The sequence below is a fragment of the Acipenser ruthenus genome, chromosome 23, assembly GCF_902713425.1.
Source record: "Acipenser ruthenus chromosome 23, fAciRut3.2 maternal haplotype, whole genome shotgun sequence".
In the NCBI taxonomy this organism is placed as follows: Eukaryota; Metazoa; Chordata; class Actinopteri; order Acipenseriformes; family Acipenseridae; genus Acipenser; species Acipenser ruthenus.
Genome location: NC_081211.1, coordinates 6,025,254 through 6,169,432, shown reverse-complemented (window position 1 = coordinate 6,169,432; position 144,179 = coordinate 6,025,254). Strand labels below are relative to the sequence as shown.

Here is a 144,179-nt window from a genome sequence, read left to right as displayed (position 1 = left end):
ATTTAATTATTTCATATAAAAAATTAAGGCACCCAAAAGTAATTTGAACTAAATTAAAAGTACAGGACCTTTGCTTTTAACCAACAACCTTAAATAAGTAAGCAGTTCCTAATGAATGTCAACGCTGGCAAGTGCAGTTTCATACCTCGACCTGCACCAGAGAAGAATCTGCTATTTAGATGTGTTAAACAACCTCACATATATTTTTAGATGTTTTTGCTTAGTTTGACAGTTGTACTGAAGGTCATACTCACAAGCAGAGAAGCACAAAACAAAGGCCGAGAAGTTCTGGAACTGGAATTACTTTTATGAAGGGATTTTTCCCCATTACTGCTTTCAATTTTACACCAAAATAGAATTCTGTGGTGTCTGTTTAAATCATATTTGCAGTTTAACCTGTGAACTCTGCTCCAATCATAAAGCAGACTTTTTGAACACATGCAGCATTAGCTGTAGAGACATGCGAGAATATAACTACGTTCTAAAATATTTCATTTCATTATAATAAAGTGCCTGTAATCCAAGTTACTGGAAGGAATAGCCAGTGTCCTTGACTACCAACAGGCACAACAGTCTGCTGTTGCTGGCTCCCTGGCGGCAGGCAGAGATGGATTGTTGCAGTTTGCAGCGAGAGAGAAAGATGAGGCCGTGCAGTAATACTGATGCAGCACAGAGACAGGTACCGATGCTGTACAGCACTTGATAAATTTGTAGGTCAGAGAGTTAAAAGAGACTCCAGGGAAGGAAATGCCATCCAGCTTTTTGACTATTTTGTTTCTGCCACCAGCAGGGGACTGAACTAACAGGGAGCACACATCAGATAGGAGAAAAAAAAAATTAAAGCAGACCAAGTATGTGCTTTTATTTTCTTCTATTAGTACTGGGACACAGTCCAGAGAATTGCAGGTCATCTCCTTAAGGGACGGCATCTTATGCAGGCAATATAAATATAAGCAAACCTGGAAATAGCCCAACCTAATAGATAAAAATGAGTACTTAACCATAACCTCCACCTGGACTTCAGCGATATCTGCTTTGACTCAACCTACAAATATCAAGCTGCGAGTCACTGTGGAAAACTGTTGGTTTATTTTTGAAGGTGAAGATTTCCCACCCCCACCCATCCAGAAGTTCAGTTGCCAAGGGGTGTAACAGTCAATGAACAGAAGGTGCGACCTGCATGAGCTTTGCATAGCGTATTTTCCACATTCATTTTTTTCACTCCTCATGTTTCCTTCCTATTTGCCACTGGGGGGTGGGGGTATGGAATTATAAAGAATATATAGGCTAAATTCAAGGGCTCAGAAAAAGAGACATGTCCAATGTATGTACTGGGACAGCAGGAGACTAGTACTGCCAGTAGTATACAACGAAACACCAAAACAAGGTAAGCCAAGTGTACAAGCCATCAATGGCAGTTTCAAAGAATAAAAAAAAAGAACACACCAGTTTCTGTGTGCAACCTTTTCAGTAAAAGTACTCACGGCTTTTATTCCCAAAAGGGTTGCTGCTGATCTATGAAACTCAACTTAATTCTGATGCAACTCCAACTGCAACTGAAAGTTTCCTTTTCTGCAAAGCACTCAATAAAAGCAGCAGTATGCTCTCGAATCAAGTTTAATCAATAAAGCCTATTTGCAAAGCCAGTCAACCGGTAAACGCCATCGGAGGAGGAATATTTATGGAGCTGGCTAGACCATCTCATAAGTTTTCTAAGATGATCAAATGCCGAGACGCTTTGCACACCAGATTCTGAGAAATAACCCATTATAAACATTTACAGCCAGGTTGTAACATGCCTTTACTGCTCTTTCAAATGGAAATCCAGCTGTTAGGTGTGACCATGACACTATAGTCAACATACTACATCTCCATGCATTACTACAGAATAGAAACTCCTGATCTAAGATTTACAAGAAACTTCAGTGCTCAGGCCACTGAACCGACCCCACCCCCCGCCAAATCAACAGCCTTCAGCATTATTGGACACTGTAGTAATCCATAGAGCGGAACACCTTTTAAACCAATCTACAATTACAACTTGTAAAGGACTCTATTTTAGAGGTTTATTTTATTATAAGTAGGCTCTACTCCCAAAACTCATGAGTACATACATGTACCCGTGCAGTGAAGTGCATATTAATTTGCAGATAACTGTACTGTAGGTCTGCTGTAGAGTTGGCAATTTGTGGTAACTTATGAACAGGCTTTTATTTGTTCTACTTTGATGGTCTATTGGCCACCTGTGGCAAACAGAAGACGGAATATTACTGCAGAATTGGCAACTAAAATAGGAATATGAAAGCCTCCAACTTGGCTAATGGAAATTTTAAAAATGCAAGGAATTGCTCCAGCAATTAAAGTAAGTTTTCCATCTAGTGAACTTTCATACTTCGTTTAAAAAATACAAAGATGACTTCATACACATGCTGGAACAGAAGGGTGGAATTAAGAAAGCAGCTGTTTCGGTAATGACATCTGTTTAAGTGTGATTTTAAAAAGACCCTGTGCCAGGCAGTCTAGCGCTTATCTCTGAAGGCCCCCAGTGAATGATATCTAACTGCAAGGCGTGGGACAGAGGAAAGCCGCATTTGGCAGAGAAAAACAACAGACACCAGCGTGGTCAGGCTCCGGGGAGCCAGGAACACAGAACACTTTCTCTGCTTTCCGTTAGAAGACTGGAAGTAAACATCCCCGTGAGACAGAACACACACTCCTGACGAAGTTTGTGTTAAAAGGCCTGTATCAAGAGAGACGATGCTGAATTTATCACTACTAACCTCAGCTGATGCTATTCTCAATCTTTGAATTTCCCAAGAAATAGGCTACAATTGAGATTTGCCACTAGCGCTTGACTGACTGCACACACTATGAATCCCCTATCCTAGTCATATACATTACCTGCACAGAACAGTACTGTACCCAATTGTGTCATAGTGTTAAAACCTCTTATTGTGGGTTTGTAAATTTCAAAAGCAATTGTGTTTGTAACCAATTATACAGAAGTGTATGCCATCCTTGTGCGCATTACTGCAGTCTTGTTAAAGTTTGACCATTATAACAAGTTGTAGTGATTAAGTACAAGAACACACCATTATCTTTGACTTAAAAGAAGGAAAATAGAAATAACAGACACAGTAGTTTTAACTAGACCCAATGTACATGATACTGGAGAAGCCACTCTTGAAATATAGACTAACAATTTGTGCAAGAACAAATAAGTCGTTTTCAAGTTAAAAGTACAGGTTTAAAATCTGTCTTCTGTTAGACACCCAGGAGGTGGATTACAAAATTAGAAAACATATTGAATAAAAATAAACAAATACATCATTTCAATGTAAACTGCCATGTAATGCAAACTACCCTTTGATAAATCATTTGGGAAACAGGTGATCATGGTCCACACAAAGGGCAGATTCTACAATGTTGTTCTGCTGTGTAGACTTGCAGTGGCCTGTAGTGTGACCAAAGGGCTTTAGCAAGGACGACTAGTACATACCGTCTTGGAAATAGCTCTGAAATGTATCGGAAAGTATTTGAGAGTCATGGTGAACTGAAGCACTATATAAACAATTTATTGTTGGTTACTAGACCTAAAAGTATGTAGAATGTGCAGGTTTTGTACCAACTACAGATCTAGCATATTAGAAACACATCTGACAGCCATATTCACATGTTTTAGTGCTAGTGCTCACTAAAGTGTGCTTTCTCAATATGAACAACCATCAGCTTGACACAAGGTTCGTTTGTGAACGGCTATATGAATCTGGAGACATTAGCATTCATTTTACATTAATACCTCGACACGGTCAGGGAGTTGTAAAGGCAGCTACCTTAATGTACAGGACGTGTGGCCTTCAACATAGCTTTCGTTACACATGAACTCATAAACCCAACATTAGCTGGTGTCAGCTTGCCTTGAGGAACATACTGAATTACAGTTAAACTGAAGCAAAGCTGTAAAACAAACCAGTCTCTCTATTTCCGTGAACATGCTGTAAAGCCACATTGAGACAGTTGTCTGGATAGATTCTCCCCACATCCCCCGTTGCCTGATAATACATTGTTCTGTTACTTTGATCCCTTAATGCCACAAAATCTAGCTGAGAATATCTTTAAGGGATTTCCAGGTTGATTCAGGTTTTAAATACTGCTGGATTTAGATCAGATCTGCATGTTCATGTAAAGCTGCACACATCCACCAAGCTGTTCATTCTGGTAAGAGGGACAGGCAGGGGCTGCTGCATGCTCCACACTGCCAATCTGTGGCCCGATCCGGCTTCTTGAGGGATAGCACCATTTAAACACAAAGAATTACAGCCAAACCTTGAAACTGTAAGGAGGGATTACTTTCAGGCATGCGTTTCTACAGAAAAATCTGAGAGAAATGATTGCAACAGGATAGAGCGTTTTTTGTTCCAGTTACTATGCAAACATTTGAAACAATTGTCATATTATTCCATCCCCAGTGCCAGTCCCACTGCACACACATATCAAATTGGCTAAGGTGTTGGGACATGAATTAAATAAATTCAGCAATAATCTGATTATGTTAGCTTGTAAAAGACAGTAAAACAATAGTTGTATCTTCTTGTTCTGATCCAACAGAACATATTTTATATGGGGATAGTCTCCACCCATATCTCATAAGGGAGGGATGGCTAATGTAGCAATTAATTAATATCATAAAGTTACAGTTTCAGGATCACATTAATCAATTACAGCTGACCATAAAACAACACACACATACTAGATAAAAAGGAAACTTTTACATTTGTATAGGGCATTGTTGTTAGATCCCAGTCTCTCGCAGTTAATGACCACAGGTCAGTTTTGGAAAGCACAAAAATACTAGTTATTTATTTAAATATTTATTATTTGCCTACAGCTATGTGAATTGCCCAGCTTCAAAACGAGTAAAATTGACTGGTACAGGACGTAACAGCTCTCATTTCTCATGGGTGTAATCAGAGTAGCTTGGCAAGCATGTCACTCACAGGCTGCATGGTCCCTACAGGGGAAAGGCTATTTTATTTACTCTACTCAGCTCTTCTGATTTCTTGTTGAGCCCCGCAATGGAATAACACATTTTTTGGCAGGTTAATGGAAATTCCTCCCAACTGAAATATTTCAAATTGAAAAGAAACCCACCATTTACAAACTGAATGTTTAAATGAAGAGATGAATAGCAGTCAGCACAAAGTAAGAGATATAAGAAAAAAAAATGCTTACAGTACTTGTATCCAGCATGCAACTACTCTAGCACATGATCTTGTCTCGCAATTACAAGTTGAACTTTTACTCAAGTACAAACTGAAAGCACACCATACTGCACGTGCCACACCTACTTTATTTCAGGTCAGGTTGAACACCTTGTTTCAGTTTGGATGAACCCTATATATTAGTAATGCACCCTTTTCTGCCTGCTGTATAGGTCACTCCTTTAATGTGTTTAATAGCTGAAGCATGTCTTCATGTATTTGCAGGAAGACTTCAGGGTTTATGTTATTATTATTATTATTATTATTTGTTTATTTTGCAGACGCCTTTATCCAAGGCGACTTACAGAGACTAGGGTGTGTGAACTATGCATCAGCTGCAGAGTCACTTACAATTACGTCTCACCCGAAAGTCAGAGCACAAGGAGGTTAAATGACTTGCTCAGGGTCACACAATGAGTCAGTGGCTGAGGTGGGATTTGAACCAGGGACCTCCTAGTTACAAGCCCTTTTCTTTAACCACTGGACCACACAGCCTCCTCCTCCTTATGTACTGCAAACCTAGTCTAAAAACAAAAACAATCAATCAACCCAAGTAATATTAAAGGTTAGCCTTGGAGTAAACATGAGCACAGAACAACTGCATGAGAGTTTGCTGTGGTCTGTGCTTCCATGTACTGTACAGCTCCAATAACACATTTGTGAAATATCCTTTCTAAATACTGAATGGCATGCACCTGGTGCTACAACAGGCATTTACAAGCGAAACATTACTGCCAGTACTTCATTAAAAGTGGCATAACATGATCCTGCTTTAAGGCAAAGGAGTTTCATATCAAACATGTTTCATTATGCATAAATATTTTGCAGTCAGAGTTTGGGAAGGATTTGTCACTTCATTTACTGCATTGGTGATCACCTCCATGATCTTAGTATCTTACTGTGAGCAGGGCCTTTCCTGTGAAGACAATCTCTCTACACAGAAGCCACTGCCCTGGCCTATTCCAGAGCCAGCATGTGCTGTAGAAATCGCTGCTCCTTGACAGGGGATCGACTGCATCTCTAACTCTAACTAGGTTCAGGGAACTGTAGGACGGGTGGTTTAGCTTCCAAGTGGTTTTCATTGTGAGCAGCTACCCACCGCCAGCTGCACAAAAAGCTGTTATTCTTAAACTTGACGACTTCTTACAAACACTTGTGGTCTGGTGATTAGGGACCTGGGATAAATCCCCATTTCAGCAACTGACTTACTGTGCGACCTTCAAGTCGCTCCTGTTGAATGACAGCTGCAGATATGGGTACAAACTTGGTATAGAGGTAATATGCCTAGAAGTGTGATCCTAATGATATTCAATGTTAGACAAACTAAAGTTGACAATTCTTTACCGGAATTTATTACGTAATGTCAGTACATTTAAACAGTCAATCTGACCAAGTAACAAATGGTGTTCTATGACTTTATAGCTAGGAGAAAAGTGGCAGTTTAACAAAGCAAGACGCATTCAGAAACTTAAAAGGTTTACGGCAGGCAGGCAGTAAGATGTTTAGATGCGAGGAAACAGTGACAGCGTCAAACAGATGGTTGACAAGATGAAAGAAGGGTTAGAACAGAAAAGGTTTCAGAGCAACTGGCCAAACCCTTGAGCTTAGCCGATTTCAAATAAACAAAATTCTTTCTTTCAGACCACCTGCTGAAATCGAGTCGCTGTGGGGTTGTAGTTGGATTTAGCAATGAAAATGACAGCATGTATATAAAAATAAAAGAAATAAATATAAAAGACATTTCAGTACAACAGACCTGCAGACATATATATATATATATATATATATTCACCACTAAAACTAGTTCTCCATGCTCCAATTACTCCTATTGACCACCACTCGACAAAACTGCCAGCAGTTAACATACAAAAAGACAGCAATTAACATACACTCTGCATAGATTGGCAGCAGTGTGGAGTAGTGGTTAGGGCTCTGGACTCTTGACTGGAGGGTTGTGGGTTCAATCCCCAGTAGGGGACACTGCTGTTGTACCCTTGAGCAAGGTACTTTACCTAGATTGCTCCAGTAAAAACCCAACTGTATAAATGGGTAATTGTATGTAAAATTAATGTGATATCTGTATAATGTGAAATAATGTATAATGTGATATCTAGTAACAATTGTAAGTCGCCCTGGATAAGGGCGTCTGCTAAGAAATAAATAATAATAATAATAATAATAATAATAATAGATCTTTACTTCTTTCTGCTAGTGCAACACAACATTCAGCTATTGTGGTTGAAGCATTCATTTAAGCCCCTGAGGGCATGCAAACTACAGTGTCACTTCCAATCTGATCAGGCTCCCAGCCTGTTTGTTCAAGAGAGCACCAGTTATTAGCAATGGATCTGAATGAGTCTGTTCTCTTATCACACAGATGAGTTGACTGCATTAGAGAGCGAGAGAGAGAATTGAATTGTTTTGGACTCCCCAATCCCCACCCCATGATGGTTCCCTTATACTGGGTTACTAGTAGTCTACTGCTTAGAGTATCAGTCTCAATATCAACAACTTCTATTACTGTACCAGCTGTCTTATCTTACTTCATCCCTTGACCATGAAATAAATTCTGCATCTCAGGATTAGCAAAGTATTTAATTCAATCTGATCTCTGAACTCAAATCAAAAAGAAAGATTTGGATTAGTGTGCAGTGCATCTGAATCAATGCAATATATACATGCAACTGAATTGAGTCTGTGGGCCATAATACTATTCAGACAGCTTATTTATCTAAAGAGTTCAAAAACACCCAAGTCAGGGAGATCAAGGGGTATTGCTCTATAACCAAATGTGCCTACCCCCTTTAGTTGAGAGCCTTCTACTTTCAGGAGCCACAGCTAGGATCCACATTTTCTGTAAAGTAAGTCTGAAAAAAGTGGGGGCCAGTCATTGCTAATAGAATAATAAGTTGCACATCACACAATATTGACACATCACTAAATCTGAAAAGGACATCAAGCATGCAAGATCTACTTGTTAATTAGGAGCAACTGCTAGTGAGCCCTTTGTAGCCCTTTGCCAGGTTGTTCCCCCCCATTGAGAGCAGCCATCTTAATGATCAGTTTTAAAAACATGGTTGACTGACTACCACTTTTCAAATCTACCGTCTGGCCAACATTCAGGACTTGACAGTTCATAGAAACAAATCGTTTTACTCAGCAGGAGCCAAGTTAGTTTTCAGAGTGAAAATTGCCCAAGACAAACACAGCAGTATAATTCAGCAAAAAGCTATTCTAGGCTCTTTGGAAGAAATACAGAAAGCACAATACTCAATAACCAGGTGCCAGCTACTGTACATAGTAATAGTATGTCAATAAGAAGCCAATTTGTGCAGCCCACACAACATCAATAACTTATGGGTTTCCCAAACAGTAGGGGTGGCAGAGACAAGGCAGGATTATCAAACACATGCCTTATTTTTATTATTAGGGGTCTATAATGATCTATGATGCAGTGTAGAGGGTATTTTATAAAGGCAAGTCAATGAAAAACTGAGATTACACCGAATGTAATTAGCCTGTGCAATTTGGTTCCTAATCACAGCTTTATTATTTCCAACAGGTCCAGTCCCCAAGTCTGCATGGGTATTGATTCAGGCTGACATTACCTTCCATCATTTCTAGTATTGTCTGCAACCTTGCAACAGAGATCAAAAGAGCCAAAGCTGTCTCTTGCTTATACATCACCTCACGCTGAACTAATAGTAAATGGCCTGAGTTCCTCATTACAGTCAGCACTCACATCCCACCCTATAAAATTTTGACTTCAGTGACGGTTAACAGAGTGCGACGCATATCTGATTATTTCATCTGATTTGACGTGTATGTAGGAGAGCACGTTGTAATCTGCCCCCTACCACCCAAACAACCCCCTGCCCTGCACACACACACACACACACACACACACACACACACACACACACACACACACACACACACACACACACTTCGTACAGAAAGAAAATATATGACTTGGGGTTGAGGAACTGTACAGGGAGACTTTCATTGAAATTTGTTAGCAAAACAGATACAATGTCAAAAAGTTGTAGCTGAAATGACTGTGTTTTAAAATAAATAGACTTCCATTTAGATGTATTGTAGTTGATTTTGTTGGTACAGTACTATATTTTCAAAAGAAGTAGTATTTTAATTCAGAACGATACGATTCTGAAAATATCACTTGCCAAGAGAGATGACTCACACATGGACTGTAATACAGTACATACTTTTAAATCTGGCATGTATTGCAGCAGTATGTAAACACCACAGCAACATGAAATCAAAATGTTATCTATGCACAGAACTGCTTAAAATGTAAAAGACAATGCAATTTAGCAAAAGATTTAAAAATAACACCACTAGTTTCCAGAATTAAAACAGTAACCAGTCAGTCAGTCTTCAAAACTGCAGAATATAGTGTGATAAGGCCCTACAGTCACAATTCACTTGCAAATGAAAATGCACAAAAGCAGAGATCACAAATTTTAAAATGCACAGTATCCATCACTGTAACTGCAGTGCACAATATTAAGACAGACTGATATGCCATGTCAGTGTCACATAGTGTCTGAGTGTCGGATATCCGAGTGCTGACTGTATAACTCACATTTACATTATTGTAATTCACCCTCTCAGCCTTTACAGTGCACTGATGTACTTTAGGTACATGCTCCACACATTACAGGCAGTATCTGTAACACTGCATGAGCCACCCCTGCTTTAATGTATGGCTGTTTCCTCCTATATAAGATTAATAGAATGCACCTTGATATTAGCACAATGGTGATATCGGATCGTCCTCATTCTTATTATTACCTATATAGGTATCAATCTATTGAGGGAAATACACATTTAAATGGAATGCAAACAATGCGATACATTTAAAAACAGTTATATAGAAGGCACACAATAAGCAAGCTGCTACACTTTGTGGCTGTATAGGAGGTAAAAGCTGTAAAATCAATAATACAGTGGGTTATAGTTCACACAAGCTAAAATCACATTAATGGAAAAAAGGATGCCATGGAGTGTAATAGGGAGTGCGAGTGTGTGGAGGAGGGTGCTGAAGAATACAACAGAGTACATTTGTGTGGCAAATGTTTAAACCTTACAGGTTTAAAAGGCAAACCACACTGGATTAAATCATCCAAAGGGGAAAAAATAGAGAGGAGAAATTTGATTTCAGCAGTGAATTACCAAGACCCCATTTGTTTCTTGAAAGCTGAAATAGACAATTTCATGCTTCTGAATGCAGAGGAGATGCCCTTCATTAAACACATGTATCCATTGAGCTCACTGCATAACTACTTAATCCAATTTATTTTAGCATGTCAAAAGAAATTAATATGTGCGTACTTGCCGCTATACCCACCACCCCTTTAAAAATACTGTTCTACCAAAATGAAACCCTTGACAGTCACAAGCATCTCTTCACCGTTTAATTACAGCCGATTTCAATATTGTTAACCCTCATATCAGTATTTAAAAGCACAGTACCTCTTTCTTTCTTTGCAGTTCCATTAAACAAACAGTGACTGTCGCCCCATGTTTTGTGGAGAGACAGTCAGCTGTATTCCAGAATAACTCCAAGTAAATCACACATTATCTGTAACCCTCTGGAAATGAGATGCAAATCTGTGTGGGTTTTAAATTAGACTAAAACTCAAATGAATACATCAAGCTATAGCGATCTGCAAAAAGATGACATGTTTTCCGCAAACTGTATTACTTGTGGCATTTACAGGCAGCCAAAGTTATCACTGTCAGGAGTCATTCTGTGTTGTATATGACATATGACTTAGCTGTGAACTCACACCGATTCCTAAAAGCAATACTCAATGACATTTCAATGAGCAGGAACCAATATAAAAAGGAGAGAAAAAAAGTTTATTTCCTAGCACTCTAAGATGACGAGTCTAACTAGTGCCCTATCAGTGGCTAAGAAATTGTTCGCTTGCTTTGCATTCGCTTACATTTGCAAAGCTGGTTTGACTGACTAGATCCATTCTAGGTTGTATTATGCACATCATTAGCCACGCTGGTATAGTAACAAGCACTTAAGGTTTTAAAACCAGGAATGTCTTTTACAGGACACAAAAGGGAGTTCCTTCCTTCCCTGTTCCTGTACTGCTTACACATACAATGAGCTCCATCACAAGGTCTGCTGTCATAGTCTCTGGGGTAACTCATGTTCTGGGGTCAGCGTACTCACCGCAGGCACTAGCAACTTCTTCACTTCTTCCACTGCTCTCCTCATCTTCATTTCCGCCCGGCCTTGTGTGTCCTCCACTGTGATCAACACGTGCAAATCTTCATTCAAATGCTCCCAGTTGGGCTTGCCTCTGTTCTGTTCTTCCTGTGTACAGTGAAAAAAAAATACAAGTAATCAAAAACAGAACTACTACTTTTGTAACAAATGTGTTGCTGGGTTAGGCTTAATGCCATCCAGTGACCCCAAGTATACTGTACACATGCAACCCCAGGGCTTGTTAGCCATTTTAACCGCACCAAAAACCCAGTGAAAGACATACTGGCCATACAGAGCTCTGATTCACATGGATGCTTCTTATACCTACTATTGCTTTCCTTTGTGCTGGACGATTACAGTCTGCATTAAGGTTCAATGACTACAAGACTTGTTACAGATGGTCCTTTAATACATGTGCAATTAAAGCTGGGAATGTGCAATTAAAGGGAAATACTGTTCTGCAGTTTAAATGTGTGATATTTATTTCAGACATCACGGATGCATTGGTTTCCTGCACAATATCTTTGACATTCACAAATTATGCCCTATGAATGAATAAACATGGCCATTCTAAAGCAGTTTGTTCAAATATTTGTCCCAGCACTACAATATTCCACAATAAAAAGACACAGTGCATTGCCCTTAAAGTTTAAACAATAGTTGTCATAGATGCACAGTTAACCAAATCAAACATCATCCATAAAATCTTTAAATAAGCAAGAGGTTATGTTGTAACACAAGCCATACTGTGCAATAGGTTAAACTAGTGCCAATAGCTCATCAGATGGACAAAAAAAAACAACCCACATTGTTCACCAAATATGCAACAGCCTTTCAATAAGTAAATAAAAAGGTTTTAAAAACCACACCAAGTAGCCCTAATTCACCTGACCTCCCTAGTGTGGATTGATATTACAGAGACAGAGCGGGCTTGTCTTTATAACTGATGTCCGATGCAAATATCTCACCTAGTAATGGACGGCCAGACACTTCAGAGACTACAATTATTCAAGTGACCATGTTTAAACTTTAATACCTACATAGCTGACTCTGCTTTAATTGGCATCTTATTGATCCAGTACTACATACCACTGGAATAAAGTGCGGTTATTAAAAGGGGCCTTTCATATCAATTACTATGTGCCGTTTCCCCTGTGTATGAGTGTTATAGTATACTGGACGCCAACAAAAAGTTTATGGTTTTACAATGCTCTTCTAGTGATCCCACAGTGTGATATTTCTGCTGTCACTAAAAAGAACTTGATACACAAACAATAAAAGAGTGTGTGTGTTTTCAACAACTACAGTACTATGTTCATGAGTTCATTCATTGGGTCCTCTCCTGTTCTCTCTCTACACCCGCTCCCTGGGCCCCCTCATCGCATCCTATGGTTTCTCATACCATTTCTATGCTGATGATGCTCAGATTTTCCTCTCCTTCCCCACCTCTGACTCCACCATCTCCTCCCGTATCTCTACCTGTCTGTCTGCTATTTCGTCCTGGATGCACTCGCATCACCTCAAACTCAACCTCTCTAAATCTGACCTCCTTTTCTTTCCCTCCTCCTCCCCCTCCTCTGATCTCTCTATCTCTGTTCCTCTGGAATCTACCACACTCTCTCCCTCTTCCTCAGCTAAAAACCTTGGAGTCACCCTGGACCCCTGCCTCTCTTATTCCCAGCACATCTCCACTCTGGCACGCACTTGCAGATTCTTCCTGAGCAACATCCGAAGAATCCGACCCTTCCTCACCAACTATGCTACCCAGCTCCTGGTCCAGGCCCTGGTACTCTCCCGCCTAGACTACTGCAACTCCCTCCTGGCTGGCCTCCCTGCGTCCGCCACCCGTCCGCTCCAGCTCATCCAGAACTCTGCTGCTCGCCTGGTGTTCTCTCTACCTCGCTTCGCCCACGCTACTCCACTACTCCGCTCGCTCCACTGGCTCCCGATCACCGCTCGCATCCAGTTCAAGACTCTTGTACTAGCCTACAGATGCCTTGATCAGACTGCACCCAGCTACCTCCAGACCCTCATCTCTCCCTACACCCCCACTCGACCTCTCCGCTCCGCCTGCACTAGAAGACTGGCTCTACCTCCGCTACGCTCCCCTGCCTCCCGAGCCCGCTCCTTCTCCACCCTTGCTCCGCAGTGGTGGAACGACCTTCCTACAGATGTCAGGACTGCCCAGTCCCTGACCACATTCCGGCGCCTCCTTAAGACTCACCTCTTCAAACAGCACCTGTAGAACTCCTCTGTTGTATCCTGGGACACTATCACCCTTCATTTAAATATGCTTTATTTTGCTCTTATCTGCCCCCTATTTTACTGCATTTAATCCTGTACCTCAGAATATTGTAATCTCCCAAGTGTTTAATCTGTAGTATTTTGTACTTAATCATATCCTGATGTAACTATCACTACTTAATCATATCCTGATGTAACTTTCACTATTATCTGCTGTATTATTGAATTGTGGTTTGTCACACTTGAGAATTATTGTATTTCTTGTTCTTATTGTATGACTTATATTGTAACACTTGAATGTATTTGTATTTGCTTGCGATTGTAAGTCGCCCTGGATAAGGGCGTCTGCTAAGAAATAAATAATAATAATAATAATAATAATAATGAGTTCTTTATTTGTATTGTGTGTCAAAGGGAATATGCACACACACAGGCTGTATTTTATTTCTGAAGCATGTTTGATCAGGAAGTGAAGCATGGCTTTAACGGCTGGTGAATGAAAGTGGTTTCTGCATTTTTCTTCCTGTCCTGATTAGAGATCACAATCCAAGCTCCTGGTCAGGGCAAAGATTTAAAGACCCCCCATCTGACACTGTACTTGTTATGTACAGGCCTGGGGCACATCATTACTTGGCGCTCGCTCCAGTCCCCATCCTTCACAGCTCTCTCCGCCCCAGCATTTGCTACCTCCAACCCATTCAAGCTGCCAGAGCTAAACACTTAGTAAACCTTTTCTGGTCAAATTCCCTTCAAGGTAAAAAAAAAAAAAAAAGCCCAACAAAATGGCCTCTTTTTCCATAATCTACCTCATTTAAAGACACTTTATACAATATAACAATACTCCTGGGTCCAAGGTAAAACAAAAAAAACGTGATAATGCGTTTGTAAAGATTGCTTCTTACTAAAGCCTTGAACTTTGGCACAAATCTGTTTGCTTTTAAACTAAACAACATTCCAAAAGAGTCAGCCTGCAGTCTCAAAAGAAACCCGCCCTGTACCAAACAAGTTTAATTTCACTCACGGGACTTCTAGCAAGTATTGTGCAAGATCTTAGGGGTGCACTGTAACTACCCTCTTCAGTCCCTGCCCATTTAAATGGATGTAGGGCTTTTCATTTGTCAACCCTACATAGTAGTTTGCCAAGGCCTATTATGGGTGATGCATCCTATTAAATTCACCCTAGTAGTACCCACAATGGGGTGCATTATTGTGAAAGTGAAAATCACCCCCACTTCCTTCCAGCCTGACCTCTTTGCAGCTCTCTACCCCCTGCTAGACAATCGCACAGCATGACATAGCCTTGCTCCAGATTCAATCTCTTACCTCTTCCCGATTGCTAGCCGCCTACAGACTACAAAAGCTACAGCGTCATTGGATCCAAAATAAACACATTCAAATTATACCCAGCAACCATTCAACATCTGATCAGAACAAAAAATTAATAAAATAAATAAGTCTTAAATGGCAATAAAGGGTCTTGTATATCAAATTAAATGTGGCAATACAGCTGCAACAACAAAAGGCATAGGCCTAGTACACTTCAGACCCCCCATTCCCTAAAATAAATATTTAAAACTTCACACCTGTGAGTGATTAGTCATTCTGTAGATTTAAGCAATGTCTGCAAACCATAAAAAGCTGTATTTAGGACACTCAAATAAATCGGTGTGAAACCGACCACATCAATATCCGGCACTGCACCACTATTCTGACAGAATGTACTTCTGCTGAGGTTCATTTCATGATTTAGTGTAGCCCCCATCGTGTACTTTAGAGCGCATTAGCTGTACCCTTTGAAGAATCTGACCATCGCTGTCCAATATTACATCCCTGGCTCAAAATAGCTTTCAAACTTGGCAGCACTGCATTGTCATATTAGAGGTCACCTCACTCTTCGAACTCTGTCCTTGGGAGCCACGTTTTGTGTGTGCTGTAGTGTTTTAATAAAATGATTTAATGCAGCCGGGGGGGGTGTGTGGGGGGGTTTAAGCGAGAAACCACAGACAAGGTTGGATCTGCAGGCACAGGTGTTAGAATTATGCTTCTTAATAATGATAAACTACCTTAATGAAAACAACCTTCATTACCCGCAAACTGGGACACAAACCTAAGCTGAATGACTGTTGAGAGATATCAGCAATATCAAGCTTTGTGACATGGTTTTGGTTTGTGATTTGTTTTTGTTTAGATACTCTACAAGAAACCACAGCCTGCCTGTATGCACCAGTATAACTGACCTTCCAGCAGGGGGCCTTGCGTGCAATATGTACATGGCCTGACCCTTGCATGACTGGATGATTACATAGACATTAAAAGACTTCGAGAAACATCAAAAGCACCTGCCACCATCGTACAACAGTCTAAAGTGATGGCTATTGGCCATTCGATAGACTTCTCTGCAGATTTCTAAACCCAGCTTACCTGAAGGAATTGTCTTGAGCCGTCCAAACACTCGGGGCTATCCTGGTTGTTAATGACGGCCCTACATCTATTAACAGTGTTATGGCAGTGTGGTTCAAATCCTGAACATTGCACTCCTGTTTGCTCTAGAGACAGAACTGGTATTTGTGTAGAGAAGACTTAAAAGGTGCATTAACCAACGCTTTAAAAACCTTTCCTAACACATTCTCAGACCTGCCACAACACTAATAGTTTTTTTGCTGTACTAGCACCCGATTGAAGACAGGAAACTAATTAGTGGCAGGATATATGAACTGGGAAAACAATAACAAGCTATGGCTATTGCTCTGAGGGGTTCAATGGCAACTCAATGTCACTGACAGAGCTGTCAATTCTTACTTGCCATTTCAGATAGCTCAAAACAGGAACAAAGAAAAGCCGAAAGCCCAGAGGGGGGAGAGGGAAGCGGGGGGGGGGGGGGGGGGTGGCAGACAGACAGGCATCACATGTGCTTACCTTCTTCTTATCCCTCATTGAGCTCTTTCCCCGGACCATGATTTTACATCCAGTCTCTGCTTCTAGCTGCTTGGCTGTGAGTCCTCGTGGGCCCAAAATCCTTCCAACAAAGTTATACTGCAATACAAAAAAACAGAAGTTCTTTATTACTGATCAATGCAGGGCAGTGGGACAATTTTTAAAAACAATACAATCTGCTTGGTATGACACTTATGCATCTGGTTAAAAGCCTAACCCCTATAATAGATACACACCCAACATTGTGATTGACTGGAAATTCTAATTAAAATTAAAAGAATGCAAGTTTCCGAGCTAAAAAAAAACTAAGCCTGGAGATCAGGAGACTGAATACCAGCTCAGCAATTGACGCACGCATTGTGCAATCTACATGTGACACTGTCCCACCCAGCAGGGAAATCGGGTTCCCCACTGGCAAGGAAATGGCAGTTTTTAAAAGTAGCACAACAGACTGCCGAGGCAGGAATAAAGGCACAGCACCCAAAAGAAAAACTTGCTACTACGGCTGTGGTCAAGAAATACAAAATGATCCACACACAGGTCTGATTTTGGTTCTTGGTGTTAGTAATGCACCTCTTGTTATTTCACACATACTGTAGGACCGCTTTAGAAAAATAGCAGTTTCTTCTATAAGAATGCAGTGCTTTTGGAGTATTGCCCAAAAGTAGGCTTCAAGTTTGATGCAAGTTACTAATCAGGAAAACAGGCTCTGTATTGTGGCCCTTGTACTTTGTGGAATTACAAGCATTAGGTTAACAATGAGTGGTTGTTTACCTCAAACTAATCACCCGCTACCCTTTAGTGCTTTCTAAAAAAACTACAAAGACACACAGTAGTACGAAGTAGTAAGAATTCGGCAGCAGACCTGAACACTAAAACGATCACTATCAAATTCTTTATTGTGTGAAACAGCCATTAGGTGTCCAACAAATACAGTAGGTAATCCCAGGGATGGGGCAAGAACGACCAATTAGAACTTCCTGGTACAGCCTCAAATATGAACCTTATTATTATCAAATACCAGAAGTTTTTTTTTTTTTTTTTTCCCCCGTTGTTGCAATGCTTACACAAACCAGGGGAAGAGGAGAAACATATTTATAGAGAATTTGTAATGAAGTGTCTTCGTGGTTTTAAAAGTTAATGCATTCAGTACATTTTAAATTGCACGTCAGTTTTTTTTTCTAGCATTCCTACTAGACAAGTTAATTCTCCCTTGCAAAAATAAATGTTGATGCTGATCGTACATGACAGACAGCAAGAGCTTTTTGCATATTTGAAACTGCTCACTTTATATACTGTTGCGAGACTAGCAATTAGTGCCATAAGCCAAAAAAGAAGTTCTGGAACAACCGAGCCGGAACGCAGTACACATCACATTCCGCACTCCCTTTCAAATCTCGTGTAGAATGACACATGTACAGACTCTGATTAGGAGATGAAGAGGGGGACAGCAGAAAGCAGCAATACCTGGCACTTGAGGTCTCTGGTACTGCGAGGCATCACTAGCTTAAGCAGGTGTAATGTGAAACACGACCAGACAGGATGTCAATGTAGATTAGTATTCAGAGTAGCATTGACTAATAATATATATTATATATATATATATATATATTATATATATTACACACAAGTGCCCCAAAAAGCCACAAGCCAGTGACGTTTAAATTCAATGGACTAGTTTAAACATTTACATACGGTTCTCACAAACAGCGTACACAAATTCATTTCTAAATTTTACCATCAAATCTTACCCGCACAGATGTAAAAACAATATCAGCAAAAATGTGTTAGTTTGGAAACTTTTTCCCCCCCTTGATCCCTGCATCAGTGACAAAGACAAGTGAATCCCCTGGTGTACTGCATGAACAGCTGCATTATTCTGGAAGACGCAGGCATTCCAGAAATGCTTAACCACAGGCTTGCGGTCGCTCCCAGGAAATCCTCCTCTTTTTAGAAAAAGGACAACTGTGCTGGATGACCAGCGAATTACGCATATCCTCAATTTCATCTCCGCCTCCTGTTTCTGATCCATCACTCAAATCACACCTGTCCTTGCATTGTTTTAGAATCCCCCGGAATCCAGGATAAATACATAACATCTGGAACTATCAATGGTCAATAATGCTGCTTGTGCAACAGTATACATAACATGTGCACATATTGTATTCCAAGGTTACAAGAACCGATTTTAAAAAGCCCATTTCTCAGAGATCAGTCTTACTGAATCTTGCTTTTACTATTCTTACATTTAAACAAAACCAGAACAGCTGTCCAAAACCACCATTAACTAAGCACAATTATAGAGCCTCATAATAAAATGTCAGAATGCACTTAAGCTATACAATTCTAAAAGCTCTTCAATACAGCCATGGCACATACAGTCAATATGATTAACCAATGGCCCTGGATTGCATCAACCACCTATGGGAATCCAGGGATTATCCCTAAACAGGTTTATCCTAAATAAGTGTGCTGTATGCTCCAATAAAATTCTGGCAGGGTATAGGTTTATCAAATTAACCCCTACTAACTTTACAAAATAAAAACAAACATTTTAATTCTCATACTGGAAATAAAAAGGTACGCCACAATAGATTAGTTCACTGGTCTGCTGTTTTATATGCAGGTATCTGCATTTTTTGCATTCCTAGACAGATTTACAGGTATGGAGAGTTAAGTTAATACAATAGATGTATATGGAATATCTGAGTATATTAAACATGTGCACAACATTTAAATATAAAAATATTTTTAAAAAGAATCAAGTTCAAATTTAAAAAAATACTAAAATTCGCACTGTTTTAAAGCTAAATAATTATAATAATTAGTGTTTAAAAAGGGCCCAGTTTCACTGCATCATTCCCTTTCCTAATTTAAAGCATGAGATTAGAAAAATACCTTTCCAGACCACTGTATCTGCATTTCCACAAATCCAGAGAATCAGCACATATTTCCTAGCAAAGCCCAGAGGGACTGGATTTCAGATACATTAACAGGGTCTTTGTTTACTCTCTTATCTTCCATAAACAGCTGGGATTCACAGCATGGCAGCGTAACCAGTTCCCACTGGAAACTCCGTAGTGGAGTTTTCATACAGGTCTCCAGGACCCAGTCACAGGCTGAAAAGCAGCTCGACAGGCTGCAAGGCAAAGTCAAATCTCCAGTACGAAGCATCAGAGACCATCCCCACACAAGTGCAATTAGACATCACATTCAGATGCAGGCACTGTGTCTGATTTTATAGCAAAACATGAGTTATAAAATTCCAGTCTTCACCCTGAGCTTTACATTGTACAGCTGGCTGCAAGTCTTGTATGAAAAAAAGTAGCAAAACCACACAGAATTTGAGTTGCCTTCCAAATACTTTACCAACCCGGCCCAAACAATACAGCTTACATCATAAAATTCCTCAATGTTTTTTATTTTTATTGCCAGACTTGCACCTATGTTGCCGTGTACAGTACAGTATTTCTTCTAGACTGTGCCACAAATAAACTGCTAAGATTAATATGTTAGTTTTGTTTTACTAAAAGTGTATAAAACAGGGCAGCTTTACTCAGCATAAAAACTACCTTCAAGGGCAGGACTGAGTCACTATTTATATTCAGGTGTCAAAAGTAAGATTTAAAAAATGTTTAAGCAATAAATCAGCACTAATAATAGCTCCCATAACTATTAAAACACTCAACAGTGCTACATTTAGAAATACAGAACCACGTTCAATGACAAATGTTTCAACCAAGTCTTTTTCATAGCAGCTCTGTCTTAAAAGTGCTGCATTATTAGTAACTAGGTCAAAACTCTATTATTTTTGCAGATATTTTGTATATTTAACATTTGCTTTTGTTTCCCTATTAATTTGCGTTCATAACCTCATGCTGTTGGAGGTAGTACTAGACAAATGTACATCCATGTACATGTTTACTTTGAGGTACAAAACAGCAGCGTAAATAAATCTCCCTGCAAAATCTATTTTCCTGTTCTTTGCAATCACTCACAGACACATCCTGGTCCAGCAAGACTGACCTTCAAATCCCAGAGAGACGAGATAATTGAGGCCGACCCCTCAGGGGGCTCATTCTCTTCCTCCCCACCCTTCTTTCCCCGAGGAGTCAGTAAGTGTTCCAGTCTCCAGCGAGCAGCTCCGATAATCCAGACATTTTACTCTTCTCATTTAATGGATTACTTGAAAAAAATAAATCAACGTGCAGCTGCTTCCATCAGCCCTCCATCCAATCTCCCAGATGACTGTTTGGATCTTATTATTAATTCATCTGGGCAGAATTGCAATACCTCCACCATATCATTCAATTAATCCGTTTTTCACTCTGCCCAAATAAAGTTGCATGTAGAGGTAAATTGGAGGCCATTTTTTGTTCTAGTAGCAATTAACCCTGTCCAGTAATACACTGCTCTCCCCATCTAGTTATTATAATATCCCGTGACCTTCACATCTTGTAGTGTATACCGTGGGGGCTTTTAACATGCTTGCAAGGCGGACAAGTGTAAAAGGTTAGGCCAATGTCAGTGTTTCAGGATAGGTCCCATGGCCTGCAAACCAAATGTAAAAATGGAATTCCAATATGGCCATGTCTGACTATCTCATTGTAAATGAATACAACTAGATTCATTATGACTCCAATAGGTTACCAAGAGTAGCTCAACTAAAGCAGGACATCTACTATCATACAGTAGCTCAACTAAAGCAGGAAATCCACTATCATACAGTAGGTTGACTAAAGGCAAATGAGCTGCAAGGCAGATCTGTGGACAATCAAAAGCTCCACAGAGATGGTAATACAAGCCTGGAGGGCAGTCGGGAATTCCTTGATAACATGATATCAGAGATAATGCTCTATCCAAACTACATTTAAGGTGATCAGAGCATTGTAAATCATGAGAGATTATCCTGTCACATTAAATCAAACAGTTCTGGCTGCATCTAACGCATGATAATACAATATGAACCAACCGTTGGATGAATTATATATATATGGAGTGGTGTAAAAAAAAAAAAAGTATGCATGCATGCATGCATGCATGCATGCATGCATGTGCAGACGCTTCCATTATATCCCTTTCGCCAGCATTTGCATCTCCAGATGGGGATAACAAACAATATGTGGAACTGAGTTGCTGTAGCTTTTCATAATGACCCTTGATGAATGTTGTTCACCCGTTAAAGCAGTCAGTTTTGTTCCAAGCCTGTCAGGATGTCCATAGTCTGTGTTGAGGGGTTGTATGAAAGTCGCGGAAAATGGAAAGGGGCAGATTGAGGGAAAACAGGCGATTACTGAAACCCAGTTACTGTGGAACCATTTAACAACTTCCATGTGCTTGTTACCTGGCAGAAATATACAGCCCCTAGATCTCAGCCTTTCAAAAATCTACCTCGGTTTTAAAATTCTCATTCTAGGTCATTACCTTTTGGATAACAAATTGATTTGCTACGCTATTAAAATTGGGCTCTGCAAATGCACTAGGTTCTAAGTGTACGTGCAAGCAAGAATGTGTCTCAGGCCATATATCAGCAGTTTTATAACCCCATAACGTTTCTTCTGTAAGTGGTTTGATGCTAAGACTGTTCAAGGTATCTGCATTAATCTCCCTCAAGATTTACCACAACAAAACTACTAAGCACCTTAGTGCTGGCATTCAACTCAGTTTATTAGCTGCTTGCTGCTGCTGAAGGTGCTACATTAAGGTTCATTTTAAGACATGCCCTAGTAATTCTAACTGCACTTTGCCTTCAAAGCACTGCCAACCACAATTTGGCAAAAATACAATTAAAGAATATTTCTGGTGTGGGATATCACAACAGACAAATCGTTTGTTTGACTAGGTGTATTTTTACAAAAGCACAGAGAGGAATATTAAATGTGCACCAACATGGTGAAAGGGAATCCGCATGCTGTAGCGTTTGGCTAATCTTGCTTTTAGATAGTGATGTTATTTTGTTTCATTTCCTAAATGTTTCAAACTTTAGGATAAAAAGCCTCCATCACTTTTTTTTTTAAATAAATCTTTACAACACGTTTATAAGACATGCATGTACAGAATTGAAATAATAATAATAATAATTATTTATTATAGCGCCTTTCACACCTAAGGAGTATCAAGGCGCTGTACAAACAAACAAAAAAAATCTATACATCAATACAATAGGTAAATAGAGATAAAATCGATCATAAAAGTACAGTATATTATAACAAACTGCAGACTACAGTAGAGTCAAAAAGTTAAAAAATAATAATACAGCGGAGAATTGTGTCTTAAAAGGTGTTTTTAAATTTGGCTAGTGTTGTAGATTCCCTAATGAAAGCTGGTATTGAGTTCCAAAGAAAAGGAGCAACACAGCTAAAACTACACCTCAGAGCAGAACACGTTTTGGAAGCATGCATTTTAACAGACCAGAGTTAGAGGATCTAAGCTGCCTCCCAGGGATGTAAGGGCTGAGAAGGTCCATTAAATAACTAGGACCCTGACCGTACAAAGCCTTGTAGGTCAACAATAATATTTTAAAATAAAACAGGGGAAATTAATCTGGAAAAGGTTAGATTGAATCTGAAATAAGTTACTGTATATGTTTTACTACGCAAGGGCTAACCCCTATATCTGGCCTGCTTATTTTCAATTACAGGTAAACGTTGAGGCAAAATTTTAACCATTTAACATTTGGTCCTTTAGATATATGTCTAATTTCAAATACAATATTTCTAAATGTATGCTGGATGTCTAAATCCCTATATTTTTTTCTGAAAAAATATAGGGATTACAGTATCTAAGACTCAGAGGCCAACAAGAACATTAGTACATTTCTATTTAAATAAAATTATGCCAGGAAGTCAAAATATAGCTAAATATGTTGTTTACAAATGTGAAGTTTGTTTACAAATCACACTAATCAGTTTCAGGTGCTCCAAACTGCTGAAGCTTGCAGCCGTTTTTACAGTTTCATTTTGAGCACCTCCACCGATCCACTACCCTATCAGTAAGTTATATTCTTTTATAAAGTTTCAGTCTGACATTACATGCATTTCACTCTCAAACAAGACTCTCAATCAGTTTTTTTGTTTTTTTTGCTTGCTGTGCTGCTGATTAATCCAATGACAACCAGACAAATCGGATTACTTGGTCCTGGATCCAGTATTCTGGAGGAAGGCTTCAATTAAGTTTCTGGAGTGAAGTACTTGCTGGCAGGGTGCTGATGTTTACAGCTCAATATGTGTGCTTAGAATGCATTCAAAATTGGCTGTAGTATATATTTTTGCAAGGAGACATCAAATGGTTTAGATGTGTCATCTAAACCCAGCGGGTGACAATTCTAAAACTTTGAGAAAGGCAAGTTGTGTTCAATCAAGTCAAATTACATTCCTCCCCGCCCACTCCCCCACTTTCTTGGACAAGTTTCAGTGCTGTTAATCAGGCCTTCCAGATTCCATTTTTGAAATTGTTTTAAGTGGGTAATCCAAACAACCATACAGGTATAACAAAACCACAACATGTTCCAAGTTAGTTTTGACCCAGACACCATCATTTCATTTGTTTGTTCTGATGCAGAACTTGAAAGTGCAAAATGCATGCTTCTTGAAACCAGTTCAGCTAGTTACAGTGTAATAAAAATCACAGTACCTGAAAGGTTACAAATATTTGCATGAAAATCTGAGTTATCAGATTATTAAATCAGAAATGTCTATAGCAGGTGTACGACAACGGTTTGGTAAAGACTGGTGAAGAAAAGGTAGTTATTGTGTTCACCATTAACCCTTTACTGCCCTGGTTATGTTCCCATACCTATTTAATGCCTATTTTCAAATATAGTGGACACTGAGCAGCAAGTGGTTAAGAGTAACATACTTCAAAATCTGGTTATCCACACAGGATAAACATTAGTTGTAAGCCTATTCTGTTTGTCTATGTGGCTCACTTTCTATGTTACTGACACATGAAACTAACCATGTAAAGGATATACCTAAACAAATTCTCAATTATTAATGCTGGAAACAGCCAATTTATAAAAATAATGCTAAGTGTCAGTGCAAGTAATAAAACACCATACAAGGAGTCTCCTGGCTGTATTTTAAATCCAATACTAAGCCAAGGCACTAATAGCCAGGGTGTGCTGTTGACTAGAATTAAGGATCTGTTATTCATAATGAGCTTGTTAGCACAATAATAGAGAGGTGTTATTACAGCCAAAAGTCTCAACTTCATGCAAATATTAAATAGCAGCATTTATAAAAACGCAAGAACATTTAGGTGTTAGGAGGAATCAAAAGGCAATTGAAGAGGATTGTGAAACTTGAAAATAAACAGTTGTTTTTAAGCAGTAGACTGGACACAAAGGGCATTAAATCAGCAATTACAGACCAGCTTAAGGTCAGAGCCCAAGGGGAAAGAAGAGGACTTGTATCAAATCAGTAATTACTACCTGGTGCTTACCAGTCGAGTGTCACTTCACAGGAATTACTAGGGGCTATATGCTTTGACACAGAATGCAAAAACTACAGCCTTGCTGTGTTTTCTGTAGCGAGATTACAGAATTACAATTGTAGTTGCTTTGTCATTGTACGGTAGTTTCAGCATTGTTATTAAGAGTTGGCACATTTATTTTACAACTGACATCATGTGTGCCATGAATCATGATAATTGACATTAAGCAAAGATGTGCCCGTGTTCCAGCTGACATGAAAAGTAATATTTAAATAATTCATAATATAATACAGTAATTGTGAATATAATATTTTAGTTCACTTAAAGAAACGCATTCAGTAAAGAAAGTGTATAAAAGGGAGAGTTAAGAGAGATCAACTTAGGACAGCTTCTTTATCAGGCTTGGATCTCCAAAATGTTAATTACCCGCATCCACAACAATCTTTTTGGGTAGTGGCAGAATTCCAGCAGGGCACATGTTTCAACCTAGCTGTCTACTAGCAGGGCCCTAGAATTCTTCAATCTGCTCAGAAGGCAGAATCTACTTGAGCAAAACAGCACCCGTCTCAAAAAAAAGTTATTGCTAAGATTGGAAAATAAATCTTTCAACTCCGCTACTGGTGCTGGAAAATACTCAGTCAGGACTGTGTGAATATTAATCTTTATTCTAGCATGGTATTACTGAGAGCGCAGTCTTGCCAGAATTGAAAATCTTATTTATGGTACCGCTGGCCCATGTCATTTAAAAGGAAAAAAGCAGCATCAATCCCTTTATCAGTGTGAGGTTTGTCAAGGGGAAAATGCATTTCATGCTTGACTGGTCCAATATCTGGCTGACCTTCTTCCAATGACCAGATTAGAAAGAGAAATGTTTCTCCTGTAAAGTGTGACATGGATATCCTCGATATTGACCACACAGGATCAGACAGCAGCCAGCTAAAGCCTTGGCCAAGGACTTGAGAAATGATACAGACAGCTTTCGGCACACCTCTGATTAAGTTTCAAAAAGCCATGCCGGGCCTGGTTAAAAATAAAGCAAGACAAGGTCTGATGGAAATGAAGGGGGGTTTATTTTTTAAACATAGCACCCAATTCAAAGCCTGGGGCTAAATGAATGTGAAGCCTGCAGCAAGTCGGCACCAGTGCAATACCTGCTTAGACACAGACCTTTGAACAACTCCTAACACCTGAGAAAAGAGCGAGCAGGGCTGCATGGAGAAAGGAAGAAGCTTCAACCTAACAAAGGCTTTCTATTGGAAGCGAATATGTAATCTCCCACATGCAGTGACCCAAAAAAACAACTCCCTGCTCCTCTTCAAAAAAACGGCTATTTAGTCTTGCTGATAGGCGCGGAACTTCCGAGCCCCAGTTTTGCCACAAGCACAAGCAGTACTCTGTGGGCGCTCCTGAAGGCACACTTATCATGAAGACTGCTAATCCTGGAGTACCCTTAGAATCTACATTACACATGGCAATGGTGTTTTTCTTGATGTAAAATGTGCACCAGTTGTGTTCCTATATTACAGAATATCAGGTACCACTTGATTTTAAAATCCTCTTCCTTCCAGTTTTGTTTCAATAATTGTACAAGACGAGGGAAAATTAACTACGGGATTATTTGAGCTAATTGTTCCAGTATATTGTTCATGATTGATCTCAGCTGTAGATAAAGTTAATCCTGCATTCTTTGTTGCTCACATGCACGGTTTTCCAGTTACCTAGGGCACAAGTTTACAAGGGAATCAAGTAGCCAGTGACTTGTCTCATTTGCTTCAATGTAACAGTGTTGTTCTTGGTGGTCCTTTACTACCACAGTAAAGGCTATAGGTACTCACGTCTGGGTATTCTTTCACAGGCACAAAGAGTTTTTCTTGTACATGTACAACAGGTCCCAGCGGGTCAGGCAGCTCCAGAGGATGCTTCTCTACAAGGCCGCTCGCTGTGTCATTGTACATGTCTTTCCTTACTCTGTTGATTTCTGCAAACAGAAAGAGAAAGCAGGTTAATAAATGCTGCAAGGGGTCGGCAGTCCACTAAAAAAATTGGAACTGTAGGTCACCAATTCAGCAAAACAGGCTTTATTCACTACCTTGAGACTGAAGTGTTTGGCGCTTTATTATTTCTGGATTCTTCTCAGTTACTATTTTGGTTTATTAATGCATCGGATATTTTAAAATCTGGTTTAAATACAAATAAAAGTAGGTTTGAATACGTTTTTTTGAAATCCAAATGAACAATGATTTGGGTAACTGATCCTTAGCCATCAAAGACCAGATTAACAACAAACTTGACTATGTTGACTAACTTGACCATATAATTTTTTTATTTTTATTTTTTTCAGAAAAACACATTGTTATGAAAATGCTAGATAAAATCAAGTGTCACCTTAAGACTGCTGACATCCAGCATAAAAGAATGATACATTTCAGGTTGATCAGGTTACACTGACCCATAAATGAAACAATCCTACAAATATGTGAAACTTGTTTTCATCTTGTAAAATATGTCAAGACATTTTAATTACACATGCTGCGCCTGTGCAAACATTACTACTGACCACATGTTACCAATAGAGAGGAGCTTTTTTATACAAGGTACAGAAATGTGCAGCATACTAGAGCAGACGCAGTATCACTCATGGTCACACTAACTGTAGAAATACTGAGGAAGTAGAAGATGTTGCTTCCCGTGAGAACGCCTGGGACAAAGTGTATAGTGTCTGTAATGTCATCAGGATGAATCATTAGTATCTCACTGCAAGAGCGATGTGTCACAGCTTCTATTAGTACAGCAAGCTTTCTTTTAATGCCTTAATGGATCCATCAAGTGGATTAATGCTTTCAGCAGTGAAGATGCAAGGCAGGTGGGATCCATGTGGAACCACACCTGGTAGTTGGCACAAGGGGCACAGTTTGCACCCACCAGACCTGCGAACCAAACAAGAAACATGACTGGCATACAATGCTGGTGTCAATCCTGAGACCAGGAGATCTCAAAAGTAGAGTACATTGAAAACATCCCCAAAAAATAATAAATTTATGAAACCTGAATATTCTGTATTGTTTTTGTCTAAATTGAGTGACACAGTTTATGGAAAATGTTATTTTATACATAAAATCTAGGCTTGGAGCCAGATTGGTAATGAAGACAGATGCCAAATGCAGTCTAGTGCATTAGTCAGTCTCCAGGAAAATTGCAACAGATGCATTGCTTAAAGCCCAAAAGATTATAATAATACTACCAGCCAGGACAAGAGAATATAAAGCTGTCCCAACCCCATCTTTACAATCAGTTGGCAAAAGTTGATTTAGATGATAATGTAAAATTACATGTTTCAAGAAGTTCTAAAAGTTTAAAAACAGTGCTAATATGGACTGCAAAAACACCACCTGTCAGGACAGGCTGTCTCTACTGTAACAAGGTAGTGCTAAAAAAAGGTCTTGAGTTTCTATAAAGAACAGGTAAATTATGTGCTGGAGTTTCTACTGTGTAATCTTCATTCAGTAATACAGTACATGTAACTAACATTTGTCTTAAAGTCCTCCTGCAGAATGCTTTTTTTTTTTTTTCTGAAATGCCACATTAGCATAAAAAGGCCACTCAAGAAAATCTGCAGAGACCCACCATATGACAGCCTCCAGTTTTTTCCCCCCCCAAGCTGCGAGTTTATAGCTAGTCTTTTTAAATGCTTGGCTTACCAAAAAATTACCCCCTGCATTTCTCTTTCAAATCATTTGTCTTTGCTAGCAAATGTAGCTTTCAAAAAGGACATCATTGCTTATAATGCGTTAATCATCCAAGCAGAACCTGGAGGACAAGCCTGGCTCTACACTGCCTTCCCAATACCAGAAATGAAAAGGGAGCTGGCTTCTGGAAAGTGACATTTATACCAGCGTTGGCAATGTTTTAGATTTTTTTTTTTGTAGTAGTACCGTAGTAGTAGCTCTACAGTACCTCTAAACTGTAAATTTAAGGATGTTGGAAATGGTGGTTTGTGAATAATTACAAACCAAACTAAATTAAATTACTCAATCTTAAATACATAAATAAAGTACATTATCCTTGTAGCATCCTTTAAATGTGAACTACAATATGTGAATTACAAGAATTTAGCAATGGAGTACACCAGAGAAAAATCCCCCTCACTCATCCCAGTCATTCTTTTCTTTCTTTGATTTCCTCTTTCTGTGTCAGTCCAAACACATGCAGTTGTTACTTATGACTACTTTGCTTTTTATAGTGTGTTCAATTGTTAAAGTTCCTGATGATTGCACCACTAAATATTTGCGCGGTGATCAAAATATTGTCATAAGAGTTCTAGTTTAGACAGCAAGAGTTTACGATGTTTGTGTTAACAAAAGGTTTTTAAAACATATGTCTTTTCCTTGAGAAACTATATAAAAATAGGTAGTAAATGAAAAAATGATTCAAATTCAATGATTTAAAAAAAAAAAAGTGATTTAAATCATTATTTAAAATCGACTTGATTTAGCATAAATAATAATAATAATAATAATAATAATAATAATAATTTAAAATCAGCCAACCCTGATTTTTGCGCAACCAGAACAGAATGACAGAGCAAGGGAAGGTGATCAGACACCCCACTGTACTGCTGCAGTAAGCCATAATGCTTTCATGTTACTGATGCAATCACTAATGGAGGTGCACAACAGAAATAAATCAACTGCTTCCGTCCTAGTGCCAGATTCTGTCTTCATGCAAGGTGTATGGAGAAGACTCCACATTTTGGGAAGGGGGTTGGCTTTTTACAGAGCTAGCTTTACTAAGAGAAACCATTCAAGAGGACCACTAAGAGTTTACTTAGACAGATTAGACAGAGTTAATCATCACCGTGCACACCCACACACAAACACCCAATAGTCCAATTATAAAATGGTTCAATCCCAGTCCTAAATGGAAACAAGAAAATGGCATTAGGATTGCTTGTCTCGTTTCCTTGGCTAACAGTGCAAGAAGATTAGGAAACAGTTACCAGGGCATACAGGAAGTCAGGGGGCTGGGATCTACTGTAGCAGATGTCATATCCTGCCATCAGAAACCAGTTTAAGAAAGAAACATGTACAGACAAATTCCAGAAAATGGCACAGACAAATCCTGATTCCTCCCTTCCCTTTGGCATCCAATAATCAAAGCTTCCACACATTACTCACTACATTCTGCCTTGGTTACACTGCACTTAGAAACCACAACACAACAGTGGCTGTTACGCAAGGACTGCTTGCTAACTGTATAGTAACCGTGATTGTAAAAGCTGTGCGTGTTTCTGTGTCTGGCAGAACAGAGACACAGAAACAAAACCTAGAATCCTCTAAAAACCTGAATGTGGACATCTAAATCAGTGAGCCTCTGCAGGGGTGGACAAATCGGTAGCCCGGGCACCCAGGACTCCCAAAAATGGGGTCCGGACTACCGAACTGTAATGTTCCAAAGCCCGCGGGACTACCGGCCGCTTCTAAAGATTTTTTTTTTTCTTAAGCAGTTACTTCAAAAGATCTTCTACATAGAAGATCTTTGGTTACTTTGTACAGACAGCCTGATAAACCAGCTCAATTTACTTCGCGTTTAGTACAGGTCTACTGTATCAATCAGAATGGGGAACACCGTACCCTCAGTGGCTATCACAGTGTTACAGAGGTGCAGGGACACTGCAGCTCAAGCACAGCAGAAAGTTAATAAAAGGTGCCTTATTTAATTGTTTTATTTCCAACTGAACAATTACCTAATGGTATTGTGAGGGAGCCCCCTCGCACGGTAATTTGTACTACTTTAAAATTTATACCCTGACATTATTGTTGTTTTTTTTTTTAACCTTACAATTGTATCAGTCTACATTTTTCTTGTTTCTTTGTTTTAAATGGTGTGTAGCATTACATTACAGGCTCAAAAATGTGGGCTACCAAAATTTATGGTGGGCTACCATAGTTTACCTTTTGGTAGCCCATCAGTCTACCACACATAGTAGTGATTTGTCCACCCCTGCTCTGAATTAGTTGCTCCACTCCCAATATGAAAATGCAGTTGATGTGCATACATTTCAGTTGACTACATTAGTGCACAATTATTTTTCTATTAAACTATGGGATAAAATCGAAGGTTAAAGACATTTTAAACTGTTAGCAGGAATTTGTACTGCATGCTCAGTATACAACATGCCCATTAAAAACAAGAAGTCATCATAAGAGGTTCTAATGGTGAAGTCTGTTTAAGTAAATTATATTGTTTACAAAGTGATCCTGGGGTACAGACAGCACATTGACCCAAGCACTCTACACAACTATCAATTGCAAAAAAACACAATCACAGTTCAGTGGGGAATTCTTACCTCTGGTTTGTGACTGTACTGTACAGCAAGTGGCCTCAGAGAAGTAGTTCACATCAAACATCCATCACACAATCTGGCCGAATTAGTAGACTCTGGTTAACAAAGGCCTAGGGCTGAAGTACTGTACAGCAGTTTTGTTTGATAGCTCACTTAATGGTTTCAGGCATTAATGTACTTTAGAAATAGGTGTATGGGGCAAAGCTAGCATACTTAACCCTTAAAATACCCTTAAACTATTGAGAGTTCAATCACTGTTTATGCTGAAGCAACTGCTACAGTTCAAAAGGAGGTTACCCTTTCAAGTGCTTGACAGCAAGTACACACCTATACTGTACCTGTGGGCTTTTTGCTAACAATTATAACATTTTGATTACTTGGTAAATGCAACCTTGATATTTCAGCAGCCTATTATCAGCAAATTCTATGCAAAGAAAGAAGGGGCAGACAACAATAAAAAAAACAAAATCAGACCATCAGTAGTACATCATGAAACTAGTTCAAACCTCTTGCCTTTTCCAGTAAAATTAGTCCTACTTTCAGCCTTGCAACAACACATTTGTGGTGAAATACCCCATCCGCAAAACACAAATACTTCCAGACAGATACAAAGCTGGAACCACATGCAGAAACAAACTGAATCAGAGACGCTAAATGACAGCACTGCAGGTCATTTTGACTTTTCCTTTTAAACCAGTCTAGGAGACGATTAATTTGAATGGCCTCATCTGGACTCCATAACCCACCGCTCCATCTAAATGCCATGGAGCACTTCTCTTTATTGCTTCCCTTCCACAGCCTGTATCTTCGAGGGAAGCTGCTACCTACGAGGAACTGCACTCACTTTATTAACCACCACTTTCTCCTTAACATTAATGGATTCCGTTCAAGCAGACTCATTCACTTAAGTTATATAGTTCTGGCACACTTATTTAATTGGGTTTCTGACTGGGCCAATTTCCATACACCGGTGAGTGTTACTCTGGTCTCAGAACGGGCTTCCAGAAACATGCTTTTGGTTCACTGCACACTGACGGACCTCTGCCCTAACAGCAGAAGCAAATCCATGCAGGAGATACTGCTGTAAGGTATGAAAGATAGGAGCACATTGAATGTGGACTTCCTCCAAAAACACAACACAGTGCAGTAAGACAAGCAGAGGCTTATTTGTGTTTGTCTAAATCCAACTGACATTTAGAATTTATAACAGCGAGTTTCACAAACCCTGATTATCAATTGTGACTGTAAACTAATTGGAGCATAACATGGGTCTGTGAAAGTAGCTTCTCAAAAAATGGATCTTATCAACTTACTCAACATGTTGGTGCTCAGTGATAACTGTAATCCTGTAGCTTGTAATTCGGAGAATGAAAAGCTTCAGGACAGTATCTAACATGTTTGTGTTTTCACTCTGATGGTGGTGCAGACAAAGTGAATGGCAGACTGAGCTAAACTCACTTTGACATGTTGCAAAAAATTCTGACCAGGAAGCAGGAAAATGAAGGCATGTGTTAAAGTTTGTGCTACAAGTATCATTCAATAAATCATGAACCACAGTTATAAAAACACACACCGAGAACATTCACGCGGGATTATTATGCTTAAAAACTTTTCTTTTTTTTTTTATACACTATCCAGTTCCATAAAGGGTTATAAATATTCAGCTGGCTTGTATAGTCTCCAAAAACACAATGGCAGGAAGTTGTAAGGAAGGAAATGACCACTTACAAAATGTGTTCTGTACTGATAATTCTGGCCTGTTTCCTGAAGCAAGCCTCCATGAAAACAGTCCATCACAACGACTTCAAAGTTACAGGACAGTGCCAGGCATATTAGCTAGCTCAACCACAGGAACAAAACACTTTAATAATCAATAAACAACTGTCATAAGTAAACCACTAAAATCTTTCATTTTTGTGATGCCACAGCAGCTGCTAGGCTAATGTCTGTCCAAAGAAATTAAATAAACAGAGCTATACTGTGTCAAATAAAAGTCCTGCCTTGGTCTGCTAATCTAATCAGGAATTTCTTAAAACTGTTTCAATGCATTTTTTTTATTTTTTTATTACCCAAATGAGCGATTATTGGCATGCTCCAGCAGAATGTTTGCTTGGCTCATTTTCTCAATTCCTTAACCGTTCCTCACATGACTCTGGTCTGTAGGTAGTTTGTGAACTGAGAAGTATAGCTGCTAGAAAAACCAACCCGCGTTCAAATAAGAAGTCTTGGTTAACAGCACTGGCACGTTCAGTTTAAAATCGTGCGGCTATTTTAGGACTCCTGTGCATATCAAGGTTTGCAACTGTAAAATACAGACACTTCAAAAGCTGGCTCGTCCTTACTCAGCCAAGCACAGAAAACGTGTTTCTGTTCCTCAAACGCATTGCATTAAGTCACTTACAGTTCTGACGTATTTGTAAAACCCACAGCTCCGCTACTGTTCCGCTCTATAATTAAATGCACAGTACATTAATTATATATCTGGGGACTCAAGAATGCAGGCCTGTGACCAGTCGAAGATAAAAACTGCTTATATCTACAACTGGTTACAAAAAAAAAGAACTGGAGGTGGATTGTTAGATTTCCTTTACTAAATACAATGAGCCTCACAAAAGGTGACACTGCAAATTAGTCAAAAGCTACTTGGACGTTATTGTAAATGCAGGGATTAAAACAGTGCTATGTTTTGTAAAGTCATATTTCATATTAGTGTTTAACTGCAGCTGGGCAGCTTTATTTCTTTATTTTTATATATAAAACAGCTCCACCCTAGTCTGATAATCGTGATATCAATATGACATGGAACGGTTTAAATCATGCCCAACACACCACATATCCAGCTTTTACCCAATTTCGCAAGCTGTGGAGTTAAAATGACACAACTACTATTCAGTGGTACAGGCCCCGGTCCAGCCCTTTAACCTACAGTCTGTTCTTCGAATGCTCTGAAGTATTTGCCTCCAGGGCTGAATGATGGTAAATGAGGCCCAGTCCAGAGATGTCAGTGCGTGTGAATCACACGTCCGGAGCGTGAACAATGCCATGCACTCTAAATGAATGAGAGAAGCCATGCATGCTGGCTGCTACAGTAGTACTACTTTATAGAAAAGAAAGAAAAAACAGGGATCTAGGACTGGTTCAAATCACAGTTCCCTGGCAGCTTGAACCAAAGCTACATCCAACTCCAGCTTCTTAAACTGATCTCCAAGTCAGAGCCTAGTACCGAAACAGATTTGTCAAAATGTTGCATCACGACCAATCATAAGACAATGCTGTAGATGGGAAACTCAACCCAAGCAGAAAATACATAGATTACAATGGGGCAAACAAACCGTCTAATGCAGCTATTGTGCAACAGCTGTTTGATTGACTAAAACTAAAGCAAAAAGTTGGCAGGTGCAGCAGCTCCTTACCAAGGAAACAAAGCACTAATCTTTTTATGACTAACTGCACAAGACAGATCAAACGAGGAGTATTTAGAGGCTGCTAATAGAACCTGGATTCGTTCAGCACACCACAGAGCTAAAAGAGCTCCTCTTTGTTAGCCATCAGGACTGAGAAAGAGGAAATACTGACCACAGACATAGGAATGCTGTCTGTCCAGGAGCAGGGAATTACTGGACAATGCCCCACTTGGAGTAAATGGCTGGGTAATTCAACACAAACCAGGAAAAGCATGCTTAGGTCTATATCCCTACCCTCAATGATGGTGTCTTAAACAGTCTGCTTGATTAATTAAGTGGTTTATAGCCTTATTTATGGAAAGTGTGAATGAAGACAGTCTTGCTGCAGCAACTTCCTCAACTTGAATGGGAACAGAAAGATGCATAATAATGTATCCTGGATCTTCTGAAAACCTCATTCAGTGGTGCATCTTCTACCTTATGCCAGACATCTATCTTTCCAGGACAATTTTGTAAGAAAGGTCACAAACATACACAAGGTAAAAAATAAATAAATGAAATACAGATATAAATGGGATTAATAAAGTGTATACAGCACAGGGAATGGAATTGAACTTTTCTTGCAGAAGCAATATTTGCTCATGTTGCAGAACAATTTTCTCTTTTGAGTGGCTGCAATAGCCGGCTTTACAAATGCAGAAGTCAATGTATAGGCAATTTTATGACCTCTTGTTCGAGAAAATTGCTTGCTTGCAGAAATAAAGTGCTGATGTCGCCAGGCTTTCACTGCAATATTACAACAGACATGCCCCCATGATTGTGTGAAGGGTGATGATGGCTACCTCATGAGTAAGCTCTTTGGTTGCCCAGCTAGATGCTACTAGTATCTTGGTGCTCCATTCTTCCGTAAAAGAAAAGGTATCCAATACTGTATGCAACTGCGACACAGACCCCAGCAGTAGATCTGAAACCAGATACTGCACAAGCATTCAGAGTTTACTACTGAATTTATGCCAGTTATACTGTAGAGCAGATTACTATTTAAAATATGCTTTCTATTTAAGATAACAGCTGGAGTTAGGCACATACATTTTAAATTCAGATGCACCAGTGGGGTATTCTGGATGTAGACCAATTATTGTAACTCACGTTGGAATTTGTAGCAAATTTCTTCCTATGTACTGCAATTCAGGAAACAGATAAGGACACTGCAAAATAAAAACCTCTATTAAAAAAAGTTTAGCACTAAACAGGGGGTATTCTACAGCTTGGATTTCCTGAATGTTTAAACTTGATGAAAACAAACACGCAGGAGCCCAGTTCTGAGGGCGATTCTTTAATTAGACCACCTGTATTGTTATTTTAAAATCAGTGGAGGATTTCCATTAACAAGAAATGTGATGCCTCCTCGGACTATAAATTGATTTTTTCCAAATGGATGCCTCAAATTAGAATCTTAACCTCCTACCTAATTTTAGTTTTTTGTGATAGAAATTGTAGGGTTTTGTTTCTGAATTGTTGTGGTAATTCCAACTGACGTAAAATAAATCAAGGAGATAGGATGAGGATTACACCCAATAAAAAGTTAAATCTAGGTTTGTCAAATCTCCGCAAAGGATGAAATTTGTTAAAACTTTAGACTCCGTTCACACTACTGGGCTGGCGCAGGGCCACCTCAGGGGTCGTCGCATATTTAGGTCTGCAACCACGTTCATATTTGTGGTTTAAGGCGCCTTTGCGTGTTCACATATGTACAGTATAGCCATACTCAATTTACCACAACCCATACAGAAAATATCAATCTGACCACAGACTTTATATTTTGAAGGTGAAACAAATGGTGGTTTACACAACAAAGATAATACGTGCAAGCAAGGTCAATTCATTTCAGATTTACCAGGTGTGGCTTTGCAAAGTGGTGAGTTCCTTTGCACAAAGTTACAATGTTTGTATTGCTCCTGCCTTATAAGGCATCCCTTTATAAGGTGGTATTGTGGCTTATTATATGAAATTAAACAGCTGTTTCTGCAATGCTTGATTTTACTTTTTTTTTTGTTATTTGTATTTTGGTGTAAAGACCACAAAGCGTCCCATTGTGCCAAATATAATGTTAGCAAAAACAAAAGGCAGAGTAACGTATAGAACAGCTTAACCAATGGTATTTACTGTAATCTAGAACAAACTCAATTTTAATGATGCAATATTTATTGTTTTCATAAGTGGGCTTGTATAATTATATTTTAAACTAGTTGTTTATATATATAAAAAAGGAAGTTTTTCTTGTTAAATCCTTTTGTTTACTTTCAACAACAATGTTTAGTCTTATGTTCCAGAAAGCCAAGTTGTACAAACAATCCGTTTAACAGGATGCATTTCAAAAGGTTAAAAGGGTTGTTCATTGTATTACTTGAGTAAATTTTTTTTTTGTGGCAATTACAGTACTTGGAAACTGAGACCCATACACACTTGCATTTGCTCTGAACATCATCCCTTCTCTAAATTTCAGTAACCCCCTAAAAGCTAAACTGTACTTACCTGCTGTGTGTTGACAGTTGACAGTTAATAATTCAGATTTTTAAACAAATCATTTTTGGATAATCAGATTACAAATTTTAGCTCAAGGGTTGTTCTCATAATACACCAGCTACAAGGCCACATACTTGTACCTTTCATCAGTGCAATATACAGTACAATTTTGCAGCCTCTGAAGCTGACAGTGTATTTCAAAATATTAAAAGAGATTAAAATAGTAATGAATAACCCGCTGTGTAAATGAAGACATACTGAGAACTGGTTGTGAAAAAAACACTGCTGCTTTATAGTATGCACACACAGACACACAAACACATTTACTTTTCAGACTGTCAAAGCACTGTACTCCAGTTTGAATACTTTTTAAAAATAGTTTCAATCTTACTGTCAAAGTCCTGCATTCCCAGCGCAACACACACTGGTAAAACAGCTTTCTAACTTGAAAAGACCTTGGAGGAGACAATTATGCTGGCACAACAGAGCAAGGGAATTTACAGTAGTAGAAGTTACATAAATAAGGTGATATTTTTTGGAGCTTGTGAAATCCCACTTTTACCACTACCAAAATTCATTCACACTTTCAAAAGGAACTCAAAGAGTTCCTTTAATGTGAAAGATGAAGAGGGAGGTGGGTGTTGGTCAAAAGCAAAAACAGAAAAGTTTAGATAAAAAAGTTACTGTTTGATCTGAGAAGAGGCCGAGATAAAAAGCCAGCTTGATGGCAGACAGCTTTATCAGCCAAAGCAACAGCATGTCAATGTGGGTTAGGACAGATTACAGATTCTAGTTTTTTAATAAACATGTATGCAGGAATCTGAGAACATGCTTCAAACATCAAGCTGTTGGTGGGGTCTCCCATATATAATGTGGTGAGATAACAGAAAACGTTAGAGGCCAAAAAGAAACAGACCGTCTTTCCCCATGGAAACAGAAATTATTCAGACAGCTCTTTTTTACTTAACCCATTACTTCCAAAACTAAATCAAAACTACTTTGGATATCAGGCTGAAAAAGAATTTCTGACAATTTGGTTTAAATAACAGTTTACCAAAACCAAGGTTCAAAATATCTCAAATAGCTTTTCTTGTAGTCTTCAGTTAACCCCCTCCCACAGCTAAAAAAACATTAGGAGGAAGTCAACAAACATAATGGTTTGCTCTGATAAAGTAGAGTGCTCAGAAGGTGAAACTATGGTTTGCCTCAATATGTCCAAACAAGGAATAATACAGGACTGTGGGATACTTTCGATTCTACTTTCAATTTCAAGGCTACTTCACTAGGACAGGTTTCCGTAACACATGCATGTAAATCTACAAAGCCGTTGGCTCCATTGTACCCAATTTAGTATCACCCAGGGCAACTAAAGCCAAAACACTACTGCCACACAACAGAAGTTCTGAATTCAGTAAGCAGCGTGACCTTGGCAGCTTAATCCCTCAGTCGTAACCTAGGGTTGCAACGATGCAAGGGTATCAATTACACTGCCCTGGAAAAACCAACACAGGAGCGCAAGAGTTAATCTGGAGGAATGTGGATACAGCTGCCAAGACCATTCTGGGCAGGTGACAACTAGAAAGGGTCGCCTCGCGGCTGGCTGGAAATTGTCGTTCGAGAGCACTCCAGTTTTATTTAGACAGTGTGTTCTGGCTGCCACTCAGCTGCTTATCACACCGTCTACCCAATGACTTCAGTGTCACCTTGATGAACTGTGGACAGATGCTGTTATTCCAATGACAGTTCCTTACCACCAGAATAGCAGCGCTCACTGATTGCAGAGACTCCACAAGTCAGAATCACTGTGAAGGCAGATAACAGGCACTCAAGCAAGATTACAGAGAGCTCTAGGAAAACAAAACTAAGGGAAAAGCTACCACCGATATGTTATTTTTACCCACGAAGGTATAAGAGATTTGTGAAATCACATTGAGGCAGTCATGTTACAGATTCACAGGCTCTGATGCAGTTTACCTATCCTCATCATATTAATGTCCTTCTAAACTAACAATGAATTTAAAAGCATTTGGTGGGAACATGTTAAACCCATAGAAAAATTATGCAACGTTCTAGAAATATCTAACAGAGAATAAGGAATAAAGTTGTAAAATGTATCAATATTAATTTTTGTAAAACCTTACTTTTTTCTGGCACAAAACAAAGTTCAGAAAACAGACTACAAACAAAAAGGTTGGCCTAAGATTTAGACCACTCAACACACAAAAAAAACAGGCACCAGGAAGCTAGACCCTGCTTCTGCCTGGTCTAGGGGTTGGAAATATCCACTCCCCAATCCTGTACTTGAAAATAGTTTATGAACAGGTAGAGTCAAACGTGAATACATCATAGCAAAGGGAAACAAATTACTTGTCAAAGATCAGCTCACAACTGCTGGCTTCTGGAACAAGGGGAAAGCTAGCTGTTGCAAGTAGCAGAGGCTTAAATCTGAACCCATGAGCTGAAACAGTTCATGCACAGTAGGCAAACCACAAAGAATGTGTTGCGTTAGCCCAAGGGCAAATATACTAATCCATAACCTGTGGCATTTGGGATTATTCAAAGTACTTTCCTGTTTCTCTTATTTTATTAAAATATATAACAGTTGCCTTTCAATCAAGTAAGTGTTACGATCAAACAGCCTACTTAAAGACACACAAAAAAGCTTCCCATAACCATTTTGATACCAGTGTTGAGGAATATTTAACTATGACACAAAAGTTACGATATTGTTCTTTGGAACCGTTTTCTTTGTGAATACTGTGGCTATGCATTATTTCGTTTCACTCAAGTTGCTTCTCCAGCTGAACGTCTGACAGCGGGTTATGTTGAAATACGTGTGTGCAGGTACCAAAACAGATCGCGGTTTCTTAAATATTTATATAACTTATTGTGCAAAAATGACTAATTTGATTGTATGTGGCGGCTGACGTCGTGACAACAGCATATTGTAAACAACCAAATTCTAACTCAAATTATCCATCACCGTGTATATTACGATACTGCTCTACTGCGTGCCTCTTGTTATTACACAGCCATCAAACACCAAGTGTGCTGTTCTCCATCCAAATTCCTGAATGCAATAGCTGGAGGAAAGTGGCGCTCTCTAGCGTTTCAAATTTCATTTAATTAATATAAATCACTTTCCCCACTAGTCTTCTGAGCACATTTTAACCTTGACGTACTCATGATATGAAAATAATGTAGCATTTACACGTGCTTTTAGAACGGACTTATATAGCACGCATATCTGTCGGATGGTGTTAACTTTAAAAATAACTTTTTTGTAAAAAAAAAAAAAAAAAAAAGTTATTTATGGTGCGCAACAGGCCTTCTAGAGTTTTCCTCTCCCGTATCTCGAGCAAGAATGTCAAAACATCTCAAAAACGCACCCGTCCACTTTAACTTTCGCAAAAGAAAAGGAAACTCCGTTCCTACCCACCCCGCCGCATTGCACACAAGCGTACCGTACTACTTGACAACAAACAGCTACTTTTATTTACATTTTTGTTAAACAGCCCCGTGTTTTCCTGTTTTTTTTTTCCTCTCAAAACAAATGTCACGAAATATACAATTATTTGAGGTTTCAACGTATTATTAAAAAGCGAGAGCTCTCCTTAAATAAGTAAATCTAGCAAATTCCTTCAAACAAAAACCAAGCAACGAATGAGCGTTGTTGACAGAGGCCGCTAAAAAGAAATAAAACATGTCACGGCGGAAAAAATACATGAGTAAAATTAAACCGAGAGAATAACTGGCGGGTGTACTCTAAAAACTTTTACAGGAGACCAACTCTTTATTAACGCGAGTTGCTACCGCATAACTAAATATATAATAAAAGCACAACAAAACACAAATCCTAGTACAGATATTTTACTGTAGGGGCCGTAAATGCCCCCCTCCCCTCCGGGCTCCCGTAGTTTCTGAAGTTGAGACAGGAGGTATTTCTCAATCCCAGATCGCTTACACTTCTTTCTCAGCATGGTGCAGTTTGGCTCTCTATGATGAAACACTTGTATGGTGTTTTTTTGTTTTTATTTATTTATTTAATGTCGTTTTACCTTCGTCCAGCAGCCGCTCGAGATGTGTGAAGATGCCGCAGAGATTCGGCAGACTCGACATCAGCTTTTTTTCATTGAGGAGCTGCATCAAATAATCGGGACTCGGCCTCGGTCTCTCCTGCTTCACTTCCATCTCCCCCACCATCATCATATCTGAACCGAGAAAACAAGCCAACACAATCCTAAAACTTGGTGGTCAAATCCCTCGTCTCCCCCCACGATTCAATCACTCGTGTTTATCTGCCTTCCTGATATATCGTGATTTTAAAAAAACACCACGATCTCCTCCCGGTTAGTCGCTTTTCTCTCGCTGGCGGTTACTCTTCTCCAGTAAGTACAGGCTCGGTCCGATCTCTGAGTGCTAGTGCGAGACTGTATCAAGCAGAACGCTCGACCCACTCCTCCACGATTGGATAGATCACTCTCCAACGGACAGGAGCGACAGCCAACAGACACAAAGAGGTGGACTCGCTGGGCGGGTTAGAACGCAGGGGTGGGTTTACACGTTATGATCGACAAATGTTGACGCCAATCAAAATCAAGGTGTATGTTTAGGGTAAGTGTTATTGATATTATTGATAGCCGTCAAGTTTCATAGGGGAACTAGCATTATAGACGGGTGGGGATAGCGCTGGATCCTAACTAGCCAATAAGGGTGGCAAGGGGCGGTAGAAAGAGAACAGACCCACAGTAGTTTATTTTGAGTTTTTTTTTTAAATATTGCTCAATCGTGATCGCCTGTTTTCTCGTTGTTTATTTGAAATGCAAGATAGTACACTATTTGGGTTTGAAATGCAAACAGCTGGGTGTTTATTATATTAATACGAAAGGGGTTCCTTTTTCAAATCCACAGATTGATCTGAGCAAAATATGACCGGGGTACTAGCTATGCGGGGGTTTGTTCTTCAAGGTTAAACAAATATACACGTAGGCATGCAGATTAATATAACTATGCACAGCTGAAGAAGGGCTTCTACCCGAAACATCCTGAAATAAATGATGTTTTAACCTACTTAAACCTTTTGTGTAGATGAAAAAATGACTTCATTTTTTCACGCTGCAGTTTACCTCCTTTCAAACACACACACACACATATATTAAAACAAGATCACGATCGACGTAGTTTGCAAGTTTTGTAGTGTTTTGTTTCTGTCCCACCTTAGAATTCAGAGGTCAGGTAATATATACGAGTTACGGGACTACATCCTGCCCACTCATCTTAATTATTTTGATTTCACTTGGGACTCTTCCTCCCCCTTTTTATTTTTTTAATTATTTTGGTTTGTTTGTTTTAAAATACTATAGCCATATTGACCCCAACGGTAGTATGTATCACGATCAATAACCTGATGACTGAATGCAGAGGGAAATTAAATGTTTGATTTGCGAAGCTTTTAATTTGTGAAAAAATATCCCCTGCGTCACCTGAATGGTACCCCACAGTAACCCGAAAAGCGCTGTTGCGGTGTCGTGTGGTGACAGACGGAAAACCAAAACAACAACACAATAACAGGCTTACACAAGGAAATACGTTATATGCAAATGACACTGCACTACATATTTTACATGTTGACTAAAAAATATAAAAGACTGTTGTAAATTGCAGGTTTCTTTGTTTACACTGCTGTGTCAAAACAATTTCGACTTCTTTGATCGTTAAACGTCCTCCCTGTGTCTTCTCTTCCACTTCATTTTGTATGTAAGACTTGTTTAACTTCTTAGAAACCACAACTAATAATACGATATTGCCATGGTAAATACATCTAACATTTAATTAATAGTTAGCTAGGGATATAACTATGTCATTGTATTTATTTATTTATTTGGTATTAAGTCGTTTTTTCATTTATGAAAACAAATAAAAGAACGTTAAACAAATCCTTAAATTTGTTTGCCATAATGTATGCTTTACTACAGTACAGTATTTTCTTTTAATCAAATCTATGATTGCTGCCTGACCATGCAGACTGGGTGACTGAGTTGGGGTGAGGACTTGGTGCAATTTTATTTAAGGTCATTAATCAGCTATTAATTAATTGATAGGCTTTACATTTAATTACTGATAGCTGTGTACAGCATGCTTTGCATCGTATAACACAATAGAACTGCTATTAATATAGCAAATTAATAATTTCCTCATCTGAGATTTTATACCCTTTGGATTCAAGATAATATTTTATTAAAATAGTGTATCTGTGGTTAAAATGTTTAATGCTAAATAACATGTTAAATAACAAACACACTCGTATTTATTTTTTACACTCATGAAATGTGAAATAGTCCCAAGCCATGTTATGCTGTACTGGTGCTCCTTGGCGGTTTTGAAAGTCTGTGTGTCTGTGTATTTAATTCAGGACTTGTTTTGGATATGCTGTTTGAACAGCTGGTGTTGAAATGCCACCCAACACCAATGCAGTTGTCTTGGGCAGGAATGTGACCATAGCAAGGGTACAGTAAAGAGGTCGAAATGGTCTTAAAAAACAAAAATAAAAAACAGCAGGGGGTCATAGGGGTACAGTGCTGTAGGTAATTCATGCTGCCATTTCTGAAATTTGAAGTAAGGCCTAAAAAAGGTTTAATTAAAAAAAAAACTTTAAAATATTATACAGTCTTTAAGTTCTGCTTTGCATAATCAGGTCACATTGGTTTATGGTAAATTAACACAAATAACGCAGTTTACCTAATTAATTTTCTTGCTTTATTCCAGAAATAGCAACAATGTTTTGTGTGACTCCCAGCTCGTTTCTGTTTATAATTTGCACCTGGCATCTGTTACAAGCTGTTATTCATGAGTTTATGATTTGTTTTTATACACAAAGACAATTATTTGGTTATTTGTCAAGGAGTCCCTTGCCAACGCCCCCCTTTTCAATTCCTTTTAAGCACTCCTCTCTTTTCCAATTCCATTGCCCTCCCTTGAATTTTTCAAACCCGTTTTTAACAAATCAGTTTTCCACTTCTGTTTTCTCAAGGGGGTTGACTCTTCATTAATTGAATCACAGAAAGTCTCACCGCCTTTGTCTAAACATTGCATGTTTTTGATTAATATTCAAATAATTACAAACCAAAAGCTGGGCCTCAACACCTTCCCAAACAAATAGCAACATATAGAGTACAGCACCACCATCAAAAAGCGGACTCCAGTCTTTGCAGTGCTATTCTCAGTCCTTATCTGAGCTAAACAAGGAGCTGGCTTTGAGTTTGGCAGCCCAAAACTACAGTTCAGTTTATGATCAAACATCCAACCAATATCACTTATCACTAACCAGACTCCACAAGATACATTTTTATATTTCATCTTTTCACAGAAGCTTATGATTTTTACCCTTAATGTCCCTCTTTTTATTCTCCCTTGTTGTTTTGAATCCTGCATGCCCACTCAAACTGTCATGAGAAAGCTTTACTAACCATTCTGGATGAACCTGAATGAACCTGCTTTCAGAGGGAGGGTGTTCAGAATTTGCAGGAGTGGTCCAGGCCATATGCCACAAATGGCTCCAATGCTACAGTCATAAAGTCTCAGTATGACTTGAAAACATGTCTCACACACAGAGAGAGAGACACACACACACACACACACAGACAGAGAGAGAGACACACACACACACAGACAGAGAGAGAGAGAAAGACACACATACAGACACACACACACACGACGCACAGAGAGAGAGAGAGAGAGAGAGAGAGAGACTCTGTAGAGAGATTCAAATTGTTCACTGTGCTTGTTTTTCTTTATAAACACAAATGCTGAAAACGTCGGTAGTTTGGCAACGCACATTTGGCACGTCTTCAAAGCTTTAGTATCTTTTTAGCTCTGATTTGTTCTTTGCTAGAACAGTTTGCCACTTGCAAGTGAAATGTGTATAATATTAATCCCTAAAACCGTGCATTTTTAATTTTAATAACTTGGGTCGATTTCAGCAATTAATCCTATTCACATCTATGATATGAACTGAAAGTTTGTTTTTGTCTTGTCTTCTACCAATTTTCCAGTGTTCTCTAAATCCATGATATCCTGCAGTCACAGCAATATAGACAGATCCTTTAGGCTTTGTATCAGCTGTGACACAGTTGGGTGAAATTTATTTTTACATTGATAACAAATTGGGTTGGTGTAGAACCCTTTTCTGACCTTCTAAAAGGGGCTAAAACATTCAATATTACAAAAGTGATAGAAGAAGAAGAAGAAGAAGAAGAAGAAGAAGAAGAAGAAGAAGAAGAAATCAAATTGGGTCTTTTGCAATGACAAATCTTAAGATCATAAAGGAGTGCTGTCAAGGTTTTGAAATCCAGTTTCTAACCTCTTATTAGTATTGACATACTATCACTCATCCTGACTTGACAACATTTAGAGATCAATCAGCAACTAGAGTGTAATAAATCCACATTTTCAGAGTATTAGATCCTGGTGGGTGTTGGGATTTTCATTAAATAAGCCTAATTACCATAGTGGTGCCATTTTGAATTCATTTCAGGAGAGACATCAATCAATCTGGGTCCCAGCACAAAACAAAACAAAACAAAACAAAAAGTTTATGATTTATAAACGAAAGGACTGCAGAGGTTACAGTGTGGTTATAAACTCTGCTGCTGCTGAAAAAACATTTACAACATATTGTGAGAACTAATGCGTGGGCTCTCTGTTATTCATATATCAGCTCTGCCAGCCACCAGCAGGCTAGGGATTCTTCCACAGATCAGCACAGAAACTAGTGTCTGAATTACAGGGGCTAGTGACTGATCACTCCTAACATCACTCACGCAGTTCTATACCAGGACCCCTACAATATAATAGTACAAAGTGAACAAGCCAGTCGTCCTGGTATATGACACAAAAGACAGGATCCTCCAATACTTTTCTTACCAGCAGTTGGATTAGCAGTAAAATTCTGAGCTGTTTTAAGAGCCTAATTTGTTTTAATCAAACATATACAATATTTTCATGGAGCGTGGTTAGTAATTGTTAAAATCTACGTGGGAACATTATAAATGAACAATTATTATGATGTTGCAACAGAGTCAGTGTTGGGCATGAGAGCCATAATGAGCCCTTAGAAAAGAGCAGGTAGAACAGAAAGCTTTTTGCACTGCTTTGAGCATCATCCACTGCTATCAGAAATGTTACTTGCACTTGACAAACCTTTGCCCTTTATATTTTTAAAAGCTCTATTAATTCCATACTGCAGCAGAGATCTGATTACATTTATTTCTAAAATGTGTTCTTCTGTATAAACGTACAGTCGCTCAAAAAGAAATTTAATTTGATTATATTAAAAGCATGCATGAGCCATATCAGCTTCAGTAGAGATCGTAGTCTACACATGTATCTAACCAAGGCTGTTGTACTTAAACTTAATTTAACAAATGATCATCAATGGCAATGCAATGGGCAATATCATACACCAAGTGGATACAAAAGGCAGGAGTTTCTCCACATAGAAAGCATTGTGCTACATGAGACACACACACACACACACACACACACACACACACACACACACACACACACACGTGGTCCAGTTTTATGCTGGAATAAATTAATCTGAAACATTCAGAACTTTTACTTATTTCAGAACTACTGAAACTTTTTACAGCTGCTCCCTGCAACACTAAAACACTTTTTGGAAATTCACCACTCACTGGAAAGTAATGCCAAGACTGACCAGCCCAAAGCTAAGAGCCATGGGGATATACAGGTCTACAGTCACAAGGAAGATTATTTCTTTTAATCTGCCAGGCACAGTAACTGTTCAGATCACATGATTGATGGAGGTTTTTCTTCCAAGTCCTGTAATCTAATGAAATCTTGATCCTGTGTCACAGGGGAGCCAGGCCATTCAAATGTAATGGTCTTTTAGCCAGGAACACTTGGGTGAAGCAGCAGTGGCAGAGATGCTGAATTTGCATAAGATTTTTGTTTTAGCCTTCATTTCTGTACCCATGTTTTAACATAACTGTCTCAGTGTAGCAAAAAAACATTTTATTTTTTTTGCATTTGAGAATTGCACTGCAACTTAATTCTGGTAAATGTTTAGGTAGCAACCAAACAGAGAGTTGTGAGAGTACACGAGATGGGCTACCTAATCATGTTAATGAGGCAGAATCACTGGGTTTCTTTTAAAAGCGTCTCCCAGAGGCTACAGTAAAGTAGATTTTCTTAGAAAACAGTGCTAATCTTACTCATCTCCACAATCTCTTGCCTTGACAGATCAAGTACAAATTCTTATGCTCTGTCACCTCAACATTTCTCTTACATTTTAATGCATGATGTTAAAACCGGAAATCTGTGTCTTTCATTTGCTTGTTCAGGTTTATATAAGAAACAGCACACAAAGTAACAACCAATCTGAGACCGCTCCGGTATCGCCACATACCTGTATATCATTTTAGTTAATGACACTTGTTACTGGTATGATACCAACTACAATCTGCGCTGCTGTGATTCTGCCAACCTGGTCTTTCCAAGGGTTGGCACATGTTCATAAATACATTTTAAATTTAAAAAAAACAAACAAAAAAAAAAAACACTGCCTGGCTGCTTTATTAGGACCTGCCTATCCGATTGGATTCGGCATCACCTTGGTGTAGGGCATGTTCTCCTGGCGTGTCTCTTGATTACTCTGGAAGGCTGAACAAATGCTATAGCTGAGCTATGCATTGTTGAGGATCAAGTCCTCCCAATGGTGCTGCACTTGTGCAATGCTACTTTCAAGTTGTGCTTGAATGGTTTGAGGAGCATGACAGACTTCAGGCATCTTCTATGCTAGCCCCAATCCCTGAATCTCAATACAAATGAGCATGAATTTGAACAACGCATTAATCATCATGATCCTCTGCCTATCTCTCTGCACCTCATGCAAGTCGTGTGAAGGCTGCGATCAGGGTAAATGGGGGCACAACCACATATTAGATATAGGTCCTGGCAGTGTATGTAGAAAGAGCATATGAAGGTCTACAATACCTTCAACTGAATTTCAGATGCACCCTTGCAGAAAGGTTTAAGAAATCCATTGGGATGTAATTATTAAGAAACACTAGCAGACCACAACATTGGCAACAATGACCAAATAATGGAATGCAAAAAAAAAAAAAAAAGGTTCATGCCATTGAGATGCTTTTGGTATACAACTGTGGTATCATTCTACCACTGATGATCATTTGGCAAGTGACCTTTTGATATAACAGGGTCAGAAGGTGCTGGAGGTGTTTTCATGGCCAACGCTGTAATTACACTCTTGTGAGTGCTGTTTTCAGGGCATCAAAAGACTGTGTGTAATTACTGTTATTAAGTGCCGGTGGATCGCAATAGGTTGATTCACAGTTAGTGCAAGGCACGTATCCAATGTTTGCTGGGTTACTGGGTAAAACCCAGCTTTTTACAAACTGCTGTACTTAATATGCAATTGGCTGTGCTTTAAAAGAAATGTTACAACATTGTTAATGCCTGGATAAAGCAGGCTTTTTTCTGTCTTTATTTTGCACATGCTCAGTGCGAGCTGCTGGGACAGGACTGCCTCAGGGCTTGACTGAACAAGATTAATGGTTTCCTAAGGGTGATTTTTATTCAATTGTGCAGCCCTGCCCTTCTTCCTTGTTTCTTTGAAACAATTTGGGAGTCCAAAAGGCATTCCTACATACCTGCTTGCAACCTATAATGTGCTACAAGAGACATGAGTTGCCCAATATAGAATGCATTATACCACACACCCATGTATGAAACTGGAATCTTTAATGCACATTTTCTGTTGAGTTGCTTATGGTTTTTGGTGAATAAGATACAGCAGAAGCAGGGATCTATAAATTGTTTCAAGGTTATGGAAATCAACATTTGCAAGAAGGTCTCTAGAATAGTTTTGAAAATCCACCTGGGGTGCCTTTGGTTTATTGCTGGGGTGTCCAAACTTGGCCCTTCCACTCCTGGTTTTTGTTTCAGTCTGTTCTAAATTCTTTAATTGAAACAATTAAACATCCATCCAGGCCCTGCCGTAGTTAATGATCTCATTTTACCTGTTAAACCTGGAGTGGAATGGCCCTCCTGGACCGTGATTGGACACCCCTGGTTTATTGACATAAACAGAATTTAAAGTAGTGACCATTTATGCGAATTGAATGGATGCCAATATATTTGAAGATCACCTATTTTATAAGGTTAACCTTAATCGTATTAATCAATTGTCATACCTATGATTGTACTGTTGGAATTCTGTTATTAAGGAGCAAAATATACAAACTTAATGAGAAATGAATGCTAATTATTTTATTTTTTTTAAAACAGCAGCCTTAACTGGAAAGTAAAAAGTCAAAGATTATGGGGAGGTGGGGGGCAGGCAACACTATATTACATGTGGTGACTTTTGAGTTGCACCTGGAAAAGTGGGTGTGACTTGCATCTTGAAACCATGACACTTCAAAGCTAATTAGAAATGTAAAGATCAGCTTTACAAGGTTAAGGATAGTGATTATTGGCAGTAAAGATAACAAGATGATTTAAAAACCTTAGTGGAAGAATCATCAGTACGTTGAAAAAGCCTTTGATTGTGGCATGTACGGATATGTATGTCCTAAGTGTGTATCTGTGGTTAGTAGGTACTGTAGAACACTTCAAGTTGCTGTTAGGCGCTGCAGGAAAACAACTTGTATTGATCAGTTTTACTTTTTTAACAAGTAAATCCCTTAATCTCAGAAATACTGCACCGCAGGAAAGCGCAGTCTAAGAAAATCAATGTCATCTTGTAAGCCAAAGGGTACAAGTTTAAAAAAAGCAGACATAAAATCACAAAAATAATTTCAGATAGAAATCACAGCTACCTCTCAAGAGTGCTACAACCTACTGTGGCGTCGTGTCAATTCATGCTGGTTTCAGTGATCTATGTGACAGCCTTCTTTTAAGCAGTTTGATAACCCCTTTTAAGTTAAAGGTTTTATATACAGAAGAAGACATATTTGACCCTAAAGATAGTATATATATATATATATATATATATATATATATATATATATATATATATATATATATATATATATATATTACACTTATGCGACCGCCCACACCAACCCTAAGCAGTCCTGTGCAAGGTCGAATTTCTGTAATGAAGAATAAAAATATCAACTGGGTGTGTATTGTGAGTTTGTTTGATATTTTTCCATTGCAGCTCTTATAAAAAAAAAAAAAAAAAAAAAAAAATTCTAAGAAATCATTTGATGAGAATTCTTTCACTAGTTGAAAGGTTTGAAGATTTCTAGCTGAAACATTCATTATAGAAGTTTAACCTTTGTGACACAGGCTACCCGGCCTACACAGGCACAGCTTTTATAAGATAAGTCTGCATAGCATCTAAAAGAAGAGTCTGAACTTAATAAAAGCGCTATTCAAACATTACCAAGATAGCAGAATGATCCCCAAGCCTAGCCATTGGCTTGGACAATGAAAATTGAAAATCTCACAAACTGCTGAAAATTGAAAATCTCACAAAATCTAATTTCATATTCATCTTTTAACAAAAAAGGCCATCACAATTTTATTTTATTATACATCATACAATGTAGCCCATCAAAACCATAACATGCATCTTGAGATGCATCACACATGATGAATGGATCATTCCCTTTGTGTATTGTTGGATCTCAATGGCTAAATCTACATAGTATTTATTTCCTGATCAAGTTATCCCCCTTCATAAAAGAGAAAAGTGAGAGAAGAGAAGCCTTTTAATAGAAAGTGTGGTTTATTGAGTGGTTTTATAATGGAACAGAATGCATTTGCTTTAAAGATAAAAGGAGGATCTGACTCTGGCAGTGCACTTTTATAAAAAGGTACCCAGGTGGTTTGGGAGTATATTTGCTGCCTCATATAGAGCTGGGTAAGCCTAGACTGATACACAGCACATGGGGACACGCTTCATGATCTCAACCAGAAGAACATCAAAACCAGAAGAAAGTCAATGATAAAATCATATGATATATCAATAGCCTAAGAACACTAAATCTAGACAAAAAGAAAACAAGCAATACCCTGAAATGATTTAATCATCTTGAAAACGAAAGAAAAATATCATTTCAAAATCCACCTACTGTATTCCCTATTAACAATATGACCCTTCACCCCTTATAAATCTGGTACATTTGCAGTTGTTATGTAGTGTTTTACACAGAGCACACAATTATAACATGGTACATTATTTTACTATGGTACAGTATATTTATTTGGGATTCACTATGACTGCATGCACTTTGCTACGCTTTTCCTAGAATTGTCAGAATAATGTCTTTTTAGTATCACCTTGGACCCATTATCTACCACATGTAAACACAATCCCTGCTCATTCTCTTGGTGTTGGTATTATGTATTAAATGAATGCTGCTTTACAGAAGTACAGTACTGGGCTCTAGTGGGACAAGGGTATCCATGCCAGTGGTCTCCTAACACTAGATTGAAAGATCATCTGGGCAAACAGATTGAGTGGAATAATCTCCTTACCCCCTTTGTATTTACTGGGGCTTCTGGATAAACACATATAATCACATATCGGATTGTTGAATTTTTCTTCACAAACGAATAAAATGCATTTTTCAAACATCATTCTTTTCTAATCTAACCCGGATCATGAATGCAGTTGGCAAAGGTTGCTATGTGATGTAATCGCTCGCGCTCAGAGTCTTAAGGCATCGGCGGCATTCATTAATTTGTGATTGATAGTCCAGCGATTATATCGACAACGCAGAATTACATTGCTTTGTATTATTTCTATAATAATATAACATTATTGACATCATGATGAGTCAAAGAGAAATGTCGGATATGTTTGCTACAGCAGGTGGAAAACAGAGGAAATTAAACACAGCGAGACAACAAGGAGGAATCCACTTGCAGAAGAAACTATTAAATATTGCTTATGCCCAGATACAATACATGCTTTAAAGAAAAGGTACCATAGAGGGCTGTGCTGTGACCCTATTTCGATTTTAGATTCTTGTCATTTCTTTAAATTCCGGTTTTCTTTAAAAAAAAAAAAAAAAAAATAGTATTCGGTATTGCAGTAGTTGCACTAGTTTTAGAATGGTACCGGAATGCAGAGCTGCTCTAGAATGCTGGAATGCACAGCTGGATCGGCAGATTATATTGGGGGTTCACTACAATTTTAGATACAGTTTGGTTGAAATTTACTGTTATAATTTTTTTTTCTAACATACTTCCGCCGTGTGCAAATGTTGATATTAGTGTGGCAAATGAAAGGTTACTTTCGTGCACGAAAAGGATCAAAACATACCTGCATACAGCTACTGGGGATGAGAGATTGAGCGACCATTTAGTTATTGAGAGCTAATCGGACAAAGCGAAAACCTTACAGCCTGGTGTTGACAAATTTGCCAAGATTAAAGCGAGACATGACCCCCTTTTATTTTATTTTATTTGTGATTAGCTGGGTTAACATGTTATTTAAAACTTTGATATATGTTTCTACTTTCGACATTCACAGAATTGTGGTGCTTATTTAGCAGTTTGTGTTCATTGGTTTATATTTGATACAAAGTGTCATTCTTTGTGGAAAGCAGGTGAAATGTATCAAACTTAACTCCAGGTTGTAAGCATGTATCAAATTTGGTGAGATGTATTCAGATGAACACGCTAAAATAAATTAAACTGCACTCTTACCCCTGGCTCTTTTTGTAAAGCCCATGCAATACATGACATTTTTCTTTTTTTTTTTTGTTCAATGATCTGAAATAAGAGCAGTCTGATGTCCCTAGCTGCTACTGTAAAACATTAATGCAGCAGTAGTTACAGTATGTATCTGTGAAATTTTTACTTAACTGGGATATCGGAAGCTGGCAGCAGAGCCAATTTGGTTAGTGTTAAAGCCTTTACCCACTTTTAAAACATAAAAGTCCCCCCTAGAATTGTTCTGATGCCCCTGGTTGTGGTATTAAATGATTAAGATGACTAAGAAAGAAAGAAGAAAAAAAAACATTAACAACTTCAATGAAATATCTGTTCATTGTTCTCCAGGGAGTAATATGTTAGCATCAGGAAATATGTTTAAAAACACAAACACAAAAAGGCATCATTAATTTAATCAGGTACACAACAATCAGTTTTGCATAGGCTGGATTAAGTTTGCGAGCTGGTGGGGAAACGGTATAGTGTCCGCTCAGTTCATCATGCAGGACTCGTACGTAGGAACCATGTACTTGATGTTGATGAAGGAATCCTCCCCTCCATAGCGCTCAAACACCTCCAGAGTCTCCAGAATGAGGTCCCCAATATTCTCCCGCTTCTGCTGGCTGTAGTCAATGCCATCTCCAGAATTGACTGAAACAGAAAAGGGACAGAATGTGACCGAGCAGAACCGGAAAGTAATGAAAGGCTTTGTTTTACTTTTAGGCACAAAGTCAACTCAATTAACCAGTGGAGCACTAAGGTGCTCAGCTTTTTATTGTGGAATAGAGTCTCTTGTGTATTAAGGGGGAGGGGAATGCATGGCGCAATGCAGTGTCTATTTATCTCATAAGGATGTCACACTGTAAAACTTGCAACCAACAGCAAACATTCCTCCTTTGTACTGTGTGGCTTATTGGCTCAGTACTGAATTCTCCTGGCTTACAATCAACAGCCTGCCGCACCAAACCAATAAAAATCACGCTTAGTGCAGGCTAAGCTGAATACACGATGGCTGTCAGTGGATATGAAGAATATCACACAGGTGCAAACAAATCATCAGCAGCTATAAGGTCTTATGTCACGTATGGAAAACACATTTATATCCCTCATTGCAGTCAGCTTGCACTTTCTCCTTTCTACTGATATGCCACACGGTAATTAGACATGCACAGGTGATCTATACCACCCAGCTCCATCCACCACACAGCTGCAGAAGCCAGAGAAAATATACTGGAGAAATTCTCATCCCATTAGGGGGAGCGGATCTAGTTGTGCTCAGAAACTCAATTAGGTTTAAGTGGAGAGCTGAGCTGCTTTTTTTTTTTTTTTTTTCTTTAACTCAGAGTCCATTAATAAAGAAATTGAATCACCTGAGGCATAATATAAATAACTTGCATACCTTCTATTGCGCTGCATATTTTCTTAATTGGAAAGGTTGCTAGATCACACAGATTGGTTAATCTGTTATTACAGTATTGGTAAATGTAAATGTTTTGTTTTTTTTAATCTATGTACCTGAAGTAGATCAGGGATGGAAATGTGATCTTTTGTATCATCATGTCACTTCCCCCATGCATACAGTGTAACTGCCCTTAAACAACCACAGTGTGTAATGTGACTATGCGGTTGCTACTTTAGGATAGCCTATATATTTTTAATGCACTTTAAATTTCATATATAATGCTATTAAAATGCATTGCCAAGAATACAATCATTGGATTTGTATTGCATTGATCTCTTGAAATCTAGTTACTAGGATTAGGATATTCACCAGTCATGATCATTAAAGAAATGGCACTAGCTCATAGGATAATACACATTCTCTTTATTTAGATTGTCAGACTACTGGAACACAGATGTTTAAATCTTCGATTATACCTTTTCTATGAGCTCACCTCAATCCTGACAGAACACCCCCTTCATTCAAGCCACGACAGCCAATTGTGCCAAATTGTGTGGCAGTTTTGTGATTCAGTTTTGTCTATTGATATTCATTTCAGGCATGAGAGGCTTGTGAATTAGCTCACTGCACCACCGTGGTCGGTCATCCTTGATTTACTCAATGTATTCAACATGCTTATATTTTACAAACTGATATCCAAACATAAAAAACCATTGTGTTTTGTTATTGTTTTTGTTTTAATGGTGTTGATAAAGGAATAGTTGGCTTCTCAAGCAGAGGGAGGGTATGATAACGGCAACAGGTGGCTTTGATTCTCACAAATGGGCACCTGTCTTTGGAGCATAAAATCAAATGTGCACCATTCATACGGCAATAAAAAGCATTCATTTCACAGGCTCCTGCTTCTGAAGAAATCTGGTAACAATCAGCTACAGTCCACCACACTACAGTGAAATAACAGCCTCAGTGTCTCAGCCAATGCTGAGTGACATCATTCTCACTCTTTTTTTTACAGTTGTGAAACCAGCAGACTCTGTTTTGAAGGGATGATATTCCCAATGATTTTACTTTTGAATACAGGGTTTCTCTTGTGTATGTATCTGTAGGAATTCATTCCAGAACACTGTAATAAAATGTTTTTTATAGTTTTAATGTTTCATTCCCCTAAACTTACAAAAAGTCACTGTGTACATGCAATAGGGTGGGCCAGAGGCACATTTCTTTCTGCTTCACCCAGCTCCTGTCTGCCTGTCCTTTCTGCCCTAACAGCTGTGGAGCAGATGTCTCTATCAACAAGAAAGGCTCTGCCTGGAGAGGGGGCACCCCATTTGTTTAAACATTTTTACAATTGCTATAGGAGCGTCAAGGCTAGAATACATCACAGCCAGTGAGTGGTATAACAGGACACAGACACAATCTGGGAAGCAGAAGAGAAGCACATTTCTGTGATGAATAAAATGATTGTAACAGTACAACATTAACAAGAAACAACTTATCTGCAGGAAAAGCAAACAAGTCTGCCTGTAACATATATCCACCGCAGGAGGTGTTTATGGGCTAAATGTCCTTCCTGGCTGCTATGTGAAATCTAACACCAGAGTCAAAGAGCAGTGTTTAGGATATGTTCAAAACAGCCCAACCATTGAGAATACGGGTTCCCTCCTGCACTGGGGAGACACTGAAAGCATGTCACTGTACGCAGTTCACCTTTATTATTCATTCGTCTGACCTCAGTTTAATATTCCTCAACGGGTGTTCGTATTGTCAGAGACTGAATTGGTAACTTAGTTGAGTGAGAAAGACACAATTCATCTAGCAGACTGGCTGCAAGGGGCGGACTGGATAAGATCCCAATCACAGAAATGTCTGACTCCCAGTGGCTTGATCATACACAACTGTTGTTTGAAAACGATGGGCTTACGTAATAAAAGCACAAAGTCAGGCAGTGTTCGAGGTTTCTGAGGCAACTGAATGTGTTACTTCTGTGTCAATGTCCAAATATTTGGCAGGGTCATCCCATTCATTGAATTGAGAAATAACTTTGAATATAACACACACACATTTTGAGCTGCAAACATACAAGCTAATTACTAGTCAGGCATTTAGCTGGTACATTTTGGCTAGAGGAGGCTTTGTGGTCTAGACAAGAGCAAAGGACTAGTTGTGTTCCAGTTGTGTTATTTTCTAATTGAATAACGTTCTTCATTTTTACATAATTTCGTTATCTTAATGTAGATACGTTTAGTGATTTTTTACTCTCAATCGATTGCTTTTCATGATGTATCGGAGAGCATAATATTAATAGCAAGGTGAGGCTAAAATCTTATCCTGTGGGAGGAGGTTGACTGTACATGGTAGTTTTCAAATGAGGGAGTAAAGAGAGGTGTTTAATCCATGATTGATTAAAAGGGGGTTGTATTGATTGAAAATATGGGTGTGGTTGCAGTGATCTGACCAAAGTTCAAATTATAATATTAACTTTTTTTAACCTGTGTATATTGAGAATCATCTAACCCATGAAATTAACACAACATATCTGACTGTTAGCTCTTTTCTAATTAGATTTGTATAATTCATTGAACACAATAATTAAAAATAGAGGGTTAGCCGTAGCTGTCAATATTTCCAGTACTGGAACCCTAGGAAGTATCATTTATCTGATTTAATTTTAATACAAATATTTAGCAATTTCTAAAAGGAGGAGGAGTGAAACTTAACACCCTACTGGAAAAAAGGAGGGACCTACAATATTTTAAAAAGGATTGAATAAGTTGACACTAATCTGTAACAAATAGGAGGGAGGGTATAGCCTCACCCTTAGAGTTGTAACAAGTCACTAATTAAAAAAAACATTCTTGCATTTGCACTTTACAGAAATGTCATCAAGACTAGAAATAAATATGTGCTTGGTGTGAAGAGGTTTGGCACTCTGATGCAAAGAGCTGCCCTGTGACATTCCAGAACAGTCGAAAGGTTCAGACTCCCCTCCCCCAGCTCCACCCCGAGACGGACAGCACAGCTTCAGCTGCCCCAGGACCTACAGACACTGGCTCCCCCAGGACCCACAGAGCACAGCTCGCTTTATCAATAACAGCGATCACAATCAATAACAGCAACTTTTTATTATAGCTCAGAACCCTGTGCTAAAACAACAAAGGTAAACAATTCTGGTATACCTAAATTTATTCTCCTCTGCAAATCATGAAATCATTCATTTTCCTGCCCCTATAAAATGGAGACTCAAACACATAAATACTTATATATTTAAAGAGGTTACATAATTCAGAGTGGAATGCACAGTAGCATGCCAACGGTGAGGAAGGCAAACGATTCACAAAGGACATAGTCACACGTTAATTATAGACTTTCCTCATGCGTGGAAGTTTTCTAGCTATTCCACTCAGAACTATCACATATTGTTTGTCCGACATGTACAGAGTTAGTTCAGTTTAAAGTTAGTTTTTGTTTCAAGTCTTATCTGCAGCGTAATCAGTGGGGGAGGGTTAGGCTGAACCAAGTGAGTGTTCAGAAAAGAAATATGCAGAAAAACATGTTATACTAAGTAATGTGGTAACATACTTCCACTGCACTCTGTCAGCACTAACATAATACAAATATATGTATATATTATCAATATTCATCTATAAACTTTATCTTAATCAAATAACATTGAATTTACTCAATTGTGCTGTACTTTCCACATAGGCAAGAAAATACCATGAATGTACAGTAATACTGAACATCTACTGCATGATTTGTTGTCCTTAAAAGGCAGCAGCTACAGAAAACTTCTTTTTTTTTTATATAACATACTGACTGTAGATACCATTGAGCAGAAATAAGACCTTGATAATAAATCTGTAAGAAAAGTAGTCATACAAATGACTTATATTAAAATGCAGCAGTTTCTAATATTATTATTACAATTGCCTTTTTCTGCAGTGCCCCCGTAGGTTTCTCACTATAAATGGGTCCGTCGCATATTGTCAGAATACGATACCACTACAAAATCAATGCCCACAGATTTTAACTAATTACATCAATATCCCTAAGGTTAGATTGTGTTAATTTATGGAAATCGATATAGACTTTCAACAGGGCTCCTCTGGCTGTGAAAGGAGTGGTGGCAGTTTAATCAGAAACATGATAAAGACAGAGCTGTGGAGTCCAGAGTGGCAGAGGGAGTTGGAACAGTGGAACAGTAGAGGAATGTTAGCAGACCCAGTGTGAGTATTTAAACAGTTGACACAGACGGTGGTTTGTTGGAAAACCAGAGCCTGTGAATGGACAGATGCCCCTTGTTTGTTCTGCATGGAGCCCAGTGCGGGATCAGGCATGGAGAGGCTGCATTGTTCGTGGGCCGCCGATCGGCTGATGGTGGGGGAGGGGTGGAGTGCAGCTGCACATTAGAGATCTGATCACGGGGGGATGGTTTTCGTAAAGGGTGGGGGTGGGTATTTACAGCTCCTATTGGGGCTGGGAATAAGGGCCCTGACTCTGTGACTGCTTGAATGTGACTGGCCATTAGATATCATCCCATGAGGAGCAAATGGGAATAGGAATGTTTTATTATCCCACTTCAATGGGTTCAGAGAGGACTGCAATCAAACTCTGCACATTTGCATTGGGTTCAAAAAGTTCTGCTTTCAATTTTGAAATCAAATGGCTTTCTAACGTCAAACATTAACGTATGGGAATTATAGTACATACTGTAATAATATAAATGAAATGTGTCTTTAGTGACCTATTAGTTCTGTGTTTGATTGGAAGGAACAATTCAAATGGACTAATGAGATCTATAGTCATGACCTTTACAAACATATATATATATATATATATATATATATATATATATATATATATATATATATATATATATATATATATGTATATACTGTATATATATATATATATATATATATATATATATATATATATATATATATATATATATATATATATTCTGATTGGCGTTCATGTATTCCTACTTACTAGTAATACATGTATTTAAAACAGAGACTTCCTTTTAGAATTACAGCGCATCTTTCCTAATACGAATGATGGTTTATATTTGAAGATGGTTAAGCAATTTGTTAATATTCATTTTTAGTTCCTGTTTTTAGTATTCGTGAACAGTTACTGTGCAGAAAGTTAATTTGTAAACTTTGCTGCTTTCTTAACTAACACAATGTGGCTTGTTAATTTCACTGGCAATTTCCTATACAAATAATGTGCACACTATTATGCAAACTGGATTTATCACAGCTGGCATTTGAAATTTAACAAGGCCCTTTCATTCCGCAATTCATTTGAAAATTAATATCAGCCAGTGCTGTTCTAACCAGCTGACATCTATAATGGTTTCAACAATACCCACATAGACCCGACAGGGATTTTGCTGGCTGCAGTGACAGAGAGAAGAGAAATAAAGAGTGAAAAATGTGATATGAAAACAGCAGGGAAACGGTGAAGTGAGAAAAGAGGAGGAAATAAAAACGAGATGAGGGCATAGAAAAGAAAGAGTACAGGGGACAAAAACAACGACATGACAACATGCATAGAAAAAGCAAAAGAAAGGGGTAAAAGCTTCTGCTAAATGACTAATAATAATAAAAGGAGAGCACAGAGAAGAGGCTGGTGAGCTTGTGTGAAATCAAAGAGATAAATATTATACATAATTTAGGTTACGTTTTGTTTTCGTACTTTTTCAAAATCTCCATAAAAATACAACTTATATAAGAATTAATATTTGTATGTTTTTTATTCAATTCATATATTCAACTATAAAAAGCCAATGGAATGGCGAAATGGGCGACTGAACTGCAAGAGAAAGGTGCTTCCAGGGCAGGCTGCAGATTAATCATATCATAGACCTCCAGTTCTGTCGATCCAGCATCTTTCATGTGCAATCCCTACAAATAAATCAATCAAATGTGCACACATGCCCATACTTCAAATCATAATGGGTCCTCTATTCGATGCTGAATGTCTGGTACAGTCCTATTTTAACAGTATCATTACTGTATCATCAATCTGACTCACAGACATTTAGTGATAAAAAAATAAATACAAATCACCCAAAACATTTTTTACTTTTGATGCCTGTTAATATGTAGCGGACCCTTGGTAGTTATCAGTTAGTCCACCTTTACGCATCCCAAAACAGGACACATTTTCTACTAATGCTGAACATCTATGGGCGCACCACCGACAGAAGTGAAATCTATAAGACAACAGTAGAAAATAGATCCATATGAGTTGATTCCCTACCTAACTACAACAATCGAAACAGATCTTAGTTCATGTGTGAGTAGTGCATTGTTCCTGTTCAAGAAGAACAAGCAGACTACATATCATCACTAAACAAAAAGGAATTTCAAAGTGGGACTGTGGAACTAATAGTTATAGATATTCAAACTATGCCCCCTTTATTACTGTTTAGTGAATCTTATTAAAATAGTTTTACATCATGTTTATTAAACATGGTCACATCCAAATTTTTCCCTTGTGCTAATTATCAGCATGTGTCATCTCAGATAGGCAGCAATATTCTCACTTATACCCTGATGTGTTAACGGTGGCAGTGTTTAATTAAGTATTAAAAACAAAAGATGCCACACACCGTGAAGCTCAACGGTGCTTATCATTTGGGAGAAAATGTTAATGTTAATTACAATTAGGCTTTATTATATTTTACTAAATGCTTAATACAAAATTAAAAAGGTAATTAACAACAAAGTGTCAGGGGCCAGGCTCTTCAGATTATTATAAAATCGGAAGTATTTCAGCACTTCTTCTCAGTTAGTAGATGTAACCGGGACACCGTACTGTCCCTGGTTTCTCGGATGCATGCGTGTGCAAACCCATGTGTCACAGTCACTCTTTGTCTTGTTACTAATTTACTTTTTCTCTGCTCTTGTTAGTTCCTCCTTTCACTCTGACTCGCTTTCCTGAGTTGGTTTCCGCCCTTCCTCCTACATCCTGTCTCTCTCACACTTCCTCTTTTCCTTCTAGGCTGCCCTTATTTTTCTTATTCAAGATATTTCTCTTCTTTCTATTTCTTTTAAAAAATACATATTTTGTTGTAAACTATTTCCTAAAACAATGCTTTTAGCAATACACAGGTCATTATCAACTTTGGTAAATAATCAATTAATTAGATTTTTTTAATGAAATCCAACTTTTTTTTTTTTTTTTGCAAAGTCAGTGCTTGTACTGTATGGTGGACAATCTAATATACTGAAATTAAGACAACGCAATACACAATGTTTCTTGTAAAACTGTGATACAAAAAAATGTTTTTTCCTTTACACAACAGATATGTTTAAGTAACAAGACTGTCCCAATTCTGTCTGAACAGATGCAAGTCATGATTACATGTTTAAAAAGATTACCAGTAATCACTGCAGCACTAAAGTTTATAACACCTTAGAGATACCATATTTTGCAGGGACATCCATCCTTACATGTTAATAAGATAATAGATTTTAAATTTTATATATTTTGGACAATGGACCATATTTAGAAAACTCTAAAGACTGCTCTTAAGTACTGTTTATTCAGTGCTAAACAGTCTCTTAGATTAAACAGTGCTTTGAAAAATGAGATTACACTTCTAATCCCCACAAACAGTTGAAAAACGTATTTATGATATGCAAACATGTATTTAAACAGTTGTGAATATGACCACAATACTACCAAAATACTACAAAATATATGCAAGCTTCAGAACTTTGGTGAAGCTAAATATTACTGTGTTTTTCTCTCCTCTTCTTTTCCTTATTTCCCTTTTGTTCTGCCCTATTTATAGTCTGGTCAGTCTACAGGACTTCCTGCATGCTGTATTGGCACAATTTGTGCTTTCTTCTCTGCCAGAGACACTCATTTATTTATTTATTTATTTTTAAATTTAGTAGTCGCCAATTATTTTTATTGTTTTCTCCCCAATTTAGAAGTGTCCAATTATTTTTAGGCTCAGCTCACCGCTACCACCCCTGCGCTGACTCGGGAGGGGCGAAGACAAACACACGCTGTCCTCCGAAGCGTGTGCAGTTAGCCGCCCGCTTTTTTACACACTGCAGACTCCCTTCCATCTCCATGTTGTGATGGCGCCTGGCCAGACCACAGGGGTCGCTGCTGGTGCGCGGTGAGCCTCGGAGACCCTGGCTGACCTAGCCCTCCCTCCCTACCCCCGGGCGGTGCTCTGCCAATTGTGCACCGCCCCCTGGGAGCGCCCGTCCTCCGTCGGCAAAGGAATAACCTGGACTCGAACCGGCGACGTCCAGGCTATAGGGCACATCTTGCACTCCACGCGGAGCCCCTTTACCAGATGCGCCACTTGGGAGTCCCAAGACACTCAGCTTTGACATGGTCTCTGCCTTTCTTGCCAGAGAGCAGCGAGTTTGCAGCACAGAGAAGTCATTATTACATCGCTGGACAGGGATACAGCTTCCATTCTTCACTCTGCCTCCAACAGAAATGCTTCCTCTACTAGAGGGTCCTTTTCTGATGCATTAATAAAAGATTAACAGGAATGGCTTAAATTCAGCTTTTTAGTCTCATTATGTTCCCCAGACCACTTTCTCTGTAACTCCCTCAACTTTCATTTCTTTAGATTGCAAGAAAGAAGACTTGATGTGGTTTCTTCAGTGGTTAGTGTGTTAATCGCTATTAATTCATGTCTAGCTAATAGACTTAAAGTGCTGGTTTCACAGACCCCAATTAGCACTAATCTTGGACTACCTAATCTTACTTTAGGTAAGGTAGTCCAAGGTGCTAATCAGGTCCTGTCAAACCAGTCAAAAGAGTAACTAATATGATGGCTCTTGCCCTGGTCTTGCATGTGCAATGGAGATCACATTATTTAAAGAGCAGCATGGTACAGATATGAAATATGACAGTTATCTTAACTAATGTATTCTTATTCCAGTTAAGATTCACTTTGTATATCATTTTCTGTTTCAATCATGACATCCTGTTAACCTCAAAACGTAGAAGCATAAAGCCACCCTGTGGCCCAAATATGTCTCAAGCATGTCTTCTCTCCAAGTACAGCTGGTATACCACAGTGTAACCATCAAGTTGTCTTCTGCAACACTCTACCCCAGTTCCATGTGATATTTTTGCGGATGTGTTTTTTACATTCACAGAAGGGACAGGTTCATGATTTCACTCAGGTGTAGCACCTATGCTTGTAGACGCTTGAGAGGTCACAGGGGTGCTTTAAAAAGCCACAACAGGATGTGAATGTAAACAAGAAGAAGAATATGTTAGTTTGGATAACTGTAATATTTAATTGCCATGCCCCGTTTAATAGTCTGCATGGGAATCCAGGGTAGAGATCTTTTTGGACATTGAACCTTGAGCTACTGTTATCTCTTGCTGGCACCAAGATCAAACCGATTTCATCTTGTTTGTATCATTTAGTATTATGCAACTATTGACATGAGTAGCAAGATTGGAAAAACAGAAAGCAGCGCATACTCAAACTTCCACAACTCCCTACCAATCAGGATCCGACACTGACCAGCACTGGATATGAACACATCTGCCAACAACTCAAAAGATGAACGACACGCCTGCTGTGTGCTGTGTTTATACAGTGTGCTTGCACTAATACTTTTTAATGCATTGCCAAATACTAGCTGTCGGTCTGTCTGTAGACTGCTTTTTTATATGCTCTGTTTAAGTTATTTGTCAAATAAATAGTAGTACTTTAAGGGCTTGACAGTTTGGGCAAGTTACAAAAGAAGCACAAACCACGCCTGTTTTTGCAGGTACATAAAACAATTGTTGCAGATTTTTAAAGTTTCTTTTTCAATAAAATTCATTTTTCCAATTGATTCCTGTTTAGTATTAAAAATGCATTATGCAAGTATTTGTATTTTTTATTAATATTAATTATTAGTAAATATTACCCTTTGATGTGATTGATGAAATGAGGGGCAAGAGGTTACATTACAAGAACAGGAAGGTTATGTGTTGGGTACTCTATCATATCATTATCACACACAATACACCTTTATACACTATATTCAATTCTTGTACTATATGAGCAATCATTCCTTGCCACATTCACAATGAGGAACTAGTCAAACTTTCCTCTACTGCATGCTTTTGAATACAAATACCAGAAATCAAAAGGCATGGATTGGATTTTTATGTAGTAACAAGTGTGTGCAATGCAGACACTGGTAAAAAGTACTTTTACTGCACTGTACTTGCCTTGACACACCCTACTTGTAATTAATTTGGTATCGTACTAGGGTTAGTTCATACAGGAGTTACACAAACTCAATGCCTGCTCTTGTTACCGTGTTGATGCCTTGAGTTACAACAGTACTACAAAGGTAAGGGGAAGGCTAGTTTACAACTAAACACAATAAGACTGATGTCATTTAACACGGTCAGTTTGATCATATCAACTCAGACAGACTATTGCATGGCCATGCTATGGTGTCATAGGCACAGAAAGTGACTGTATTGACTCTCACTCTGCATGCTTGCAAAGGGTCACACAGATTAACAGCAGCAACATCACAACATGGAGATGGAAGGGAGGTCATAGTCCTTTGTATATGGCTTGAAGCAGTACAGTATATTGGTATTGTTCATTTTTTGTTTTCTATTTTAAAATGATTCCCTATTTTATTTAATCATAATGATGTGCCATTGTGTGACATTAGTAAAACTTTCTTTTTGTTAATGTTTTAAATCTATCTTAATTTTAACACACAGTGAAACTAACCACTAGAACCTTCAAATTTGTATTCAAACTTTTACAAAAAGGATTGGGTAAGAAAATATAGAATACCTACAAGGTATAACCTTTCAAATTAATAATTACATTTTTTCAGCTGGAGTTTAACTCTAAATTGTGTATGGAAGCTGGCAGTAGTAGATTCATGTTCTTCCTGTTTATATTTTAAACAAAGAGACAGAGCTTTGGGTGATCCAATAAAACAGTCAAATGGAGATCTTTGATAGCCCCACAGTTCCAAGATGTTCTTGTTTATTTGACAGGAACACATAAAAAAATAAAGAGCTCTGATGAATCGGGGGAAAAAGTAAATGAAAGTTATTGTGTGATGAACGCGGCCAGGGGCTGCTGTTCCAGATTGTATTGGCTAATATTACAAAAAGAAAACTGAGCTTTATATCGAATTCTGCTGAGATTAAATCATGTGCAAACATACTCGAGTCATTAGGCTAAATGAACAACCTCCAAAACCTTGATACACAGCACTCAGGGGAGGCATAGTACATTCCTTTAAAACAATTGCTGCCTTGGTCTCTGCGCAATCAACACAGACATTAACTCAGCAATAAACATCATTCTGAAATCAATTCTTTATTATTTTTTTGCTTTTGCTTGTAGAGTGCTGGAGAAACTCAGGACTCTCCTAAGGGCAACAAATTTGAGGCGCCTGGCTGTGCTATTGGACAGATGAGCTGCAGGTCACATGATCTGTGCGGGATCCTGTGTACTGCCAATGGAATTTAACCAGGTCACACAAACACAGTATTCATAAGCTCAACTCGCCAGACTTAAACTCCACAGCCGGTACAAAAGGAGCAAAGAAACCTGACAGATAATCTGTCAAATCCCTTTTCAATAAAACCCTGGAGAATGTGTAAGAAGACATAGTGTTTCACAGATAAAACTCAAATGAAACTGGGCTAAAACCGAATTTAAAGTCTAAATGAAAGCTGAAGGGAGTCCACGTGTGTATAATTTAATAGTTTTGTTTGAAATAACTGAGGGTTGTTTACTTGTTATTATTTCATATTTGTTTTTAGTTCTTTTAATGAATTTAAAATATTTAGTAGACAGTCACAATCATTTCACTGCTTAATTAAAAAATCCATATGATCAGTATTATTATGAATAACAGATCACCCCCTCCCTCATAATGTTGAAACTGAGTGAGACGGAAGGAGGGGTGTAACCCATTACTTCTTTTCCCAAACCAATTGCACAATTGCACATGTGTCATTGATTAAATGCAATCCTGTCTTTTTATAGATTTTACCGATTCCATCTTAACCATTGTTTTATTCTATGAGTATTGAACCCCCCCCAGCATTGCAATGCTCCCCTTATAATTTACTAGATCCACAAGACTTCCTTTAACCAAAGACACGTATTATGGAATTGACAGATTGGCTGTATTGTTTATATATTAGGTTGCTTTTGTATTTATTATTCAATCCATTTAAGACATTTTTTCTAAAATGTAATTATCAGCTTGATGTATGATACTGTGTAATTCAAAAATCAATACAAATCGAATTCCTTGTTACATTAGTTCAAATAAGTAATTTAGGATACAAGTGGCACAAAGAGCAGGAGCGACCCTTGAGGAGTGTGATTGTGTACTCTTGTCATACAGTGTTTTGGTTTTTCTTTATCTTTTTTTACTGAATAATTCCCAAGATTTATGGTAGTTTTTTTTTCTGGACCAATTACTCTTGTTATTCAGTCCCCAATACTAATTATTCTGAAAAACAAAATGTCCTGATTTTAAATCGGATTTGCTTTGCCCTCCAGCTTCAGAAAAGAAGTATGGTAGGTTTATAATCTGATATGTAATGTAGCTAAATATATATATATATATATATATATATATATATATATATATATATATATATTGGATCCTTATGTAGCATTACTGTAGCTGCATTACCGCAATAATAAACAGTAAATGTTTTCATGCTACAGCTGGCATGTTCAGCTCCACCACACTGCATACACTAAACAATACAACAAGTATTGCAACAGTGACCATATATGCTTACTTTCATACGTGCAAATAGCGCATGCAGCAAAAGCAAGAAGGTTTAAGTTTATTATACACTTCATTAATTTGGGGAATCTTGTAAAGGTATTTTCATTGTTTGTTTTTCCTACTGATTTCATCCTGAAAAATATACTGTGAATAATTCCATGGAAATATATTCGAAGATTAAAAAAAAAAACAATAACACATGCATGTAGTCTTTTAAAGCTTAGATACATATATAATGACACCACAGACACTAAGCAAGGGGTAGCAGGGGCATAAAACCTCCTGGGCAAAATGGTACTCCACATTTTTGAATATTACACCTCTGAACAAAACTCATTAATTTTCTGAACCTGCGATGGTGCTCTTTAAAAGGCAAAGAGTCAGTATGCACTCCTGTACAGCAATCAATGTACATCACTGTACAGCTGACCACAGGTAATAATACCAAGTCCTTTACTAGCTGTTTCAGTCTTTTTTGGCAGGACTTTAAAAAGAAAGACCTTCAATTCGTAAGTTACTTTGATGATGCACACCTACGGAGTATACCCTTACTAGAGCTGCTCATCACTATTCAACTTCTCACACTACAGACAAGCGTGTAACATTTCCTGCAGCCTTTGTGTTTCACATAAATAATAAAATAATCCTTTCATTGTAAATGTTTTTTCCTGTATCTAAAGTAAAGTTGATTTAATGGCACTTTTTGTTTTTTTTTAACTTCAAGGCAAAGAGACTAGAAAGGGTTTTGACTGTCATTTGATTGGTTTTGTTTGAAACTCCTCAAAGATTATTATTTTAATCGTATGATTCAATGAATATTTAATTAAACCACCACCTCTGGGGTAGTTTGTGCTTACAGGTCATGTTGGATTGATTTGCATAAAACTGTATTAAAAGAGTAAGGGCCTGATTCACACAATGTTTTTGTGATGGAGTTAATTCCATTTCTGTCTTAATATCAGTGCTAATACCCATCCTCAGCAAATGACAGCATTATTAAAAGTAGTTGGAGTAGTAGGATGATGTTTGCCATTCTTTGGTTACAAGGAAGGCTTCAGAGAACAAGAATTAGTCAAGGAAAACCCAGTCTGCCCATATCAGACCCTGGATATATTTAGACAGTTTCCAGGTGACATGTTTGTAATTTTACATCTTTTAACAGTGTATGTTATTTCCTATTATTCTTATTAATAAGAGTCATACACCAAACTACTACACAATCCTATATAAGAATATCCTATAGGAATCTAGCCGAAGGTTTATAAGCCACACAAAGCGACCCGATTTCAATGTTTGGTCTGGATATCAGATCGGCCTGTCACATGAATGATTGTGTTTATGTTGCACTGACAGATTCATTTGGTAATGTTTAAATCAATGGCAAAAGAATTGATGAATTTGTTGAAATGTAATTTGTGTTTGTTTGGTGCTTGGCTAGATTAAGACCACCAAACTCTTGTGACATTAGTCACAATGGAAGGCATGAAAAGCTAAGGAATTAGCCTGTTCCTCTCCGCAGATCTATTTTTAATGTTAACTGCCTAGAATTGTGAGCATGCATGGCCAATGTCTGCCATTCTCTACAATGATTTACTACTTGTTTGTTGTTATCTGTCCATTAGCTTTTTTTTTTTCATGAGTAGATTGCATTTTTTGTTACTGTCAGGCACCCTGATGGTTCTCCTGTCAGTGTACGTTGTGTGCTCTTGTTTGTTCATCATGAAAGCTCTAGCAGAGGAAGGTTTTAATTCTGTCAGTAGCACACAGTGATTAGTGTTGTAGCCATGGTTCAGTGTTGTTTCTTTGAATGTTATAATCATGTGGAGAAAAAAAAAATGCAAATCATCGTTTTATTTTCCCAAAAAATCCTGCAGCTACAGGTAGTTAAAATAAAACAACATTCAGTTTCTCTGCCCTACACCATTATTAACCATCACAATATGAGAGAACTGTTATAGTTTAAGCCATCAATGCAAATTCATGGCAAGTAAATGGCTTAACTGTTAGACACAGATCTAATCTTTCATCCATACATATGCCCAGACAGAGGAATATATTATTAACTAATACAATACATTTCCTATAGGAGCACAATAGGTGCAGTCTATAACCTGACACTGCTGAAAGTAGTAGTAGGAGGATTCTTATTTGGCTCATCAAAAGACATGCCTTCATTTTTTAATAGAAGACTTAGGGAATATAATCAAACAGGATTTTGTGATCAAGAGGTCATGAAGGAAACATGTGTTTGATCATTCTCTGTGTCCTGTTCACAATCCCATCCTAAATTAGAGTCTCTGCTATCTTCTTACTAGTTACCGTACACATTTAAGTGATGAAACGTATTAATAATTTATTGAAACATTAATATTTGAAAAATGACTGGAAAATGTAAGGTGTTGTAATATTCATGACCACAACTTCAGTTTTCACATTTATTTGAGATTTTCTTTAATATTTTATATTGGGAAATTCAGTGAGAAATTATGATGCTATATATTTAAAAAAAATGTAAGATTTGTTGTTGGGTTAATGATGCAAACATACTTTCTCCAAATTCTGCTCTAACAGTACGACCATGTATTTTAAAATATTCCAAGGACATAAATAAAGTCTGACATGTGTGCACCAGCCATAATGGCTACAGCAAAATTATGACAAAGATAAATTGGAATTAAAATCCTAGCAAATCATTTGTATTATTCCACTCCTGTTTTCTGCAGTGCAGTACAATTGACTATGCAGTTATTGTGCAAATGGCAAGGGCATTAGTTCATCAAGGTCAACTAATGCAATCATCATCCCTGTGTCTTGCTTGTTCACATAAAAGCAGTACTCAGTCAACAGAACATTTTGACAGAAATATGTATAGCAATACTGCTTATAGATAACAATTTGAAATAGCCCAGTCAGTTGTTTGCAACAAACAGAACACATTGATTCAAGCATTGAGTTCATAAATGCTTTAATTTTAACCATTGCACACTAACGGTAGTATCGAATAGCTAGAAAAGTGAACAAACTTAAAAATAGTAATGCTTTTGTTTTTACCCTAGTGGTGAACTAACAACGTTGATCATTTTATTGTATGCAACAGTTTTAATTGAAATGAAAAGTAAATGTGAACATGCAAATAAGCAAGTAACATATAAATGACAAGTTTGGAACTTTAATAGTTTTAAAAGATTCCATTATTACCTTAATTTGAATTGCTGTTACTGACCATGGTCATTGTCATCAAATAAAATGTACTACTTCAAACATGGAACTTATTTTTTTGTTAAACCCATTTCATGATTTTGTAGCCAGACAATCTAAAGCAATCTTCAATAAGCTGTCATTAACTGCAGTCACAGTAAAATGAAAAAAAGAAATGTTAACACATTTTTCTACCCCTAATTAGAACTTTCAATTTTGAGAAAAGGCTGTTTGTTAGTTTAATTACACCAATAACCTAGAGTACATAGGTCATTACTTTCAGAATTGATTTTGCTCTCTATCGAGTGCCCTTACCTTCGGCTCAGGACACTTAACTGCTACAGCGGTCAATTGGCTAAAGGGAATGACCTCTGTGGCATTATTATATAGGTAAATAACAACAAATGTATGCAATGAAGCAGGATTTTAAACTCAATCACACACAAGTGATCAAAGCAAAGGGAAACAATCAGCAGCATTTGAGGTTTCAAGGCTCCTCATCACTATTGTCCATAAATGTAAATGGCATTCAACTCTTTGTCTTCAAGTTACACTTCACCTGAAGAAGATACTTTTGTGGTCTGGACAGTGCATATATTAGCTTATGCTTTTAAAAAGGTATAAAAAAAAAACAAAAAACAAAAAAAAACTGGTTCACACATCTCGCGTGTGAGCCAGTACTGATACTCACACAAAACTGAAAACATTTTTATTTTACTTAAAAAAATTCTCGTTCTCATTCTGTTTTATTAGATACAATTTGAATAAGTTATCAAGCAACAGGAGCTGTATAACAAAGTGAATGTTCAGGACTGGTGTACAACACTGTAGTGATTTGAATATCAAACGGTAAATGGTAAATAAATCCTCCTTTAGATTTGAGGAAAGAAAACTGCAAAGTGTTCCTTTGTTTGATCTGCTGTAGGCGCATGGCTGGAGACAAAGGATCTGCCAGGACGTCCACTTGCTTTATTACTAAGGAAAGTAATAGCAGCCACATGCACTGAAGACCCTGAGACTAACCATCTCCCTAAAGTCAGCTCAGGGCCCTGCCTGACAGGGGGAGCGTGGATATGAAATGAGGAGGCTTTTGATGCAGTGAGTCGAAGCAACAGCACAAGGCTACCACATAGGCATAAAAGACTGCTGTCTATTCTTGCATTGTATTTTTTTTATTTTTTTTTTAAAACACACTTTCCATTACTACAGAGCCGTGCTGGGCAAACCCAGAGGCAGAGGTCTTATAAATCAGTTAACCTTCACTTTTTCAAACCCGATACAACCTACAACCATTTCCAAAGTTATTGAGACCCTATTCCTTATCATAGTGTCAACTATGTACAGTATGTCTGTAAACAACAATATGAAGTTGCTTGTAATCTTACAAGGGAATGCAATAGAGGACAATTTCACCAAACCCGATTAGTGTTGGAATAAGAATCGATTATCTGTCTGCAAAAACACAAAATGCCAGGGAGGGTTCTATTTTATTTTATTTATTTATATGGCAATATTTAGATACACCATTGTTTACATCAACTGAATAGATCCCTACAAGTCTTGCATATATCATTCTATTGATTTTAAATAATTTAGAAAGCAACATTACAATTTTTTTTGTTTCTATGTTTGTTGCACCCTCACTGACGAAGGCTTTTCTCTTTTTTGTTTGTCAAGTTAGACCTCATCCGCAGTTTGTTTGAGCTTCTAAAAATAAAGAAACACCTTTGCATGGCAATCAGTTTATACTTAATAAATCAGATTTCCTCAGCTCTTGATTCCTGGTGGATTACAGTGGAATGTGAGGTATATAGCACCATTTTATGTGATGAGTAAAAGCCAGCCAAATTGACAGCGGCCCAATTAAGAAAGTTCCCGGTGGAGCTGTGTCCTTGTCTGCCCAAGCTCCCTTAGTTTTTCCAAGGACACAGTCATGGCTTGAGGTGGTGACAGAAGAACATTTGTTAATCATACCCCGCAAAAGAGGCTTAGGAGGTGTTGCCCAGTCGTTTGGTTACTCAGCCATCTGGGAGACATCACTCATATACCTGCTTGCAATGCCACACTGCTGGCAACATAAATCATTATATTACATAAAACATTTTCTTCTTCTGCTATTGTGGAAACCAACTGCTATGTAAGAGTGCCCAAGTATAGTAGAGTACAGCATGAACCATTCAGATTACTCAGATTAATAGGATACTAGAAGAGCACTAATCTTGCACTACCTAATAATACTTTAGCTAAAGTAATCCAAGATTAATCTGTCTGTGAAACCAGGAGATGGTTGAAGAAGGAAAAATAGACTTTAGACTAGTGAAAACAAAAGTCTCGAGAACACACACAAATATGTAGGAGGTATAACTGCAGTGTACAAAAATAAAAAGTTGTTTTTTTGGATACACAAAGGATTTAAATGATAACATTTTTTTATTATTATTTCAGGACATTTCAGCCAAAAGATCTTCTTCAGCTGTATAGAAGCTTTTTTTTTTTTTTTTTTACTAGTCTAAAGTCTATTTTTCCTTCTGCAACAATCTCCTGGTTTCACAAAATGGCATTTTACTAATGAGAGTTAAGACCTTTTTAAGCCTTGGTTATCCCTTTAGACTTAAATTTGTTACCTCAATTTTTAATTGATCACGTAAACGTCTCTTTTTAGTACAAGAAGATTAATCCATGTGAGAAAATTTGAATAATTTACAATAAATGCATCACTTATAACCAACATCCTCTTACTGGTAATAGCACAGATTGCTGTTATTACTCATACAACAGTTATCACTGCATGGTAATTAAAAGACAAATTTAAAAAATAAATACACCTTCAAGTAATGCTTGGAAAAAAACCCCACCAAAGCTGGTGGCTATAATTTCAATAATGGTTTTGATATCTGTTTTTGCTATTTGTTGTTGCTTGTTTCTGTGTGCTTCACAACATGTTCAGTGTTTAACCTGGTGGGCTGATGCGCTTGGTGTTTACAAACACGTTTCTTGAGAAAGAACCCTGGTAGGCGAATCAGTCCATTTCGAATTGAGCAGTTAATGTCAGGGAGTGGGTGGGCGAGGAGTTGTGCCGAGACACAAATCAAAAGGAGCTACTAGTTTACACTCCTGAAATGGCTCTCCCTCTCTTGGAAATATCCTTATGCATTTTACAGGAACGTGCAGAGTCAATCTGAGATGAAATGCAAATGCAGTAAGGAGGTGGTACATTGGAAGGCTTGCAACAGAAGATTAGATTACATACATATTTTGACATATTGGGTTGTTCCCTGAGCTTTCAAATTAGCTTCTGCAGAAGAGGCTGGGAGGCAAAAGCTAATTTATCAGTATTCCTATATTAACAAGGGGCTGACCAGAAAGAGTGCAAAGTTACAATTAGAAGAATTGGCCCCAGGCTTTATGCCAGTACATGTACTATAAATGGACACTATTTGAAGGAGGTTTGTACAACCATTTGTTTACCAAATTTTTTATTTATTTATTTATTTTTAGTAGTATACTTCAACCATTACTAAATCATAATCTAATTAAACCTAAATAAACTTCCCACTTCCTTATTAAAGACACATTTGTCTAATTTTTAATGCGTTTCTTTAGGTTTACTACTTCAGTATCTGCTCCCAAGGTCCTTTTATAAAACAGAAAAACAATCTCTAACAGTTTTGATCAAGAGCTTCAGACACTGGGTTGGTATTCTCTAATGGATAGCGCAACACCTATTTTTCATACATTTCTGCTGTGCAAGCACACAGGGTAAAAAAATATATATAATCAATACATGATTTATTTGAAGCCCTGTTGTGCATAACACAGGAAAATGCTGGTTGTTATTGTATAGGAATGCTGATGTACAATACAGCCCCTCTGGGCTGCACTGGAGGTTCACTCCGCTAATTGTGACAGCACTACCATGCTTTGCCTTGCAGCAGCATTGAATCCCATGTCTCCACTTTACTATTTAAGTGATCAGTTACTCAGGGGGCTTAAAACGGCCCAATATTAATTCTTAATATTGCTTAAAGAGCCACTTACTCCTCATAATGGTACAGTACCGTTTGGTTTTCCCTGCAGTTTTATTAATGCCATGTATACATTTCAGTTTCAATAAAATCTCCCTGGATAAAGGTTCCATTTCAGATCCACCCCCCCGTCCCCCCCCACACACACACACACGTCTACAAAACTGAATCTCTGCTACAGCAAGATATTTTTACTCTTGTTAATAAATAATACAGCACTCCAAAGCACAAAAATGGGCAAACCGTTTTCAGAGTTATGATCTGAATTAAATATTCATACGGCCCTCACTGCTCCTTGTCTCTTTGTGAATATATATTAGGACTCTGCAGTTACACTTTAATCAAACAGATGCTAAATATAACAATAGAAGCTAACGCTAACATAATTCTCAGTCGGGGAGACTCCACATTAGAATCAGTTGAACTAATTAGCCTATAGTTTATGGTGTTCCATAACAGGCTGTTAAGCTATGCTAAACACTGTAGAAATGTTACAAGAAAGAACTATACAAGTGGCCCAATTTGCTAAGCTTTTTATACAAAAATTGGCAAAATTATTATTTTTTTTTAAGGTGAAAAAGAATGAAACCATGTGCTGTAGGTGCATACTGGAGCCTTATATTAAATGAGTGGGAATTGGATATTTCTTGCTTTTATTCTGCAAAAAGAGGTACATAGACTGTGTTTCAGTAAATGGGGCCCAGAGGTGCCCCCTGTAAATCCCAGGATAAATTTATCATGTGGGGCAACGACCCGATCTACACTCCCCAGAGTGGTAAACAACCTTCCTGGGATTTACAATAAAGCTGTTATGTTCCTATTTTGGGACTCTTGTGTTAAAGTATATATTTTTGTTAATTTAATGTGTGTCTATTGCAGCAGTATTATATCTTGCTTTATTTAATCAAGCAGTAAAATGTGTTGTTACTGTAGGTGCAGAACTGCACCCTGGCCAACCTAAGCCCTCCCCATCCGGGCGAGGATCGGCTAATTGTGTGCCGCCCCTTGGGAGCTCTCGTCCACAGTCAGCAGTGGAATAGCCTGGACTCAAACCGGCAGCCTCCAGGCTATAGGGTGCATCCTGCGCTCCATGTGGAGCACCTTTACTGGATGCGCCACTTGGGATCCCCCACATTAACTGTCCTTTAACCTGTTATAGAAGTCATAGTTTCAAAAAAACAAATAATAAAAGCAAAAAACAATACTGTTTGTTTAGTAATCGGTTTAGTAATGTGGTATAATTTGGAACAGTGCGTTTTGTCATTGGATTTGAATGACTACAAGATAGATTCCAAAATAAGATCCGATAAAAAGAATCACTCAGCAGCATTGAATATGAAAAAGTAAGGTACTCAGACAACTTATTTAAGTGCTGAAACGGAACTGCACTCCCTAGTATTGGGTAATGGGAGGTAATATGTTCCAGCACATGTGCTGAAGATAAAACATATTTTTCTATCCAATATTATATATTTTTTCTTAATGAAAACATGTTTTATTCTGTGTCTTCCAGGTTTTACTTACCTTAAAACAAATACGAATTTCACAATGAAACAGGTTTAAACAGCACTTTATTATATTGAATCCTAAAGGCTATTTTTATACACATACAGTAAATGTTTCAGCTCCCCTTTAAAACATTTTACTAGATGATAACCTCAATAATTTGAGCATTATTTCAGCATGAGCATAGACACTAGAATCTATCTTAACAACTTTTTGCAGTTATTCAGCAAATTGACTTCCAGCATTAGAGCTGATAAAATTAAAAGTTAATCATCCCACATTTGAGCAATTTACTTTACACATTAGGGTAGTCTAATGAAAAGCTTTGACTTCCACATCACTGGTGAATCCATAATTGAGTACCTAGCCATATAGACAAAACACCGGGCATACTCGTATATTTAAAAAAAATAAAATAATAATTTGCACTAAGAATCAGTCTTCATCATAATCAAGAAGGCATGAAATAGGAGTCAATATTATGATTTTAAGCTTCCACCAAGATAAGCTGGTGGCAGCAGCATATAGAATTTCTGAACAGCTTGCAGTGTGTTACCGAATGCTCAATTCTTATAATAGTACTACATCCAATAGTGTCTAGATTTAAATTCATATCACTGACTTGACGTGGCAGGTTGCACAATCATGTCATTTTTACATACAATATAATTCCTTACCCCCCCCCCCCTCCAGTTAATAACTTTGGATTCTAGAACCTCAAAAACACTATTGACAGCTCACTTGACACGTTTAGACTTGGCCCTTTAATTTTTAATGCAAGTGTTACATAACCGAGTGGGCCTCCTCTGTCCTTCTATTGAAATTGACAATGATATTATTAGGGACATGTAACGCACTGCAATAAAATGTCACAGGCTCACACTAATGAAGGGTCTCCTGGGAAATAAGTTGGATACATTATTAAAGACTTTCATTTAAAACGTCCAAAATGAAACTGAAACTATTTGCACTAAAGTAGAAAAGGTCATATCACCGTTGTAGGATGTAATTAACCTACTCACATCCAGCTAGTTCAATTATTTCTATCAGAGCGAAAGGGATACATTGATTGTTTTTAAAGTTTTTAATAAAGTTTGGTTGTGTTACAGGTGCTATTGTTCTGGGAGTTCATTGGTTTCATCCCAAGTAATATTCTATCAGGATTTAAGTCTAAAATGTGTACAGATGAGTCACCTGTGTACAGTAAATGTAAAATCTATCCTTTATCCCGCTTGAAGATTAAGGATATATAACCATAGTCTCTAGTTCTATTTTCCATCTAGAGACCCCAAGCTGTCAAACCTTTGAAGCACATGGATGATTAAAATATTATGAGAATTGATGTACAACTTGATGTGTAAATCTGTCAAACAGAACTGAAATAAGTGTACTATTTTTATTTCAAAGTAATATCTTTTTTATACTCCCCCTTATGCCTTACAAAAAAGTTCAGGAAATAAATAGGTCTAAAATTAGTTGTGGATGTGATTAAGATAAAGTGTTGGACCTCCCTCCTACAAACCCAGTACATGTCATCTCCTTAGTTCTGAGCATCAGACCCATTCATTTTAAGACGAGTGCCAGGGTGTGGGTTGGCAGACAAATTGCCTCTCTCCTCGCTGCATGCACTTTCAGTGCCTGAATCTGCTCAGCTGGAGAATGGAAATTATTTTCTTTCGCCCTAATCTTTATATAATTTTATCTGCATGACGCAGAACTTTTTTTTCTCTGTATCAGCAGTGGCCATATGTCACCACACTGCAGGCTATGAAAATGCATGGCATGTCCTCAAGTTTGTAGATATTGTTTAATTTAAGGACATACTTGGCTAAACTGCAGTCATCAACATCCATTATCTCTGGCCCTAGAGTTCTTCTTAGAGCTAAAATTTAGTTCAAGAGCCCGAAGTATTTTCTAATTTATAATTCCTAAGTGCCTTTAAAACTAATTGCTAAACGGCTGTGCTAATTCTTATTTCTAGGATACAGGGCAACTGTCAGATTCTGAGAGGGCTGATTGGTCCCTTAATCCATAATATGGATAAGTCAGGCATGTCATTAACCCCAACCAGCTATGGAAATTAAACAATTGCCAATGTTTTTATTTATTTTTGTATTTTTTTATTATTTTTTTTTATTTAAGTCGGCCATGAATTCCCTTCTGGCTACAGATCTACAATCTAGGCCCTTTCTTTCTTTGATGGTCTAGGGCCTTAGTCTTTGATTAAACGGTTCAAAATACACATAAGACAATAAAGCTCTGGGAGATTCCAGTTTGGAGATTGCAATATGAACTATAGACATATCAATTCAATCTGTATTGAAAACTGTCAAAGACAACTCAATTTTGGGAACCTATTGTTGGCCAGCACATTTAAGTGCATCTATGAACCCAGCCTTCAAACAATGCTGATGAGGTTTGGGGACAGATTTGTGTATGGTATGATGTAGTGCTTCAGTAACATTTCTCGCTTGCCCTTCAGCGTTCTCTGGGTGTTTCAGGCTAAAGCTCTGTACTCAGCAGGAACTACAGATTCGGATGTGTTTCCATTCAATGTTTTTTATTGGTGATTAGTAAGAAAGCCTGCAGAGATTACTGACTTCTTATTGAATGCATGCTTGAGATAGGTTTCATTCATTACAGCTCTTTAATAGCAGCTGTGTACCCAGGTTGTTATTGGACTTTATTAGAGAATCCATAAAAACATTCACCAAAGAACTAACCTGTACTTATAGGAACATGAATCTAGCAGCAAGATCATTTGCACAGATAAAAGGTGCCCTTTTTAGGTAAGGTATAGCAGATATTGCTCTAAGCAGCTCGTCCAATCGTCAGTTTATTTCTCAATATAGTATAGGTATAGCAAATTATAGCTGAACATTTTACTATAAGCACAACTAAGAATCTTTTTATTTAATGTGTATGTTGCGTACTACATTGCACTGTGCATGCTTGGTCACATCATAGTGGAATGTAATTTAGTTTAGAAAACTTATTAGGAGCATCAGGAGAATTTCTATTTCGCTCTCAGCAAACACTTCGGTATAACACCATCTAGGATGCCAAACACAAATTTGTATCTGCTTAATAGTCACACCTAGACAATTAGGGGCCGATGTAAGGATACATGCAAAAACCCATATTGCTGCCAAAAAACGTGTTTAGCTGGCGTAAGGTGGTATTTTAGCGGTCACTAAAAAAGCAGTATATGTAAAGAATGGTTTTCATCTGGCAATCTGCACCCGCTATCAAATTAGCTCTTTGCCATCATTAATCCATTTAAATGATATTGAAATGTATTCAAATGAAGAAAAGAGCAGGTATGTGGAATACTAAACGGGCGCAAACATTATAATGAGATGTAAGGATTTTGCTTTGCACTCGGGCAATTGCTGACCCTCCAAAAACTTTGTACCTCCTCTGACAAGGTGCAAACCATCGTAAAAGCGAGTAATTAAGAGCTGTATAAAACCACAGACCTTCAGAGACCTGTCATTCACCTGCCATCTTTTCATCACCTGGTTGACTCTCCTCCTGGTAACACCGACAGCATTAACTTTCTCCACTATAGAGGCCCATGTGGCCTTTTTGGTAGCATAACTGATGTTGGCTGAGGCTTTTCCAAATAACTCGATTTCATGCTGAGTGACCTCAGCCGTAAGGAGTCTCCTCAGAAAACTTTTCTTTTCTTTTCCGTGCGCCAAGAGGACTTTTCTGCCCTTCGTCTGACATTTTTTGTTTTGTTTGATTTTCGTGCTCCACAAATCTCATACAGCACCTACCGCTCTCTGTACTCTTACCTCACCTCACCAAACATGATATTTATTAATGCATAAAAAAAACAGCGTTGTGACATTCAAAATTGATCATTTTCTCTAGGGTTATTATTAAACAGATGTTCCAAAATATTTAAATGCTGAAAAACAGTAAATGCTAAATTGTAGAATATTTCATTTTTTATGTCCACCTTTTAAGTACATGTAAAATATGAAACAGAAATACATGCAAAAATAACAGACATGTCCCCTTCTTGCAGAAATATTTCCGATCTTTGATGCACCTGGTGTATTTTTCGTTCAAGTCATTTTAAAGAAATCGTGCTGCTCTAATGCAGTGTGTTCAATCATTTAACCGGAAGCAAACTAAACTGTCTGCCAGGTTCCAAAAAGCAGTGTAACAGGTAGTGTGGCAATCACCCAACCGTTTGCTGTATTTTAAGTGATAAAAAAATATGTATATTTACACTGTTCTTTCAGAAATTGAATTTTCACGGTGAACTACATCACATGGCAATGTGTACATTTTACGGAGATCGGGAAATCTGTGGTAACTGTGAAAAAAAATCCAACCTTACTCATAAATTACTGTGTTAAATGTGCACTGTTAAAAACAAATGCTCTACTGTTTCCAAACCATTTCTTTTGTGCGACAGACTGACGAAGCAGCTGGTAAAAATAGTTATGCTCCTTCTTTCCATGCGACAGCCTTCCAGGAAAGAGATTTAACGAAGTACAAAATTCACTGGCTCTCTGGATTACAGGCCCTTTGGATGACTGAACAGAACAGATTTTCTTCTTTCATTACAAATACCATATGACAGCAGCTGCTTTTGTGGATCTCCTTTCAAAGGAAAAAAATTATGAGAAAAGACAGGACCATTGGCATTGTGCTGTGGTCCACAGGGTTAAAGTGTTCAGATTGCAGGCTTCATTGTCTTTTTAAGAGACAGGGAGACACAACAACTAACCACAGAGGCCAGCATGTGTCTCCATATAATCCTGCATAACACTGGAACCTGTGTTTGAACAATCAAATGCTATGGAAAAAGTAAAGCAGACACTTAAATGGAGGACAACATCTGTGGTATTACATCACCATCATAATCTCGTACAAGATGGTATTTACAGGATACGCACAGGGCGTAACTAGGAAAATTTTTTAAATATAATTGGCGCTTCATCACTGCAAAAATATCAACATTTCATTTAAAATAGGAGAAATGGCAAGAATAAAAACAGGACTTGGATTATTTCTCTATATATATTTAATTGTTTTAAAGAAACTGTACCTTTTTCAAATACATGCAAAAGATTGTCGTGAGCTATCTGTCACTATGAAGAGCTGTGCCCTTTAATAGGGATTTTTTTTTTATAGCATTCATACATAGAGTAACCTATAGCTTAAATCATGCATTGCACAAACTATAATGTTTGAGACTTTTGATTTGATCTTGTTCACCAGATCATCTCAAAAATAAAAATAAATAAATAGATGCAAAGGTCAGAGCATCAAAAATAGTGAAATATGAAAAGAGCTAGAGCCGCTGAAATGCATAATGAATTGTCAGTCTTACTGTAAATGAGCGAGACTTGGGACTCCACCACATCTACAGGGAATTCATTTTTTCTACAACACTTTTCCACAGCTAAATGATATGCGAGTTTGGTCCTTAGCATTGGTTTTAAAATGTTTACATTGGTACAAAAAAAGTCACGGATTGGAAAAATGGCCTCTTAGAGGCTGGTTGGTCCCTATAGTGCAGGGTAAAGCATATTAGAAGGTAATGTGTAGACGAGTTCTCATTGCAGCTGCCAGTGCTATCTCTCCTGTTATTTAAACAGAGAACTTTAGCTGCCAGTGCTGTCAATCCAGTAGCAGATTCACAAAGTTACATTAAAAACACACACATACGAAAGCAAGAACAAAGCATGCAATTAATAAAAACATTTGAAAGAACAAAGTCTTCTGAAGTATGACTGGAAAACATGACACCTTGGTTCTGTGCATTTTTTAGATTATGCATGAGCTTCAGCCTTATCTCCTGACCTTTAAATTGAAGGCAAACATCATTTCAGCCGAGGGGCTGCAGAACATGCCTGATTGGCTACCTGCACAAACCTGCTGACAATTGAAATTAACAGAACCAAGAGGCATAACCAAAGGGAGATTAGTATATATATACTAGAGAGAGAGAGAGAGTTTCGTTCTTAAATGTGTAGAGGTAAAAAATCATTATGTGCTCTGAAGCATGTTGAGTAGGAACAGCATTGCATTTACTATTTCCCTATTGGAAACTTGCGGTATTGTATTTTAATAACTGATAGTATAGCACATTTTATTGAAGTATGTGCCGATGTGTACACCAGGCTTCAAGGAAGGCTTGTGTCCCTAACTTAAAGGTACCGTTGAGAATGTAAACAAACTTGACTGTCAAAAAGGATTGTGTTGTGGACAAGAAAACTACAGCAGCGAAATGATTTGAGCAATCTCTCCGTCCCAACGTAAAGCTGAATGGACAAAGTTATTAAATGCCTGTATTTTTGCTTGTGAAAGTCATAGCACCCCCATCCCCATTTCAACTCTGCACCCCTCAACGTTTATTCATCAGAATCCAGTGCTTTATATCACCCTAATTGAGCACATGTAGGTGTAATAATCTAAATAAACACACAAGGATGATGCCAGCCCTACTGTAGTAGGGATATCTGGGACATTAGAAATGTAAAGCAACATGTATCGCATACATTTTCTCCAGTTTTGTAATAAAAAGGTGAACACATGTATTAAATACATATAAACTTCTGCAACATATTATGGATTCAAAACTAGGACACACAATCAGCACATCTTTGCCCTCACATACTGCTCTACCGGCAGTAATTCCTCACTGTCCAAGAGAGTCAACAAGTTCTCCCTTAACTTCTCCATCAGTTTGTGAAATGGAAATGTCTTCACCTAGGGGTGCTGTAGTTCTGTATGTTGTCTGAAATATGTCAGGAAACCAGTTTGAAGTTGTGTTGTGATGAGGAAAAAAATAAAAAATAAAAAATAAAAACACACACACTGCTGGGTCAAATGTTATCTGTGCCTGCCACACTCCTAGCAGGTGCAACTGCACTTCCCTCTATCTGAAATGTGGAGGATGTGCAATTAGTCGACCACCAGTTTCTGAGGTTGACTGTCACTTTACTATTTGAGTTGTCAACTATTCAGTGCAACCACTATACAAGAGTACAAAGTGTGCTACTCATATTTGTTCTGTAGGGCACAGTCCACTACTGACTTTGGTTTGAGTACCTGTGCTGGTACAGTATGGCGGCTCCTCATACAGCACACAAGCAGATTTCATCGTAAAAAACACTTGTGCTAGAAGTCAGAAGTTTTGGCTGTTGTTGTCTTATATGGAGAAAGGTTTAAAATGATAGTTATAGAATTGTGAATTCATAATTACCTTTGCAAAAAGCATATCTTTACAATCATTTCTTGATGCATTCATGTTCGGAATCCTAAAATGGTCAAAAAAGTTATGTCATGTTGTGACATCCTTCAATAATACATATCTATAAAATAGATTCAGGACCTGGTGTTATAAACGCTTATGTAGAATGTGCACAAAATTCAACACAATCAATGCGGGCTTGTAATGGCGATTGTTAAAGGTTGTCATCAGTTTGATCTCCAGAGCCTCCATTTCTTTCGTACCCAGTCATTGGGCAGTATATTCAACATTGGTGTAACTTTCACATAAAGTCCTACTGAATTATGTCTCTTCAATCATTCCATCCCTTTCATCCATCACATTTCTTTGGAAAGCAATAATTAATGAACGAGTTAGTGGAATGGAATGCCCTTTTGCAGTTGGGTATAGCGTTTGGTGCTCTAGACACGATTTGTTGATAGCCCCAGGGAAAGGTAGTAATAGGGCTGCAAATATAATCTATCTTAGAATTCCAAGGCAGTAACTGGTGAGTCCAATTTATGTACGTTTCCCATGCTAAATCACATAATGACAATCTGCCTATAACTCCGCTTATAACCTATAATCCCTTATTCCCAGGCTATAAACTATGACTATTTACAACCTTTCTAGTTTATAAAATATCCAAGACACATCACATTCATATATCATCAGACAGTTATTCCATTTTCTTTTTAAATCCACTTGTATCAGATTATTATTATTATTATTATTATTATTATTATTATTATTATTATTATTATTATTATTATTATTATTATAGGCTTCTCTTTTGAAGTTCAGTTTGGTGAACAATACTGGTAATATGTTATTAAATCCCATCCACCCCAGACAGCAGTGTGTATTCCCCAGATCCCTTGCAGTAACACTTGTTGGTTACAAGGTCTCTATCGCTCATATACAGATAGCCATCAGGTTATTAAGCCTCCCAGAGTCATGTAATACCATTCACCATTGTGATGCTGAGAATCCCAATGGAGTCTGGAGTGCTCCTGAGTGAAGAACTCTATTGTACAGAGTTTGCCAGAAGCACACATCCTATTCGTAAACCCAAGTGCCTGAGGCATTCATCAGTTACTGGATGTCAATAATAAGTCATCCCATGAAAAAACGCATATAACCAGGCAACATCATGTACCCTCTATAACACCTGCATGGAGCCTACAGCACTGAATCGCCAAGGTGTTGAGTTCTCAAACCGCGCTCATGCAACCCAACATCATCCATACTGCGAAACTCATGGTAGCTTGAGAGGCTAATCATTAATTGACACAGTAATGCAAATATTATTATGTTGTGGCCATTTATTTAATTACGAGAAATGACTGTAAAAGGTAATTAAATGTTCTCTGTCAAAAATAGTTTAACGATACATTCTTTTTTTTTTAATGCTATATGTAGTACAACACACCCAAACTGTCCATGCAAATCAATAATTATCTGGTGACTCACGCTTGTGGGCTATAATATTATATCATGCTATATTATTAGTAGTAGTAGCAGCAGTTGTAGTAGCAGCAGTATTATACATTGTATTATTATTATAAAGAAAGATACAAGTTACAATAGCAATACTATTTTTAGTAAAGTATGATAGATGTATACTCTGTTTGTATGATTAGCTATGAAAGGCTTGAGTAACACTTCACCACATTAAAACAACATTAAAAAATATCTAGTAACCTCAATTATTAGGATGCTCAAATATCAAACAGCTCTAGATCACACCACTGCTGTAACCAGTATATAAAGGTTGAAAAGACAGAACTAAAAAAAATACTCTATACCTTAAAATGATCATAGAGACTGCACAATGTATATTAAAATCATCTGGCAGTAAAACCAGGGCAGTACTGTGCTAAGCCTTAAGCCTTAACTGGTCTGAACAAAAAAACGACTTGTACTTATAGAGGGGACAAAAACACAGAGTAAATAAAGGGCTTCTGTATGAGTACTGACACGGTCTATTTCTGTGGTGGGATGGTAGTACAAAGGGATCAGACAGTAACTATGATATACAAGCCAAAAATATAATGAAACATATTCACAATTAGGTGCTTGTAAAGTATTAAAATGTGTTTTAAAAATGACACATTTTATGCTGGAAAAGAAGCTTCGTAAATCTGGTCCTGTCTTCAACATCTTTCCCTTTCCCCAAACTATTCCTAGTATATTTTTTAGCATATTATTTGCTGTATTTAATAATTAAAAAAAAAAATCATATCTGGTACTACACTAGGGTAAAGAAAACTCAGTGCTTTTTCATTGTCTTGTACTTCCTGGGTCATTTCACCTGGCGAGTAAAACTGACCCCACCTCTTCACTAGCTTCGTTCCTGTCAATAACCAGTCAGCTGCTTCCCCTATTATTATTTATTAGCAGACGCCCTTATCCAGGGCGACTTACAATTGTTACAAGATATCACATTATACATTATACAAATATCACATTATTTTACATACAATTACCATTTATACAGTTGGGTTTTTACTGGAGCAATCTAGGTAAGGTACCTTGCTCAAGGGTACAACAGCAGTGTCCGCCACTGGGGATTGAACCCACAACCCTCCGGTCAAGAGTCCAGAGCCCTAACCACTACTCCACACTGCTGCCATAGTGACTATTGACTGGCATGCTTTCAGTCAGTAACATGCTTTGTCCCAGAAGAGACTGCTGCAGTGAAATGGCCCAGTGAGTACCAGATATAATGTTAAATGTTAAAATTAAAATACATGTGTGCTATAACGTGTTTCTTTTAAGACATACATAGCACATTTAAGACATATATAGCTAATGGAAGGATAAAAAAAGATTGATGGAATTATTTTGTTAACTACAATTACATTACTGTGAAACAATGGATCTGATCGATGTTTGTCACTGACATGAAAGCTTGTCCAGAATAAAGGGAAAGTGAAATCCAGATTTTCCTACACATCTTTTATTCGATAATGTGTTTTTATAGCATAAATTATACTCCTATAAAAGAACAAAAGTGCTCTTTCATCACATAATTCACTGGATTGTCATTTCTACATCAGTGGTAACTCATTTTGAAAGGACAAATTTCAATAGCAGCCCAATCACGCAAGCGAAGAGGAAAATAAATAAATAATAAATACACACAGCTTCCAGCCAGAGATAAACTATTCCAAACGGGCAGGCTTGCTAACCGCTGTGGTTTACGAAGTACTGAATCCAAATGATTTTGAAATGAAGTTGACAGCTAATTTACAGAGAGATTTACATAAAAAAGATTAATAAGCTAGGCTTTTTTGTCTGCCACAGATAATGTAATAGAATCAAAAGACAAGAAATTGGATATTGATTAAAATTTCTAATAAAAACCATGCAGGATGCACAATGCCCTTTTATTAATCAAAGGGGTGATTAATTTCCAATGCAATGTTTTGTTCGCCACTCCCCTGTCAGTTTCACTTAGATTGCTTCCCTTTTTTATCTGACATGACACCACGGCCTGTACTATCCACTTAGATCACTGAATATCACTCATCTCTGGGCCTAAATGGTCTTAAAGCTTTTAATGTCAACTACGGATAACGCTTTCAGAGTAAACGGCAGCGTTGTATTAATGACATTCACTATCAGCCAATTTTGGAAAATGCTGCAAAACAGTTAGGACACTTTCTTTAAAGGTTCCACTATCGCTTACTCTATTATATAAATTGTAACACAGCCAACTCACTGAGGTTTGTTTTAAAAACCTTAGACCCAGCACACAGAAACTTATTTTTTAAGAGTGGTTGTGCTATTTTTTTTTAATAATAACAAAAACTAAATAAACACCTAGCTCTAATGAGCATTAACTAGACACAACACAGGAACCTAACTATAAAACAGGACAGCTAAGCTGTTTACTTGTAATACAAAACACTATGCAAGGTTTAACACTACAGTTGAACACACTCCCAGCCGTTCTCTTCACTCTTCAACAGCCCAGAACAGACTGGCTGCACTCCTTTTAAACCCTGCACCTTATTGAAATTGAAGATGTGTATATCGGTACTGTGCTGTACTTACTACCTACCCAAATTACAGAAGCTGGCTGCAGGAATGCATACAGAATGCAGGTTAATTTATTGAGAGATGTGCAACAAAAAGCTCAGATTAAGATTTTTGCTCCAGGCTGCACATTCCATCCAGAAATTAATATATATTAATTTCAGCTGGCTCTTTGAGCTAATATATATATATATATATATATATATATATATATATATATATATATATATATATATATATATATATATATATAAGAAACAGTTTAGACTTACAAGTCCTTAGATGTACTTTCTGAGTAACAATATCAGTTTTCTTTTACACAAATAATGCTAATCAAACACTGGAATAAAAGGTTTAATAGTGTTTTTGTGCCAGTGAATGAAAAAGAAATGGAGCGGAGCAGTCAGTGGTAGAAACCTACATCCCAGATACTTGTCCTTGATGGCCCTTATGGCAATAATATGCAGGTGATTCATTTCAATCCCTGTATAGAACTTTCCAAAGGTAAAAGACATTAACAAAACACGTTTTGCCAAACCCAGGCTAAGCTTTTTTGAACACAGACTGCTGTCACATAATTTACAAAGTATCTTGATGAAAAGGGCATTACGGAGGATGACCCTGCAAAATGCTCTACGTGTGAAGGCAGAATAAGACTGTCACTTCATAGATGTGTACAGATAGATGGTGTGAGAAACTCATCTGTCTGAAATAGACCTGCTATCTGCTACTACTATCTTGAGCAAGGTACTTTACCTAGATTGCTCCAGTAAAAACCCAACTGTATAAATGGGTTATTGTATGTAAAAATAATGTGATATCTGTATAATGTGAAATCATGTAAAATGTGATATCTTGTAACAATTGTAAGTCGCCCTGGATAAGGGTGTCTGCTAAGAAATAAATAATAATAATAATAATAATAATCTTTCAGGGGGAGGCAGTGTTAGCCTGGTTGTTAGAGCCAACGGCAGGAAGCCAGGTGATTCTGGCTTTGCATTTCAAGATTAAATCACTGACTTTTTTGTGACCTATAAGGCACGCTGCTTAACCTGTGTGCCAGACCTGCCAGGTGTCAACCTTGGTATGACAAGAAAAACCATGTGCAGTAACAAGATGTTTAAGTTCTTTGTATTTGCAATGACTGTTTTGTTGTTAATGAAACAGTTGTTTAGCAGCCCAGGAAAAGCAGAGAAAACCATGAAAGCAATCCAAAATATTTAAAGAACTCACAAACTCATGAAGTTAAAGCATTGTGATAAGTGCAAAATCATCATGAAATTAACACCCAACAGCAAAACATTAATTGGAAATTAACATTTTAGTATTTCAATTTAAATTTGAAGTTTCTGAATGAAATTTTAGATTCTCATTTTTTAAGGGATAATTTACACCATCCATATTTTCTTAATATATAATTTCGTATCTGTGTATTTTCTTTTATTCTCTATTGCTTAAGTCATCATCATAGGGGACAGAAGTTACAGTTGCACACCCCTAGTAGTAATTTCTTCCACCTCCCTTCAGAAATGCAGGGATCTAAGCAGAAACAACAACAGTGAATGAAAGAAGACACTGATAATAGGATATTAAACATGTAAGAAAATATTAACATGTAGATAAAAAGTGAACATACGTAATAGAATCGCTATGTTTTTACAATAAAAGGCTTTTATGAGCAGCACAAATTATAAAAGTTGTCAAACTGGGGCTACCTTCACAGTGTAAGTGAAGTGGATTTGTGTAGGGGAAGCTCTACTCACGGTTCATGTTCTTAAAGATGTTGAGGATGGGCAGGATCTGCCTGTAGTAGGGAACCAAGGCCTCACCCACCATGTCTCCTGAGATCACCAGATGCTGGAGGATCTTCAGTGTGGTGCAGATCACCTGCCTGTTCCGAGTGTTGAGAGCATCTGAAACAACAAACACAGTGTACACAAAGAGCTTGTTGCTATGTGTCTTCAAATGAATCAGGCATCTGTGCCTGAGACGTACAAGATAATAATACACCAACATGGAACAAGACTTGGGGCAGATAAATACATGCAACTGATACCTTGACTTACATTTTAGTTAGCAGCTTTTTTTTAAATGTAGCAAAAAACTGTGATACAGATACACTGAATTTACTATTACTTACTCATTATTACTTTCTACCAATGCAGAATGACTAGGTGGGATTCTTCATTTTACACCAAAAAAATATTTCTGCAAAGGTGGTTGCCAAGATGGTGCAACATTCAATATGGTACCACTATCACACAGGTTAGACTGCAAAAATCCTATACAGGTATATAAAGGTATTTAGTTGCAGACAGTACATATAATATATGTACACCAATCTTATTGTCTGACATAAATCATATAATAATAACTACAAAAATAATACGAAAAAAATAAATCAGTGACACACAAAGACAGCAATCCCAGACTTCAAAATAAGTTAAACAGACCTGAATGAGTTTTAGAAGTTGGTTATAGCATGTTTAAAGTTATGGATGATAAACTGTACGGTAATACATGTTTCATATAAAACAATCCTTGCATAAGCGTAAGAAAGGGGGCACTTTGTTATGAGTTCATATTTTTATCAGCTAGGGATAGAAACATGAAACAATAAATTATTACAATTCTGGCAAGCAAAAACCGGCCTCTGGTTTGAATAACACTGTTTTTATGACATACAGTACAAGCCCCTTACTCCTACTTACCTTGTCTGCTTTAATTTTCTACTTCTTGAATCTTTAACTGCATTCTGCAGCCCCTGCATGTGAGATCACTGATCTCAGCCAACCTTTCCTGGGTAAATGTTTTTTCATAAAATAAAATAATAAATCTCCCCTTTCCAATGGGGCCCAGGGACAAAAAGGAGTGTGCTGTTAACTAGAGACTCCAGGGTAAACTTAATGATTTAGGTTTTGGGCAGGAAATATCTCTGGCTTAATACAGGGCTATTGCATGCACCTTGGGCTCACCTGTAGGTGATAGGACCCTTTGATGTTATTCTTCCAGGCTCTTTCTGCTTGCAATCCATCACTTTCTGAATTAAGATCTCAACTTGACTTGAAAAAACAGGAAGCATTCCATTTGTCTAAACACCCTATTTGTTCAATAATATAGCTATATGTAAAGTACGGTATTTTTGCTAAAGTACATTTCATAGAATTAAGAATTTACCTTGGTCTTTATTTTCAAATCTAACTCGAGCAAGCAGTGAACTGCAGCTTTTGCGCAAGTTGGAGAAAAGAATGTTATTTTCATAACTTGTATTTTGTCCTTTGCTTTTTGTCTTGTGGTTATTTGTGGTTAGAATGTCAGCAATGTCATATTAAAGCATTTTAATGTTATCAACATTTCAAATAAGTCTTCGGGTGTGTTGCACATTAGTTTGCTTACATATGTGGCCATGGTTACTTAAGTCATAACTCTCTGTCATCCTCTTCTTTGCCTTTGTGTTAGGCTGCAGAATAGTGATTTATATTGACATCAGACAGTATATCAACAATGTAGCGGATCTATATGGATTAAATGCCATTCTCTTAACTCTAGTGTTTGGCTCTGTTGGTAGTCAAACTGTTGCTTTAAGAAAAGCTTTCTTTCTTTTTATTTTATGTTGCCTACAGATTCCTTCTTTCATGCCGATTGCTCAGACAATTCAGAATCACTGTCTGCTGATCTGTGAAAAACGATGAACTGTTTTTGTGTTTTTTTTTTTAAAGGGAATGGTACAGGACTCTTGCACGGATAACTAGTATTCCAATGTCATTCTAGCAACAAACAATGAATGAAACTGTCATTCACTTATTTATTGTAATGTGAATAAGCGTCTTATGCTGGTGCAAATGGTAAGGGGCCAATTCACTGCAGATCTCAGAACCAGCTTAGTAATGTGGAGCCAGGACAGGAGTTTAATATCAGCTGCTGCTTTCATCTAAGTGACAATAAACAGCAGCTGCAACAAGCCAGGACTGATGGTATGGAAACAGGGGAGTGAGGTTCACCTGTTCCTTAGAACAACTTCATACAGCCTGTGTATTACACTGCAACAGCAGAACCAGTCCTGTTATAGAAACGCAGCAGCAAGTTACCAGAACTGGGAAAAGTTTCATGAAATTATGCAAAGATTATACTTACAACAATTAGGCTATTATTACTTAATGGCATGTGCTAGGAGGACTGGTAAAAATAAATAAATCTCTTCAGCCTAGAAAATGAAGACTGGAAACAGGGATCTTTAATTGAAGTTTATAAAATCCTAAATGCTATAAATTATGTCAATTCCCTGCTTCAGACAAATAGAAGCTGAGTAAAAGTTAAGAAGGTAGGAAACACTTTATGCTACTGGGGATACAATACATGTGTGGAATTGTATAGCAAGAGTAATAACATCTAAAAATAAATATTGTAAATTCATCAAGAATTAAATTAGATTCTAACAGACAAATGGTTTCCATTTTCCTTTCTGGACAACTACAGCAATTACAGAGCAGAAGATAGAAAGGTTACTTTCCAAACTACAACTAAGACTACAACTACTACTACTACTGCTGCTTATCTAACTGTGCAGAATAAGTAATACATTGCTATTACTGTTAACCTGTAAGTGTACAATTAGTAGACAGATCAGCTAGGGATAATCCACTGCAGAACATGAGCACCAAAGATATCACAAGACTCTTTGTTCTACTAAAAGTACCAGTTTGGTTTTGAAAAGATCGCCCGCAGACATGCTGTAACCAAGTCAGGCAGAACACATTAAATCCTAACCCTCCCCTCTAGTGGGCATTGTAAGCCCTGCGGTGGATTACTCAGCCTAGTCTAATGCAAAGCTGTCAGCCCCTACACTGGAAACAGTGTTTTGTAAAATAACTTAGGAGTAATAAGGGCCCACACATACACACAGACAAAATCATTTATACTTTCATCTGACAATTAAAACCTGCAGTGTCTCACGTGTTTCGTTGAACACAATGTATTCACTGGTATCTATTCACACTATATTTCAGATTTTTCTTTTCCAATAATTTAAACTTGCTTGACACTTTGGCTAGTCACTCAGTGACTCAGTGAGACAAACAGGCATAATTCTGCTACTATTGCAGCATTGGAAGATGTAATCCTATGTAGTTATCCACTGCTTTCTGACAAAATTGACTCCTTTGGTTTCATAAATAAGCCCATGCACTTATATATGTGGAGTTATAAGCGCCCTCACAGCAAATGCAAGACAGACGTTTCCCTTCCATATGGGGTTTTGATATACTGATAGTATTTTAAACATAAACATCTAGGGAGATATTTCCAGCAAATAATAGAAGGCATCTGTAACAACCTTTTTAAAAATGGAGTCCACGCCTATAAATGTAACATTTAATTAAGCATGTCAGTAATTCAAAAGCAACCGCTGTAATTGTCAGGATATAGCGTGTGTAACGGACAAGAGTTGGAACGGGCCAAAATGAAATAATCAGATATGCGTCACTCGTGTTTAACCATCACTGAAGTCAAAATTGTATAGGGTTGGATATGTGAGTGCTGACTGTATTACACAACTATACTGCACACCTTGTATATAATACGCAACATGATATACAGCACTTTATATGAATGTTTGATTGCCTGATCTTGACAGTTATTATAAAGTATTACTAAATAAACAATTAAAAAACGATTTTTACAACTCAACATGTTGTTGCAATCAGGCTTTTCATTCTAAATACAACCGAAGAGTCAAATAAGAGAAAGACAATCAAGGACAATTTGGCTGACAGCACTTATCTGAGACAGCCTTAGACTGGCTCCTCAGGGTTGGCAATGGAATTCTTAAATAAAGATCTGTCACTTTCTCAGGCTGGGGGCACTCTCAGGTGACTTAGAACATCTGTTTATTACTCACACTCAATACCACATCTCTACAGTGCCAGACGCACAAATGTACAAAACAGTGTTTAAGTTTTCCATCACTAATGTGTGCCAGCAATCTTTCTTCCTCACCTGCAAAGGACCACACAAAGGGAATCATTATGGCAGGAGGAATTACGAGAGCATATAACCCTAACAGAACGCATGCTGAGAAGGGGTCATTAATTACTGGGATTGGACTGGTTTCCAGCTCAGCTGTTCCAATTGATCACAGATATTTGGTATTAAGATAAATGGTTTGGATTAAACGCACAGCTATGCTTCCCTAGCTACAGAATTAGTTCAAAACAGTGTATTAACATATTCCACAGTGTATAAAGCCTGTTTTTGCTAATATTAAGAAAAATATATATATATATATATATATATATATATATATATATATATATATATATATATATATATATATATATTGTGATGAGGTGTGGGGCACTGTGGTCGAGGGCCGGTATTTTGGGCCTCGGATTTTGCGCAGTCTGTACCCTTTTTAAGGAAATGTAGTCCTGTTGGTCTGGCGCAACAGGACTTCAATTCCCAGGAGGCCATGGGACTGATGGGCAGCCATTTTAGATGGCACAATTATAATAGGTGATTGGGTAATTGATTCAACAGCTGCCTTCAATTTAACAATTGGGAGCCTTTTAAAAAGGGTAGGGTCAACCTGTTGGGGGACAAAAAGAAGGAGAGTTGGAGAATGAGCTGTGAGCTGTGAGCTGTGAGCGGTTTGAAAAGGGGAACAAGAACCAAATCTTTTGTGCAAGCTGGGACTTAAAAGTCCTGGTGTTTTGGGGCCGGTAAGCAGCTTAGCTGCCCGGACTGTTAGATAGGGATACTTGCTGTTTAGTTAGAAATCCATAAAGGAGTTAGGCTTTTGTTTGTTTATCTTGGATATTTTTTTTTATTAAGCACTGTAAATAATAAACGCACAGGTGCCGACCTGTTTGAACCACATTCCTGGAAGTTTGACTTTCTTTAATGCTAGAGGACAGTGTAAAAGGTCCGGAGGAAGTGACAACCATAACACACATTTTCAGAGTTGTCACAATATATATATATATATATATATATATATATATATATATATATATATATATATATATATATATATAGTGTGTGTGTAAAATGGCAATGTAGTCACTCCAGTTTTGCTTGGTATCTTTACTTGTCATTTCAGATTTTTCTGTTTTCCATTTCCATTACTATTTTATGATATTCACAATCATTCTGAGTAGCTCTGTTGTTCCCATATTGAATTCTTATTCTCTACATCTCCCTTTACCTGGCTTTGAGCTGCTTTGAACTTGAGATGTAGATCCTAAGCTCCAACACTGGACAGCCTTCCTTATTCCATATAATGCCAATGTGACCTTTCAACTCTTCCTGCCCCTCCTACTCTACATTTGTTAGACAGTCTGGAACTGGCAGACTTGAAAGGTCACATATGTGTCACATGACTTGAATAGAAGGAGGAGGGCTGTTCAGTATTGGCACTTTGGATCTCTGGCACGAGTTCAAAGCCAAGTAAAGAGAGATTTAGAAAGCTACAGGACCCAGAACTACTCAGACTGATTGCAGATACCATTAAATAATAAGGGAAGTGTAATACACAATACTTCTGAATCGACTTCCTCTTTAACTAGGGGTTTAACAATATACTTAAGTCATAATATGAAATCTACTGTATCTCAATTAGTCTTGATGGGCTAATTTGTACGAATTGTCACACAATACAATTTTAAAAGCCAAAAATTTAACGAGACTATGAATCACATGCACAGTATTCAACCTTCAAGAACCACTTGGACTTATCTATATACTGCTTTTGGTCATGTGTCACTATAATAGCCATGGTCAATTGTCATTCTAGTAGGTACTGCTCACTATGATGAGTATTGTTGCTTGCATTGTATCAGTAAGATATCAATCACACCACAATTGAAGCAACAAATGTAATACTTTATTTATGGTGCCCTATTAGGTTTGTAGCATATAAAGCTCATAAATTCTCAATCTTAAATGTCAGGGGTAGTTGACATTTCTAATGTTTTTTTTTTTGACAGAAATTAAATGTATTACTGCTTAAGTACTGGATTGCGTGGTTATAAAACTTTAATTTCAAACTGTATAAATGTTATTCCAAACTGTGTGGGCAAAAAAGAAATAATACTCCATCTTGAGCAGTGAATAAAATATATCTTTCCAGCTTGCTGAGATTTATAGGTATTATAGTAAATGAGCAGTGTTGGTAAAATAGATTTGTGGGAAAATTAATCGAACTCTGGGGTTATAAATTGTTATTATAAGTTTTGTTTTTTTTTTTAATTTTCTTTTGTTTTTTAAATGTCCTGAGGCATAACTGTGGATATCAGTACAATATCCAAATTAGAGGAAACAGAGGCACCATATAGTCTGTACATACATATCACACTAACATTTTCACTATACATACTTAACTGTGGATGTATACAGCTGCACACAGTGAGCACCTTTGTTTTTACCAGTGTTAAAGAGCCCTTTCACACATAAGAGCACTAATTCATTAACACCCCTCCCCTCTCTCACTAAAGGTGACAGGCCCGATGTACTGCATGGCCAATTTGCCTGCAATTTCCAACTGGGGAAAATATAGACCCGCATTTGTTATAACTTTTCCAAGTTCAAAACATATAGTCGTATTTTGCTTAACAACCTGCATACAAAAGGCATGCTATTTCTGTCAAGTTGTAAAGAGTGTGAGTGCTGCAAGCTCAATGGGGCAGCATTAACAAAGTCACAATATAAAGACACTCTTCAGAACGCACCTGTGGAAGGGTACACAGAATAATAAACACCTTCCTTTTTGTGCATTCATATGCATGTTATTAAGCACTGACAGTACAAGCCCTTCGCTTCGCTGGCACATCGATACCCCACCACTACTGTCAGTTTGCAATGTCATTCGGCCCTTATTAGGTACTAACGAGAAAGATTTTTTTCAGGCGCCTTGCTATACCTTTGAATCAGCACTGGCACTGGGTCATGAAAGGGCACCCAAACTGTGAGCTAAAAACACGCCCACGTACGCCATACCAAGCCTAGAGATCTTTTTTTTCATCATCTCATCTGCTGATCAGTTTTACAGACACTAATAAGACATTTTACTTTGTGAAAAGTGCCATGGTGCATGATATTATTGTCAACATAATGTTAGAACTCAGCATTCTGAATGCGGGTTAGTCCATTACTTTCGAACTGCTAGGAATGCTAAATCAACACCACATGTGCACAACATTACTATACTGGCTGTTGGAGACAGATTTTTATACTGCTAGAAGACAGTATGTCATGTAAAATAGCGTGTTTTCCAGGTTTTTTATCAAGGTATGTCAAATACCACAGTTTTACAAGCTGACTGGCATTAATCATCAATGTTCAGAATGCTGAATGTCCTGTTTTTAAACTCATAGGGCTGATAACAGTATGACTTCAGAATGCCAAGGCTATGCAGAATGTACAGAAGGTTTGCATTAAAGATGATAAAGGCTCAGTTGTATTCTGCATTTGCAAAGTAATTAATCTGCAACACAGGCATGCCCCAGCAGGTTGAGCGCGGTCAGAAATGTGCATCTATTAATAATGAGGAGTCTAATAACTGCATGCATTTAAAATTCCATTATCATTACTATGTATGTATTTTCATAAAGAATATTACCTCTGGTCTAGCCTTAGTAGTCAATATAATTTACTTTCTATGCCAGGGACTTGATGGTCATGGTCAGGGTGTACAATCTCTATCTGAAAACTATCTTCCAGATAAGATGGATAATATCAGAAAGAAATGTGGGGCTATTTTTTTTAATGTTTTAGAAACAGTTGAATGTACCACAGGATTGTAATCAAAGCTACTACTGTTTTTTTTTTTTTTAAAGCAGAATAAAAGCACAGTAAATCAGAAGAAAAAAAAGATACCTACTGGTGATCATATAAAACCCCTTGCTCCCTTTCCTGTTACCTTTTTATACACACTGCTAACACCACTGTTGTCTTCTTTTGCTGCTGTCTGTCAACACTTACTAGTAGTTCACCCGGGTCACAAAAAAATAGATTTTTATCTGACACTGGTCATAAGACTCAATTGGAGGCAACAACTGACACAGAATTTAGAGAATCACATTGTGCCCATTGTCAGATTCCATCAGCCTGCTGCTTGCAACTGAATCCAGGCTATTTCTAAAAAGGTTGAAAGTCTAAAGCCAAAGTCAAGGTCACAATAACAATTTATAAGCTTTTACTACATGACAGTTGCAAGCATGAATGAAACACCACATGTAAATAAGATTTTTTTTTTAATTAGACATTAGCAATACACCACTATCAAGTTTTGGGAAAAAGTGTGGTAAATGCTTATGGGGAATATATTCATGCCTTTAAAAACGCAATCATACATTAAAAAAAAAAAAAAAATGTAAATAAATTTGGTCTACTTGACTTTCGTTTTACCTAGAAATCACCCTCCCCCCCCCCCCCCCCACCCCGCTATTTTAAATTAAAAAAAAATTCAACACCGCACACAACATCACCTCCAGTAAATGTGATTAAAAAAAGAATTTTGGCTCAGCATAAAGTGCAACCAGGTGGCTGTTTGTTGCTTTTGTGGCAACGACCTTAAAGGGAAAGACAAAGCTAAATGTTCTGCACATTCCCGGTTGCTATGCATCAGAAGGCGTTTCAAATCCCCTCTCAAAGCGCTGCCCTTAGAGATCCCGTTGAGCTTAACAGCAGACTTACTCTTGATGGGGATAATGAGCTGTGGGATGACGGGGAGAATCTTGGTGCCTCCATGCTCCAGCATGTCATGCACTCCCTGTCGTGCAAAGAACTCGTAGGGATGAACCGTCTCACAGAGCCCGTCAAAAAACAGTGGCAGGTAGTGGTGATAGTCCAGCTTCTCAATCTCCACCTGTGTTAAGAAAAGCAAAGAGATGCAGGATGCGTTAGCTTGAAAACTTGCTTGATTCATTTAAAAAAAAAAAAAAAGTCTAATGTTAATTATGTCCTCTTTAAACCCCAAATAAGATTTTATGTACAGTAAGATACCATAACATATGTTGAATACACCTGCATGATTAAGTCATTCAACTTATTTAGGGGATAGATTAAATTGTCAATCATGTATTTTTGCATCTTTAGACCAATGCTAGAACCAAGCATGTGGAAGTGGTCTCAATATAGCCCTAGTTGGCATAAGCCCACCTCATCTAACCACCACTAAATCTAACACAATTGGCAGTCTCTGTTTGAGACAGGCTCTCATACTGCCTGCATACACTGTATCCCCAGTTAATATTTGTATTACTAAAAGTCCATTTATTTATGACTACTGTACAAATCTCACTCATCTAGGGAATACCCCCAAACAATATGCTGAGATGAGAGCAAGAGCCCTGGCAGTGATTCAGAGAAGAGGTTACCAGAGGAACGCCACACAAAGGGAGGGTAAACATGCAAGGTCAGTGTGAGGTCTGTTGGACAGCTGCACTTCCTAAACCCTGTCATATTCTACAGCTGACAGAGAGAATGTCAACCAGCTACTGGAAGACACAAGCTGCTTTTGAAGCTGCAACCTTGAGACTCCAACCAGTCTCCTGTATACAGGACATCAAAGCCCTGATCCCGCGCCACTTTACTGAGACCCACTATAGACAAATTGTAATGCTCTGACAACCAAATAATATAGATTACACTGAAGTAATTTACAGCAAATCTTGATCTGTTAGTACTGGTCACATTAAGACCATCAGCTGTGACATTGGGTTCCTTGAGTAACTCAAGGAAAACAAAGCCAATGTCAGCAATCAATCCCCAGCTAAACTTAATGTTAACTAATTAACATTTGGTTTCAGAATCAAGGAAAAATAAATAACTTTGACCTACATCCTCGACATGTGCAACAGAATCTCATGTATGGATTATATTCTATGTGGGTTTTTTTTTTTTTTTTTTTTTACAGGCACAATGTCACAATGCTGCCAGACTACAAGAAACTGCTGCTAAACAGATTTTTTGCAAGACTTATTCTGTTTTTGACAAGCAGGTCTGAAAATATTATTTTGCATCTCTTCAAATGTGTGATGGTATTACAACCAACTTTCACAAAATAATCAGATAATTACATATGTATATTCAATACAAAGGTGTCAATTTAAAAGGTGTATGTATTGTTTTATTTTTTTACTTTTTGACCACTTTTTAAACTTTTAAATTGCATTCCCTGCCTCAAGATGGCTTCACATGTACCCACATGGGCCGCTCAGAACTACATTTCCCATCATCCTCCTGCTCACTGGTAAATCTATCTCAGTTACATATGTGAGCAGGGGGATGATGGGAAATGTAGTTCTGAGAGGTCCATGCGGGTACATGTGAAGGCAGGGAATGCAATTTAAAAGTTTTAAGTGGTCAAAATGTAGGGAAAAAAATGAAAACACACACACCTTAGGTAAACAGTTGTAGCAACACATGGAAACATGTAACACAATAAAATAAAAAGGTCCTTATGTACCCTTTAAGTACTACATATTATTCAATAGTAAATTATTTTATATAAAATTAATAACTGGTTGGTAAACAGCCTTGATTTTGTTTATTAATGCTGAAATTTCAGTTCTGTTTGGATAAAGCTAGAGGCCAGAATAATTTTTTAGAGGCTGCAGTTAGACAATTTCTAGAAGCAGAAATTCATTTTAGTTTTGAGGTTAGGGGTGTTACTATGCCTCTTAATCTCAGTGGAGATCCAGTCAATAACACAAGTCTGCCTGAGCTCCACTGTCTAAACAATTAGTGGACTGCAACAAAACATTGGCATCACATTAGCAGCTCTGACTCAACGACAAAACAGTGCCATCCTCATTAAATTAGCTGCGGTTCAAGACTAATTGCTTTATATTTGCAAGTCAGAATTGATGCACGTTTAAATCAGTTACAAAAACGCTACAAAGTATAGCTGTGGACATTTTCTACCCTCAGCATCGCACATCGACACATGACATATATCTTTAAAAATAGCAAAAAAATTCCTGCTCCAGTGGCATGGCTATGGGGGTGGTTTTAGGGGTTTGAACCGCCCCCCCCCCAGCCCAAAACATAATCCAGACGACTCAATGTTCCTTTTAAGCCACAGACTTCAAAGACAATACTATACATGATGTTAAACTGATAAAAAAAAAATATATACGTCTTACAATTGCATTGTATATTTAATATATGGATATTTGCCGGTAACTTAACAATAACAAGAACTCAAAAAAGTTTAGGCAAATGTTTTTAAGACCAAGAAAATGAGGAAACAAGGAACAAACAAACACTTGCTGATAGGCTCAGCATCACAAATATGTATTTGTGTTCAAGATAACTCTTCCAGAATCATTTGCATCAATTGCATGTCACGTAGATTTTATTTAGTGTTTTGTCTTTTTTGTGTTTTTTTTCTGCAGACAAAATGACAGAATGCAGCCAGACTACAATAAACTGCTACTAAACCTTTTTTAAAAGAAACATCAATATATAAAATAAACTAGTACACAGAATGTATTAGCACTCAATAGTATGTCTCATGTTGGTTTTGGACTGATAATGCATGAGTTGTCAAAACCAATTCAGAAAACTGTTAAATGCTACAAAGCAACTCAGAAGGTCTCAAGTAGGGATGTATGAAAATATACTCTGACACATGCATTATATATATATATATATATATATATATATATATATATATATATATATATATATATATATTAAAGAAAGGTTTACAGTTTTCTTTAAAGAAAGGTTTACAATTATTTAAAAAGTAGTTAGCTGAATGCAACAGTCCTTAAATAAACATTCTGTGTTGTTTGTTTTAGTTTTCCCTACTTTAGCAGTAGTTTATTCCACTGGGAAAAGAAATATGGTACAGCTTGTGCACTGGAGCAAATGCATAGCATAATTATCCCCTGCTTCCACCTGTTTCAACAGAATATATAAAAAAAAACAATAAAAACTGAAAAATTACTGCTTTACAATGTTACAGACTGAGAAATGATGGGCTCCCACAGTGGTTAATATGCATCCACTGTGTCCATTAAAAAAGATTATAACTGTAGTTGAACTACAGTAAATATCATATGTGCAGCCCGTTTGATTATGCAGTTAATGATAGTCATACAGTGTTGTGGAATCAAACTCAAACCGTCTGTTTTAGGGCGTCTTATTCCCATGGGGTGTTGTTAGAATTAGTGCAGTGTGTAATTTGTATTTTTCGGAGATAAGAAAGATTGTTTTCAGACATTATTATTATTTATTTCTTAGCAGCCGTCCTGATCCAGGGTGACTTACAATTGTTACAAGATATCACATTATTTTTACATACAATTACATTATTTTGTACACATTATTTTTACATACAATTACCCATTTGTACAGTTGGGTTTTTACTGGAGCAATCTAGGTAAAGTACCTTGCTCAAGGGTACAGCAGCAGTGTCTTCCACCTGGGATTGAACCCACAACCCTCTGGTCAAGAGTCCAGAGCCCTAACCACTACTCCACACTGCTGCGGTCTGCAGTGGTAAGCAGCACAGCAAGCATTTCTTCACAGGGCACTGATGCGCTTGGGTTCTAATAGCAGATCAAAGAGGAGTGGGAGACTCGAAGGCCAGAGCAGAGGTCGTTTTATTAACCCAGTGGCAAGCTGCAGGGCTGAGCAAAACAAGCAGCAACTGCGAAGACACACACACACACACAAATAAAATGTGATGGTTTGATGTTTACAAATCGAAGGAGCCCCAAGAGAAGCTAGGCGATTACAAGTATGTTTTATTTTTTAATTCAGAAACAGACTTTTAAGTAAAAAGCCATGTTTGTTACAGATATAAAAAGCCAAAATGTTAAGACTATAGAACCCCATAAGACATGCTCGTTATGAAAAAGCAGGTTTGTTTGTTGGTTTCTTTTTTAAACAGAGATACCCTAATTTTAGCAAGCTCATGTAAATCATCATCAAGGCTTGTTTAATCAAAATAGGTGGCTACATTTGTTAGTAATCAGTTTCAATCTCAAGTAACCAATAAACAGAACAATCCACAATATCATAGTGGATTAATCTGTTCAATCAGCCAGCTCTTTATAAAACAAGCGTTCAGATATCTAGCATATTCGGTGGTCCTGAATAAATAGGAGCCTATCTTCCATTCATTCAAATCCAATAGGAAAATCACTGTCCGATTTCAACTGTTCCAAATGTTGCTGTGTTGCTATGCAAATGCTGAACTTGATCTTAGGAAAGTAATGCTCAGCTGTTAAATATATGTTTAAACATTCATGGAATAACTACAGTACTCTATTAATGTTCATGATGTACCCTCTATATACATCTTTGACATTTTATAGTTTCTATGAGCGTATATGAAATTGAACAAAATATGGAAACATTATGGCATCTGCTGATGCCTATTATCCAACTTGTTTTGTTTGAAGATAAAGTTAAAGCAGAAGATTACACAGCCTATACATATTTATGCATCTGTTAACATCAATGTAAGGGTTAGAAGTGTTGTGTAGTTGCATAGTGATGGTTCTTGTTGTATTTAATTTACTGTTTATACTTTTCTTGTGTCTAAACATACCGTATATCCAATGGAACAATTTAAGGGTGGGATGTGTGGTAACCAAGCAGATGTACAGCATGAAAACAAAAAGTATTATGAGCAGTACAATATATAGACTTACTTCATTTCCTGTTTTTTTGTTTTAAAGAATGGTAAAAATTAAGAAGACTTCAATAGAAAAATGAGCTTTCTACTGAGGCTGGCATCTGCAGTAGCTAGTGTTTCCTTAGACCTGTTCCATTTTTAAAGGTGACGTTTCTAAATGAAGCAGAGATTAGATAGCATACCTGGGAGCTAAGTATATATAAAAAAGAGGAACTAGGCCAGATCTGCAAGACATCAAGGGAGTTCTGTTATGTGGCTGATTGATTCTTACAGTATATGCAATCAGGCTCTGGTTACATGGGTGAATATTACAAACAAGGGAGTATGATGATGATGTCTTACTGATCAGAGAGAACCGAAAACATGTTCACTTCATGTTACACTCACAGATCAGGCTAATAATAAAGCACAGTGCTCCAGGGTCTTGGGAGATTTGCAGTCAGAAGAGGATCGGATTCGCAGGAAGACACCTGCAGCTTGTTTTCCTGCCACAATGAATCGCTTTCTCACTCTCTGATGGAGATAAGATAACACCCACATGGTGGCCCCCCTGGGGAATCTTTTCCCAGTGCTGCTAACATTCTTATTCACACACCTGCTTCCCGGATCAGCCTGTCTCCTTCAGTGCCACACATTGTTTTATACAATCTTATTTATCTAACAAATAGAAATAAAACTGTTAACAACACAGTCAAGACATTGTGTGGATTGTTGCAAGTTGTTGTAGACTCTGCTGGGTCTCCCCAGTACACTGTCATTACAAACACCTTGTCTATTTTTAGGAAGTGTTGGAAAAATCATCACCAAAAGGAAACAAATAATACATTTACTGTACTGACAGTAACCAATTATACTGAAAACAAGTCAGGGCTTCTCCAGCCCCAAAATGCTACTGCCTGCAGCCCCTATTTATCTTGCAAACCTTATTTTCACTTTGACACTAATCCTGAGCCAAAATACAAGCATGATGATAATTGTACTCTCCCCATTGACTTTTGATGTTACTTACAGGTATTTGGATCTCACCCTAGTGTTATATGCTGCAAAAAAGAAACAGTGGGTTCAGGTGAGAATACCTTTTCAGTAACACAGGAAGTGAATAGAGAGAGTACAGTGTCAAAGTGACAATAAGATTTGCAAGTGAAAGTCATGACAGACAGCACATTTAGGGATTGCTGACATACAGGCACGCTGAATCTGGACAGTTCTTATAATGGAATAAAGCACACTATTCAAAAAAGCAAAATACAGATCAGCTGGATGCATTTACTGTGTTTTCTGGCACAATCTTCTCTATATTCTTCTAGTAGCCCCCAGCCCTACAACACGCTCAAAAGGCAAAGCTACATTCTGTCCAAACATTACACAATCCTCGCTACCACAATTATAAAGTATAATACTTCTAGGAAATTCCCAGCCAGCACTCCTACTTATCATCAGAGAATCAAAGGCTATTTAGTACATCATGCCTGACCCCCAAACCAAATAAAAAATGTCAATTTTGGAAAGAGAAAGCTTTTGTTGCTGTATGATAAATGAAATGCCATGTGTTTTTATCAATCTGTGCAATCTGTTGGTTCCCACTGCTGCTCCCTGTAGTCCAGTACATGCCCGGAAGCAACACATCTTGTTATAGAGGATGTCTGAGAGAGGCTGTGGAATGTGAAACACACGGGGAAGCTTGGAGGTATCCCTCCTGTGAGGAATGTACTGAAAGCTCACAGATAAAGGAAATCCTGTCCAACAGCATAGCTCGGGCTCTCATCCAAACAGGTTTGGACATAACCAGAGATGAAATCTTTAGTGGAGTAAAAACACAAAACATGATAGGCCCACATCAAAAAATGCTCCTAAAATGTAAACTGCAGAAGCAATTGCAGCATGTACTGTAGAATGCCTGTAACCTTTCTGAAAAAAACATTCTCATTCATTTAGAATGTGAAAAAAATAATCAAAGACATTCATACAGTATTTACTAATACATTGTTTGCATGTTATTTTGTAAATAATACACAATCAGCACAAGTTGCATCACAATTATTCACAATCACATTTTCCACATGTGATGAGCACGCTTTTTTTAAGTACAGTGAATAATATATAGCGCTGAGGTAAAGCAATGGATTGCAGGATTGGTCACTCCTGCCATTTCTGAATTTGTGACTGGGAAAAATATGATACAAACCCAGAGCTTCTCTCAGTATTGTTATGGGCAAACCCCGAAATACGGGCAATTCACGGATTGCTCAGGCGATTTGCAAATTGCCTGCTTACTTTGGGCAAAGATGGAAAGAAAAATTGATAGTGTAAGGATTATTGCCCACATTGTCAAATAGTTAGCAATAACGATCCATGATGTGGTACAAAACAGAAAAGCCAGAACACTTGTTATGTTTTTTTGTCTGTTTTTTTTTATCACTTCCTCCAGTGATTTAGCGCGCACATTTTGAAAAGAGCTTTGAAACAGACTTTAAAATTATAAGAGTAAAAAGCTGTCAGGATGTTAACAATGAAAAGAAAAATGACAGGTACATTATTTAAACAGTTGTAGCAACATGTGGAGATGTATAATGTTATATTTTTCAGAACCCCGCTACTTACTCTTTAAGTGTACTATAATTATTAACAAGAAATGTCAGTAAGATTTGGCCATTGGGGATTACAAAAGTAGAAATAACTCCTTTGCTACTAGTACCCCAGAAGCACTATCATGTACTATTTTATTAATGGGTTAAATCATTCTGTCTTGCTCCTTAAACATGAGGACCAAGTTGCTTGCAGACAGCTGACCTAGGCAAACAGAGTAAAAAAAAAGTAATAAGGAAAAATGAGGATGCTAAAAGTGGCCTTTAATCAAATGGGATTTTTTTCTTTTTTATTCGACAGAGCAGTCTATCACAGCTGCAGGAAGGAGGCTAAATTTAAGGACCATTTCTTGTGCCTTTCCAAATAAGCGAATAGATATCAGGATTTTCCAGCCTATTACACACCATAATTGAGATTCATATTAAATTGAATTTTGCACTTTTCTTAGAATGTATTCTTTATACCATTTTATATATAACTCTGAATATATGTGTAGGGTAGGGTACTAGGTAGGGCTATTGTGTTGTGTGGCTTATGGAGTCTTACTTCGATCTCTGAACTAGGATCTAGGATTGCATTATTGAGATGCATTTAAAGCTGTTGTTCTATAGTAGACATTTAGATGCAGGCTGGAAGCATGTACTACAGCCAGCATGGGGGGCCTTTACTAGCTTTATCAATACCTCTTATTATGAAAGATTACAAATTCTACACAGACAAAGTGAAGTGTCCTAAATCCAAGAGCACACTGAAGCCCATCTCCTGGTTTGCTTCAAACAGCTCATGCATGAAATCCAAAACCTGATTGAGTACTCTCATTAGACTCATTCATCACTGTAATTGGCCATAATCATGGTTATTCTGAGAGAATGAAAATAGAGAGCTACTCTTTTTGCAGCTCCACACAGTACAGTATCCGGCATTGCTTCAAGCAAGAAATGTGACTTGAGCACTGAAACAGCTTCGCATTCGCACCGGTTTGCAGTCCATGACTGCATTTTTATAATGCAGCTTCAGACAAATCCGCTGGGAGCGAGATGTTAAGATACTGTACAGCTGTGATCATAGTCTGCCTGCTACATTCAGGTGTGTGGTTCTCAGCTCTGCAACTAGCTCTGCATCTGTAAAGGAGCGTCTATGATATTTACTGCTTTACAGCTGAAACAGATCCCGCTTTACTGTGTGATTTGCCTTGCTTATGTCCAAAGCATGCCATCTATTAATTATTTTGCGCAATGACCTGACTAGCTGCACAATTCCCTGGGGGAACACAGTTTCACATAAAGGGTCTATTTTAATCTACCACTATTAATTCTGCTGCATGGTTTTAACCTTTATTAACCACTAAATAGAATACAAACAGAGAAAAGTTATGCAGTACTAGGCATAATTAATTGAAACTTAATTTAATTGTATTTTACAATAGTGACACATTATCTTGCATGTTTTGGAAAGAAATACATTTGTCATGTCAGTAAATTGCAGTACAGTCCGATTCATTTCCTGGTGTAATTTGCTATACAAATACAGCATTTTGCCTTCTAGACTGATATTTAACCTTTGTTAAACAAAAGGGCTACAATATTACACTTTTTTTAAATTAAAAATGTATTAAATGTGCATAAAATCCTTAATGTTATATCCCTGATTAATCATGCAATGAAAAATCTGAGGTCATAATCTGACAATATCATTTTTATCCTCAGTTATTCTTATTTATTTATATGAATATGTCTTTCCATGTATTTATTACAATTTGCCAATTGTTAACACTGCACCAGGTGTTAACTGTGCACCTGGTGTATGCATTTAGCACCTGATATATTATGACAAATGTCTTTGTTGTTATGTGTGTGTGCGTGTGTGCGTGCGTGGAAAAGCTTGACAGTTTAGGAACTGTTATACCTAACCAGGGCTTTACCTTTCCCTTTTCTTTATCCCAATACCACATCAGCATAACATGCAGCACCTACTATCTTTTATACAGATTGTTTTATCCACTGAGTATCCAAGGCTATGATATACCCAAATGACATAACCTTGTTCTACCTGCAGCAGTTTTGGATCTACCCCAAAACATTAGTTTTTAGTTTACCCAACTGTGTGGGCGATGAGTCATGAACATGAAGTGCCTCAGCAGATATTTTAAAATAATTAATTTGATGTTTTACAGTAGAAATGTGTATTCATTTTGGTATTGTAAAGGCTTTGGGAAGCATCTCATAACACATCTTCCACACTGTGTGTTGTGTGTGTGTAATAGCACTGTGTTAAATTTCCTGCAGCAGGAATCTTCAGCTGCCCGCACAAAAATGAAGGCGGCAGTATATTACTCAGCTCCAATCAGATTTCTGCTAATTCTGCTGGCTTAGTAACTTTGCAAGCCTGCTGTTAAAGACTGATTAGTTTCTGCCTACTCACACGAGTACTAATGAAATAAAAACAATCAAGTTATTCCCCTGGCAGACACACTTTCTCTTGGAATGTTGCTTGAGATAACAAACTGCAGGAGGGATGGCTAGATTGTGGCAATGAAATCTAGGCAGACATTTAGATCAGGCTGGAAGGGCTGACAACATTAACACAGAACCGCACAATGCTTTAGACTTGGGCGATGAAATATTGAAAGGTTGGAAATTGGATAAGGTACCACCCGGAGATTAAGAAGCTGTCCCAAATATCCGTCCAACCCTGCTGATTTCCCTCCATGTTGGGTCCATACCCAGAGTTCATACCCAAGAATACAACTGAGATGTAAGCCATAGATGCTACATTAAACAGCATTCTTCTTTGTAGTAAACATGTGCTAGAAATACCAAGATTAAATGTGGATTGATGGTGAATAGCTGTATCCAGCCATACATGGTATGGATAGTTTGTTCCTGGGTAGTAAGTGTTATTTCCTAATTGCTTATGTCTCAAAAGTATAGAAAATGGCTATTATTCCCCACAAACTTTGCTTTTGTGACCAGGAGTGATATTTTGAAATTTACCTATTTCCAATGAGAAAATGGGCGGATTTGTGTCTTTTCGTTCACATAAAGTCAGAAAAAAACAACATATGAATCCAAATTAACATGTATTTATACTAAAGTAATACAAAAATGACTACAAAAGATTTAGAAGTGAGTAGTTTTTCGAGATTTACGATTATACTGTAAATCACTTTCACGAATCAGCCCCCAAATGTAGTCTCCCATCATGTTCTCGTTATACTGTCCTTCATTGACAGCTCATCCAGGAGCCTCAAAGCCGTGCTGCTCCATAATGGTAACAAGTACCCGTCTCTTCCCCTGGCTCACTCGGTGCACCTCAAAGAGGATTACAACAGCATCAAGACCTTGCTGGACGCCTTGAAGTATGATTAGTACTGATGGGACCCCTGGAAGGTGCTGATGCCACCACTGCACATCAAATTGGGCCTTATGAAACAATTTGTCAGAGCTCTAGATATGGAGTCGGCAGCCTTCAAGTACCTTCAAGACCTCTTCCCTAAGCTGTCTGAGGCAAAGGTCAAAGCCGGTGTCTTCGTCGGACCACAGATAAAGAAGATCCTGGAGTGCAATGAATTCCCCAAGAAGCTCACTAGTAAGGAGAAAGCGGCTTGGGACAGCTTTGTCGCAGTGGTTCGGGGCTTCCTGGGCAATCACAAGGCCGAAAACTATGTGGAGCTGGTTGAGACTCTGGTGAAGAACTACGGCACAATGGGCTGTAGGATGTCCCTCAAAGTCCATATCCTTGATGATCATCTTGATAAATTCAAGGAGAACATGGGAGCGTACTCGGAGGAGCAAGGCAAGCGCTTCCACCAGGATATACTGGACTTTGAACGCTGCTACCAAGGACAGTATAACGAGAACATGATGGGAGACTACATTCGTGAAAGTGATTTACAGTATAATCGTAAATCTCGAAAAACTACTCACTTCTAAATCTTTTGTAGTCATTTTTGTATTACTTTAGTATAAATACATGTTAATTTGGATTCATATGTTGTTTTTTTCTGACTTTATGTGAACGAAAAGACACAAATTCGCCCGTTTTCTCATTGGAAATAGGTAAATTTCAAAATATCACTGTCCTGGTCACAAAAGCAAAGTTAATTGCATATAATAGGAGTGATACCCAAGGTTTTAAAATCTGTTAATTTTTTTCCTCTTATTAGCACTGGTTCCACTGTATTTCTGTTGAAGATCTTTTTTTCGTTGCTTGTATTTAACTTCAGTTCATACATGCTGCTGCTGTTCTCCCAGTACTTCATGTGTTGTAGTTCAAACAAACTCAAATGGTCTAACTGCACTCTGACCGTATGTGCAACAAAGTTACCACTATGCAGCATATTATCTTTTGTATTTTAAATATGTACATATCTTGGCTTATCATAAAAACGAGTACTAAAAGATTCTCAGTACAATAAAAGGGTGACCAGCAATTACATTAAAAAGAGCATATAAAAGGGATTTCTAAGACATTGGTAAGCACCCCTATATTCTATATTCAATAGAAACCCAAAACACAGCCACAGTAAAATGACCAATATGGGGACCAATGATGACATTGTTTTACCCTTCTGTACACCAGATCTTATCAGAAACCTTGTTGCCTTGCAGTTTTACATTCCCTAGGTAGCAGAAAGTACTGTAAAAAAAGTTTCCATTTGTTTCTGAATGAATAGAAAGGTAAAAAACAATGGCTTTTTGTTTTTAAATTGCGCCTTTGTCATATTTTACAGAAGCAACCTAAAGAGATTGTGTTCAGTTGCACTGCAGTTTAATCCATGATTTACTGTAAACTTAGTTAGTCCCACCTGGCATGTATAAGATGACAGTAAAAGCTATGCAAGATGATTGTTTTTATTCCTGGTTTATTTCACTATCCACAAATCTCTTCTCTGTAGCAAATATTACAGCTTTTTAAAATGGATTGGAATTTCAATGAGCCAATTTATTACTTTTGAAGTAGTAGAAAATATAAACACCATAAAAAACTGTAATTTAGAGTTAGGTTTTCAAATCTTCATTTAAAAAAGCTTAGAAGTGCAATAGAAGAATTAGCAATTACTTCTAATTGTTGTTTTTTGTTTTTTTTTCTTTTATGCTTTTCTTGAACACAATAGCACAGTTTGTCCTGAATAGCAATGTTTTTCTTCACATACAAAATTAACTGCATACGTTGGAAAGGTCAACGGCAGCCGTCTAATGCATCCTTTCATTTCTGGTGAGCAGAAACTGACGCTAATGTTTCTTTATTGTCTTCATATGCAAGAATATCAATGCACTCCATCAGCTGCTACATAAATGTACGCTGCGCTGATGTAAATTACCAGTAGCCAATCAGGGGAAAGTAGGAGGCTCCTTTGCGAGGAAGAAATAAAAAAAATTAATAAATAAAACGGGGGAAAAGCTTGTGGTTCTGATTTCTGATTTTCCAGAGTTGTATAATACAACAATAAGTAGGTTTGAGATCTGCCTTCATCAAACCGGAGCTCCTGTATCAGCCGATGATATTCGTCATACCTTTTTCTTTTCTTGAGGATGTCATGGACCCACAGCGATCTTACTTTTTTTTTTTTTCTTTCTCCGGTAGAGCAGGGCGATCACAATTATCTTTTTTTGTTTGCTGTTCATTGTTCCAGGTATTGTGTTGTTGCTTTTACAGCCCCCTCCCAGCCCTTCCCCCCCGCCCCATTCATATGATGGGATGGCAGTACTTGCATTTTTTATGTGACTAACCCTTCAGCTAATATTTGACAACTGCTGTATCTTTTAGGTTCAAGAGGTCTAAATCTCTGGCAGCTGGATAGTCGCAAGTGGACCTGGATCTCAGTAGATTTCCACTGACTGATTATAAACCTGTCCATTTCAACACTGTCTTTGAAATCAGGTTATTATACCTCTGCTCTGAACTACATTAAACCCTATTAAAATCACCTTCATTAAAATATGCTACTCGTTATAGCAAGCAAAACACTCAGCATCCAAGGAGAGGTTTTATAATGAGGGGAGTGAAGTTAAACTAGCTTTGAAGGACTGATATGCTCTTTATTCCATTGGAATACAGGAAATGGAGATGACTGCTACAGTACATTATTTTTACAGGTAACAGCAATAAGGATACAAATGGGTGAACAGACAAGTACAAATCTAATTGCATTTATATAAAAATATGGATATGGATATGTAGCACAGTATCCATGTGTTTTGCAACATGCTGCACCTCCCTGCTGTAAGACAGTTATTCAAGATGTTTCACAAGAGATTAAAAGTGATGGACCATTCTGATGTCATTAGATAAGCAGATGAGGAGTTAATATCACGGTAAAGTATACTTAAGTGACCGATTTCCAGTATGTGAAATTACTTCTTGTTTTCTCAAGATACAGTACATGTAAAAAATGCAGGTGTGATATACAGACGGACGGATATACATACAGAGAGACACCTCCATATATCCCAACAGTTTGATATTCCTTTTTTAGTATTTCAAATAATTCTAATACCAAGTTTCATCAACATTTAAAAAGCAGCTTTCCAAATGTAAAGCAATGTAAAGCTTCGTATTCACAGTGTTAGACAATAATTACAGGTGAGTTGCTGGGATTCATAATCCTGATCTACAGGTGTCAGACCCTCGGCTCTAGACCACACTCATCCCATTCAATCACATTGCCATTCTTCAGCTCAGTGTCCCTCTATAGATCTGTACTCATTTTTTAAAACATGAAATAGTATACTGTTACTATATTGAAAGCAATTGTTTAATTCCCCCAGTGACAAATACAAGAACAAGAATCTCAGTCTCTGATACAGTGCATGAAGGGTGTCACTCAAGGTTACCAATGATGCTCAGTAACACAATAGAATAGCATATTTACATTATATCAAACCTCAACTGAAATGAACTGAGGTGTTTATCCTGATACATTGCGGCACTGTTCAATCACTCCAGTTTTTTGGCATGTGTAATAGACTGTCTTGTGACTGGTAATTTGGTGGAGTTGTGAAGAGTGCTCGATCACTCTGTGCTCTAGGCTAGTTAGAGGCTATATGTGGAGATTATTGTCTCTCTCAGCTATTTAAGTCCCAGTTTTGCTCGACAATAGTCCCAGAGAGCATTGTTCTGAATTGCAACCTCAGGCACCGAAGCTTTTAAAACCCCTGTGCTGTTCCCAAGCAGCTCAATGGGAAGGAATGTGGGCTGTTCTTCTCAACAGCACTTTATATATAAATTAATAGCCCCATTTGCTTAGAGCTATATGCTGCTGCCCAAGACTCCCTTTTGTAGAAAAAGGCAGCGCCTCAGAGACAAGATTACCTTTCTAAAAAGGCATGAAAAAGTACTTTCTGCCTTTAACAATTTGCAGAATTCTTCAATCATATTATAATCTATCTTGCAGAAACTTTTAAAAGACTGTAATATGCCTTTGGTAGCCTTTATCAGAATGGTAAGACATGTAATACAGTTATTAGTACCTGCATTACTCCCAGACCAGAAAGTACTAAATACTATCAGGTTATTCCACACAGTTCCGACTTGACAATGATCTAAAGCACCGAGAACATATCCACAAATATCTTCTCTCTTTTCAAAACCTCAGCAGATTCTAATAGTCACGATAGTGAATCTCTAGGAGATGGGCCAAGGCTAATGCACAGGTGACCTGTAATTGAGAGCTTTCTGAAGAATTTAGAAGACGGCTGACACTGCTCGCCCTAAATTTAAAAAAAAAAAAAAAAAAAACAGGAAAAATCTTTGAAAGTCAAGCGGGTCTGACAACAAAATGATTCGGATAATTGTTGCTGTTATCGAAGCAGAGAGAGAGCGAGAGAGAGAGAGAGAGAGACTAGGGAGTCAATGAGATCTTGTGTTTATTGCATTCTTGGTAGTGTAATTCTTCGTAGTGAGACTGCGTGAGTTCAAGGGGTCAGCAGAGGGGGTTAGACACATCGCACCCTCAGTCTTCAGGACACGCGTGTTTACAAGACAGCCTGTCCCTTCTGATTTGGGCTTGACTGCCTCACAGGGAAGGGCCGCGTCAAACCGAAGAAGTGCAAAGAATGTGATGTGTGCAGTAGACCACTGACATGACAGCTAAGCCCTCCATCAAGTCAGAGAAGTGAGAAATGCTCCACGGGGAGCAACCCTAAGATGCAACATAAAAATACCGAAGCGATCTGAAAAAGGAGCCCTGTTCCTTAGCTCTGGACATCAGCGATTCATCTACAGGCCTATATCTCAAATAAAAATGGAATACCCTGCGATCACCTTAATTAGGATTGCAGGTCACCTACCTCTTATTAAGTTTGTTGGTGAAACCTGTCAAAATACAAGTGTTTCCTATATTACCAGTATATTAAAATACATTATTAGTTTATTTAACAGACGCCTTTATCCAAGGCGACTTACAGAGACTAGGGTGTGTGAACTATGCATCAGCTGCAAAGTCACTTACAATTACATCTCACCCGAAAGACAGAGCACAAGGAGGTTAAGTGACTTGCTCAGGGTCACACAATGAGTCAGTGGCTGAGGTGGGATTTGAACCGGGGATCTCCCCTTTCTTTAACCACAGGACCACACAGCCTCATAATACATCAGAGATTCCTTTGCATTTTTATTGTTATAGGAGTACCTTGTAATTACAAAAATTACAGAATGTTGGTTTCTGAAATTCAGACCTATAACATGAAGAGACTGAGCAAAAAGGTACTGCATGGTGTTTAATTAATTAAGCATAGTATTTATGCACCCTCTTGTAATTGTATGCAGGACTTTGAGCCAACAAAGCGGATACCTGCAGCTGCAAAGAGATGTTAATAACACTGGGATTGCTGCTTCGAGAAACAAAATCCAGGATAACAGAATGTCATTCCTCTGTCATGGTCCACACAGCTATACTAATTTTAACACAAAAGCCCTACATTGCCCAAATAATTTCATGAAGTGTTTGTAATTTCTCTCGCTGCACTGTGAGGCTGCTGGAATTTGTATTAAACGAGCTTTCAGATTTACAGACAAGCTTGCCAGGATCACTCACAGACAGTGATGCAAAGAGGGGTAGGGGGGTGGGGGGGTGGGGGGGGTCTGGATGGGCTTAAGCACCTGCCTTCCTGCCCTTATGCCCCAAAAGTGCCCTTTCTCTCAGTCATGCAATGCTTGAAAAGTGCCCTTTTGTCTCAGTGAGCCCCTGCCCTTTTAATGCCCTCTGCATGTTACTGCTCACAGAGACACTGAAAGGTTGCTCCACAAAGTGAAATCACTTTACAAAACATGGATTAATGGTGGATTACTACTGCTAGCCCAGTGTCGTGATCTGCAAAACCACTGAATTACGGCAATGGGACACCATCCTTTTTTCTGTTAAATGAGTTCTGGTAGCACATGGTTTTGTTAATATACTCTGGCCAGCCAAAAAAATAAACTTGTTTATGGTCCTTATGGTGAAGCTTTTGTTGCCTGTCTTACTTCCCTCTTGGTATCCCTGAATAGAATACCATAATTTGTAGCTCTGTACAAATGATTTTAATTAATATGCTGCCGATGCACTGAAACCCCTAAATGTACTGTATGTCTGTTCTATCTGTTCTATCCACCAAGGATTATTCTATGGTATGATTAGCACTAAAGTATCTACAAACTGGTCTCCCATAATTATGGTATGCACGTATAAAACTAAGATCCTCTCCACTGTAGCACGTCAAAAGAAAGAAAAGGGCCATTTCCATTAAATATAAATTAATACAAAATAGCCTGAAATAAAGTTAAAGGTTTATCAATCTGAAAGGAGTTCAGGGTTTACAGACCATTTTTAGCTGGTTTGAAGCAGTACCAGTCTGCTAACTCTCCCTCATTAGGAGCAAGGCACGCTCAGTTTAACCCCAAGGTCTGCCAATTGGTTAACCTACCACACATTTACATTGCAAATATGCTTCTAATGCATCTCAATAGAGAGCAAGTCAATCTGGCCCATTAGTGTAATGCAGACAGGTCCTTGGAGAGCAAAGAAGCACCACATTGGTATCCCTGCTACTGTGCACGTAAAAGAAACATTAAAGAGTTGCAAAATGTTCTCCTTGTGAAAGTGGCTACTTACAAACAAACATAGTGTCTACAGACTTCAACTACAGTACAGACTACGGAGGATTCCCATGTAACCAATTCCCTATCTCATCCTTAGAGTAGAATTAATCAATACATATGTAGATCATATAGTCTTTGTCATCACAAATATATTGCAAATGTCGTGGATATTATATATTTTAACAGAAAACTAAATTGAATTAAATCTAATCTCATTTGTTTAGCTTTGCCTGGTGATAACGATCTATCTAACACTTTGAATACGCCAGGCACTCATGAAACAGGCTAATCAAACCCGTCTCTTCGAGATTGAATTACCCCATCTAGTGGGGGGAAGGGGGGTTCAGCACAAAGCCTACAGTAAGGCAAAAAGGAAAAAAAAAACAATGTAGTTTAAATCAGCTTAAAGAAAACAAGAGATTTGAAACAATTTAACGTCATTATTGCAAGCCCAATTCTGGCACAAACTAGCCAATCAAAACGTGCCACGCGAGATTTAAACAATCTCTTTGTTTAAAAAATATAAAACCCACTGTAACAATTACAATATCGCTCTCTGATCTCTGGCTACCTGCTCTCTGCTCTGCGCTCTCTCGGATTCAAATTATTATTTTTATTATTTGTTTATTTAGCAGACGCCTTTATCCAAGGCGACTTACAGAGACTAGGGTATCAGCTGCAGAATCACTTACAATTATGTCTCACCCGAAAGACGGAGCACAAGGAGGTTAAGTGACTTGTTCAGGGTCACACAATAAGTCAGCAGCTGAGGTGGGATTTGAACCGGGGACCTCCTAGTTACAAGCCCTTTTCTTTAACCACTGGACCACAAAGCCAAATAAGCAAGCAAACTACAAAATCGTGCCTGAAACCCTCAGCTTTCAGAGATCAGGGGCCCTGACACTCGGAGAAACACAAGGTAACAGCACGCTGAAATTTGACTGCTTTCCAGGCTAGGTAACAATACTCTTAAATATCTTGAAACCTTGTTGTAATGTCAGTATGTACTAATATTTAATTGGTAGATTGTTGTTTGAAACCTTAGTTCTCATTGTAATGCTTTTAATGTGATATTAAATGTGTAACTGCTTTGTGTGATTTCCGAACATATTTTGATTGCATGCTTCATAAATACCATATTTCTAAGAAGGGATTCCCAGTACTGAATAATTCACTCATGTTGAACGAACTCGATTTATGAACTTTGAACAGTCTGGAATGTGTTCTAGTTTTGGCTTCTTGTAATGTGTAAATCCGCTACCGTTTTCAGAGAGCGGTTTTGAAAACGGGTTTATACATTATAATAGGACGCGATTATTGTTTTAAGAATATTGTTCATCTAAAATCAAATCTTTTATAAAACTTTCACTGTAGTTCAAATTAGAACCAATCCAAATCTCAGAAATATATGGACATGTCTTGTAAGTGATCCACAATGCCACCAATGTGGGTCATGTATCTGCATCTACTGTACAATAGCCCACTACGGCTGTGAAACATATTTATCTTACATATGAACGAATAGCAAACTGCTTTGGGACTGATTCACTGCAGCAACATTGTTTCTGTAGACCATTCTAATGCCATGTCTAGACTACCAATCGATCCGTTCAAGTTCTGTCCTTGATCTGCTGTAGCACATCATCAATGGGTAGCATTACCATATCCACAAGCGTTTATTTTTTACAATACTACCTTTGGATACTCCGTTGCATTTCCACATCACATGCAAGTAACTACATCCACTTCAATTGCCACAACATTTTATAAAGCAGTGATGAGTAGCAAAACTAATGATGCCAAAAAGTCTTGATGTATTGGTCATGGCCTAGTCATGGTCTAGTCATGCGGGTCACTGTTTAAAAAAGCTGAAAAGAACTGCTGCTCAATCTAAAAATTCGTCACACTAAAAAATAACTCACATCCTATATTTTCACGAGGATATATTTTGCTTTGTTTGGTATTCAACATGTACTATGATCCAATTTCTAAACTCATACTACAGCAAACCCTGATCAGCACCTGGAACATACTCCGGAACAGGAGAAGCAGAACTGAAGACTTATTTGAGGTTAGCCAGGTTTAGGAAACTGCTTGATTGACCTGTACTAGTTACAGAGAAGTAATACACCTAAACATGAAAGAGTCACATACTGTACGTACATACTGTCGCCAGTAATATTAGAAAACTGCTAATGTTAAAAAGAGAGGACTGAAGAGAGCTATACCAAGCCTGAGAGACCAGTGGTTAAAATATAGTCACATTTCAAATACAACATCATAATATCTTAGGACACTGTCTATGGTTGATTTCTCTTACGTGACATCATATACTGTCTAAAGCCATTTTTCTTCACACCCGCTTGATCAAGCAAGCCTCCTATCGCACATCTGGCCCGGCATGATGTAATGCAGTATCATGTACTGTATATGAACTATCTACAGGTCCAAAATTTATTTATATCCATTAAAGCTATTTTCAAGTGAATGATTTTGTTTAGAAACCATATATTAGTAGTTTTGTTGCTGTAACTTAAACAAAAATGATTTAATTAAAAAAATAACAGTAGAGCTATTTTATTTTGTACAGTGCTGTAATCACTGCAGGCCCTTAAAGAGTAAGTAGCGGGGTTCCGAAAAATATAACGTTACACGTCCCCATGTGTTGCTACAACTGTTTAAATAATGTACCTGTCATTTTTATTTTCATTGTTAACATCCTGACAACCTTTTATAACTTCAAAGTCTGTTTTCAAAGCTCTTCAGAATGCACTAGGGTTTGAGATCTGTTCTCTAAATCACTGCAGGAAGAGTGAAAAAAACTAAAAAACATAACAATAAGTGCTCTGGCTTTTCTGTTCCATATCACATCATGGATCGTTATTGCTGTGTTACCTGTTTGACAAAGTGGGCAATAATCCTTACACTGTCAGTGCACTAGAGCGGACATTTTGAAAAGAGCTTTGAAACAGACTTTAAAGTTATAAATATAAAAGTTGTCAGGATGTAACAATGAAAAGAAAAATTGCAGTTGTAGCAACATGTAGGAACATCTAATACTATATTTTTTGGAACCCTGCTACATACCCTTTAAGCTCCAATACAGATTCTAATATTCTGACCTTGTGATTACAATAAAGACATGATAGTTCCTTCCCCCTTGAAAAAAAAAAAGCTTTCAAGGTAATGAAACTCCACAATCATTTAAGGGTAAGTCTTGCTTTGGAAAGCTGAGCTGTTTAAAAAATGAACAGATGAAATTGGATTTTTTTTTTCTCTTTTTCTTTTTTAAGGAGGGCTTCTGTTTTGCTAAGACTTTCTCACAAATGCACGATAACCGCATTAGTGTCTGGATTTAATCGAATCATTTCAAAACCAATTAACCTTCAGCAGTGGTGGGAAAGAGATAGAGGAGAGCCAAAAGACTAGCAAGTGGTGCTGCCTGTCCACTGAAGAGAAAGAGGGATCTGACCAGCACGTACACTGCCGTCCTCTCCTGACAGGAAGTCAGAGGCTGTAATATGCTGCGTTTACATTCTACGCTTGATTACGAAGTGTACACAGTTGTGACCCCATCTATTTCGTTAATTAAAGGTTTCATTTAGGGAAGACACCTGCGGTGCACAAAGCAGCACAAGCCTGTCACATTCTTCAATGAATATATTCCTCTGTTTTATAGGAAAGGCGGGTCAACAGCCCTGAGCAGATTTGGGTTTGAGAAAGTAGTCCCTGGCCGGGTCTTCTGTCCTTTTAAAGAGAATTATTGTTTGTGTTGGAAGCCATCTGCTTTTGAAGAGCCAGCTGCAAGGATGTGACAAGGGAGAGCTGCAGGAATGGAGGGAGCAGCTGGATAAAGGCCTGATTCAAAAAACAGGGTAAAGGAGACCTTGATACAGTCTTTTTTTTCTCAAACATGATGTCAGGTGTTCCTATTTATAACTCACTTCTAGGTTTAACCTTTCCAGAAGCCCTGAGGCAGTTTTTTTTTTTTTTTTTTATCAGCTCACCTCCAATGAATAGAGCTATTTAGTGCACAACGTTAATTCTTGATTTCCCTTTCAATGAATATGAAATGCTGGAACTTGAAAAAGCACTTTGGCCCATTGGCTTGCCCATTCCCAGCCCCATGAGAGCAATACATTGTCTTATTTTTGTTGTTGTTAATTGTGCAAGATATTGCAGTGAATTGTGTGCCTGCTGATCGTCACAACAAAAAGGATAATTTGAATCCAAGCTGTTTGTGCTTTATCATCCGGAAACTAAAAAGTCACAAACGTATTTGATCAAGGTTACATTTAATTACACTAAAAATATAAAGTTTGCAAAGCTAATTTATAACTGTGGTATGAAAGAAGTTGTATTATTTTTGTTATTTAGATTCTCATTTTAACCTTTTTGGTTTTAGTTATCACATTCTGGTGATTTTTTTCTAAAGATTAAAGCACCCCTCAACTTATCACTCTGCTCCTTGAGAAAATAATAAATAACACACTTGCAATATTACCAGACTCTTTTACAATGCAGCGCTACCAAGCATGGTAACTCAGCGTGCCTGGGATTCAAACCAACTAATCCTGCACTCCAGGCAGTATTGCTTTAATAAGTAAGCCACATAAAACCTATAATGGGTCAAACTGCTAAGCAGTCTTATTACACCCCCTGACTTATGCTAAACACTTACAAATAAATAACGTCCAACATGTCAGGCTGAGGTCTGTGTAAACAAAGACATGTGGTTTGGTATTAAAATTGTATAGCCATCTAACCTAAAGGCAAAATTGATATTAGTTAAGCTTCCTTCATCCCACAGCGGTGGCTACAACAATATATTATTTATTATATTAATTGGGTACATTGTAGAGACCCTGCTTACCTTAGAAAAAGGGAAAGCTATGATTAGCATTGAGTTTAAAAGCCTCAGTTCATAATAGGAACATACAGTATTTAACAGATACACAATAGAGCAGGCAATGCAAAAATGCTTTTTTTTTTGCTTCCTGCTTTAAAAGAATCAAAGTGTAGTGACATAAATGACTTAAACCAGGGGCCTGGAATAATTCCTAACCAAATTAGGTATATAGCCTGATGTAATTGTCAGAATAAGTCATTCGTCCATCCAACACATAAAAATGTAAATGGAAAGCTGGGGTAAAAGCTTTTTCATAGCCACACTGACCCTGGTGTGTCTCCCTGCATGTAATTCAATCATTCTGAGGAGATGGATATCCATCTCGAGGGAGCACTTACACTCTCCACTTCCTAAAGCACTTGATCAGATTAATTGATCGGGCCTGGCTGCCTTTTGGCATAAACTGGGTTTGCATTGATATTCCTTTAAAATATTGTTATTCCATTTATACCTGAGAAACCACAGAGTAAAGATGCAGTACTAAATCCAAACACAGGCAGTCTGATGAACGCATATTGACTGTCTAACAAGCAAACCAATACCCATGTCAAGCATGCATACAGCACTGCAGCTGACCGTTTGAACTTAGAGGTAAACTGTATTCTTAACAAAGATGCACCAGCAGCAGTGATGGGTCGGCACAGAAAAAGAGTGCATTCTAACAAGAGCTAAAGACAGCAAGAGTCTATTCATACACCTCTAGCTAAGAGGGTCAGTAGTTCCTGGAATTTGGGGAATTGGAAGTGATGTACCTATCCATTGTCCAAAGTTTAGCAGTTCTGGTTCCATCTTTCAATGCCAATTACTTTCTTTGTAAAAGCATGGAGACAAGGCAAGGTTGTGTTGTAAGAAAACAGGGTGGAAACAACCAACCTTTGGACAAGAGGTTCAGCATATCGCCATCTATCTGTGGAGAGCAAATTAAGATACTTAAATGAATTAATAAAGTTACTATTTACACAGTTCCAGAAATGCCTCATTTTGCACCCCCCGCTCCCCCTGCACAGCTGCAAGAATCTCCCCAGCCCAGCCCCCGATCCCCACACCAAAAAAAAAAAAGATAAGGACGCCATTGAAACTCTGTACCATTCAGAGACCAAATAGGAGTTACTTTAATGGAAGTCTGTTAAACAACAGATGTTGGAGCACAAAATAACATAAAAAAACAAGACATGTGAAAAGACAGAGTCAGAGAGTTTTTATTCACGTAAGCACAAAGTTACAGACATGCACATACACACACACAAACACACACACATTCACAACTGTACATTAACAGATAATGTATCCCACTGTGAAATGGTGTTATGCTATAAAGCAAAGCAGCCCCTGTATAATTAACTGGATGGGCCCCCTTTGGAGTGATGCTTAGTATACCTACAGATTGGATTCATTAGCCAGACAAAAATAGACAGGTACATTGGAAAATAAAAGTGGTCCAATGGCTAATATATATATATATATATATATATATATATATATATATATATATATATATATATATATATATTCTTTTATCTAAAATGTTGGTGCTTCTGAATTTACCGCCCATGAACACATGAACAATGGCACTTGCTAGTCAGGCACGGTGCTGGCAGAGCACTCATCTAAATCCTGACCTGAACACCTGCTGCTGCCATTTAGACCTGCTTCTAGTTCAATCAGAGACTTTCAATGGCGCTGATTTTGTGATGTGGATTTGGGGATAGATTGAGACCAGTGCATTTATATATTTTTAATGGAAAAGGGAAAAGCAAAGCGGTACCTTCCAGGCTATCCTGTTTCCTTTAGTGTCATGTTCCAGGGCAATAGGGAAGTCCCCTCGCTCATAGAATTTCCGAAATGCAGTTGGTTTCGCTGGTCTTTCCCTAAATGCACCAGCTGCAGGGGGTCCAACAACCTGGATAGACAGAAATTAAGTAACCAGTTTAATCTTCAAGTTGTTGTTTTCCAAAGAAAGATGAATACGTTATATAATATTGCTGTACATTTTGCATGTATTCAACTATTTTAATAATTTTTTTGTTAATAAACAAACCATACATTTCAGGAATATCAAACTGTATGTATTTTCATCAAAATAAAAGTTTTAAAATAGTCTTTAACAGTGATCCCCCAGCTGCAATATTTCTAAAGCAATAAAGCCCACCAAGTGACTGAAAGTTTTATGTGTAAAGGCTGCCACGCTTTTCACAGGACCGTTCAAACCCTGGGCAATACAACCCAGTCGATTTGAGCTTGTCTTTTTATCTATATAACTTCAGCACCTAGATATCCAAAAATATATTGAAATGAATCATGTTCCACAAAAATCAATAGTACTCTACACACGATATACAGCAATTTTAATAGAAAGGAAATAAGTCGATGGCTATACATACAATACAGTATCAAAAATAGGCTACATTAGACATTACATCAGTGTAGTCTGTATGGTCATTTCGCAGTGAAAGTGTTGCGTCACCCCACAAATCACACTGTTTGCGTATCTGGAGTTCCCGAAAAGGTGTGTGTTAAACACCCAAGGTTGTACTAGGCCTATACATTTTCAGACCTAATTTAATGCCTTGTTCTGGTGAGTTCCATTTGAAATCAGAGTACTTCTATTCAGAATGTTAAATGATTAGGAAAGAATGGCAAATGATGTAACCTGTATTTCTTTTCATGTTACAGCTTCATTTTCAAAGAGATGCACTGCACCAGATTGCTTGATGAGTAATAGTAATCGCACCAGCTGATTTTGTGTTTGCTGTATCTCTACCAAGCCGACAGTTGAGTGGCACTCTGCTTCATCTCGCTTTCACAAAGTCTGAACAACAAGAGCAACATGACTGACACACAAATTACATAAACTGGGTTTGTACTCTTCATTATAACACAGGCTCTTGGTGCTTGTAAGAGAGCAGGTCTTTCTATTAAAACAACAAATCAATACAATTAGTCCCATTTTTCTTTTCCTATTTATTTAGGTGGATCAATAACCTTTAAAAGACCCTGAACTAGTCCCTGACCCTTCCATAGAGGTTATGCATGGAGACTGACAAATTAGGCTGCCTGGGGTGGATCTGTCAGTATTTTCAGAAAACACAATGATGTAACTTTATTAGTATAACACATCCGGTGTGCTGACATTGTTCTGATTGGGAGAATTAGTACATCTCATCAATTAAAATGGGGAGTTCAGTGTGGCACTTGCTATGCTGCCACGAAGGTGATCCATCATATAGACTGGAAGGCAGGTCTCAATAGATGCTCTAGCTGTTCTGAAAACCTTTGATTGATGTTTGGAAAAGGGGCTGTCACTGCACTGCAAGTTCTCACAAAGCCTAACCATTTATACAAAGGAATACTCCACTTTTTGCAATGAAATGCTACAAACTTAGGCATATTGGTAAAGCATGTTGTATATTGGTAAATGAACATGACTGTAACAACAACGAATCTCTCCTAGTCATCATCCTCTGAGTTGCAGTCCTCTTTATCACTTGACATCTCCCACACAATGACTCCCACTTCTTTGAAAATGGCTGCCTGTATGTCATGGATGGTTCGAGATCGGGCGGTAACGTTTCTGTTTGTCTTTTCTCTCTTGCAGTCACGTCTTTTATTGGAGATTTTAATACACGCTTCACTGTACTCAAATTTAAGATGCAGGGCATTTTTGAGAAGTAAAATTTAAAAACTACGTCTTAAATTTAAAGGAATACAGTATATATATCAAACAAAAAGTAAAATGCTAAGAATTTCAAAACATGCCATTCTGACAAGGTGCACTAGTGCATTAGTATTATTATTAAGTAGCTTGGTATTGTACATGTATACTATCTATTGCTTTTTCGTTACACGTTTAAAGATGCTGCTTCTTAACGCTCTTGAAGATGCTAACCACATGATTCAAAATGTATACAGTGGATAATGATCAGTGACAGAAGACACACCCACCACATCAAAAATTAATACAGATTTCCCAAAAAAACCTTTTTTCCTTAAACTTCAGTGGTTTCATTTTGCATACCAGCTGACCCGCTCTATTGTTTAGATTTGATTTGCCTGATGAAACAGGTGAAATGTCTTGTGATGTGTTTTACTTCTGAGGGACTGGAAATATGGAAAATAAATAAGCTTTGGAACATGCACACGAGAAGGATAAATCATCACATTAAATTAGGGTATATTTAAACAAAATACCATAGTGGACTTCTAAGGCTTGGGCACCATAACAGTAACAAAGAAAATGCTCTTCAAATCAAATTATTCAAATTACATTCACTTTTACTTGGTGTACAATATATTAAAATACTGTGAAAGAAGACACAGTATTGATACTGTAATTAAATTCAGGAATGTTAACATTTATGAATAACGGGTCTTCTTAACGCTAGATGTTATTACATTATTGTATTATACTGCATATTATATATTCTTTTGAACTCATCAAGATAGTTAAGAACCCAAACAGTGAAATAATTTAAATGAAGACAATGCACATTATAAGCACAATACTCCACTCCGAGTATACCAAAGTATACCAAACAGAAATTCAATAGGCAAACTTCCAATTACTCTTGTGTGCTTCTGTCCTGCAGATCCCAGTTATTTTCCTTGAAGCCATTACACAAGGAAACAAAGTGTCTTCTTGAATTTTAAAGTATTTTTCTTCAGTGTATAAAAGTCTGTACAACTGCAATAATGGCAACTGGGATATTAAAATAAGCAAACATCCCATAGAAAACTCAATAGTAGTCAAGATCTTTGTCAGTGAATTTAAAGGAAAGACACTGGGACTTTCGAGCCAGCTAATTCAACGTAGAGAAATGTTTACAGGATATCAATAGTTCCTGCTGTCAGTGAGCTAAGTGAATTCCACTCAACCCTAAACATCTTAGAACATTAAACCTCGATTTACCTTAAAAAGACACACAGCACTAAAACATGCTAGTTCCAGAGTTTAATGATACAATGTAAGCATCAATTTAAGTTAGTTATTTAAACAATGCATTTTCTCTAACACTAAATCATTGACTTTATTATTGTAAGAATAAACTTTAGGCATCCATGCGAGTCCTTCCTACATGACTATGACAGTTCACAAAAAATGAACAACTAATAAGGTATTGCCTTCAGTGAATATCGACTTGCAGTCAATTTGTTAATTGCTTACAAAGCCCTGATACAATACATACAAATTTGTCTTTTTCACACTTTAAAAAAAAAAAAAAATGGAATGCAAGCAAAGTAAGCAGATTAATGAATTTTAAGTTAATGCACTAGAGATCCAATACAGCAGCTTTAATCTCCATCCCAAAAAACATTATCTAATTTCACCCAAACACCATTATAAAATGAAATCCAGAGAGACTGCACAGCAGGGGAACAATTGGTGGTGAACAAATTAATTGAGAAAGGCAAGCAGTCCAGTGTCGGGGTCAAAGATGGACCCACCTATGAACTTTCAGAAAATAATGAAAATCCAGCACAAGGGACAAAGGCCCTCTTCTATATTTAGGGCAAGTGTGGTAGTCCATTTAGAGTCCAGCAATATGTGACAGACTGACAGCGCCAGGGGGGAGATGCAGCACAGGTGGATAGAGTTATCAATTAAGGTCTGTAAAAGATGAGCACTGGAGGAAAGGCGCCTCCAGCAAGCCACAAGGTATGAGTGAGAGCAATGGTGAGTGCTTCTGAAAGGTGGAGGTTAACGGCTACAGAGAAAACAGGCTCCTATCTATCCTCTAAATAGGCAGTGCATGGACAGGGGCACCGTGTTTGTGCATGAAACATGAAGGACTGACAGCACTCGAGAGCCTATTATTTATACACAGACAGGCATTTAAAAGCTTGTGCAGGTGCTGTTATGGATTAAATCCATTCAAAGATTAAGGACCATGGGCACAGGCTATTTTTAACATCTACAATGAATCTATGATGAACAGACAGGCTCACCACAGGAATGCAGACAGGCCATACCTCACAGCTATATATAATGATATGGTCACCATAAAGGGCTTGAACTGCAATACAGAAAAACAAGAAGAAGAAGAAGAAGAAGTGAGAAACACATATGATATGTGGCACACACTTTTGTTTAAATGGGGTGTCCCTCACACAAGAGATTAATTTGTTATGCAAAAAGCTGCACCTCTCTGTTGTACTTTACAGGTGAAATCGTCCCATTTGTCTGACTGGAACTCCCCCCTAGGACCCGTCATTGCAAATCAGTACTGTCCTTCCTCCAAACATACTGTACACCTGCCATAACATATTGACAGTGTTATGGCAGGTGGTTCTATCATTCTGTCTGATTCTGTAGGTAACTAAGCCTTTGTTTGCCTCCCAGGCAGTCAAAGCATATACTTTCCAAAAAGAATATATTTTTTTAAAGAAATAAATATAAAGCTCCATGTTAAATCAATGCAAACTGAATTCAAGTTCAGCGTACCTTAGCAAAATAAGATCATGAACCATAAGATCGGGCAAAGTCACAAACATCTGAGCCCACAAGACTGTCGTCTTTCCGGATCAACAGACTTTGTATTTATTCAGGTTTCCACTGGTGTAGAAACATGCAGCCCAGCAGGGCTTCGGCTCAGACAAGTTCTCAGAGAGGCAGAATAATTTGGTTCATGCAGAGGTTAAATGGGGCGAGTGTGCACTGTGCCAGCTTGGGGCTTCCATTTAGGAACGAGGGCATTATTCACTGTTGACATGCCAGATATATGAGTTATTTAATAAACAAAAGCTACCAAAATGCAGATGTGTATTAATTAATGATGCACCAATCTAAATGGAAAAACAACATGAATCAGGCAGGCTGAAAATATTATAGAATTGTTTGAATGCTTCACCATTGCCAGGGTAATAAAAACTATTTCTGTTCTTGTGCTAAAGCTCAGCTGGAAAACAGCCTGGCTGTGTGATTGCATATTGCAGTACAGTGCAGTCAAGCGTGTGTTAAATTCAGTACAGTAAAGTCACTTCAGAAGGTAGAAGGACAAACATTTATTCACGATTTATTTATCTGAACACACTGCATAAATCAAAGGCAACTCTTTGATATTTCTCCAGTGTTGGGTTGGGACGGATGAAGCTTTATAAGTGGAACTTGGCCCAGACACTGCAATCGATACCTTTGTTCTTGTTTGACAAGTGCCCAGGGATCTTTAATGTCCACACAGCTGACAGATCTTCTATTGTTTGCCTCAGGATTAAAGAGCAATGATCCTACACAGCATGTTCACTCAGGTGTGGGTATCCGCTGTATGTTAGTCACATAATTACTGTACCTAATAAAGCTGTGATTGTGATTTTAATGATGCAACACTGTTATGGTTGATGGAAATAAAATTCCTCATTGATTTTCAGGATACCTTCCATCAAGAGGTCATGTGTATTCCTGTAAAAATCATGCTTACAGGCATCAGCTACAGGGTCCATCATTTGGTGCCCCATCCCCCCCCCCCCCCCCCCCACATAAGTGTACATTAAAATGCTGACATCAGAAGGAAGCCCTAGATGTTTGAAATGTAGACATTGCAGAATTTTAGCACAGGTTCAAAATGTTAATCTTTAACTTAATTGGCCCATGGATATCCTAAGCAGTAAAAAAAACCTTGTATTATTTGTTTTGTGTCTATATTGATCACTGTACATGCATGGAAAGCAGGTACTACTGATCTATGCATATTTGTGATAGGATTCTATCTACCGAGAGAGGCAGGTAAAGCCATTTTAAGGTCAATTATATTTTCATTGTCATCACATACTTGTGTTTACTATTTAAACTGAAAAATACATATTTGAGTCTTCTAATCTGCTTTTGCAGTGAAACAGAGTAGTATTACGTGACAGGCAGCATTTTTCAATGGTGTACTGTATGAGATTTCATAGATTTTTTTAAAGATTTCACGCTGCTATTAGTACAAACACATTTTAGAAATACTATAAAATGTATATATTTGAATTAATTCTGCACGTATTTGCATACTGGAGAAATACAGTAACAAATAAAAACATATTTTTTCCGCCACTGAACAATGAATTGTATTTTCATTTAATCATGTGGTGCTGTCTTTCTGCACCCTTCGCTATTCAAATGATCAGCCATGATGTACACTGATCTTGCTCACCACACTAAATCAGAAAGGAACTTGATAGGCCCAAGAAAAGTTTTAAAGACACTGAGAAAAATAACTGGAGTTTGCTGACGCTTCACTGCCTTCTATACTCTCTGTCGTGCACTGAAAAGAACTTGTCAATCAAAAGCAAAATGACAGGAAGACATATAAATAAATCTATATAAAAATGTCATCATTTTTTTTTTTATTCAATCATACACTGCCCTCGGCCTCACCAGCTCCCAGCGCACGCTTTGTACGCGTTAAGAAAATGTTGATAATTTTGCACGGCCCCTAAGAATGAGGCATTATGCATACAATAATTGCTCACCTAATTAAATAACAGCCAGTAGCAAAGAAATGATGAAATCAGACATGATTCTGGTTCATATTGACAATGACTATAGTGTTCTTGCTTACTGATGCTGTCACTTTCTTGACAACTATACAACTCTACCAATCCTGCTGATATAGTTCATGCATTTTTACTACTTAATGATACATTCTGACACTTACTCACACTGCACGTTATCATGCTCACTGCAAATCTGGTTTTACTTGGCACATTGTACTGATAGAAACATCATAATACACATTTACTGTAATGTACTGATGCATGCAGAGAGTAGTCAGCCAGTTCCTGTTTGACATTTATGTACCTGTGTCACTAGCACCTATGTCTCTGTCACTAGAATAGCTGATTGGTTCAGGGGTTTATGCCCAGCGAATAAATAACATTGAGTAGATTTTGCTGCACAAACAAATAAAAAAAATAACATGTACATTTTTTTTGGTATGAATTTTATTCTAACGTAGGGCTATAATAATAACACAAAATATTTAGCTAATGCCTTGTTACACTGGACATTCAACATTCAACTAGGAACCAAACCCATTGCTCTCAAACACATTCTAATACATGTTCTAGGAGTGATATGATATTGAGAATGAACTGTATGTGGAATTATGTAGAAACTGGTACTGCTGGCACGTAAAATATATACAGTACATAAAGCTAATAAAACCTAATAAATGGCATTCTATGGTATACACTGGGTTAACAATTACTGACACATAAACCCCAAACACTACAGAGGCCATTGATTTATAGTGGCAGGCACAAAAGATGACTGACATTCTCAATTTAACCAGACAAGATCACAACACAAACCCAAGATCTTGTTAAACTTTTGTGTTTTTTTTACATTTTTTTATTTTTATTTCAGCTCTCTCAGGCTGCAAAAAAAACCCCATCGATTTCATGTTACTATTGATCTTCCTTTAGTCTAACTGCCATTTCAAGCAAGAACCGTTTTTAGCATAGCAGCGTGAAAAACCATTGTGTGCAACAGTAATCACTGGTTGATTGGGGAAATTCCTGATTCGTCTTTGAGATCTCTTCTCCAGATAATATATATCGAGCTGGATTTGGACTCTCTACAACAGTCCCTGAGAAAATCAGTTCACAACATGTTTGAACAGGTCGTTTTGCAGTGTATCTGTTCACAGTGCAAAATATTATGGAATTAAAAAGATAAAATCATAAATCGACTCTGGGGATAGGGACAGTGGCCCAAGTGAAAATGTAATGTTTTTAAAATTAACAAGCAAAATAGTTTTGCAGGAATTAAATATTAAGCTTTGGGCATTGCTGGCTATCAGTTAATAAAACGAAATCCACTATTAACCTGGTGATATTCTAAGCATACTAATAGTGCAGTGCATTCCCTAAGGGTTATTCAAGTAGAAGCCAATTCTGAGCTTTTGTACAAAAACAACTTAAGTGCATATACTATGCAGTCTAGTTAATATGCAGTCCAATTTATTTAGGGCAGCAGTGTGGAGTAGTGGTTAGGGCTCTGGATTCTTGACTGGAGGGTTGTGGGTTAAATCTCAGGTGGGGGACACTGCTGCTGTACCCTTGAGTAAGGTACTTTACCTAGATTGCTCCAGTAAAAACCCAACTGTATAAATGGGTAATTGTATGTAAAAATAATGTGATATCTTGTAACAATTGTAAGTCACCCAGGATAAGGGCATCTGCTAAGAAATAAATAATAATATTGTAAGAGCTTTGGGATACTATATTGTATGTAAAAAAAGGGCACGAATGTAAGGCTAATACTGTCAGTTTATTTATGCTTTCGTTTTTATTTGCACCCTGTTTCATGGTCTTTTTTAACGGCTTAGGATGCAGCAATCATATTTATTCGATTGGACATTTGCTATTAGTGTGTATGCTATATTGTGGTCATTTTGAGGACTTGTCTTATTTGAAAGAACTGGAAGAGTTCCTTTGCTATATTGTATTGTGACTGACACTGCTGTGTCAAAAGACAGTGTGTTATTTTGAGAGATGTCCTGCAGTGTTGATACCAAGCTGTTTCTATTTTGTGGGCGGAACATCCTCCAGTTTTAAATAATCATTGTCTAATCCTAAACATTTTTTAAACCAGACATTTAGTGTCTGTAAAATAGCTGGGGTTTTTTTGGTTTTTTTTAAATGGAACCAATTAGGAGTGAATAGTCAGATAGTTTTCCAGATGGTTTCATGTAGGTACATCCGGCATTAACATTTTTGAAAATCCAGTATTGCACCAAATATAGCTTTGCAGCCAAATAATATTTCTCAAGAACAGGCAAGGATAGCACTCCTAGTTTAGAGAGTGAGAGTCTCCTTTTCTTTATTCTGGGCTGGGAACCTTCCAGAGAAAATCTACCCAACAGTGAGATTGGCAGCATTTTCCAGTTCAGCATCTTCTACTATTACTATTACCCTGGATAAGGGCGTCTGCTAATAAATAAATAATAATAATTAATTGTAATTATTATAGTGATTATTGGTAACCTACAACTGAGTTCCAATCTTCACATAATATAATTCTTTACATGCAAATGAACATTTTCCCATCTAAATAACAGCATGATTTTTTTTAAGTAGGTAGGTCATTTATTTGCAAGTTCACTAACAATCCAACATAGTTTCAGAAAGCTGAAATTGAATGCTTGTCTAATCTAGCCATTATAGCCATTGAATTTGCATTGGCCAACTCTCTGAACTAGGACCATGGCATCAATGACTTTGCATCACTGAAGGCAAGAAAAGTACATTTGTAGGCCCTAGGTTTCGTTTCTATTGGTGCATTCCATTAAAACAATGTTTAGCTTTTTAAAATGATATGGTGACAGAATTATACCAGCAGGTGGTATATAAAATAAAGGGATTTTAGCAATATTGAGATGTATTTGAACATCAAAAAGCAAGTTTCTTGCTTTCTAAACTCAAAGATATCAGGCTGAAAGTGTTGTCTGGTTTCACAACCCTCAATTATTATTATGTATTTCTTAGCAGACGCCCTTATCCAGGGCGACTTACAATTGTTACAAGATATCATATTATTTTTACATACAGTTACCCATTTATACAGTTGGGTTTTTTTTTTTTTACTGGAGCAATCTAGGTAAAGTACCTTGCTCAAGGGTGCAGCAGCAGTGTCCCCTACCAGAGATTGAACCCACGACCCTCCGGTCAAGAGTCCAGAGCCCTAACCACTACTCCACACTGCTGCCCTAATGCCAACAATTAGCTCTTATCCTGGACTGTCTTACCTAAGGTATCATTAGATGGTGTAAGATTTGTGCGAATCAATGTCTATGAAACAAGCTGGATACCCGGGTCTTTTGGGGTAATGATTTTTTAAAAAAAAGTCACAAATATTCATGTTTTATGTGCACGATACATATTTAAATACTATATAGTACACATACATTTAATCCCTGTAGACGTATGAAATCTTTTTCAGTGCTGGAAACACTGAAAAAAAAAAAAAAATAATAATAATAATAATAATAATAATAATAAAAATAATAATAATAATAATAATCTCAGTCTGAATACAGTTATTAATGTTAAATGCGCTTCACGCTGCGGGATAACATGGCATCCAAGCAAAGCATTGTGTGTAATTTCTTTACCAAAGCAGGAGAAAACAGAATTTTAATATTTCATTCAAAGGAGGAAGCACTAGCACACTTACTTAATGTGCTCCACAAATATTTTTTATTTAACCCAAAACAAAATAGTTAAATGTTTCGTAAGTAAGTGAGTAATGTTTTTCTCTTATTATTATTATTATTATTATTATTATTATTATTATTATTATTAATGGATCACAGAGTTATCATGACATAAACCCAACAGGATGTTGTTATGTTGTTTTCTTTCTGATTTAGTTCCTGAGAAGAATAGTCACCGCAGTTATTATTATTGAGGTGTGCTTGCAGCTGCGTGTTATTGTTTTCTGTAAAACAATGACATCCTGTCAGTTAAGAAAAGACTTAATGCAAAGCTTGTTTTAACGCTGTCTTTATTACGCCGACTAGAGACCTGCGCTTACAACTGCATTATTTTCTACATTTTCTTTAAATTCTCAAATTAATAATCGATACCAGGGTAATAAAAAGAGACCCAGGTCAGGTAATTTAGTGGAACTATTTATTATTGTTCTAAAATGTCATTTTTATGTTCATGGATTGTAACCGCAACTGCACTTCTGTCCATTTGAAATCACACGCTTTACAACCACAATGTACAGTACAGTTAGGCGATTACCAGATTGTGAAGGTAATGCCCTCTTATCAGGTTCAGTAGCAGAAATCAAATCTTTGTCTTTTAGAGCTCAGTCTATAGAGATGAACTTTCAACTAATGCCAACTGTCTACAAGCTCAGAGAGAAAGGCTCTGGACCCACCCTGAGGTGCCAAGATTGTTAATTAGCATTAGCGACACGGATGGCTAGACAATTCATTCCTTTGTATGCAAGTGGAACAGAAAGGATTAAATTAGGAGAAGTTTGTTTATAGTTATCATTATCATCTCTGCAGCCTTAATTTAACTACAATTACAATTCATTATTAATGCAAGGCTTAGTATGTTCATCACGGACTCAAACCCCATACACTACTAATCACTGCTCTGCCTAAATTACATAGACAATTGCTGCCACAAAGAAAAAGAAAAAATAAGTTAGAATTCAAGAGGTTATTCCAGTTCTAATCTTAATGAAATCCATTACATTTCCTTTTTTTATTATTATTTCAACAAAATAATAAAAGGGTTCAGCCTAATTGCTTTCTCTTTAGTATACTGCATGAAAAGCTCCTGAAGGCCCTTTGCAGTTAGCTGAATCATTTTCTATGTCACTGCAGTTTGGGAAAGAACAGGCAGCTTTGTCTGCGAGAGGGAGTGCTGATTGACAGCCACCACTGCTCTGCTGCTCAACCCACAGGAAAAGAGTTCGGAAGGGCATTTTATTTGTCACAGTTTCTTTATGAGTTCCTACTTTAGCCTCCTGAATAACCATTATCTCTTCAGCTTAACAGTCATATTTATATTCTGAAATATTATTTCATGTTCTGAAATACTATTTCTGCGTAACGCAGTTTGGATTTCAAAAGGTACTCAAAACTACAAAACATTTTCTAGAAGTGTTTCCTGTAGATCCCTGACAGCTCAGTAGTCAAAGCATTCCAAATCTATAGGATCTGTATTTGCTAGAGTGCAGTATAGTAGTGCCACCTAATGACAGAAATGTACAACCCTGTCCTGACCTTCAAAATTGATAGAGGTCATTCCATGGCAAGTGGTGACATAGAAGCGGCCAACCCAACTGAGATTAGCTAAAAAAAACAAAAAGCAAGTGTTTTCCCTGTCTAGCCTCATGGCAGCTATAGCAAGATGTTTCTTTTTTTTTTTTTTTTTAGAAATACAAAAAATAATGACACTGTGAGTCAATGGTGAAAACATTGATAAACTGCCAACGTTAGATATTTGTACAGTGCAAACCACAGGGTCAATACAATGAGCGAAAAGAGTGGAGGGGCAAAATATATATTAATCAAAGGAAGTGGGGGGAACATGCTCCCTCTCCCTATGGGTTAGGCGCCTATGTTAAAATGTAATCAAAACCAGACTGGTGTTAAACATTGTAGCACTGACTTCTTCAGTCAAGTATTAACAGTTATTTACTTTAATAAACAACAACATCACTGCCGACAAGAGAAAGCTACCTCTTACAGTAAGAATTAATGCTTCCAGGAATAGCTGGTGCCATTTTTTTTTTATTTTTTTTTCACAATGCCAAAGACAGATTGCATTGCAAATACCCTGGTGATGTTTTAGAAAGCATAGTCTGTGAGACAGAAGTCTGTTTTATTGTATTTTTAAAATAATTTGGTATTAATGTTCAATTGGGACTATTTATAGTGGAGTGTTTTATATGCTGTAACGGTTTTATAGAGACTATTTCATATGCTGTGATGGAAACAGTTTTGATTTTGATTGTAATGATTCATCTCTATTGGGGAATTGTCTCTTTGCAGCTTCTGCCAGCTGAAATGAATTCTTGTTCTGACATCATCTGGCAATAAACAGAGAATATTATATTTGATGTTGCTAAGTGGGTCATGTAAAAAGAAATATTCTGTATGTAAAGAAAGATTAACCCTCAAAGCATAAAGGGCCCAATTCAAATCAACTATTCAGATTCATGCAGCAAATGGAGCATTTGTTTTATCTTATTCGCATACCATCAACAATGTATTATTTCAATTAAAAATATATATATACAGACGTGCTCAAATTTGTTGGTACCCTTACAGCTCATTGAAATAATGCTTCATTCCTCCTGAAAAGTGATGAAATTAAAAGCTATTTTATCATGTATACTTGCATGCCTTTGGTATGTCATAGAATAAAGCAAAGAAGCTGTGAAAAGAGATGAATTATTGCTTATTCTACAAAGATATTCTAAAATGGTCTGGACACATTTGTTGGTACCCCTTAGAAAAGATAATAAATAATTGGATTATAGTGATATTTCAAACTAATTAGTTTCTTTAATTAGTATCACACATGTCTCCAATCTTGTAATCAGTCATTCAGCCTATTTAAATGGAGAAAAGTAGTCACTGTGCTGTTTGGTATCATTGTGTGCACCACACTGAACATGGACCAGAGAAAGCAAAGGAGAGAGTTGTCTGAGGAGATCAGAAAGAAAATAATAGACAAGCATGGTAAAGGTAAAGGCTACAAGACCATCTCCAAGCAGCTTAATGTTCCTGTGACAACAGTTGCAAATATTAAGTTTAAGGTCCATGGAACTGTAGCCAACCTCCCTGGGCGCGGCCGCAAGAGGAAAATCGACCCCAGATTGAACAGAAGGATAGTGCGAAAGGTAGAAAAAGAACCAAGGATAGCTGCCAAAGAGATACAAGCTGAACTCCAAGGTGAAGGTACGTCAGTTTCTGATCGCACCATCCGTTGCTTTTTGAGCGAAAGTGGGCTCCATGGAAGAAGACCCAGGAGGACTCCACTTTTGAAAGAAAAACATAAAAAGCCAGACTGGAATTTGCTAAAATGCATATTGACAATCTCAAGACTATCAAGGCATTCTGGAGCGAAACATACTGCCCAGTGTCAGAAAGCTCTGTCTCAGTCGCAGGTCATGGGTCCTCCAACAAGATAATGACCCAAAACACACAGCTAAAAGCACCCAAGAATGGATAAGAAGAAAACATTGGACTATTCTGAAGTGGCCTTCTATGAGTCCTGATCTGAATCCTATCGAACATCTATGGAAAGAGCTGAAACTTGCAGTCTGGAGAAGGCACCCATCAAACCTGAGACAGCTGGAGCAGTTTGCTCAGGAAGAGTGGGCCAAACTACCTGTCAACAGGTGCAGAAGTCTCATTGAGAGCTACAGAAAACGTTTGATTGCAGTGATTGCCTCTAAAGGTTGTGCAACAAAATATTAGGTTAGCGGTCCCATCATTTTTGTCCATGCCATTTTCATTTGTTTTATTATTTACAATATTATGTTGAATAAAAAATCAAAAGCAAAGTCTGATTTCTATTAAATATGGAATAAACAATGGTGGATGCCAATTACTTTTGTCAGTTTCAAGTTATTTCAGAGAAAATTGTGCATTCTTCGTTTTTTGTGGAGGGGTACCAACAGATTTGAGCACGTCTGTATATGGCTCCACATTCGCAACCATAGGTTTCTTTTTCCAACATGTTCTCTGTTTATCTCACTGTAAAATACATACCATATTATTCTAGAAATAATCCTTTGATGATCTCATTACCGCTACCCTAAAATGCAAAATCTAGATTTGGTGCCAACCTCATTACACCATATCTCTATCTATCTATCTATCTATATCTATATATTGTGACAAAGCACAACTCCCTCGGGTTCGTTGCCCCTTTAAGAACTTGACCCAGCAGACAGAAATTGAGTTTTCAGCGCGGTTGCGCTATTTTTAATAAACACAAAAATAAACAAACACAAAATAAACACCTAGCTCTTTACGAGCACTAACTAAACAAACAGGAACCTAAACTATAAATCAGGACAGCTAAGCTGTTTACCTGGAACACAAAACAAAGTCTTCACCACGAAACAAACCACACAGGTTTACACTACCTTTCTTCACCCGACTGCTCGGAAGCAGAGCACCTATCCTGCTTCCTTCTCTCTCAGCAGCCATGGGCAGACTATCTGCCTCTCTTAAATACCCTGCACCTGGTACTAATTTAACAATGGCTACCAGGTGCAGGGGATAATTAATAATAAAACAATTAACTAAACAAATGTGCATTCTGCACATGTTTTCTACTCAGGGAGGCTTTAACCCCCTCCCTGCTGTGTTACAATATATATATGAGAGAGAGAGAGAGAGAGAGAGAGAGAGAGAGAGAGAGAGAGAGAGAGAGAGAGAGAGAGAGAGAGAGATTCATCCTTTCCATTACATCTACAATGAATAGAATATATGGTGTGCTGCAGTCAAATAGGATTTTATGCTGAGAAGCAAATCCATAATCTACACATCAATCAAGGGGTGAGAAGCAGAGGGGTATAGTGCGGTAGTCAAGCGCTATAGTTAAGAGACCATGCCATTGTATGTGTGTTATGACTTATAATGAGAATGACAATTGAAAGGGAAATTGATGGGGAAAATAGGATCTGACAACCATATTATTACTGGTGCCCTGAAAAGGGTTGCATTGCGACGATGGAGCTCTGTACAGAAATACATTTTGGGGTAAAAAAAAGAGCGTTTTGTTATGAATTTTGTAGACTTTGTTCCTTCAGATTTTTTCTCAACAAAAAATGAATGGTATATTTCTAAAATCAAACTGCGTCTCATTACTGTCTCTTGTACGATGAGGGATGCATGCTTTCAAAATCTGATGCTGTTGATAGGAAAACTGTGTTTTTTTTCTTTAAAAAAAAATATGATATCATGTCAGGTAATATATTCACTGCACGGCTGTCATTCTTTCAACATAATACACTGTAATTAAGCCTTTCCTCCGCTGAACCACATTATCACAGCCGAGGTCACATTAAAAAGATATGAATAAGCTGTGAAGAATTTGAACAAGCATTCACAGATGTATTTGTAAATTAAATGTAGACTTCAAATACAGACGAATGAAGAAGGGTGAAGTAAGAATCAGCCCCAAAATAATGTGTTTGCTTTCAGTCGGTTTTAATTTGATAACAGAAAATATTCCGAGGCACAGTCAGCTTACTACATTTAGGTCAAATCCTCTGGAATTTGGAATTTTCATCAAATCATTTTTGATCCTTTACCGCTGCAGTTTTTGTAAATCCAGAAATAACTTCATTCTCTTGAGTTTTGGTGACTACTTTTGTACTTTTAGAATTTAATAATGTAGATACAGTGCTTCCCCTGCCCTCCATGAGATGTGACTCTTGATCTCTCCGTTCACTTTTAGAGTCCATTGTCAGAGTGCAGTAAAAATAAGCTTGTGAGTCCATTCCTTGTCAAGTGGTACAATTGATACGACTGAACTGATTTGCTTGAAAATAAAGGGGAATAGGTTTTGAAATCCAAAGCGTATCCTCTCTGGCTCCAACATTTTAAGAAATACTGTACGGACAGTGTAGTTGGGTCTGCCACATCAAGGTTTTCCTTTTTGTTTTGTCTATTTATTTTTGCATATTACACAGTGCCACAGGTGGATGAACTGTGAAAAATAATCTTAAAAAAGGCAATGGGGGTGCTGGCAAATTACATATTGCCATTGTAAAATTAATTAAAGGGATACCATCGAAATCCTCCTTAATTTCTTATCTACAGTACTGAGAATCATAAACCGTAGATCATAAGTGTGGTTCTGTTTCTAGCTTTCTCACAAGAGCAAATGGGTGCGGAATGTTTTCTAATTTCACAATATTTGAAAAAAAAAATTTGAAAAAAAAAAAAAAAGTATTTATATTTTCCTAAACCTGCCACTTACAGGTAAAGTAATGTGAAGCACATCCCACCAGTATATCTAGTCTTTGTGTATAGTCAAGTCATAACTCAATCTCCGCATGAGAGAGGCCCAGGAATGAGAGTACACTCTTGTGGTGCTTTCCTGTGACCATTGTCATTGTCCCACAACATTATTGAGTACGAAACTTACAAAATGAATTACAAATATACACATCCCCCGAGTTATTAACACCTACTCAGCCTTCCTAATAACTAACATCTGATCCCCCTTCCAACCCAGGTCAGCACGTTGCCTACTATCCAGGAATCAGAGACAGAAAGCATTAACTTCAAAAAAGACATCCTGTCTATAGGTTAACAATTCTGTTTTCAAACTTTACCAATAAAGTGTCTGTTTGACTAGATCAATAATAACTTCCAGCGATAACCAAAGAGGCTGACAGCTAACATTTCACCTGATTTATCTTCAGTAAAAGGAACAGACGAAGGAGTTTAGGAGGAGCGCATCTGACTGGTAACATTACTCACAGTTTAACACAGCATAAATATTTCATCACTGCTGGGGACTGTACAGCATATTGTTACAAAAGAGCAAATTCAGACTCAAGGAATAGAGATGCATAACGGGAGCAAGTGAAGAATGGATGTAATAAATGCCATTCATTTAGATTCATACTGTAGATAAGCTGATGTAAAAAAAGGAGTTTCAAGAGTCAGCAGTGAAAGTCGGGAACATCTCCAGCTCTAAGGCTCTGTTGGGCCAACTTGCTTTTGATGTTTTTTTCACTCGGTACATGCTTACAAATTATTCTTTGCTCCATATCATCAGAAAGAAAAATGGGTTTTGAGTGTGACATAGGAAGGGACTTGGGTCTACCTCTTTCAATTGTCTAATGTAGCTGAGGGCCTGGGAGGAATGCATTCACAGTATTAAAAGTCATCTGTACCAGACTTCTATTTTCTGTTATATTGCTTATTGTCTTACTACTACAAGACCTGTAAATGGTTAATATTTTAATTATGGAGTGACCTCATTGTTTGGTAGTTTCATAAAATGTGACTACTGTATACAAATAACCCTGCCAGGCATATTAGTTGAGTAAAATCACCTTCAATGATGTAAACTGAGGCAATATTCATAAAGAAAAGAACTTACATCATATGAGATCAATTCACGTTGTTATTTAACAATTACCTACTAACTTTTAAAATTAAAATTAAAATTTAAAAAAAAAAAACATATTCCTAGGCTTCTCATTTTTATAACCAGTGAACCCATTCATCCATTCAGTTTTGAGCAACTGGCCCATATCTTGAGGAATATACTGTCGTTGCTTTTGTAACTGTTCTCCTAAACATCTTTCTTTCCAACATCTCTTTCCAATAGTATCCTACACCATTAAAACAAATATCAAACAGGGCCCTAGCAGTATTTCATGACTGCTTTGATGAGAATAGTAAGTTAGTACTGATGTGAATACCACCAAATAAAACACACATCTCTCTTCTTGGATAAAAAATAACCACCCCAGTGAAGGGACATTAATTGACCAGTATTAATCCACTATAACATTTAGAAAATCGATTCCGACATGTTTACTTACAACTGAGTTCTTCATAGTTGATTTCACTGTGAAACCTTCAGTCTTCACCTGTTTTCTGTCTTTTATGGCCTCGAAATTTCTCATTTTTGTGGTCATGGACGGCAGCCGTCTCCCCTTTTTTATGAACGAAACGAAACACACAAAAAATATATATAAAACGGTGTATTTGTCTTTCTATCAGCAGTGCTTCGCAACGTGTTCCTGCGTGGTTACTGTGGAGCCTCTGTGAAGACGCGTTCTAGGTTGCTATAGAGACGACGTAAGTGTGTGCCCTGGTTGTTATAGAGACGAGGACGCCTTCTATGTTGCCATGGAGACTTTAAAAAAAAAACAACATTATTTTCGCACCTCGGTTCTGTTTTCGTTTACTCAACTCACACGTTGACTGACAACATTCTTGTAGGAAATGGGTAGAATGGTACAGTAAGTGTCCTTTGAGACATTCACACGTTTTATCAGAGCTGTTACACTTAATGATGCAGCATAATTATTATTATTATTATTATTATTATTATTATTATTGCATGTTTATTTAAAAAAAATACCAAGCGTTTGTTGCATTTTAATCTGGTCTATTTTTGTTCTAATCTTAGTGTTATGTAAATATTATGAAACTATTGCTGTAAGGTCTGTCAGTGTACCTGTAAATGTGTACAAGCCGAGGTAGAGAAATTATCACAAAAAAAAAACATAAGCTGACAATCTTGGTTGAGGGCCAACAGGAAGTACTGCGGTTGCCTTTGGTGTTCCTGCTTGTTAGAGACAGCCCTGTTAGCCAGTTGGGCATTTCAGATTGGGAGATAAAGGAAGAAAATGCTAACTATTTTGTCTCTAAAAGCCCCTAATTTAAAAAACATAACATTGATCTAACATTTGAAATCATTGTGTTGCAAATGTGTTTCAAATGTTTCAGCTCAGTTGCTTAAAACTATTTGTCCTCTATGTCTAATCATGGCACCGAATTAGTGTTGGCTAAATGCTCCCTTTTAACAGCGTTAAAAATTAGGACGTGAAGCTAAAATGTGTAGCTAAAATTATTCCTTCTTCTGATTATTATTATTATTATTATTATTATTATTATTATTATTATTATTATTATTATTATTATAATAATAACCATTTGAGATACATACTTCATATTTGCATGGTTATATTATCCCCTCGGGCAAAATACCCTTTTAGGTGCTTCAATGCATGAAAAGAACTTTATAACTACCGGTATTATGATTATTATTAAAGAGACCTGTGTCTCTGTTGTACGGTCCTTATATTAAACCCTTGGACAGCATCCAACACAAAGTCTGTTTACTGAATTGAAGTGACATTAAAAAGCTGGCTAAGTAAATCACATCCACTATATTAAATTTTGAAGAGGTTTTGAAAAATATGGCCTTAATAGGTCATTTGCATTGAAAAACTAAATATCAATAATTCCCCTCCGCGTTGGGTGTTAAATAATTGTTCTGTCACAGAAATACATCTTGACTGCAGAAGGTCTACATTGAAGATCCACCGGTATGAAACATTACATAATAGTCACATCTATCACATGTGTAAGCAAAGTCTTGGTCCCTAGACATTTCATCACCAATTTAACCCAGTGTCTGAATTAATGATGTCTACATTTTAAGTAAACTGTAATAAAAGATTCAGGAAGAATATATGTGCTTGCTAAGGTCTTGTGTGTGTGTGTGTGTGTGTTGTTTTTTTTTTCATTTTAATCAAGTATTGGTTTTTCGCCTTGTTGTTATTTCCCGTGGGTCCCAATGTAAATATCCTTAAACATGTCAGCATTGATTATTCAAATGGGATTGTCTTCAAATTGAATTCTGTTTGATTTGTCAGGCTGAGTTAGTGCTGCTGAGAGCAGATTGCACCTGATCGATACTTGCAGTTGGTCAGGTTGCTGTCTCTGAAGGCATCCTGTGAATATGAAGACAGAGCATCCACTGTTGGCTTTATCAAAATTTTTAAAAATGCTTTTCAATACCTTTGAGACAAAGACAGTCACACCTGCTGCTTTTGGTAGATGAGCCCAAAAATTCCAATAACTTTTGTTTTATTTATTGCACTCCAGAATTGATAGCAACATCCATATTTTGTTGGCTGCCCTGAATTACTATGTTTAAACCACGCTTTTACTTCTTCAATCACATTTTTTTTTAGGGGTTGAACGAAAAAATAGAACAGCCTACAAGATGTAGCACACACTTTTGTAGATTGACCATGACTTGTGGTTTTGTTGTGCACATTCTGTCATGTCTGTTTCAGTCAAGATGGGCCATACAGTAGCTGTGATAGAGGTCTGATAGTATATGCTTGTTTGGCAGGTGCTTCCATATACAAGACTGCCCAAAGTACAAGGGTCTATAAGACAGGAATCTTGCCTACCAGTGACGGCCAAAAGTGAAATATTTACTATGGAAGATGTTCCACCTTTAATGGTACACTTAATTAACATGTCTATTGTCACATTCCTTTTTTTCCCAAGTGTATTGAATTCTGTCCTATTGACATATTTTCCATTTTTTGTCCATGTCTTTTATGTAACATTTCATGTAAAATATTAGTTTCAGGCCAATACTCAAGACTAAAAAAAAGTTCACACTTCTACATTCATACATGTCGCAATCTGACAATTGGATTTTCACTAGCCATAGCATCAGTCATGTTTCCAGCAGTCATTATTGGTCATTTTCACCATGTATACAATCCATTATGTGCAGTGTAACACTGAGACAACAATTTGCATTATAAAAACCTGTGATGGATGGAACAATAAACACAATGACATTTGACATTTATGTACCAATTAATCAAGTCCTCTAGGCTTTGATGCTCATTCAGCCAGACAATCCACCTTGTTTGTTTCCAAAGGGAAATCTGTAATTATGGGATTGTTGACTAAAGGGGAGCTCACCAGAGAAGCATTTATAAAGCAAATAGGGTTATGAGTGCAACAGATGATGCCATCAAAAACTAAAAAAGAATCTGAGAAACATATCATCACTAATAGGAAACACACTGATTGTTCATGGGAAGCAAATTTGTCATTAAGGCATGGATTCAGATCTTTTGTTGCATGTTGTCTTTTCACAATGAAGGCAGTATCAAATCAAACATTAATTATGTAAAGATTATAAATAACACATTTAAAAGGATAAAATCAATCTATGTCAAGTTGTGCTCGTAAAAGATCTGGGTTGAGAGGTCTCCACAGAGCTGCTCTGACAATCATTCCTTATCGCCTGTGGTTGTGTCGTTGTTCTTTCTTTGACGCAGCCTTGGGGTTCTGGAATGCCCTTCTGGATTCCAATGTGTCATTCTCAAGCCTCTCCAGGTTTACAATTGCTGTTCAGCGTCATCTGTGATTGAGATTAAACTGTTAAAGTTAAGACACAAAGTGAAGGGAACAAACAAATGTATTCTTGTTTTACTGGGTTCTCTCGAAGTACAAACTGAAACACCAGAGTGTAACTGTTAATCTGTCCCCTTGCAACACTCTGCTATTAGATGACAGAAATGCCTAGTAAGGAATGACACATACTGTAGAACAAACGTTGTATTTCCTACAACTTCAAAACAGTCAATCAGAATTCTGAAAGAAACTTAGTCAA

At 37.5% G+C, this 144,179-nt stretch overlaps 3 protein-coding genes across 6 annotated transcripts in view; 1 reads left to right on the top strand and 2 right to left on the bottom strand.

Annotated features, from left to right (window-relative positions):
- Positions 1-14,096, top strand: part of LOC131699720 (uncharacterized) — a 227,209-nt gene extending 213,113 nt beyond the window's left edge. Inside the window, exon 2 of the mRNA XM_058997620.1 lies at positions 13,143-14,096. Within this exon, the coding sequence (XP_058853603.1) occupies positions 13,143-13,753 (611 nt within the window). The 3' untranslated portion in view covers positions 13,754-14,096. The remainder of the gene's footprint in view (positions 1-13,142) is intronic.
- The window catches only part of LOC117412795 (protein quaking-A), a 51,552-nt gene extending 9,649 nt beyond the window's left edge, over positions 1-41,903 (bottom strand). For 2 of the 4 annotated variants that reach the window (XM_058997612.1, XM_058997615.1), the window contains exons 1-4: positions 41,451-41,902; positions 26,955-27,097; positions 16,669-16,785; positions 11,473-11,616 (exon numbers count right to left, since the gene is read on the bottom strand). In XM_058997612.1, coding sequence (XP_058853595.1) covers positions 11,473-11,616; positions 16,669-16,785; positions 26,955-27,097; positions 41,451-41,601 — 555 coding nt within the window. In that variant the 5' untranslated portion in view covers positions 41,602-41,902. Of the gene's footprint in view, positions 1-11,472; positions 11,617-16,668; positions 16,786-26,954; positions 27,098-41,450 lie in introns of all 4 variants that reach the window. The other 2 variants (XM_058997613.1, XM_058997614.1) reach the window with 2 other exon arrangements.
- A 9,253-nt stretch (positions 41,904-51,156) lies between these two features.
- Positions 51,157-140,798, bottom strand: LOC117413099 (parkin coregulated gene protein-like). The gene is made up of 5 exons (XM_058997609.1): positions 140,563-140,798; positions 122,299-122,433; positions 97,999-98,170; positions 89,073-89,222; positions 51,157-53,760 (listed from the first exon to the last, which is right to left on the bottom strand). The coding sequence occupies exons 1-5, from the start codon at positions 140,656-140,658 to the stop codon at positions 53,600-53,602; spliced, it is 714 nt and encodes a 237-aa protein (XP_058853592.1). The 5' UTR covers positions 140,659-140,798; the 3' UTR covers positions 51,157-53,599.
- Positions 140,799-144,179: the final 3,381 nt, after the last annotated feature.

What these genes read in the sequence shown, in the direction of transcription:
- LOC117413099 (XM_058997609.1), bottom strand. Translation starts at nt 140,658, where the DNA reads ATGACCACAAAAATGAGAAATTTCGAGGCCATAAAAGACAGAAAACAG. An exon ending in CAACTATGAAGAACTCAGTT is followed by an intron (nt 122,434 to 140,562) that starts GTAAGTAAACAT and finishes CTGTCTATCCAG; the next exon opens with GTTGTTGGACCCCCTGCAGC. An exon ending in GCTCATTATCCCCATCAAGA is followed by an intron (nt 89,223 to 97,998) that starts GTAAGTCTGCTG and finishes TTGTTGTTTCAG; the next exon opens with ATGCTCTCAACACTCGGAAC.